The sequence below is a fragment of the Odocoileus virginianus genome, chromosome 9, assembly GCF_023699985.2.
Source record: "Odocoileus virginianus isolate 20LAN1187 ecotype Illinois chromosome 9, Ovbor_1.2, whole genome shotgun sequence".
In the NCBI taxonomy this organism is placed as follows: domain Eukaryota; kingdom Metazoa; phylum Chordata; class Mammalia; order Artiodactyla; family Cervidae; genus Odocoileus; species Odocoileus virginianus.
Window position 1 is genome coordinate 61759323 of NC_069682.1, and position 141560 is coordinate 61900882.

The 141560-nt window shown below is 52.0% G+C and overlaps 1 protein-coding gene and 1 pseudogene across 7 annotated transcripts; one reads left to right on the top strand and one right to left on the bottom strand.

Moving 5' to 3' along the window:
• Window positions 1-12987: 12987 nt before the first annotated feature.
• On the top strand, window positions 12988-68494 carry SRC (SRC proto-oncogene, non-receptor tyrosine kinase). Of its 7 annotated transcripts, none has more exons than XM_070472609.1 (16): window positions 12988-13343; window positions 34797-34868; window positions 45798-45965; window positions 47329-47607; window positions 49269-49368; window positions 50366-50383; window positions 55775-55807; window positions 56663-56761; window positions 56932-57035; window positions 59151-59300; window positions 60826-60981; window positions 63084-63263; window positions 64719-64795; window positions 65533-65686; window positions 65832-65963; window positions 66265-68494. In XM_070472609.1, exons 4-16 carry the CDS (start codon window positions 47340-47342, stop codon window positions 66471-66473), a joined length of 1680 nt encoding a protein of 559 aa, XP_070328710.1. In that variant the 5' UTR covers window positions 12988-13343; window positions 34797-34868; window positions 45798-45965; window positions 47329-47339; the 3' UTR covers window positions 66474-68494. The 7 variants fall into 7 exon arrangements, with proteins under 7 accessions (XP_070328710.1, XP_070328712.1, XP_020747769.1 ...); XM_070472611.1 differs by having other exon boundaries at window positions 12988-13300; XM_020892110.2 differs by lacking the exon at window positions 55775-55807.
• A 12524-nt stretch (window positions 68495-81018) lies between these two features.
• On the bottom strand, window positions 81019-81599 carry LOC110136423 (transcription factor BTF3 pseudogene; annotated as a pseudogene).
• Between the last annotated feature and the right edge of the window lie 59961 nt (window positions 81600-141560).

Below are 141560 nucleotides of genomic sequence, written 5' to 3' on the forward strand. Positions count from 1 at the left end.
CCCACCCCAACTGCTCCACCCAGACCAACTCAAGCCCATTCTCACCTCAAGGCCTTTGCCTGAACACTCTTCCTCCCAAATCCTTGTATGGCCACTCTGTTTATCTTTCAAACTTCAAAGCTAAAGTTCACCTCCTCTGAGAAGCCCTCCAAGACCTCCTGTCCTCAGTGTTTCCCACTCTTCCCCATCACACTCCGGGCTTCCTCTCATCCTAGTAGGTAGCACGATCCACCTTTCTATAGGTTTGTGTTCCGGCTTTTTTATCCATCACCCCTCACACCAACCAGTGAACTTCACACAGGCAGGAGCTGTGTGTATTTTATCAACCGTTGTGTACCCACACCCACAAGATGATAAAGTAAATATTTCATCAACTCCCACGTCCTTAACCAGATCTCTGCTCCTGGGCTCTGTGACCTTGGGGAAGTTTCTCACCCTCTCTTGTGTTTCCTGTGCCCGGCAGGTAGACGGACTCCTTCTCCTCGTCCTGGCCCCAGGTGCAGCGGGGAGGCAGGCAGCCTGGCTGGCACCATCACCTGCTGCGGACAGGGCTCCACAGGGTTTACCGAGCTGAACTGAGTCAAACAGCCCTGCCTCCAAGGCCCTGAAAACACAGATGCCAGAACCTCCAGGAATGAGAAGCCGGAAGGGGAGCTAGGCTCAAGGCCCCGGGAGCTCTCTTACCTGTTGGATGATCGCGAGTACTCAGTTGCTCAGTCGTGTCGGACTCTTTGTGACCCCATGGACTGTAGGCCGCCAGGCTCCTCTGCGCATGGAAGTCCCCAGGCAAGAGTACTGGAGTGGGTAGCCATGCCCTCCTCCAGGGAATCTTCCTGACTCAGAGATCGAACCCGCAGTTCTTGCAATGCAGGTGACTTCTTTACTGCCTGAGCCATCAGGGGTGATTAAATAAGCTTAATTATTGGGAGGCAGACGCGGTAGAGGCTGAGGACAGACCACAGTGACAGGAGCTGGCAAGGGACCTGGTTCAAACTGGGGTTGTGGGGAGGTGTGTCCCCAGATCCAGTCATTGGGACGGGAGAGGTCTCAGTCAGGGAGGGCCGGGTTCCTTTCTGGCTCCTGCTGGGATCCCCAACCCCCTGAACCCCTCCCTGAGCCGGCAGGAGTAGGGGAGAAGGTGAGGCCAGACTCGGAGTGTGACCTGAGTGGCTGGCCCAGTTCCTGGTATGGAAGCCTGAGTGAATGTGTTAGCCTCAGGCAGGGGCCGGGACAGGCCTGGCAGTGTTTCTGTGGAGCTGGGAAATCCAGGCCTGAGATTCCTGTCTGGACAAGCCTGGGGCCTGTTCAGTGTCAAGCCCTGCGGGTGAGGGGGGGCAGTGCTGGGGTGTAAGGATGACCCCGGCCCAAACTCTGCCCACTTGGAGCTCTTGGCCCGTGGTGGGGGGAATGGTCAGCTGAACATTCTTTGTGAGACAGGCAGATGAGGTTTGTGAAACTCTGACCCAGTCTGGGGATCACTGTGTTTGTGTGTTCGTCGCTCAGTCGTGTCCCACTCTTTGCAACCTCAAGACTATAGCCCACCAGGCTCCTCTGTCCATGGGATTCTCCAGGCAAGAATACTGAAGTGGGTTGCCATGCCCTTCTCCAAGGGATCTTCCTGACCCAGGGATTGAATTCGGGTCTCTGGCATTGCAGGCAGATTCTTTACCATCTGAGCTACCAGGGAAGCCTGGTGGGGGGGGGGGGGGGTCAGGGGAGGGACCAAAACATGAAGAGGACTAACCTGGGAGGAGAGGCGGGGAAAGGATCATCCCTTGTGGAATAGAGAGCAAAGGTAAGACAGTGCTCCTGGTTCAGTTCAGCCCTGGGGAGGATGCAGACAGGACTGGAGAGGCTGCCCAGCCCTGTATGGCCTCCTTTATGGGCTGTGGCCTGAGGCCACAGGGGAGCCACTGAAGGACGGAGTTGTGTCCTGAAAATAGGAAGGCGAGGGCTGTTAGAGGAAGAGTGGGGGCTGGGGAGACCAGCGGCCGGGAGATCATGAAGTGGCCCGGAATCTGTCTGGATGCTCCAGGCCCACCTGAGCATCAGGGGTGGGGGAGTATCCAGGATGCCAGAGTGGGGAAGGGGAGCATGTCCTGGGAAAAGGTCTGGAGGATGATGGACAGATGGGTCCAAAGCTCCAGAGAGAGACCAAGACATGGGAGGGGGGCTGGGGTGAAGCTGGGTGGGTGCTCCCTTCTGGACTCTTCTCCCTCTGGCTCTCTGGAGGCAGGGAGCAGGCTTGGTCGTGGAATGTGAGGGAGTTAACAGCCCGGGGACTATCCCGAAGCCAAAGGGAGTCAGAAGTGAGGGACAAAATCTCCGTAGGATGGACAGTTGTGGAGGCGTGTTGAGACTCATTTGAGGTCTCAGAGGAACTGGAGCGCCTGTGGCCTCCGGCAGTGACCTGGATCAGCCTCCTTTATTGGCCTGTCCTCTTCTGTGTCTCTTCCTGTCCCCTCCCTGAGGCTTCTGCGATCCCTTCCCAGAGGAGTGTGGCCTCAGGCTCTGCTTTGTGAGAACCGGACCAAGATGGAGATGAGTGGGAGCCTGCAGACTGTGGGCTCCTCCCGGGCTACTACGGGCTGTGCCCTCGGCCCTAAACCCAGGCCCCAGGCCAAGGAGCCCCCCTCCTCATTACCTGCCTCTGCCCCATCCTGGAAGCGTTTGTGGACATACACAGGGTGAGCTAAGGTCTAGGGGAAGGGAAAGAGCAGGGCCCCAGAACATCATGGAAGAGAACCAGGCACTTCCCCTGGAGCCTGGCTCTTCCTCATCAGGTGCGGCCGGGAGCAAAATGAGCCGCAGGATCCCAGGTGGAGGCACCTGGGGGTGGAGGGTGCGGGTGGTCACCCAGAGTGGGTGGGGAGAGGCCAGGTGCAGGGCCAGCTCACCCTCATGGACCTTGGCCCCCAGAAGCCCTGAGCTGTGGAGTCTATGACCAGGCCTGGCCCTGGGCATCCAGACCAGTGAGGCAGCCGATTGAATCACAAATAATCTCTATCACTTTCTATTGCCCCTGTATCACAACCTCAACCAATCCTGAATATTCATTGGAAGGACTGATGTTGAAGCTGATGCACCAATACTTTGGCCACCTGATGTTAGAGCCAACTCATTAGAAAAGACCAGGATGCTGGGAAAGATTGAAGGCAGGAGGAGAAGGGGACGACAGAGAATGAGATGGTTGGATGCCATCACCGACTCAATGGACATGAGTTTGAGCAAGCTCCAGGAGATGGGAAAGGACAAGGAAGCCTCACGTGCTGCAGTTCATGTGGTCGCAGAGCCTGACACGACTGAGCAACTGAACAACAACAAAAATCATGACCTCATTTTAGAAAATTTAAAACATAAATATAAGCACAGAAGAAAAAATTATTAAGCTCATCTGTGAGTTACCCCCTCACCCCCTATCCCTGGGACAACTGCTCGAAACATGGTAGTGTTTATTCCTTTTATTTTCCCTACTCCCACATTTTTTTAAAAACAGAAATGGATTATATTTTTAATACTATAACATTTAAATGTACTAGTAGAGTATGAACTCTTTCCAGGGCAAAATATATAGATGTACACTGCTAATTTTAAGACTGTCACAGTTGTCCACTTTTCCAATGGAACTATAAACTGGCTACACCAAAAGTAATAATAATAATAATAATAATAACAATAGTAATAGTATCCATTTACTGAGCATCTAGCATGTGTCATGGTCCCATAAAGAAGGCTAAGTGCCAAAGAATTGAACTGTGGTGCTGGAGAAGACTCTTCAGAGTCCCTTGGAGAGCCAGGAGATCAAACCAGTCAATCCTAGAGGAAATTAACCCTGAGTATTCAATAAGGACTGATGTTGAAGCTGAATCTCCAATACTTTGGCCACCTGATGTGAAGAGCCTACTCATTAGAAAAGACCCTGATCTGGGGAAGATTGCGGGCAGGAGGAGAAAGGGGTGACAGAGGATGAGGTGGTTGAATGGCAACATCGACTCAATCGACATGAGTTTGAGCAAGCTCCAGGAGATACTGAAGGACAGGGACCCTGGTGTCCTGCGGTCCATGGGGTCACAAAGAGCTGGACACGACTGAGTGACGGACAAGAAGAAGAAGCATGTGTCATGCTAACCGCTAAGAACCAAAAGAAATGTGTACAGTTACCCCTAGTTTACAAGTGAGACCAGTGAGGATGATAAGGTCAGGTGCCTTGCCCAAGGCCACAGAAATATCCAGGCAGGATTCAAAGCCCTGTCTTCATAGTTGCTCTTAATCATGATGTCTGGCCACCTCATAGGCCCCTTTCCCAGGCCCTCATGTCTGTTTCCACCCAGAAATTCCAGTGAACCGAAGCTCTGAGTCTGCCTTTTACCCGTTCCACTCAGAGGGAAGCTTTGTATTGGGGTCGACAGAATGGGGATTGGGTGGGGTGGGGCAACCCTGTCCATCTCCCCTGCCTGTTCCCTTAATTAAGGCTCCCTGGACGTGGCGTTGAAACTTTCCCCTCAGCAACTATGGAAACAACGCTGGCCAGACAAGGGAAGGGACTTGCCCAAGATCACACAATGCAGAGGCCGTACCAGACTTCCAATTCCCCACCCCGGGTGTGGACAGAGCCTGCAGGATGCACGGGACATAGAGCTGAGAGGTCCCCGCTGCAGACAGGGCTCGTGCCAGTCTTGCTCACTGCTGATCTGCCTGCCAGGCAGGAGGCATGAATGGGTAGAGAGGATCCAGGGACCAGGACGGGTCTCTGCGGAAGGCCTCTGGGAGGAGCTTAGGATGGGCTGAGGAGGGCAACTGGGGTTTGGACCAGCGGAGGGGAGAGGGCGGGCAATCACGGGCAGATGAACGGAGGTAGGAAGGAGAAAGTGTACTTTGGAGGGCAGGGGTGGGACACGAGACCAAGTGTCTGAGTCTTGGAGTGACCAGAGCAGACCCCAGGAGGCTCTGGGCCCAGACTTTGGGGCAGTCCCCCCAACCAGCAGAGCCTGGCCCCGGGTAATTCCTGAACAAGAACAGAAGGAGGAAGTTGTATAAGCGACACTCAGCTGGTGAGTGGGAGGCAGGGCTGGGTTTCATTTCCAGACAGTCCTGGAGTTGTTCAGCTCTGGTGGCCGCCCCCACCCTCGCCCATCCCCACTGCCTTTGCCCTTGACTCAAGGCCAGTGGTGAATCCGAAAGCCCAGGGGAGGCCAGGAAGGAGGCATCAAGGCCAAGAAATGGGGAAGTCCCGTCCCGTGGGAATGCCCTCAGAGAGCAGCTCGAAGCATTTCCTTCTCTGCCAAACCAGGCAGTGAACTCTGGTAGCTGGGGCAGCAGTTTCCACATCCTCTCTCCCTGGCAAACTCCTTCCCATATTTCAAGACCCAATCGAAAGGTCCTTCATCTAGGAAGCGCCCCAAGAAAGCCCCACCAAAGCAACTTGACAAATCGCCCTCTCTGAGCTCTCCAGCACTCAGACTGCACTTGAAAATAAGGAATCATTGTTTATTGAGAAATTCCAGTGCCCAAAGTGCTGTATTAGATCCCCACAGCTCCAAAACCTTATTTCCTCCTCTCAGCATCGCTGAGCATCACGGAGAGAAGGTTCCGTTACCAGCTGCTTTCCATGCAGCAGCATCGTGAGGCTTAGCAAGATCACGTGGGTTGCAGACGGTGGGGCTGAATCCTCCGGACATGGAAGTTCATGGCTCTCTAGCTCTCCTGCTCAGAGTGTTTCAGGATCTGTTTTCCCTTCTGATTTGAGAGCCCTCAATGGGCAGGGTCTGTGTCCCTGCATACCCGGCCAGGGGAGGTGCTGACCTATGGACAAAACCCTGAAACTCTCAAGGACCTAGGCTGGTGTTTTGTGTACAGTAGGTATTTGATAAATACCTGTGCCATCCAGAACCCTTGATCCTAGTTCAGGTTGTCATGAACTTGCATATGACCTTGGGAAAATCTCTTCCATTTCCCAGTCCTTGGTTTTCCAAGTTTTAAAAGGAAATGTTTAGTGACAGTTCTCTTGGCTTCCTGTCTATCCTAAAATTCTGTCCTTTGTTATAGAACATAACATGGCATATGGCGGTGGTGGTTTAGTCACTAAATCATGTCTGACTCTTGGGACCCCATGAACTGTAGCCCACCAGGTTCCTCTGTCCATGGGATTTCCCAGGCAAGACTATTGGAATGGGTTGCTATTTCCTTCTCCAGGGGATCTTCCCCACCCAGGGATTGAACCCTCATCTCGTGCATTGCAGGCAGATTATTTTTTTACCGCTGAGCCACCAGGGAATCCTAGCATGGCATATACTCCCTGACTGGTTTCCCTTATAACTGATATCTTCCATCAGGATGGTAGATTTGTTCCATTGGATGAACCAATCTCAGTGTACTATCGTTAACTAATGTCCATAGTTCATTCAGAGTGCCAAGTTTTCCCCTAATGTCCTTTTTCTGTTCCAGAATCCCAACCAGGATGCCATATTACATTTAATCATCATGTCTCCTTAGGCTCCTCTTGGCTGTGAAAATTTCTTAGACTTCCCTTGTTTTCTATGACCTTGACAGTTTTGAGAACTGGTCTGCTGTTTTGTAGAATGTCTTTGGACTTTGTCTGATGTCTTTCTCATGATTACATTGGGACTGTGGGTTCTGGGAAGGAAGACCACAGAGGTGAAGTGTTATGTTCATCATATCATATCAAGGGTACATATTATCATCGTGACCTATCCCTGTTGATGTAGATCTTGACCACCTGGCTGAGGGAGTGTTTCTCGGGTCTCTCCAAGGTAACGTTGCTGCCTCCTACCCCATGCTGTCCTCTCTCGGAGGAAGGAAGCCACTGTGAGCACCCCCCACCTGATGAACTGGGAGTCACGCACCTCTCCTTGAGTTACCATTTTTTTCTTCTTTAGTATCTACTTTTCAAAATACTCCCACAGAACATTGCTACGTTCCATCTACCCAATAGGCCTGGGAAATGTGGGCGATGGAGACGTTCCATGAGATGGAAGCGGAGGCTCAGGGTAGGAGGGGTCAGGGGTGGCATCCAGTGCTGTGGGTCTCGCCTCTCCCCGCTGGACGTGAAATATGCCCAAGGTCTGGGTGGGACAGAACCACAGAGCCTGAGTTTCAGACTCAAGAGGGCTTGAGATCGAGGTCCTGCCCTCCCTCCCCCTGGGCGCATCAACTTGCCTCGCCTCAGTTTTCTCATCTGTACAATAGGAATAACAATAACTCCTACCCTGTAGTGCCATGAAGAACACACTGTTATGCACAGACCCCCGAACGGGGCACTGCCTAGGGAGCTCCGGACACCGTCTCTGTGGGCTGTTGCGACGCTGATTATTTTCACAAGCATTCTTTAAAGCTCTCCTGTTGCAGACTGTCTCCTCTCAGCTCAGCAGGTTTCTCACCCCCTCTGATGTCTGGGGTCACAGCTCTGGCTGCAGATTTCCGCCCTGCCCTCTGCCCTCCTGCCAGGCCAGAAGGATCAAGGGCCCTGGTTCCTTTTATCTTTTCTCACAAACATTCTGAGATTATGGCAGAAGGAGGCTTGGGGTGGAAGCGGGCTGGTTCTGCCGGCCAGTGACTCTCTGTGTGACCTTGGGAGAGTGTCTGTCCCTCTCTGGGCCTCAACTGAGGGGAGTGATGTGATGAATAGTTGAGTTTCTTAGTGGCGGGGCAAGAGTCGCCCCTATTTTCACACGGGCAGCCTCTGTTCTGTCTCCAGACTACAGGCCGAGAATAGAAATTGGAATCACACATTTCCATCTGTGAAGTGATCGTACACACCCAGAAGGTGGGCTGCAAGGATTCTAAGTGTGCGGGGTGGCATTCAGAGGTCAGCGCCGTCACTTGTAGGTCTTCGTTTGGGCTTTATCTGCTCAAGTGCCCACTGTCTCCATCCCTCCCCGGAGGTGGGCGGATGCTGCAAGAGCCTTGTGTTGCTGACCACCCCTCCAGAGGCCGGCCTCTGAGGACACATACGCTCACTTGCTCCCAGCTCCTTCCGGCTCTCATGGGATTGCGGGCACGTCCCTGGTGTCCTGGGTCTTAGGCCTTTGGGCCAGTTTGGCCTCACTCCCTGGAATACAGGTTACACACCCTGTAAGCCAGGGGTCCCACCTCTGCTGGTCCTCAGCTGTAGTTGCCATCAGCCCAGAGGCTCCCATACTGCTCCTCCCACCCTCCATCTGCCCCCCGCCCAGGGACAGCACCTCTCCACCAACCAACCCTCCATGGGTCCCTGTTGCCTCCAGGACAGAAGCCAAGCCTGACATTCAAGCATCTTTAGGGCTCCCCCCAGCCTCCCTTCCCACCTCCCTTCCCCCAGCCCAGGCACCCACTGCTCATTACACTAGGCTCCTTCAGCACCGCCTGCTCCTGCTTCCAAACAGGGTTTTCAGCCTCTGTGTCTTTGCTCATGCTGGTCCCTCTGCCAGGAATGCATTATCTGCCCGTCTTTCACCTGCAACTACTTCCTCCGGCTTCTATATTCTCCATAGACAACCTCCTTCCTTCACCCAGACTCCATCACACATGCAGAGTCAGAGCCCCTTCCCTCCAGCCCCCAGTGCTTGCTCATCACTGTGCCAAGCACCACACTGTCACTCTTCCCTGCTCCTCCAGACTGTGAGCATCTCCAAGGCAGAGACCAGACCTGGCTTGTTCACTACTGAATCCCAGAGGTGAATGCACAGAGCACAGATCCTAGCACATAGTAGACGCTTGGTAAATATTGACTGACCAGAGGAAAGAAGAGTGAGGCTTAGCCAGGGGCTGGTGGGTAGAGGGCATTCTAGGCAGACAGACCAGAGCAGACGCTTCAGGGTGGAACAAGCTGCTGTGATAACAGGGAGGCAGGCTTCCCATAGTCAAAGCTATGGTTTTTCCAGTGGTCAGGTATGGATGTGAGAGTTGGACTCTAAAGAAAGCCGAGCACCGAAGAATTGATGCTTTTGAACTGTGGTGTTGGAGGAAACTCTTGAGAGTCCCTTGGACTGCAAGAAGATCCAACCAGTCCATCCTAAAGGAAATCAGTCCTGAATATTCATTGGAAGGACTGATGCTGAAGCTGAAACTCCAATACTTTGGCCACCTCATGCTAAGAACTGACTCACCGGGAAAGACCCTGATGCTGGGAAAGACTGAAGACAGGAGGCGAAGGGGACCACAGAGGATGAGGTGATTGGGTGGCATCACCGACTCAATGGACATGAGTTTGAGTAAACTCTGGCAATTGGTAATGGACAGGGAGGCCTGGCGTGCTGCAGTCCGTGTGGTTGCAAAGAGTCAGATTCAACTGAGCGACTGAACTGAACTGAACTGACTGAGGCTTCCTAAGCGAGGCCCGAGCAGTTGGCAAGGCTGATGCACTGGACATCTCTGTGTAAACTGTAAATTGTGCCATGAGAGGTGCCAAACCCATTTCACAGCCTCAGGCCAGAGTCTGTCTTCTTTTCCACCTTGTTCTGTAGCCCTGAGCCTGGTTCTCAGCAGACTATCTAGGGAATGAGAGGGCGGGTCTGGAATTTCCCACCCAGTGCCTGGGATGGGTCAGCTTCCCAGTGGCTTTCCAAGGATGTGCTGGGCTCAGGGTGGGTGAGGCGAATAGCCTGGGGGAGGTGCAGGCAGTGCCCTGATCCCGTGGCATGGGAAAACTCTCGCCACAGGTCTGCTGCCAGCTGTGAGGAGCCAGGCCTCACCCCACATGCTCCATCCTGCCCTCGGCTGTGGCTTTGACCCAGGTTGGGGGGAGGAAAAGAGAGGAGGGTTTCCAGAGACAAGAGAACTGTATACAGCTGGTGCTCACCATCTCCACAGTGTTGACATCAATAACATCTGTCATCTGCTGGGTGCGTGGGGTTGGGAAATTATCCCTCTTGGCATTCCAGGCCTGGCACGGGGGTGGGCATATTACCGGTGACCAGTGTTTGCCGTCCATGGACAAAGATGAATGATTGGCAGGTATGAAGCAATGAGCTGCTGTTTTACTAACAATCTTTTAAGCAAAGTAATATACAAAGAGTCACTTACCGGTTCCCCAGGCTAGACCAGCAAGCAACTCTTGCACCTGCATAATCCTGGTAAAGTTATTGCTCCCAATTTATTGATGAGTAAATTGAGGCTCAGAGAGGGCAGGATCACATAGTCAATGAATGAAAGAGTTAGAACTCTTGTATGTATATTCCTAACCCCAGCGCTCTCTTGGCCAGAGCGCGTCACTTGGCAGTGCCTACTCTGTGCCAGGGAACAGGCCAGAGTCCCTGCCCTCTGGGTGGGGACAGACACTCCCAAATGGCTTGGGGTGTGCCTCCAGCAGAGGATTGTCAGGAAACTTATCCTGGAGGAGGCCACACTTACTTAGGACCGTGATGGACAGGGAGGGTCGGGAAGCTAGAGAGGTAGGGCGAGCATTCCTGGTGGGGGTTACAGCCTGAGTGAAGACCCAGAGGGGTGGTTGAAAGTAACGAACTCTTCCAACGCTCAATCATGAAACCACCGTGCTGGCCACATCCTCCTGAAAGACCTCCTGAGAACCTCAGCGGCTGAGCCGAGCCACTGGTGGCTCCAGGTGGAAGGCCACATATGTGCTCTCAGAGCCAAGAGGTGTCCCAGCTGCCCCCCTCCTTCAAGACAGCGGTAGGGTGTGAAAAGGGCTGAGACAAACTGAGGGGACATTGCTTCATTTCACGTTCACGTTAGTCTTCTGAGGGGAGCACTCTCTTTGGCTCCTTTTGGAGGTTGGCATACTGAGGCTCAGAGAAACTCTGCTCCCCTCAAGTTACCATGAAGTGGCAGAGACAGGACTTGAACCGAGGTCTGTGGGTCCAAAGTCTATGCTTTTAAGCACTCTTGTCATCCAAGCTTTAGAAGCGGCCCAGAACTTTCGACTGAACTCCTGGGGATGAATCTAGTGATGGGCTGGTAAATATTTAACAACTAGCTCTCTGGAATTAAAAAAAAAAAAAAAAAAAAGCCTTGATTTGTCGTGTCTGCTGGTTTCTGCAGTGTTAAAACTTCCACTTCTGCTGACGTCAAGCTACCAACATGATATCACTGAATGTGGAGTTGGGAAGAGACGAACCCAATCTGCTCCTGCACGAGAGAAGAGCCAGCTTCAGCACACGACTGGATGAACTTCCCACCCTCAGCCCAGGCCCCCGAGCAAAGGCCTGCAGGCCTGTCTGAGGAGTGAATGAGGGCTGAGAAACCTGCTCCTCCAGCTAGGGCCCCGCCCAGTATATCCTAGGAAGCTGTGGTTAATCTTTAAGCCAGCCTTGCAAATATCTGCAGCCATTTCACCAGCCCGGGTTGGCTTCTGGCGCTGGCTCTGTTGCTAGCTTGCTGTGGTACTTCAAGGAGCCCCGTCCCCTTTTGGCCTCAGTTTACCAACCATGAGCACTTTACCTTTGTTGAGCACAACCTCAGCCACCCTCACTCTTGTCAGTTTGAACCTTCCCGGAAGTCATCTGTAGACATGTTTGCTCCTGTTTCATGGGCGAGGGGACCTGGGCTAGGGAAGGTGATGGACTCGTAGAAGGTAGAGCAGCTAGGCAACCAGTCTAGATTTGAACCCAGATCAGTCTGGCTTCAGGCCTTGCTCACTCTCGGTCTCCCGGATACTGTATTGTACCCTGAGGCCCTTGCCTCCCATAGTCTAGAGTTTCCCTCCCTGCTCCTCTCAGGAGAAGTCCAGGCTTCTACCACTTGACCTGTACTGGGCTTTACTTTCCCATCTGTGAAATGGGAAAACTTTCAGAGAAGGAAAACAGAGGCAGATGGTGGCATTTAAAGCTGGATTCAGGCCCACCTTCCCCTGTGCAGTAATCCCAGGAAAGTGAAAGAAAAGAAAGTGAAGTTGGTCAGTCGTGTCCAACTCTTTGCGACCCCGTGGACTGTAGCCTACCAGGCTCCTCCGTCCATGGGATTCTCCAAGCAAGAATACTGGAGTGGGTTACTATTTCCTTCTCCAAGGGATCTTCCCAACCCAAGGATCGAACCCGGGTCTCCCGCATTGGAGGCAGACACTTTAACCTCTGAGCGACCAGGGAAGCCCCAGTAATCCCAGGAGGACCTGTGAAAAGCCAAGGGCGGGACTAGCACATGTGCTCAGTTGTGTTTGACTCTTTGTGATCCCATGGACTGAAACCTGCCACCAGGCTCCTCTGTTCATGGAATTTTCCAGGCAAGAATACTGGAGTGGTTTGCCATTCCCTTCTCCAGGGGATCTTCCCGAGCCAGGGATCGAACCCACATCTCTTGCACTTTCAGGCAGGTTCTTTACCACTGAGTATAATTGCCACTAAATACCCGCTTTGGCCTCTCCTAAGGGGCTATGGCAACCCACTCCAATATTCTTGCCTGGAGAATCCCATGGACAGAGGGGCCTGGTAGGCTACAGTCCACAGGGTTGCAAAGAGTTGGACACGACTGAGCGACTTCACTTTACTTCACTAAGAGTCTTACTGGAAGCCCCTTGTGAGTTCCTAATCTGGAACTTACTGGCTTCTTAGTTACTTTTTTTTTTTTTCTTCTGATGCACATTAAAATGAATGCATATCTATTAAGATAAAATTGTTGCTCCTTACCACACTGTCCTGCCTGCCTCAGTCCCCAGTTTGGGAAATTCAGGTCAAGGCCAGGGTCCAAGACCTGGTTCTTGTTAGGTGAGTCCCTTCTCTGTGCCTCAGTTTCTTCATCTGTAAAATGGGGGTGATCATTGGCATGCCCAGTCCACTTGGTTGGTAGAAATAGATCCTAAAGTTGACCTGAACAGCTTAGCGTGGCACCTAGTAAGCAATGAGTGCTCCATCAGTGCTGCTGCTACTGATTATTAGTAATAATTTCATGAGAGGTAGATTTGGGGTCAGTTGATGGATGGGTTGGGAGGAGTCGGGGAGGGCATTTTGGCTTGAGAGCTGATGGGTGGGTGCCCCGTGGGTAGGGAGCACTCTCAGGGCGGGGTGGGGGGCGGGGCTTCCGTGCCCGGTGCCCCCGCCCTTCCATTCCCTGGCCGCCGGGACCCCGGGCGTGGGGCGGCCGCGCGCGGGACTCTCCCAGGTCACCGGCGGGGACCGGTCCCGGCACGCTTCCTCCTTCCTCCCGCTCCCGGCGGCCTGCCGGGCCCCTCCTCCCTGCTCGCGCGCTCCCTCCCTCCTCTTCCCCTCCCCGGGCCGCCGCCTCCTCCTCCTCCTCCGCCTCCCTTTCTCTCTCGATCTGTCTCTCCCGGCCCGGAATCCATTCCGGCCCGGGAGCCGGAGCGGCCAGGCCGCCGTGTGCCCGAACCCCTGGCCGTCCGGCGGTCCGTCCTCAGGTGCGTCTGTCTGTCCGGTGCGTCCGCCTGCCCGCCGGTCCAGGTGAGCGCCCCCCGCCCCTCCGCCGGCCCCGGCTCCCGGCCCGCGTGAGGGAGCCCGCCGGCCGGGGACCACCCTGGTGTCCGATCGCTGGGCCGCGGGGGCTCCTGCCCCCCTCCAACCCTCACCCCTCGAGCCAAGCGGCGATCCCAGAGCGCAGGGCGGGCGCACCCGGACTTGTCTGGCGCGGCCTTTTGTTGTGATGCCGCGGGGGGGAGGGGGCTGGGTGGGGGGCGTAGGGGTCTTGTCCGCGCGAGGATCCCCCCTCCCGCTCACCCTCCTTCTGCGGGCCCCCTGAGAGCAGCGAGCCGGGCCTGAGCCCCCAGGCCAGGTCTAGGCCAAATCTGAAATCTGAACCAGTCGGCGCCGCCTCTGGCCGCCGCTACCCAGCCTGGCGCCCCCAGCCTGGGATGGAAGGTGGAGAGGGGCCGGCAGGGTGGGCCTGGGGGGCGCCGGGCAGGGGATGCTGGTCCAGGACACCAGGATCTCCTTGTCCTCGTGGGGCCTTGGGTAGGGCCTGGTGCTGCTGGCCTGGAAAGGACTGGGCCAAACTGTGTTTGGTCCCAGCTGCCCACAGCCCCCAGGCTCGTCTCTGGGCAGGCCCTACCTCTTGTCTTCTCAGAAGTTGGCAAAAGTTTAAGATTTCGCCACCAGGCTGGTCCATCTGCCTGCCTGGGCTGGGGTTGGTGGTGGGTTTGAGTCCCAATGGGGGCCACCACTTTCTTGCCCTGCTGTGCTTCCTCAAGCAACTGCCTGCCCTCTCTGAGCTGCTAGCCCTCATCAGGTCCAGCTGTGAGCCTGGCTGGGCTGGTGGAAGGACTGGGTGAACAGAAGGGGCCCACCTGTGGGGTAGCAGTTCAACCTCTGGGGCCTTCAGGCAGACTTGAGAGTGGACAGAGCCGGTGTGGCCCGGGGTGAGGCGTCCCCGGCTTCAGGGACACTGTCCAGCTGGGGCAGTGGTCTCTGGATCACCTGGGGTGACTCCAGGCCTGGCTTCAGTCAGCTGAGATCAGACTTGATTTCAAGAATGGAGCAGGTTGATGCTATTGCTGACCCTTATCTTGGCTTTCTGGCTGGAGAGACAAGACCTAGGCTTCTGGTCACACTGGGTTACCTGGGCCAAAGGACCGCCCTTCTGAGTCCGCTTGTGTGCGGTGGGTATCCCCAGGGGAAACCGGTAGGCACTTCTGCAGGTAGGGCCTTGGCATGTAGTAGGTGTTCAATAAATGAGCACGGTACTGGATGAATGGCCTGAACAGATGGGCATGAGATGAGATGGCTGGCTCTTGTGGGGCTTATCCCTGAAGAGGGTGGATTCATGTCCGCAAAGCCACCTCCTAACCCCTTGAGGAGGAACCATCTTCAGTGCAGTCTTGCTGCCCAGCACTTGAGACAACTTGCTTCTCCTTCTGGCTTCAGTTTTGTTCAGTATAAAATGGGCCCATGAGAATGATAGCTGCTAACATCTACCGAGGACCTCCTAGGAGGTGGGGACTTTTGTGTATCCCCTTTTTTCTGGGGAAGAGACTGAGGCTCTGAGAGCGGAAGTGACTTGACCGAGCCACACAGTTTGAAGCTGGAATGAGAGCCTAGAGCTCAGAGTCCTCCAGTCTGGCTGCCCTTGTTCCCTTCCAGTGATGGAGGAATGGGTGTTTCTCAGTATGGGACCAGGCACACGACACTGTTGGAAAAGACTCCGATGAGTGATTGTGTGGAAGCCACGAGGCCCTTTGGGTGAGGTGGTGTGCCGTGGTGATGTGGTCTTTCCACCCAAGGAAATGATTTACAATGTGTCACCTCTCTCAGCTGACTGCCTGCCTGGGCCCTCATGTGTGACCCCTGGGCCTTTGCTCATGAAGGTGTCCCCGCCGGGAGTGCCCTCTCCTCTAAGCTGCTTGTCTGCTTTTGCTCTTTCAGGCTTCATTTAAGGCCCACCTCTTCCAGGAAGGCCTCCTGGCTTTCTCCTCTCCCCTAGCCTCTTCCCGGGCGTGAAGAATCCCCAGCTCATAGCTAGTTCCTGCTTTGGCTTCTACCCTGATTGTGACCTGGGAGTGGCGGGGTGGTGGATGGGGGGAGGTTGTCTGGCTCTTTCAAACCCCAGGAGCCAGGAAGGAGATGGTTCAGTGGCCTGTGACCAACCACCCATTCCCTGAACCTCAACTGACCCCGTTTTCCCAAACCGGCCGAGATACAAGCATCCATGGCCCTGTATTGAGTACCTATGATGTTCTAGGAGCTTTGATCTTGAGCTGAGCAGTGTGTGATGTGTTAGCAGTGGAAGCTGTAGGAGACCTTGGGAGGCTTCCAGGAGGTGGTGACCAGGGGTTGGGGGGGCAGCATTTTCCTCAACAAGAAGGGGACACAGTTCTCTTTCTTCCTTTCAGCTCAGACATGTCCCAGGGCCCCTGGGGGAGGCTCTGGGACGTGTGTGGGAGTGGTCAGCATGGGTGGGTCCTTGCTGGGGAATTGTGAACAGTCCTGGCTGCCCAGAAATGTAAGTGTAGAGGGTGAGCCAAGTATAATAGCAAACAAGTTACCAAGTAAATGAATATATAATCACAGATGTGATAAGGGTTCAGAGAGAGAGGTGTGGGGTGCAGAAGAGTCGTGAAAGAAGCATGGAGGAGTCCACCAGGCACGGAGCTGGGGATAGGGCTTACCAGGCAGAGGGAACTCATGTGCAAAGGCCCTGAGGCAGGGAATGTATGCTATTCTGGAGAAACAATGGGAAAGCCTGTGAGTCTGGAGCACAGAAAATTAAGGCGAGCAGGTGAGAGGTGAAATGAGGGGATGTTATCAGCCGGGCTGGGCCTTGTGGGGCCACATGGGCCTTGGGAAGGAGTTTGGCCTCCGTTTTCACACAAGGTGCTGATTGGTGTCCCCTGTGAAAACAGCTCCGTCTTGGAGACCAGGGGGTTCAGAGCTGACCAGGTCAGCTGGGAGAAGTAAATATGTGGGCTGGACTCCATGTATTCTGTGGGGGCCTAGATCAGGTGTCAAGAGGAGGAGGCATTGGAGGCTGGGCTTTGAAAGTAGAGTAGGAGTTCAGTAGCAGGAAAACAGGAGAGGTTGAGAGCCAGGGGTAGGGGCAGTGCCGCGCAGAGTGGCTGGAGGCTGGGAGCAGGAAGGGGTCGGCTGGGCAAATGGAGACTAAGGTACAGTAAGGACTCAGGAGTCGGACAGGCCTGCATTCAAGTTCTGACCGTGCCTGCTTGCCACGTGTCCTTGGCTCATTCATCCTATCTTTCTGAGACTTATCTTCCTTGTCTTGAAAATGGGAAGAATAAATATCTCCCTATGGGTTGAGGGTTCAAGGAGGGCTGTAAGCCTAGTGCCTGGAACCAGCAGGTGCTCAGGGGAGTGGGACCTGCCTTGTGCGGTGTGAACACTGGGCGGGTCAGTTGCCCCGATGAGTTGACCCCTCCCCAGCTGTCCCATGAAGGCTTCGAGGGGATGAGCTCACTAATTCTGAAGGTGCTGACCTCAGAAAGGATGTTGGTGGTCAAGGCCATCTGTACACTGGGTGACCAGAGTCCTGCCTTGCCCTGTCTGTATGAGGAGGCTGAGTTGGGGAGAGCTCTGTGGGTCCAGCCTGTCCCAACTTTTGGAAAGCTTGCCTTCAGTGATATTAGCCCATTTTCCACCTGTGAATACTGAGACCTGGAGGGGGAAGGCACTTGGTAGGGTCTCCCAGTTGCCAAGTGACAGGACTGAACCTGGGCTTGGGGCTCTGGGCTCCTAGTCCAGGGCAGGGCCTCCCGTGCCTCTGTAGGCCTAAGAGACCCTTCAGAGGCCTTCGCCCCCTGCCCTGGGCCTTTTGACCAGAGCCTCATTTCCTGCCTCAGCTGTGTGGCCACTCGGCCTCTATCTCTCTTGGGTTCCCCCAGCCCTTCCCCTCCGCTGCTCCCCCCCACTTATCTCCCTGGTAAACCACTCTGGTCTCCACTTGAGCCCCTCGAGGGTTGGGGGCCACTTCCTTTGGGGGCACCTCAATTTCCTCATCTATGAAGTGGAATGGTATGAGTCATGGATCCTGGGGTGTCCCAAGGGGACTGAAATAAAGTGTTTAGCACACATTAGCTGGATGAATAGGGGCGGGAACAGCTAGACACATGGTTGAGTCCATCGTTTTCTGGCAGCTAACACCCACTTCCTGTGACTCAGTTTCTGAAGCTGTAAAATGGGCATGGGGTTTGCACTTAGTAGGGCCAAAAGGAGGATGAGGTGAGGCCATAACCTAGGCTCTCACCTGGTGGCTGGCTCTGCATCTCTATTTCTGAGGAGGGTGACCCTGGAGGAACCTCCCCTGTGTTCAAGGCCCCGTTCCCAGCTGTTTGTCCAAAGGCAGATCACTCAGCCTCTCTGAACCTCAGCTTGTGCACACCTCCCTCCTTAGGATTAAATCAACAAATGTCTCCCAGCAGTTGAAACTACTGGATGTCCAGTAAATGTTACGTATTTCTCCCTTCTCCTCCTTTACGTGCATGCTAAACTCACTTTAGTCGTGTCTGAGTCTTTGCAACCCTATGGCTGTAACCTGCCAGGCTCCTCTGTCCATGGGATTCTCCAGGCAAGAATACTGGAGTGGGTTGCCATGCCCTCATCCAGGGGATCTTCCTGACCCAGGGATCGAACCCGAGTCTTTTATGTCTCCTGCACAGACAGGTGGGTTCTTTGCCACTAGCTCCACCTGTGAAGCCCTCCCCTCCCTTGGGGAGGACTCAGATGTTACCCAATCTAGGAATGGCCCTAGATCTCAGATCCCCCAGACCTGGACTGCTCTGTTAAAAAACATGCTGAGGCCCAGTCTGAGGCTTCATGGGAAAGAGTGTTGTGATAGATTAGTAACGTTAGATATCACTGTGTATGTGCCATGAGTTTGTCATTCCTGATCTATTCTGAGCTTCTCTTTTCACAGATTGGGGAATTGAGGCCAGAAAGACCCAGGACATAGTATTCAAGCAGGGTGAAAAATGCACATCTATCTTCATCCAGGGCTCTCCCCACCCAGCCAGCTTGTTCAAAATACAGCCCCACAATACAATGCAGGGGTTGGGGAAGCTGAGTCAAGGAGTAGATGCTTGGGGAAGAGCCCAGAGCTGGAAGTCAGAACCCCAATTTCCCCGCTCCTTGCTGCAAGACCTTGAGCAAGTGACTTCCCCTCCAACCTGGGCCTCAGTTCCTCTCCTCCTTTTGAAACTGTCCAGCAAAGTTCCAGAATAAAATGAGAAGCCAGAGAGGAGAAGTAGCCCAGTGATCTTGTCCAAGTCTCTTTGTGATCCGTTCCTCAGGTTCCTCATCTGTCTGGTGAGGGCTCTTCCCTCCTGAGGTTCTGAGACAGGGATCCTAGCCGGGATTCTCCAGGGCCTGGCCCCGGCTGTGTCCTTATTGATGCTGGCTGGGCCTGGGGATGTCAGCGGGGCTGGGGGCTGTTGAGAGGTGGGGGGGGGGGGGGGGCGGGGGTCTTTGGGGCCCTCAGACCTGCTGGCTTGTGAGGCAGGTGCAGGCGGACTCCTGCTGCTAGGGGATGGAAATTGGGGTTGGAGTGGCATCCGGAAGCTTGGTCTACTCTCTCAGGGTCTGCTTATCTTCTCTCTGTCTTGTTTTGTCGTTTAGTCGCTCAGTTGTGTCCGACTCTTTGTGACCCTACAGACTGTAGTCCGCCAGGCTCCTCTGTCCGTGGAATTCTTCAGGCAAAAATACTGGAGTGGGTGGCCATTTCCTTCTCCAGGGGATCTTCCCAACCCAGGGATCAAACCCATGTCTCCTGCATTGGCAGCAGATTCTTTACCACTGAACCACCTGGGGAACTCCTCTTTCCGGCTGCTTTATTCAAATTCTCGGTCTTGACTTTTACTCTATCTGATGTCAATGTCCAGGTCACAGCAAGGTGACTCATTCCATCCTTTGTGTCATCCGGGGGTGGGAGGAATTTTTGTTTCTATTACACAGAAGAGGAAACTGAGGCTCAGAGAGTCTCAGAGCTGGAGCCACAATCACCCGTCAGAGTGTGAGCCCAGGTTTTTGACTTCTGGTTGATGTGTAGTGTCTGAGTCCCACTGAGTGAGCTCAACTTATCTGAAGTCTTGCCCTGGGGATAGCATGGATGTGTGGCTGGGCTGACAGGTGATCGTGCCTCCCTGAGCTTCCAGCTCTGGCTGGTGGATCTCCACTCAGATCTTGAATCCTGGGACTTGCAGGGATCTCCCAGCTCCCAGGATCAGCATAGCATGGGTGTTCTGTGGATGCTACTTCCACTCAGAGTTTTGGAGCGAATGGGTTCTGGGTGCAAGTCCTGGCTGTGCCCCTAGTTTACCGTGTGTAATTGCGGGGAAATGATGGCTCTGAGCATGAGTCTCCCCATCTCTGAAGTGGGGGTGGCAGGGCCAATGCAGCTTTGAGCAGGTGGTGTGAGGGTCAGGTGAGCCAATGTCTGTCTGCTCTGGCGCAGGGCCCGCATGCAGTCCCTGCTTACGGTTCTGAGTGCCTGTGATTGTGAAGGTAATTCCGTGATGAGGCAGGAATTCTGGGTCTCTGCAGGCTGGCGGATCCAGGAACCCTGAGGCCTGAGACTGGACGCCCGTGTCCAGGCTTGTCCACTGGGGCGGGGATGGGGGCGGGGAGGTTAACTATAGACAGACGGGTTTGGTGGCCGGACCAACTGGAAGCCGCCAGCATCCTCCAGCCTCCCTGAGCCCACCCCCCGCCTCAGCACCTGCCCTCCTGTGGCTTGTGAAGGCCTTTGAGTGTCCTGAGCCCTGGTATTCAAGGACTCCCTTACTGAATGGGTCCATTTCTCCAAAAGTGGCTGCTACTTGAGCACTGCGTGCTTTGCATCTTTGCCCGCTGGGCCTGGGGTCAGGGACCATCACCGCTCTTGTGTTTTGGGGGAGGCACAGCTGAGGCTGAGAGAGGCTGGAGGGGCCCAGGGCCCACAGCAAGGGCTCCTGGACGTGGCAGTCTGGACCGCGCTCTTCCCTCTGCTCCGCCCTGTCGCCTCCCAGTTTCCTCTTTCACTCAGGTGACCCGTTAGCCTTTCTCAACCATCGTCTGTCTTCCTGCCGGCCCCAGGCAGTCCAGCGTCCAGGCTTTGACTCTGCGGGTCCTACTGCCAAGCGTTCCCGCCCTCTCCCGCCATCTCCATGTGGCTGAGATGTCTCTGCCTCTGGAAAGTTCTGGCTGACCACCCTCTGCCCTAACCCAAGTCTACACTTTCCAAGCTCCTCTGTTCCCCCGCCCCCATTCTCTGTCTTCTCTCATGGCTCTAGCACATTCTACCTTAGATGGCAAGTCACAGGATTCTTCTTGCCTCTAAGGGAGAACAGTGATCGTCATCACTCCCAAGGGTGCCATGCTTTGCGGTTTACCAAGCACTTTTCACCATCACCTTTGATCATCCCCAGCAGGGCTGGGAGGGGGACAGACCATCTAATAATTTTCATTTGGGGAATTCCCTGGTGATCCAGTGGTTCGGACTCTGTCCTTCCATTGCAGGAGTTCAATCTCTGGTCAGGAAATTAAGATCCTATAAGCCTCGCAGCCAAAATAAAAAACCCAGCAGACTTCATTTGGCAGGATGAAGACATGGAGGTCTCAAGGCAGGATCATGCCAGGCACTGCTCTCTCCGCGTAGGCAGGCTGAACTGAGCCGCCCTCCCCGCATACGCTCTCAATCCTTCCAGGGAGGAACTCCTCTCTCAGGGCCCTGTGAAAGCCTTGACTTAGTAGCAAAAGGAGGAGCCAGAAGTTCAGAGAGGTGAAATGATTTGTCAGAGGTCACACAGCCTGGAAAGCTGGCAGGGCTCGGAGGGTTCCCTGTAGGAATTAGAGAAGAGGTAGGCTGTACCCCACTTCCTGCCCCTGCAGAGCAGAGAATCAGATACAACCCAGATCCTGGAGGAGCAGTGAGCTGTCGGCCCGGCCCTGAGGCTTCTTTCCTGAGCACAGAGTTGAGTGCTCGCTCAGGCAGATGAATGTCCGTGTCCCGTCCCCACAGCATCCCTGCGAGGCAGCAGTTCTGGCCCCATTTTACCAAAGAGGAAATAGAGGCTCAGAGGAGCAAAAGGACAGTGGTTTGGGTGCGGACGCAGGGCCTCCTGAATACTGCAGGCCTGCCCTGCCCCATCCTCTTTACCTCCTGGCTGACCCCTAACCTCTCCTCCAGCCCCTCCCCACTGTTCCTCTCGGGGCAGCGTGAAGGCCAGGAGACTCCTCTGGAAAGCCCCCCCACCGTCCACAGCCCCACAGGCTTCTCTGCCTGCATGCTAGCTCTGTGACTTTGTGAGTCAGCTCACCATTCCGTGCCTCAGTTTCCCCATTTGAAAAACAGGCCTGATGGCAATATCTGTATCACAGACTTGTTCTAAGGATCAAGTGAGGATTATGCATGATGCTCTGAGCAATGCCAGCATGTGGGGAATGCTCAATATGTGTTGGCTTTTACTTTATTATTTGTATCAACCCTTCCCAGGTGGCTCTAGCGGTAAAGAACCCGCCTGCCAATGCCGGAGATGTAAGAAATGCGGATTCGATCCCTGGGTCAAGAAGATCCCCTGGAAGAGGGCATGGCAACCTACTCTAGTATTCTTGCCTGGAATATCCCATGGACAGAGGAACTTGGTGGGCTGTGGCCCATAGGGTTGCAAAGAGTCAGACAAGATTGAAGCAACTTAGAACACATGGGGAGGAATCACAGCTCCAGTCTCCAAATAGGAAATCTGAGACTCAGAGAAAGGAAATAGTATCCACCAGGTCAATCCATAGAGGAATGTCACAGCCAGAGAGTTCCTGGGGCACATCGCACTTTCCAGATGGGGAAACTGTCTGCCTGTAGGACTCAGTTTTCTCATCTGTGCAGTGTGTCTGTGCATATTTGAGGGGAGACAGTTGTATCACATTGCCCCAGGGTGGTTCCTCAGTCCTCAACCACCCTAAGAGGAAGGTCAGAAGGATGTAGGGGCTCTTGTTCTATCTGGGGTTCACTGGCCCTGAGCTATGCCAAGTCCCCAAGGCTGGGCTGACCTAGGAAGGTGAACCAGGCCCTGCCAGGCCTCCTGGGTGGTCCTCTGGCTTCCACCACCCAGGTCCCACCACCTTCCATCTGGGCCACCTGCCTCCCCTGCTCTGTGTCCTGAGCCAATGGCTTCTTTTTTGAGCCTCAGTTTTCTTATCTGTGAGATGGGGGCAGGAGTCTCTTCCCCATATGACTGTTGGGAAGATTTGATAAGCTCATTCCCCCCAGGTGCCCGCCTGTGTCAGGCTTATACAAAGTGCCCACTCGGTGGCCACAGTGCCAAGGAGGGGCAGCATTCTGACTAACAGCCAGAGCAACAGATTCTGGGCAGAGGATGCAAGTGAGCAAAGACTGGGCAGTGGGAGCACCTGGTGGGTAGGTGAGGGCAAGTGGGATTGGATTGGGACTAACCCTGCGGGAGGTGGGCGGGGTGTCTGCACCGTCTCCGGCTGCCGTGGTGTTGACCTCCCCACCCGCCAAACTTTAGATCTCCCCTTGCAGCCTTGGGAGCAGCCACCTGCCCTCCCCACCCCCACCCCTGCCAGGTGTTCCCGGAGGCCCTGGAACCAGATGAGCCTCCGTTCTATTTGGGGACAATTCTGCTGTTCCCATTTCTCTCCTGTGCCCTAGTTTTAGAAATAACGTGGGTTTGGTTACCAGTTGGCTGTTGGTGGAAAGCCCCCCTCCCCCACTCCACCCCTACCTTAGACCTGTGGGCAGTGTGGGCAAAATAGGAGTCAGTCCTGCTTCTGGGAGTTGCTCCTGGATTCTGCCCGTAGGTTCTCCAGGCAGGGTTTGGCAGCTGGCCTTTGGACTATCTGCTGGTGTGATTTGGGCCTTGGGCTGGGTGCCGGGGACCCCAAAGAGGCACTCTGGGAGCACCCTACACCCCGGGGAGCCAGACACAGCCCCTGATCATGGCCCCACCACTGGGTAGATGCCATATGAACTGGGGCAGCTGTTAGGATGCCAGAAGGACTTTACAGAGGAGGTGATACCTGGCCTGAAGCTTAAAGTGTGAGCAGGAGCTCATGAGGGAAAGAGAAGGGTGAGAGCCTGCCAGCAAGGAGAGACAGGGTGAGGAAAGATCTGGGGAAGTGGGGAGGTCAGATCCAAGGCAGTTAGATGGTGATGAGGTTGGTCAGGCAAGGCTTCGGACTGCGACTTCTGGGAGCAGGGCCGGCTTCTTGCAGAAGGTGTGAAGGGAGGGTGGAGAGAAGGATCAGACTGGGCTACTGTTGCCAAGTGAAGGCAGCCCACAGAGGCTGGGGTTCAAGATAGGGATCAAGAGTCCCTAGCTGGGACAGAAGGGAGGGGCTGGCCTGGGGTCTTGGAGAAGTGAGTCAGGAAGACTTCCTGGAGGAAGCGATACATATGACATCCCTGGAAGAGTGGAATGGTTCTCTGGGAGCAGGTAGAACTTGTGAAAGGCCTGAAGGTACAGTGTGAGTAGCTCTGCTCTTGTTGGAGCTCAGAGGAACCGCAGAGTTTTCTCCTGGCAGGTGGCTGGTACCAATCAGTGGAGGGCTGGGAGTCCCTCCCTGGGGAGTCTACACACTGCCCGTGGGTAGCAAGGAGAAGCCACAGAGGCGGGGGTGGTGGTGGTGATGGGCAGGACTGGTTTGCCTGGCCCTGCGGTTAGTGCCCACTGAGGGTAGGCGTCCCGTTGGCACTGTGGCCTTGGTGAAGTGGCCCTGGGGACTGCCCTGAGAGCAAATGGGCCTGGAGAGAAGGTGGGTACCAGGGAGACAGATAGCAGGTCCGGGATTGACAGGGGAACGGCGGGTGAGGGGTGGGGGAAGCTTGCCCCCTGGTCTGTCTGCCTGCCCAGCATTTCCCTGTGGACGCCTGCCTGGCAGGAAGTGGTGGAAACGTGTTGGGGCCTGGCCGGCAGATTGCGAAGACACCCTGGGCATGGGCTGGGCATGGAGCGAGGGTTCCGGGTTCAGAGCCCGACCCCACCCCCCCTTGTTGGGTAAACCTCGAAAGGGCAGTGGTCTTCTGCTAAGGGTGAAGGACCAGGTGTGGTTGCCCACTTGTACCTCCAAAAAGGCGCCTCCACCCTTCTGAACCCAGAGACAGGGCAAGTTGAGCGCAGGGGCTGGAGATGCTGGTGCCAGGTGGGCTTGGGTCTGAATCCCGGCTTTGCTCTTTGCTGGCTGGGAGACCTTGGCCAAGTGACTTTGCCTCAATTTTCCCGTATGTAAAAATGGGGGTCATCCTAGAATCTCCCTCCTAGGGCTCCCAGGGAGGATTAATGAGATTTTAGAAGGCTGTGCCCAGTACCATGCCAGCCCCTGGGATCCGGCTTTGGAGCTGCTAGCTCAGCTGACTGGGGGTGCTGGGACCTGCTGGATGGCTGAGGGGCAGCTTCCGGTCTGCCCCGGGCTCTCAGCACTGAGGACAAAGCCCCTTTGTGGTGGGACAGATGGAGCCGGGGAGCGCCCCCCTCTTTGGGAACCAGGGGGCAATCTGCCCCTCCTCCTCACCCATTCCCCGGGGTTGGGGGGAACGAGCTTCCTTAGACCAAGAGGATGGGAAATGAAAGTCAGGCTGTGCAGGAGCAGAGACTCCAGCTGCAGGGCCTGGCTGGTGAGCTTGGGCGGGCCCTTCCCTTTTCTGGGCCACCTTCTCAGAGCCCCAGGCATCTCTGGTAAGTCTCAGGCCTATGGTGTGTTCATTTATTCATCCATCCATCCATCCATCCATCTCTCCATCATCCATCCATTCATCCATCTATGTATCATCCATCCATCATCTATCCATTATCCCTCCATCCATCCTCCATCCCTCTATCCATCCATCGTCCCTCCATCCATCCATTTGTGCATTCATCCAGTAATTGCCAAGTACCGACTCCATGCTAGGCCCTATACTTTGGCCAGTGTCCATTCTGACCGGATGGCCCCCAAGCATCCCAGCTGTGAACTGTTGTGACTGTTACACCCGCTGCAGAGAATTCGGCTGTGAGTGAGACAGAAGTGGCCCCGGTCCTCCTCCTCAGACATGTACTCATCCAGTGTGTTATGTCATCACAGCTATGGTCCCCGCTAGAAGGAGAAGTTGAAGGTTCTCACTTGGGGGAGGTCAGAGAGGCCTCCTGTGAGGAGGTGGCTTTTAAAATGAGACTCAGAGAGAGCGGAATTGGCTGAGTGTGTTGCTGTTTAAACCGGTAGTTGGGACTGGCCTCTCTGAGCAGGAGACGTTTGAGTAAAGCCCCTGAAGGAAGTAGGCGCTGGTGGAGGGAACAGCAAGTGCCAAGGCTCCAAGGCAAGTGTGTATTGGGTTCTTAGGAAAAGGGGAAGTGGCCAGTGTGGGTGGAGCAGGAGAGAAGGGGCGTGGGGCGGGCAGTGTCCACGGGGGGACCTTGGAGGCCCCCCAAGCCCACTCCAAGTCTTTCGTCTTGGAGTGAGGGCTGTGAGGGGCGTTAAGCAGGAATGATGGGTTCAGATAGACGTTTCAGAGACACTCTCTGCCGGCAACTGGCCAGCCTAGGGTGTTGACCTGAGGGGTGACTCTGGTGGGAGTGAAGGAGGTGGATTCAGGCTGTGTTTGGAGGTGGGAGTGGCAGGGCTTGGAACTGGGTTTTGTGAGGCACAGGAAGAATCATCCTTCCTCTCTTGGGCTGCTGGTGATGCGGGGCTGAGTCTACACCGCACACCACCAGGCTTCCTGTTCTTGTTTACTCCTCTCCCCCTGATCCATCTGTAGGCACGGAGGCCAAGCAGCTTCTCTGCCTTGTCCTGAGGGCTGGACTGAGTTTTCCGGCTCCTGAAGCTTTATTTATTTTTATTTATTAGAAGAGGAAATTTATTTATTTTTAAATTTTATTTTAGTTTTGAAAACATTTTGGCTATACCATGTGGCATCTTAGTTCCCAGACCAGGGATCGAACCCATGCCACCTGCAGTGGAAGTCTGAAGTCTTAACCGCTAGACCACCAGGAAAGTTCCTCCCTTCTGTGGCTTTAAACAATGGTGTACCTTAGGCTTGGAGAAGGAAATGGCAACCCACTCCAGTGTTCTTGCCTGGAGAATCCCAGGGACGGCAGAGCCTGGTGGGCTGCTGTCTATGGGGTCGCACAGAGTCACACACGACTGAAGCGACTTAGCAGCAGCAGCAGTACCTTAGGCTAACCTGGCAGGATCCTACCCATTTTATAGATGAGAAAACTGAGGCTCAGAGTGATACACCCATGACCTGGGTTACACAGTAGGGGTAGGGTTAGGGCTTGGCCTCTCAGGATTCAGGAAGGCCTATGGATTTTGGAAATATGGACCCTGCCCACCTCCTCCAATTCCAGCTATAGATTTCAAGGGGTACCTGAGATTTCTTTCCTACTTTGAGCTGTCTTCTGGAGAGAGAGGCTGCCTGTGTGACCTCAGGGGTGGGGTTGAGGACCTGGACACCAACTTGCCATGTGATCTGGGCCTCAGTTTCCTCTGCTGGGAAATGGGCACAGTGACAGTCCCTACCTCACAGTGTTGTTGGGAGGACCAGATGAAACAGTGCCGACACAGAGTAAAGTGTTCAGAAACTACCAGGTATATTTATTATTGTTGTTTCTGTGGGGAGTAAGGACGTGTGTGCAAGTCTAGGCTCTGGCCAATGTCCACCGCAGGGGTGGGCTCTGGGGGAGGGCTGGAGTCGACAAGGTGGCCTCTTCTAGATAACTCTGCAGGTTGGGATGGAAGAAAGTCACTGGAACCCATGCCCAGCGCCTCTTTCCAGCTGGGGAAACTGTCTGGACCGGCCCGGATTGGCCGAGAGCTGTGCTGCACCTGGGTGTGGAGCAGGGCTTTACACCAGCTTGCCTGCTGCCTGGTTGAGCTCCGACATCACCACCTTCCCCGTTTCAGGCTTCCCGGCTGAGGACAGGTCCTAGGGCTTGGAACTGGGTTTCATGGGGCACAGGAAGAATCGTCCTTACTCTTGGGCTGTTGGTGATTCAGGAAGGGACCCCACCCTTTACAGAGCAGGTCAGGACCTAGGGTCTGGAAAGGGGGTCTTCTTCCTGTCCAGAAAGAAACCTAAAAGCTGCCTGGACTGTAACAGTTCCATCTCCACGGGGCCGGGGTTAGTGGGAGCAGCACCATCCACTTGCTGAACCGTCATCCTCCCGGGCCGGTAGGTCCCCGCTCAGGCAGCGCCCCTCCATCTGCCCGCCGTGCCAGCCTGAGCCTGCAGTGCCCACCCCGCCCCGGCCGCACTGGCAGAGCCGGTTTGAGGTCTGACTGCTCGCACCGGGAACACAGGACCAGACATGTCCTGGCTGCCCCGGCCGGTGGATGGCCCCTGGCTCACGCTTCACTCACCCTGGCTCATGCAGCAAGCATCCCTGGTACCCAGTCTGTGCCTGAGCCGTGCAGGGCGGGGCTCGGGGCCTAGAGCTGTCTCAGCCTTGCGTGCTGTCCCGAGTGACCAGGGAGGTCAGAGGCTCAGCCACGGGCACAGGCCAGGCAGTGGCAGGAGAGCGCTATAGTCGAGGCGTAGGTTGTGGGGCTGGGCAAGCCTGGGATGGAGGCCTGTATCCCTTTATCTTAGGGGGCCCTGGATAAGACCCATTCATCCCTCCCTCCCTCTGATCCTCCCTCCATCCCTCGTTCCATCCCTCCCTCGTTCCATCCCTCCCTCCATCTACCCCTCCCTCCCACAAATATTTACTGGGTGCCAGGGGGCTTCCCTGGTGGCTCAGATACTAAAGAATCTGCCTGCAATGCAGGAGACACAGGTTCGATCCCTAGGTTGGGAAGATTCCCCTGGAGGAGGAAATGGCAACCCACTCCAGTATTCTTTTTTTTTTTCAATTATTTTTATTAGTTGGAGGCTAATTACTTTTCAATATTGTAGTGGTTTTTGCCATACACTGACATGAATCAGCCATGGATTTACATGTGTTCCCCATCCCGATCCCCGCTCCCGCCTCCCTCCCCATCCCATCCCTCTGGGTCTTCCCAGTGCACCAGCCCTGAGCACTTGTCTCATGCGTCCAACTTGGGCTGGTGGTCTGTTTCACCCTTGATAGTATACTTGTTTCAATGCTATTCTCTCAGAACATCCCACCCTTGCCTTCTCCCACAGAGTCCACTCCAGTATTCTTGCCTGGAGAATCCCATGGACAGAGGAGCCTGGCGGGCTACAGTCCATGGGGTCACAAAGAGTCGGACCTGACTGAGCGACTAATACACACTATGTGCCAGACAATGTTCTAGAAGTGGGAGATTCTGCAAAGAAGCCACAAGGCAAAAATCTGTGCTCTCACAAAGCTGACATTCTAGTCGGGGAGATAAAAGTAGAGCAAATAAGGAAAATGTGCACATGGTCTGTAAGAACTTGATAGGCTCAGTCGTGTCCAACTCTGCGACCCCAGGGACTGCAGCACGCCAGGCTTCCCTGTCCTTCATCTCCCGGAGCTTGCTCAAACTCATGTCCAATGAATCGCTGATGCCACCCAACCATCTCGTCCTCTGTCGTCCACTTCTCCTCCTGCTTTCAATCTTTCCCAGCATGTCATGGGTCAAACATAAAGCTGGGAAGACTGGCTGGGATAGAGAATGGGTTGTGATTAGCTGATTAGATAGGATGGTGAGGGATGAGGGCACGTAGGGAAGACTTTTCCCAGAAGTTCACATCCCAGGAGGGGAGGGAGGAGACAGGTCGTTCCCCGAGGCAAGAGAATCCAGGTAGAGGGAACAGACAGTGCAAAGACTATAAGGTAGGGGTGCACTGGAGTGTTGGAGAAACAGCATGGAGGCCAGAGGAACAGAGTGAGCAAGGGGGAGAATGGCTGGAGGAAAGGACAGAGGGATGGAGGTCAGGGAGGGCCTCCAGATCCTTCTGATGTTGACTCTTACTCCCAGTGAAATGGGGCTCCGGGAGGCTTTCTGAGGGCATCTGGTTGCTGTGTGGGAAGCAGACCGTGGGGTCTGAGGATGGAGCCCCCAGATCAGAGAGACGACTGCTGCATTGGTCTAGTGAGTGGAGAGTGTGACTGTGGTTGGCCTAGCCTAGGGGCAGTTCATGGCAAGGGGTAGGGGCTCAAACATTGCTTTGCCTTATTTTCTTTCATATTCCTTTTTGGTTTTTTCTTTTGGCTGTGCCACATAGCATGTGGGATCTTAGTTCCCTCACCAGGGATCGAGCCTATATCCCCTGCATTGCAAGACACAGTCTTAACTACTGGACCACCAGGGAAGTCTTTGACAATGATTGTTTTTAATATCTATTTTATAAGTGAGGAAATGGAAGCACAGAGAGGTAGAGTAACTTTTCCAAGGCCACATAGCTAAGAAGAGTCAGAGCTGGGTTTTGAACCCAGGCAGTCCAACTCTGAATCTCTGTGTAATGGAGGCTATGTGAGCCCAGAAAAATAGGGCTATTTCTCTCAGTTGAAGGCAGGTGGGGTCGAGTGTGGCCTCTTTAGAGGGCACTAGAGTTCATGGAGTTGGCCGGGGCCAGGGATCTGCAGCTTCAGGAGGAAACAGCAGTGTGCAAAGGTCTGGGGGCTGGAGCGTAATTCTGAGTCTAGGGAGGGTCAAGGGGTGGGGAGGAGAGAGCTTGCAGCAGCAAACCACCACACCACCCCGATCCTTGGCCTTGATCCCATGAACAAATCGTAGGAGCTTTAACGGTTTTGGCCATCTTGCTACCTCTGTCCTTGACCTCAGGCTTGGATGCCCTCTCCCTCAGAGACCTCCCAGAGGTCCCCATTTCATGGATGAGTAAAAGGAGGCCTGGACCTTCTGGAGGTTACATGTCCAGGGTTGCACCTGCGGGCTCTGAGTGTGGGGGGTTGAGTTCAGGGCCGGCCGTGTGGAGGTGCCTGGCCGCCAGCTGCTCCTGCCCACCCGTGTCCCTGCAGGGGCTGGGGCGGAGGTGGGGAGGAAGGGACACTGTGTGTTCCCAGAGCAGGGATGCAGCCAGAGCTGCTGGCAGGAGTAGCGGGTGCCGTGGGCAGGGGCCGGCTGGCAGCTGTCCCCCCTCCCCCCCCCGAAGCCTGTCAGCCATCAGCCATCAGGGCTGGGGGTGCCCAGGAGGCATGACCTTGGAGAAGCTGGAACAGAGCAGAACTCGTCACCTCAGTGTTCCCTGTGGTCACTCTGATACTGGGGGTGGGGTTTCTGTTAAAGAATCCTTGGCATGCCAGGGCCTCTGCCCAGGTGCAGATGCTAAGGCCTGTGAGTGGGTGTGACTTGCAGAGATCACATGGAGATTCGGAGAGAAGCCTTCTGCTTAGCCACGTTGGGGTCAGGCCAGGTGGTACCTGCCTGGGTCCCTGAGACCAGCCTGATGTGTGGTCCCTTGGGCCCAGCATCTCTTCTTCCAGCTCCTCCTCACCCCAGTGCCCTTAGCCTGGTGCGCTGAGAATCTTCAGTCCAAGCTTAGTCCCACACCATCTTTCGAAGGCCCACCTCCACCTTAATGTGATCTCCTGGTCTGTCAGCTGCCCTCCCCATCTGCCTGCTGGGCAGCTTGTCCTGGACTGTGGAGTAGAAGGGTAGGGGGCGGTCAGTGAAGCCTCCCAATCCTGCCGGCCTCAAAGATGCTCCCATGGCAGGAGGACTGGGTACCAGTGCCCTTCCTCTCTGGTAGGGGCCTTGGAGAAGGGAGGTGGTAGGAAGTGGGGATGGGGGAGATGGAGACACCCACTGTGTGCCCATCTTTTCCCCCATTTTGCTGCTGGAAAAACTGAGGCCACATGACTTACACTGACCTGGCTCTTTGCCTTTCTTTAAATAGTCCCACCTCTGGGCCTTTGGTCAAGCAATTGCTTCTGCCTGGATCATGCTTCCCCTTCCTCTTTTCATAAACTGCTTACCTTTGGACCGCAGGTAAGATGTCCCCTCCTCCTGGAAGTCCACCATGATTTAGGTGCCTCCTCGGGAGCTGGAGATCACTGTGTTCTGACAGGATCACTTAGTAATCTGCCCCCATCCCACTCAGCATGCTCCAGGGTCTGAGAAAATCTTCATGGGCTTCCCTCTCAATTTTTCAGTTCTTTCTGACCTAAATTGCTGGACGTGTCCCTCTCGGGACCTCCTTCAGACCTCCTCGTGCCTGGGCCTAAAGCCTGCAGCAACCCAGTTAGGCTGGAACCCACTCAGTCTAGACCTCTCACTTAATAACCCCCTGCACATCTGACCTTCCTGCCTCAGGACCTTTGCTTGCGCTGTGTCTACCTCCTGCATGGCCCTCCCCATGCCTCCTTGCAGGTGCAGTGGAGAGAGGGTGGGCTTTGGGATCCTTGGGCCTGGCTTGGCACCCTGGCTCTCCACTTCCTAGCCGGGGCAGCTTCCTGGAGCCCCCATGTGCTGACATGTAAAGTGAGTGATACATAAAGTGGTTCCAGGGCTGTTGGGAGTATGGAAGGAGTACTGTGAACCCCAAGTGGGAGGACATGAACCCCAGGTGGGATGACATGAGGGGGAATGGTGTAGTCTCCACACTGCCATCAGCACGCCCCGTTCCACCCCACCAGCCCGCATTGGAACAGCTGATGGCGGGATATTTTTTAAAATAACTTATTTGACTGTGCTGCATGGCAGGTGGGATCCTAGTTCTCTGATCAGGGATTGAACCTGTGCCCCTTGCTTTGGAAATGTGGCGTCTTAACCTCTGGACTGCTAGGGAAGTCCCAAGAGGTGGGATTTTTAAAAAAATATATATTTATTTATTTGGCTGCCCCAGGTCAGTTGTGGCACATGGGGATCTTTAGTTGCAGCATGCAAACTCTTAATTGCGGCATGTGGGATCTAGTTCCCTGACCAGAGGTGGAACCCAGACCCCTGCATTGGGAGCGCGGAGTCCTAGCCACTGGACCACCAAGGAAGTTCCTCCCTCCCTCTTGTTTTTTCCTTTTCTTTAATAAGAGGTGGGATTTTAATCACGTCATTTAACCCTTCTCTGCTTCCACTTCCTCATCTGTAAAATGGATTGAAAAGCATAGGACACAGTAGGCACTAAATACGTATTAGCTATTGCTTCCACTGTTACCTTATTAGTGTCATTATTCATATTCCCTTCTCTGAAGCAGGACGTTTTTCTATATTCTGAATCCACTTGTACAAAAACAACTCAGGTGAGCAGGTCATTCTTTTGAAAGGCTGAAGGAAAAAAAGAGAATGAGAAGATTCCTGCTACACGTGGGAGGTCCCTGGGGAGGCAGGAAGGGGTGGCGGCCCCCATCTATGAGATCAATTGAGGGCTGGCCCCTCTGCCAGGCTCCCCCAGACTCGGCTTCCTCCCCTGTGGACGCGGCCAATGCTGGTGGTGCCTGTCCCTTCCCTGTAGGGCTGTTGTGAGGAGGCAGGGGGCATCAGCTGGGGACCCAGCCTTTGGAGGTTCAGAGGGCTGAGAGGTTCATTCCAAAATAAGGGTTTTTCTTGGGCTGTGTGGACCAGCCCACTCCCCGTGTCTTGGCCTCCATTCCCCTAGTTGGAAATGGACTGGCCGAGGGCCCTGCTTAAGTCCCTGGTGTAGTAACTCCCTGCGAGAGCCCAGCTGGGACCGGTGCCCTTGGGGAGAGGGGCCACAGTGGCCCGGGGCCAGGAGAGCCAGGGTCCCCAGCTGGTCCTCTGCTGTCTTGGATAGTGGCCTGGGCACCTGGCTTGGCTTTTCCGAGCCTCTCTCTGTTGCCTCGTCTGGGAGACTGGGCTGATCTTCCCTGTAAAGCAGGATCCCGGTGAGAACTGGAAAACTCAACAGTAACAATGGAAACTGTAAGGTAGCTGTGATGGTTGGAGCCCCGTTTATCCAGCATGACCCGTGTGCCCAGGGCACATGTGGTTAGCTCCTTTGCCTTTGTAACTGTCCCAGGATCCTTATGGGTGTTTCCATGGTACTGAAGAACCAATTCATTAGGAAATAACCCTGATGCTGGGAAAGATTGAAGGCAGGAGAAGGGGACGACAGAGGACGAGGTGGTTGGATGGCGTCACCGACTCAATGGACATGAGTTTGAGCAAGCTCTGGGAGATGGTGAAGGACAGGGAAGCCTGGCGTGCGGCAGTCTGGGGTCGCAAAGAGTCGGACACGACTGAGCGATTAAACAATAGCCATGGTTCTGAAGGAGGCTCTGGTTGACTTGTTTGGAGTCCTCCCATGGGGCTCGGCAGGACCCCTCTTAACAAGGATGCTGCACCCCACCCGCCTGGCCCCGGCGGGTACCCGATGGGGCTTTTTTTGCTCCCTTCCCTCCAGAAGCACGACTCAGATGGGCTGGGCCCCTCCCCCACCTCCTCCGCCTCCCCGCTCCTCTACCCCCACTTTCCCCACACAACCTCCGCCACCCACCCCTCCCACCCCTGGTCCTGTTATCAGGACACATTCCTGGACTGCCTGAGAACAGCTTCCACCCTGGGCCCTTTTGAGAAGGGGTGTGACTGCTGATACAGGCCCTGGCAGTGGCTCCCTTGGGGGATGGGCCCTGGGACAGGAGATTACCGAGCCCAGATAATTTGCCTGCTGATGCGGTCTCTTTTGAGCTCTGTGACCTTAGGCTAGTCACTTGACCTCTCTGGGTCTCAGTTTCCTCATCTGCAAAATGGGACTGACCACGTAGGGCTGCAGAAGGTTCACTTGGGCTTGTGGACTGTATGTGCTTCTCAGCCTGGTGCCTGGTACACAGGAGTCTCTCTACCCATCAACCAGGTGTTATCATCTGAGAACCAGTTGTCCCTCCTCTTTGTGATGGCAGCTGTATCCGCCTTTTGCTGAGCACATCATGGGATGGCCCCTGTAGGCTTCCTCTCCTCCGGGCCTCTGAGACACAGGGAGGGTGGAACTGGGAGAGGCCCTTTCCGGCAGTTGAGAAGGTGCTGTGTGATCTTAGGTGGCCTCTCTCCCTCTCTGAGCCTCTTTTTCCTGGTCTGCTCTATGAGCACTTGGACCTGGGTGTGGCTCTGCCCCAGCCCCTTGTCTCCACACACTCTGTAATTCCTCTCTCAACTGGTCCAGCTACTTGGCTTTGTCTGTCTGTCTCATGACAGTGCCTGGTGCATAGTCAGTATCCAGCTGAGCTTGTTGAAGGAGGCAGTGAATGCACGATTGAGCAAACACCCAGGGCTTGCTTACTTCCAATCCTTTGCCTGCGCGGCTCTCTGCCGGATGCTCCATCCCCAGTCATCTCTACTTGTGGACCTCCTTCTGGACTTTGAAGTCCTTCTCACATGCGGCCTCTCCCAGGAAGCCCTTTCGGTTTCTTGCAGGCGGAGGGGAGTGCTGATGCTCTGAACACTTGGTCTGAGGCTCTTTGGTGGCACCTGTTACAATCCACCTTGGTGTCCATAGTGACATATTAACAACCAACGTGGACCACACACCTACCACTAGGCGCCAGACACAGAAACAGTGGGGGCCCTGTGCATGCCTGTGGGACCTTGTCTTATTTAATCCTTCACCACAACCTTGCAAGGTGGAGACTATTATTAGCCCTCCCTTTGCAGAATCCAGAGGTTCAGAGAAGTGAAGTGACTTGCCCAGCTATGAGAGAGAGCGGCACCAGGATCTGAAACCAGGTAAGCCTGTCTTTTTTCTTAAAAAGGAAAGAAAAAGCATTAACACACACAGTAAAAAAATAATTCAAGCAGCACAGAGGAAGGCAGGGAAAAGCAAAGCCTCTTTGGCACTCAGATCTCCTTGCCAGAGGCAGCCATGGGGAGGCGTTTCCAGTATGTCCTTCCAGGGCGTAAATGGAAGCATGTATGTTAAAAAAAACAATAAAAAACCCACAAATGATCACACATGGTGCATACTCTAGTCTACACCTGACTGACCTTGACAGGGTGCCTTGGAGATCGTTTTGTGTTGCTGCTTTCTTTTCCCTGGTTACATAGTGTTCATTGTGTGGATGGAGACAGCGCTTTATTGAATTAGTGAAGATTGCTTTGCTTATTACAGATCATTCTGTGATGCATACCTTCGATTGCACGCTTAGTGGCCCTGTGTGAGGAACACTAGATAATCCCAGATCGCAGGGTCTGAGAATGTGTGCAGTTGTAATTTTGGTAAATGTGGCCAGATGGCCCTTCATGGAAGTGGTGCTGATGGACCTTCACACCCCACCCTCTGCTTCCCCTAGCTGTCTCCAACACAGGTTGCTCTAGAATCTGGGAACCTGCCAGTCTAATAGATGAATCTTAATCGATGGCCTCTGGTGTAATGTTTTGTTTTTTTGATATCACACCTCTATTGGACTTCCCTTGTGGCTCAGTTGGTAAAGAATCCGCCTGCAATGTGGGAGACCTGGGTTTGATGCCTGGGTTGGGAAGATGCCCTGGAGAAGGGAAAGGCTACCCACTGTAGTATTCTGGCCTGGAGAATTCCATGGACTGTATGTATAGTCCATGGGGTCGCAAAGAGTTGGACATGACTGAGCGACTTTCACTTCACTGTATTGGTGTAGAATTCACATACCAGACAATTCACTTATTTAAAGTGTCCAATTTGTGTATGTATTTAAATTTTTATTGGAGTAGAGTTGATTTGCAAGGTTGTGTTAGTTTCCACTGTACAGCAAAGTGAGTCAGTTGTACATGTATCAGCTCTTTGTTTTAGCTTCTTTCCTCATATAGGTCATTACCGAGTATTGAATAGGGTTCTCTGTGCTATACGGCAGGTTCTTATTATTATCTATTTTATATATGGTAGTGTGTATATGTCGGTCCCAATTCGCCAATTTATCCCCGGCTGGAAGTGTACCATTTAACGGTTTTTAATATAGTCACAGAGTTGTACAACCATCACTGCAGTAAATTTTAGAACAATTTCATTACCCCTCCCCCCAAGAAAGAGACTGCGTAACCCATTTAGCCAGTCCCCACTGCCGCTCAAACCTGTCTCCCCTAGCCCTGCTACTGAGTCACTTCAGTCATGTCCTGACTCTGTGCGACCCCATCCCTGGGATTCTCCAGGCAAGAACACTGGAGTGGGTTGCCATTTCCTTCTCCAATGCAATAACTAATCTACTTTATGTTTCTATAGATGTGTTTATTCTGAATCTTTCATGTAAATGGAATTATGTAATATGTGGTCTTTTTTTATGTAATATGTGGTCTGACTTCTTTCACTTGGCATGTTCTGAAGATTCATCCAAGTTGTAGCATGTATCAGTACATCATTTCTTTTTCTTGCCAGATAATATTCTGTTATATGGATATACCACATTTTATTTATCCATTCATCAATTGATGGACATATGACTGTTTCCACTTTTTGGCTATTATGAACAATGCTGTTATGGACACATTCAACTTTTAATGTGGATATATGTTTTCTTTTCTCTTGGGTATATACCTAGGAGTGGGACTTGTGGATTATATAGCAACTCTGTTTAACCTTTTGAGGAACTGCCAGACTGTTTTCCAAAACAGCTACACCATTTCATATTCCCACCAACAATGTATGAAGTTTCCAGTTTCTCTACATCCTCTCCAACCACTTGTTGTTTTCTGTCTTTAATTATAGCCATCCTAGTGGGTGTGAGCTATATCTCATTGTGGTTTTGATTTGCATTTTCCTGGTGAGGAAGATGTTGAGTATCTTTTCATGCAGTTATTGACTGTTTGTATATTTTCTTTGGAGAAATGTCTATTTGAATCCTTTGCCTGTTTTAAAATTGGGTCATTTCGATGATCTGAGAGAACGGCATCGAAACATGTTATTATCAAGTGTGAAACAAATCGCCAGTCCAGGTTGGATGCATGAGACAAGTGCCCAGGGCTGGTGCACTGGGATGACCCAGAGAGATGGGGTGGGGAGGGAAGTGGGAGGGGGGTTCAGGATGGGGAACACATGTAAATCCATGGCTGATTCATGTCAATGTATGGCAAAAACCACTACAATATTGTAAAGTAATTAGCCTCCAACTAATAAAAATAAATGAAAAAAAAAATTGGGTCATTTCTCTTTTTGTTTGTTGAGTTGTAAAACTTATTTATATATTCTAAACACAAGTCCCTTATCAGATACATGGTTTGCAAATATTTTCTCCCATTTGGTGGATTCTTTTTACTTTCTCTCTCTCTTTTAAAATTAATTTATTTTTAATTGGAGGATAATTGCTTTACAGTGTTTTTTTGTTGGTTCTACCAGCCATCAACGTGAATCAGTCATAGGTATGCACAGGTCCCCTGCCTCCTGAATCTCCCTTCCACCTCCCACCCCATCCCACCCCATCCCACCCTCTAGGTCGTCACAGAGCACCAGGCTGAGCTCCCTGTTCTATGCAGCAGTTTTCCACTAGCGATCCATTTTACACATGGTAATATATTTATTTCAATGCTACTCTCTCAATTCACCCCTTCCCCTCCTTCCCCCGCAGTGTCCATAAGTCTGTTTTTCTTTTTTTTCTTTAAAAAATTTTTTGGTCATGCCATGCAGCTTGTGGGATCCCTGGCCAGGGATCGAACCCGGGCCCTCAACAGTGAGAGCATGGAGTCCTAACCACCGGACTGCCAGGGAATTCCCATCTTTCCATCTTTCTGGATGGCCCCCCCGCCTTTTTTTAAATAATTAAATTTATTTATTTTTAATTGGAGGATAATTGCTTTACAATATTGTGTTTGTTTCTGCCAAACATCACCATGAACAGCCATAGTATACCTATGGTCAATGGTGCACTTCGACACACAAAAATTTTTAATTTTGATGAAGTCCAGTTTTATCTGTTTTTTCCTTTGGTTGCTTTGTGTCACGTCTAAGAAACCATTGTGATCCAAGGTGTTGAAACTTATGCCTGTATTTTCTTATAAGATTTTTAAGGTTTGACTCTGTACATTTAGATTTGTGGTCCATTTTGAGTTAATTTTTGTGTAGGGTTTTGAGGAAGGTACTCAGCCTGAGTGTATCCAGTTGTTCCCGCAGTCTTCACTGAAAAAATTCTTCTTTCTCCTTTGAATTGGCAGCCTTGTCAAAAATCAATTGACCATAAATGTGAGTGCTTATTTCTGGACTCTTAATTCTCTCCCGTTGATTTATTAATCTGTCCTCATACCAGTACCAGACCAAATTAATTACCAGCGCTTTGCAGCAAGTTTTGAAACAGAGATGTGTGGGCCCTCAGCTTTATTTTTCTTTTTCAAGATTGTTTTGGTTTTTCTGGGTCCCTTGACCGTCCGCATGAATTTTAGGATCAGTTTGTCTGTTTTTGCAAAGAAGCTAGCTAGGATTTTTTTAAGGGTTATGTTGACTCTATAGACTAGTTGGAGGACTATTACCATCTTAAAATGCAAGTCTTCTGATCCACAAATGTGGGCTCTCATTCTGTTTATTTAGTCCTTTAATTTCTTTCAACAATTTTTGTATTTTTCAGAGTATAAGTTGTGCACTTCTTTTGTTAATTTTATTGATAAGTCTCCTTTTGATATAATTTATTTTCTTAATTTAATTTTTGGATTGTTTATTGTGTTAGTGTATACATTTTAATTTTATACATTAATTTTGTACTTTGCAACTTGCTGAACTTGTTTATTTAGTTCTCCTAATCTTTTTAGTGTACTCAGCAATTTTTATATACAAAATTCTGACATCTCTGAATAGTTTTATTTTCTTGTCAGTCTGGATGCCATTTTTGTGTAGTTTAAATATGATTGATCTGGAACTTATAGGCATGTGGTGTGAGATTGAGATCCAATATTGTTTCCTGAAGGGAGATCGTTGGTTCCAACTCCGTCTTAAAAATAGCCTACCTTTTTCTCACTGTTATGAATGCCATCTTTGTAATATATTAAATTCCCATATGTTTGGGGACAATTTTTGGACCCTCTGTTCTGCTCCATTAATTTGTTTATTTTTGTACTGATGTCACACAGTTTTCCTTATGTAACTTTTCTGTAAGTTGTACTCTCTGGTTGGGCTACTTGTTCTTTGCTACTCTTCTTTTTATGATTTCCTGGCTATTCTTATACCTTTACTCATAAACTTGAAAACTGACCTGCCTAATTAGAAAAAAAATCCTGCTGGGATTTTCATTGAGATCACATTCAATGTTTATATTTACTTAGGAAGAATTGCTATCTTTGTAATGCTAAGCTTTCTTTCATTTTATCTCCTAATTGCTGTTGATGTGTAGCTACGTTATTGACTTTTGGATATTTACATTTAATTTCCTTCCATTTTACTTAATTTACTTTTTCTTCAATAGTTTTCTAGCAGATTCTCTTGGATTTCTCAGATATGCATTGATAACATCTGCAAATGATGATACTCGTCTTCTGTTTTCCAATTCTCTTTATTCCTTCCATTTCTTTTTCTTAGCTGATTGCAGTGGCCAGCATCTTAGAGCAAAGTTAACTAGTAGACATGCTTGTCTTTTCTGGACTCTTTCCCTATGAAGTGGCTTCTGTAAGCCTTGGCTCCAATCAGTTCTCCCAGATACTCTGTCCAGGGTCATGCACAGGGCTTGGCACATAGTAGGAATTTTGGAAGCTGTTGCCTAGTTATAAGAGTGGTTAGAAAAGAGAGCAAGGATATGAAAAGAAATCTTCCACAGTAGTGATAATAATAGCAAGTATTCAGGAAGTGCTTCCTGTGTTCCAGGCACTGGATGAGTATTACCTCATGTTTTCATCTCAAGCTTAATCACGTAGGTGCCATTATAGATTCCCATTTTTGATAAGGAGTAAACTGAGGCCCCCTGGCGGCTGTTTGACTAGAAAGTATCAAATCGGCTTCTGAATCTGGCATTCTGGCTCCAGGCCTTCCATAATGCTTCTTCTTCCCTGGAGGATCCAGGGGTATGGATGGTGATGTCAGAGGCTGACCTCTGACCCGAGTTGCCTCTGCGTTAAGGAGGTGGAGTTGGCGGAGTGGTGAGAGCGCCTGGGGTAGTCAGAGCATCAGTGGGGCCCCAGAGGTACCTTCTGACTGCACTTCCCTGAACCTGAGCATCCCAACTCAGCTGCACTCGCTTGCAGTGTGGCCTCAGGCAAAGTTCCGGCTTCTCTGAACTTTGGGCCCATCTGTAAAGAGGGTGTAGTTATAGTCCCCCCTTCACTGTGCTGCATGGACAATCGAGTGTGGACTGCAAGCAAAGCTCTCAGTTCTGTGCTCGGCATTCAGGGCCCTGCCATCCACTCTTGCTTTGTCTTGCTGCGCTCCTCTCGTCGCCCGTAATGATAATAACAGCAAATGACAGTGAGTGCTGTTTATTGAGCACTTATTCTCTGCCCGGCACATGGACTCTCTCACTTAATTCTCAGATATTAAGTTTATTACCACCCCCATTTTATTTTATTTTCTAAAAAGTATTTATATCCAGACTCGCTGTGTTGCCCTGGTGTCTCAGATGGTAAAGAATCTGCCTGCACTGCGAGAGACCTGGGTTCGATCCCTGGGTTGGGAAGCTTCCCCTGGAGAAGGAAACGGCCACCCACTGCAGTATTCTCACCTGGAGAATTCCATGGACAGATCCTTGGTGGGCTACAGTTAATGGGGTTGCAGAGAGTCGGACACGACTGAGCGACTTATTGAGCACTTATTCTCTGCCTGGCACATGGACTCTCTCACTTAATTTCAGATATTAAGTTTATTACTACCCCCATTTGATTTTTAAAAAGATACTGATCTATTTATTTTGTTTTTGCTGTGTTGGGTCCGAGTTGTGGTGCACGGGCCTCTTTTTAGTTGTGGCGTGTGGGCTCAGCCATTGTGGAGCGTGGGCTTAGTTGCCCCCTGACATGTGGGATTTTAGTTCGTGGACCAGGGATTGAACCCACATCCCCTGCATTGGAAGGTGGATTCTTAAGCACTGGAGCACCAGGGAAGTCCTACCCCCCTTTTAAAGATGAGGAAACTGAGAGGTGAAGTGACTTGCCCGAGAGATTTAGCTAGTAGATAGTGGAGCTGGCTCCATTGGGATTTGAATCTAGGTCTGACTGGAGTCCTCACTCTCAATTCCTAAGCTCCTGGCCTTCCTTCCACCCTTGGAGGAGGTGGAGGTGACATTCTTCAGTCAGGAAGGAAGGAGTGGGTATGCCCTGACTGAATTACAGTCTATTTTGGACTCTTCTGGATGTTGTGTCTGTGTACGTGGCAGAGGGGCCCGGAGGTGAGAGAGTGTGGTGCCCTCCTGTTGGGGGCTGGGGGGCAGGGCCACAGCCCCACTTCAAGGGGCCGCGTGGACTCAGGTGAAGGGTTTAGGCCTCATCCAGAGAGGATGATGGGAAGCGCTTATATGTTTCTTTAAGTCTCATTGAAAAAAAAAAATGATGAGGGAGTAATTTCTAAATGTCATGTCTGACTCTTTGAGACCCCATGGACTGTAGCCCGCCCAAGCTCCTCTGCCCATGGGATGCGCCAGGCAAGAATACTGGAGCGGGTTGCCATTCCCTTCTCCCGGCGGTATTCCCAATCCAGGGATTGAACCCAGGTCTCCTGCACTGCAGGCAGATTCTTTACTGACTGAGCTATCAGGGAAGCCCAAGTGATACGACACTTAACATAAAGAAGGGATTTTCCTTTCCCTTTTTCACACCCTTTGGATGAAATTGTGTGAAGAACTTGGACTTCTTCCAGAACTTTCTCTAAACCTCTACAGCACATGTGTGTGTGTCCGCACATACACATTCACATGGGAATTTTCTTTACGGAAATAATGGGAGTTTCTGTGTACTACATGCCAGGCACCCCACTAAGCCCTTGCCTGCACTGTCTTTAATCCTTCCACCAACCCTCTGACCTAGGTAGCACTATTGTCCCCTTTTTCCAGATGAGGAAACTGAGGCCCCTAATGGCCCAGAGGACCTTCTGCACTGCCATCTTCCTCTTTTCACTTGATAGTGTGTATCGTGAGCATCTTTCCAGGCCACACGGAGCACTCAGAAATTCTGTTTATTTAGCTGCACAGCTGCGCGTTTGGTGAATGGACCGTCCCTTATTTATCCAGTCCCCTTCTGATAAACACTTAGGTCGTGTCCGCTTTTCTGTGGACAGTGTTGAACAAAAGCCCCATTTGTTTGTGTGGATTACAGAGATGCTGCTGGCTTTTGGAGGAGGGGTCCCCCCTGCTGACCCAGGTCAGGATGACAAGGGCCTGGCCTCGAGGGAGTGGAGACAGGGTGAGGGGAGGGATGTGTGTGAGGAAGATTGGAAGGAAGGCTGAGTGAACCAGCCCTGAGAAGGAAACATGGTGTGCCGAGCAGTCTTAAAAGAGGATGCTAAGTCAGTTAGGGGCCCACTGAGCATGAAGCCCTGGGGACACTGATGGGGAAGTGCTGTAGGGCAGGGGTCCCCAACCTCCCGGATCTAATACCTGATGATCTGAGATGGAGATAATGTAACAATATTAGAAATAAAGTGCACAGTAAATGTAATGGGCTTAAATCATCCCGAAACCATCCTCGACCCCCCACCGCAGTCCATGGAAAAGTTGTCTTCCACGAAACTGTCCCCTGGTGCCCAAAAGGTTGGGGACCACTGCTGTAGGGCATCCTGGGGCCTGTCATGATATTGATAGCGCAGGTCCTCTGTCCTGAGCCTGTGGTCAGGAGCAGGTCCCCAGAGGAAAGGGACCGCCTTCCTCTGGGAGCTTCACACATCCTTAGTATGGAGCTCTCCCCACTTCCTCTTGAACCCCAGGGATCTATCTGCCTGGGAGTGAGCAAGTGGCGGAAGAGATGTGTGGAGCTGGCCCTTCTCAAATGGGCAGCTCATGGTGACTTAGCGTTTGGGCCCTGAGACAGAGTCCTGCCTCAAGAAAGGAGGCCACGGTCCAGAAGGGTGGTCGGTCCCAAGGTGACACAGCCTAGCAGGGACTGGACCCCTCCAAAATGTGCTGTCCTTCTAGCACACTCTGCTGTGTCAGAGCTTGAAATCTTGGGTCTTCCCTGGTGGTCCAGTGGCTAAGACTTAACACTCCCAATGCAGAGGACCTGGGTTTGATCCCTAGTCAGGGAACTAGATCCCATGTGCCACGACTGAGAGCCGCAATGCAGCCAGATAAATAAAACATATTTTCAAAAAATTTGATATCTTGGTCTTTCTAGAGGAACAGGGCTCGGCTGCCTTATCCAGTCATGCCCCACCTGCCATGGGCATCTATCTGGCTGTTCGTTTGGAGGAGAGGTCCGGAAGGCAGGAGGTGGACCCCATGAGCAGCCCTTGATTCCTACCTGCCCAATGTGGTTTCATGTCCCCTCTTCTTTTCGTTCTCACCCTCGCTGTGTGACCTCAGGCAGGTGCCTCAACCCTTCTGTGCTTCCGCTTCCACATCAACAATATAGGGACACTATTAATGTCTACCTCCCAGATTATCATGGGAATTTGATGAGTCAATATTTGCAAAGTGCTTAGAGCAGGGCCCAGCACAAGGTCCAGGCTCCAGGAGAGTTTGAATATCTCAGATACTTGGTCTCGACAATGTGGCATTGCAGGAACAAAGCAGGATGCCAAGTGTTTAGTCTTTGCATTTAGTCTTTTTGTCTCTTCCGCAAATATTTCAGAACACCTAGTGGGGATACGGAGATGGATCTGACCTGGTCCTGCCTGCAGGGAGCTCAAACACACTAGCTGGGTCCCTGGATTCAGCCTTATGTTTATATGACCCTGGAAGGAAGTCCACCGCCACGCCCAGGGGCTGGTCCGCTGGCGGCACATTGCCAGTGGGCCACAGCGTCCCCAGCATGTTCTGTGTACTTCCTCATGGATCCTCCCGGTGGCCCCATGACTGGTGTTATCCTCAGTTGGCAGAGGAGGAAGCGGAGGCACAGGGTCCCACACTGGGCTTGTAGGCCTGGAATTCACAGATGGTCTTCTCCAGTGTTCTAGCCCTTGACCTCAACCCGCCCACCTCTCTGCAAACACATGGTACTTGTATAATCATTTGTATAACAAAAACTCAGACCCCACCAGCCAACAAACATTGCAGTCAGAGGCCCCAGGCCACCTTAGTCGAGTCTTGAAGGCCCTCTTATGCCTTTTCTGAATGCCCCAATGGGGAGTGGTCCTCTTGGTCAGTGTAAGAACTTAGAGGCCAGGAGCTTTTTTCCTTGCCCCTTTCCAAGAGGGCACATGCATCCTCTTGGTGCTGGAAGGGCCTCTGCGGTGCAGCCCTGGCTGTCCCTCGCCCTCCATGGCACATCAGTCAAAGGACCCTTTTTCTTGTCCTTGATTACCTCTAGTGACAGCAGGCTCATTCTTCATCATTTAGTTCCTTCTAAAGGAAATTTGGGCTTTTAGGAAGTTCTTCATTAAAATTAAAAAATTACTTTTATATTTTTATTTCCTCTCAAAGTCCTGCAGACAAGTCCACTGTTAGACCATGCACCCCCCGAGACAGGACCTGGCCAGTCCATCTCTGTGTCCCCCTGTGGTGACTGGCAGAGGGCTTGCTGCACAGTTAGTGTTGTGAATACTGTTCCTTGGAGCAGATGAGTGGGAGGTATGGTGGTTGGGGCTCAGCTTCCATCAAGCCTGGGGCTGCGGGCAACTGGGTCAGTAGGTCCCACAGGACGGCAACCATATGAGTGCTGCTGGGCATCATGACCTCAAGGGATTGAGTTGCCATAGAAATCAGCTTTCCCAGGCCCATTGGCATGTTGCTCCCCTGGTGATCTTTTGAGCAGGTCTCCCCGGGGCCTTCCCAGCCCCACATTCTCTGAGCTGGTTGGCCTCCAGGGAGCATGCAGGCCACACCCCTATTGTGTAGATAGGCAGCCTGAGCCCCAGAGGGTTAGAGGCACTGGCTAAGGTTCACCTAGGGAGGGGCATCGCACAGCTGGGCTTAGTGCTCAGGGCAAGCAGTCTTGCCCGAGGCCCCAGCCAGTCATGGGGACTTCTCCCCATTCATGGGTTCCCAGAGGAATTCTGGACTGATTCCAGGACCTGCTGCATCCCCGAGGGAGTAATTGGAGCTCACACCACCAGTGTGTCCAGAATCACAGTGTCAGTGATAGCTGGTGTGGCAGGGTGATCTAATGTGTTCCCAGCACTCTGCCTTGCCTTCAGTTGTCAGTCATTTCCTGATGAAGAAATGGGGCACACAGAGAAGTCAAGTCATTTGCCTGAGGTCACACAGCCAGTTAGGGGCAGGGCTGGGATCTCCCAAGAGTGGGGAGTCTGGCTTTGGAGCCCACCATGTCATACCTGGCCTCACTCTCTCTCTTGCTTTGAGAAGAATGAAGGATATTTCAGGTCTGGGAAGCACTTAGCACTGGGCCAGAGTCAGAGCCAGATAAATCATGACCCAAGTGTCAGAGTCTTGGCAATTTCTCTTTCTAAAATCGTTATTTATTTTGCTGTGCTGGTTCTTAGTTGTGGCATGAGGACTCTTAGTTGTGGCATGTAGGATCTGAACCTGGGGTCAGATCCCTGACCAGGGATCGAACCCAGGCACCCTGCATTGGGAGCGCAGAGTCTTAGCCACTGACCACCAGGGGAGTTCCTGATTTCTCTTTCTAATCATATCCCCTCAACAGTCCTGAGAAGTCTGCTTTATCCCTACTTTGCAGATGAGGACACTGAGGCCCAGAGAGGGGAAGTGACTTGCCTAGGGTCACACAGCAGGCAGAGGTGGAGCAGGGCCTCTAGTCCACGACCCCTGACTCCATACCTGGTGTTCGTGCTGTGACCTCAGGCTGCTTCCCAGGTCCTCTGGGATAGCCCCTGCCTTCCACCAGGTGAGGCGATGACCCATCGGGGCTGCCAAGATGAGGGAGCTGTGAGGGGTGGCCATGGTGGGTTGGGAGACCCTGGCCAGACTTGGTGGGAGTCAACACCTGTGGATGGGGACATAGGGAGCAAAAGGGGGTGGTGGGGTGATGGTCATCACTGTGGAGTTTGCAACTTGAGTTTCTTTGTGTTTCCTGGTCTCTAGCCCACCCAGATTCTTGGCTTAGACATCTCCTAACTCTTGAATAGTCACACATTCACTCATTCATTCAGCTGTTTATTGAGCACCTACTATGTGCCACTTCTAGATACTAGGAGTGCAGCAGTGAGTCTAGACAGACAAAAGCCCATAGAAATAATCATATGATCACACACACACACACACACACACGGTCATGTGACCCCATGGATTGTAGCCCATCAGGCTCCTCTGTCCATGGAATTTTCCAGGCAAGAATACTAGAGTGGGTAGCCATTCCCTTTCCCAGGGGATCTTTCCAACCCAAGGACATAACCTGGGTCTCGTACGTACATTTTAGGCAGACTCTTTACTGTCTGAGCCAGCAGGGAAGCCTCATGTTATCAAGAAGAGGCACAAAAGAAAGGGGACTTAAACCAATGAAAGTAGTTTGGGAGCACATCCCAAGGAGGTGAATTTTTTTTTTTCCTTAAGAGCATTATTGAAGTAAAATTGACATACAGTAAACTGCACATGTTTAAGCTGTGCAGTCTGATAGATTTTGACACATGGGTGCACTCATGAAACCATCCGCATAGTCAAGATAATCCATCACCCCTAAACGCTTCCCTCCCACCCCCCACATGCTGCCTTTGGGCTGAGAATTGAATGACACATGAGTTACTCTGCTGAATTAGTCAAGGAAGAGCATTCAGGTGGAAGGAATAGCATGTGCAAAGGCCCTGGGGCTGGAGTGAGCTATCAGCCATCTCTCCTTCTTCCAGCTGCCTGCTATATCCCTGCCCTGGTTGCAACTTTTAGCACCTCTTTCTTTGGTGTGGGACAATTTCAGCCAATCATGTATTCACTCAACAAACCCTCCCCTCTCCTGGGTGCCTGGAACACACACATGCCTCAGATACTGTCCCTGTCCAGGAGGGATGGACCCAGTGTCCATCCCTGATTATGAGGCATTTCTTCTGTGCTTGACCCTATACCAGGGAAGCCCTTTATGAGTGCCATCACTATTCCCATTTTGTAGATGGAGTAACTAAGGTTCTGAAAGGTAACTTACCCAAAGATATCTCTTTGGGCCTCAGTTTTCCCATCTGTAGAATGGATGGAGGTGTGGGCTAAGGGGCCCAGGTAGCCCTGTTTGCTCCCAGAGTCCTTCACCGCAGGGTCCTCTCTAGTCTCCAGGACCATGGGCAGCAACAAGAGCAAGCCCAAGGATGCCAGCCAGCGGCGCCGCAGCCTGGAGCCTGCCGAGAACACCCACGGAGGCGGCGGCGGCGGCGGCGGCGGCGGGGGTGCCTTCCCCTCCTCACAGACCCCCAGCAAGCCAGCCTCCTCTGATGGCCACCGCGGCCCCAACGCGGCCTTCGCCCCTGCAGCCGCTGAGCCCAAGCTGTTCGGAGGCTTCAACTCCTCGGACACAGTCACCTCCCCGCAGAGAGCGGGGCCCCTGGCTGGTCAGTGTGCCTGGGAGTGTGAATGCCGGGTGGCCCTGGCCCCTTGGGCTGTGTGCCCTGGGGGGCAGCGATGCCCGCTTTCTGGGCTGCTGTTTCTTTCTCTCAGTGATGGGGAGGAGTCTGGGGGTCACTTGGTCTTAGGGGCTATTGGGAGTTTTTTGGAGGCTTTATAAACCGGAAAGTGTGGTGCACACGCTATTGCCTTTGGGGCTGAATTCTGATGCACAGTATAAAGGGCCCTAGAGGGAAAGGGCTGCAGCTGGAAACTGAGGCCCAGAGAGCCAGGGCCTTCTTGGGGAGACCCCGGGACAAGGTCTGAGGCTTTGCTTTTTACGCTGGCTAGCCTGGAGGTGGATCAGGACTGGAGGCAGTGAGTGGCCAAAGGGGCGGGGCAGGTTTTAGAGGGAGCGAGCGAGCTCGGGTCTTTAGAGGCCCGGACCTACGAGATGCGCCCCTGCGCCCTCTGCTGGTACTGAGGGGGTATAGCAGCCCTGGGCGAGTGATGCTTAGTAACAGATGTAGATGTGGTTCTGGAGAGGTAAGACCCTCACACAAACACGGGCATTTCTACCGGGACACCTTCAGACAGACACACACACAGTCGGCAACTCATTCAGAGACACCCATATAGGACACGTGCACATCTTAGGCTTGAAGACGCCATCGTAAACACAGACACACCAGGGACACAGACGCACTCAGGGACACAGGAATGGGCACCCTCCAGGCACAGACACACACCCAACGCAGATGCACACAAATACAAACGCACATACGCAGAAACGCCTACTACTCCCAGATGGAGACACAGACATGTGCAGTCAGAGCCCTTCAGAAGTGCACACATGCTCAGCTAGAACCCACGGACTCGCAGATGCACAAACGTGCAGTGAGAACACACAGACACACACCCAGGCGAGACAGACGGACCCACAAACACTGTCATTCATTTGTTCAAGAGACAGTTGTGGCGCCCCTCCTGTGTGCCAGGTCCCTTCTGGTGTCAGGAACACAAGCAAGGTGTAAAACAGACAAAACCCTCCCGGGGAGGAGATGCGAAGAGCGAGTTGTGTAAAGTGTGCAGTGTGTTTGTGGGTGGTAACTGCTCTGAAAGAACACGGAGGACAGGCAGGAGCGTTGGGGGATGTGTGGGCGGAGGCTGTGACTTAAAATGGGGCACAGAGAGGACTTCAGGACGGACAGTCACCTGCAGCCAGGATCTTCCCTGACGGCCCGAAGCACCCAGAGTCACACAGAGAGTAACAGGAGCACCTCCCCAGGAGCAGTTCCCCCCATTCACTGCTTCATTCACCCCATGGTTGTTTCCCAGACTCTAGGAACAAAATAAAGATGCCTGTTCCTGGGAACTTCGGGTTCTGGGGGGAAGACAGATAGCAAACAGAAGCCGACACCCAGCATCACCGAGAGCCCGCTGGGCTCATAACTCAGACGCCCGTGAGAGACCCACGTGCTTCCTATGTGCCTCACAGGAGTGCCTGACACGTAGACACGGGACATGTCTGTGAATAGAGGCACTCTGTCTGTGAATGAAAGCAGGCCTCTGGGCTGGCAGTGGGGGACCCACCCCCACCCCCAGGGGGCGGGGCTCCCCTCCGCCAGCCAGGGCCTTGGCTGTTCTGACACGCCCATCTTCTGAGCAGGCGGAGTGACCACCTTCGTGGCCCTCTATGACTATGAGTCACGGACAGAGACTGACCTGTCTTTCAAGAAAGGGGAGCGGCTTCAGATTGTCAACAACACGTGAGTGCCCCCTGGGACCCCGATCCGGTCTTGGACCAGAGCCACTTCTGAGCGTCCCGGAGCCAGCTTGATGGGCAGCGGGCGGGGCTGGATGTCAAGGCAGCCGAGGTCCAAGGAAACCCGTCCTGGGCATCCTGGGGTCTGTGGGGGTGATGAGGCAGGCACCCTGCTGAGGTGGGTGGGGCTTCGGGAGGGCTCCAGGGACAGGGATCTGGGTTCGGTAACTGGTCCGCAGAGCACGGTGCTCCAGATCCCAGCACCCACAAAGGGCCGTGTGGTCAGCACAGGACTGGGCCCGGGACCCGGGACTATAAACAGCAGGGCCTTTGTAGCTGGAGGCTGTGCCCCCCAGAGGTGCTGGAGCACCTGGGGCAGCCTGGAAAGCGAGTCTTCAGCTGTAGAGGGAGGGCCCTGCATTGGCAGGGTTGGGGGACCCATATTAGGGACCCAACGTGAGAGGGGGTCAAGATAGGGCATGGGGAGGATGGGGGCATAGGATGTGGAGGGCAGGGCACCCTAGGGTGGCAGCCGTGTCCCCCTCCAGGGACTCCAGCCTTGGCATGGGGCATCCTAGGGCCAAGCTGATGAATGGGGATGCTGGGGGCCCTGCCAGACTCTGGGGCCCCTGTGAGTGATGAACTGATGAGGGGGGTGGGGCCTCAGCCAGGGGGTGGGGTCCTTCCCCTCCTCCCTCCTCCTCTCCTTTCCCCAGAGTGCAGTGGGGAGTGGGGTGCAGCCCCTGTCATGGGGGGTGGGGAGTGCAGGCTGCGGGTGCCATGCCCGGGGGTGGTCACAGTGGGGGCGGAACTGCCGACAGAGGGCGGGGCACGGCTCCACACCAGGTCCTTCCTGCCCTTGGCCGGCCTGCTCTCCCCTCTCTGCCACCTCCCATCCCTGCCCCCAGCCTCGGGACGCCCCTCCCCACTCCTGGCCGGTGCTTGCCCCCTCCAGCTCTCTCTCAGCCTCTCCCTCTCCGCTTCTCTCTCGCTGGCCCTAGGAGGAAGGTGGATGTCAGGTGTGTACATGCTCCAGGGGCGGCGGGCTGGGTGGGGGCGCTTCACTGGTGGGGGCGGGGCTGCATGCGCTTCCACCTGCACCCCCTCCGGCTTCCCCAGCTTCCGTCCTCACACCCTGGAGTTGGACCAGATCCTGACCCGCACCCGCAGGCTGAGAATGGGGAGGGTCCTCCCCTCACCCCTGTCACTCCCCGTCACACCTCCTCCCCATCCACCTCCTGCTCGCTCAGCTGCCCCCCGAGTGCCAGCTGCATGCAGGGCCAGCGCTGGGCCCAGGGAGGCCTGGGTGGAGAAGGCCACGTCCTCCTGGGGCCAGAGTGTAGTGGGACTGGCCCTAGTCCGGGCCCTGTGGCCGGTGGAGGGCGGGGCTGGGGTCAGCTTGGGCTTTAGGGGGCCACGCTTTGTGCCCCGCTCTGGTGGTGAGCAGGGGCTGGGAGGCTCAAGCAGGACCTCGAAGGAAGCACAGTGAAGCCGAGGTGCTGGAGGGGGGTGATAGATGGCAGCCCCTCTCACAGAAGGGCAGCTCCTGGGAGGGTGCAGTGCTGGAGCGTGCTAGATGCCTTCAGGGCTATGGAAGGGCAAGAAGCTTCTAGAGTGGGGTTGATCCCGGAGCATCCTCGAAGGCCTGGCTAAGGAGGTTGGACATCTCCACCGTCTCCAGGCATTTCTTGCTTGTTCGTGCCTGCCTGCCATTACTGCATGTTGTTCCCTGTGCCTGAAAGGCCCCTTCTCCCATCGGTCTGGCAAACTCCTATTCATCCCTCAAGATCCAGCTCAGAAGTGCCTTCCTTGTGAGGCAAAGGGGAAAAGAGGAGTAGGCATTTTTACCCACATCCTTTACTCTGCCGCCATCCCCCAGGCCTGCAGTGGTGGGGAGGGGCCATCGCCATATTGATTCCTCATGTGGAATGAGGAAACCGAGGCTCAGAGATGTAAAGGCCCTTGCCCAAGGTCACACAGCTACCGAGTAGCAAAGCCAGGATTGGAACTTGGGCAGCAGCTCTCTCTCTTCTTTAATCTGCTCTCCCAGGGGGAGGGGGCTTTCCCAGCTCCCCCAAACCCCTGCTGTCTGAGTCCCAATGCCACTCCAGTTCTCCTATGGTTCCAGCTGTTTCCATCTGCCTACCCCCAACATGGGAGCTCGTTGAGGGCTGCTCTTGTGCCTGCCACATTTTGGGGCCCCCTATCACCCCATGTCGCTTACCCCACTGGGGGTACCCAGGTGGTACTGGCGCACCATTTCTTGTGCCCTGCTTGTGGGCCTGGGCTCATGCTGAGCGCTTTGAGCTGCGTTGTTTTATTTAAAAGGCACCATAGCCCTGGGAAGTGGAAATGTTTATTGGCTCCATTTTACAGATGAGGAAACTGAGGCCCAGAGGGGTGAAATGACTTTCTCAAGGTCACACAGCTAGTAGTGGCAGAGCTGGGCGGGGGCGGGGGGGGGGGGTAGGCATGACCCTGAGCCCTTGGAGGAGGGGCTCTGTGCAGGTGCAGAGGAGCCAGGAGGAGGGAGGGGCCTGAGCTGGGGGGGATGCTGCCTCAGGCTGGAGGAGACTTTGAAGTGCTGGGGGGATCTCAACTGGCAACGATGGGAAGGGCTTCTCAGGGGGCTCACAGTTTGAGCAAAGGTGTGGCCAGAGGAGAGTTCTGGAAACACTGATTTTGCCTCTTTCACTCATCCTTTGTCAGCTGCTTTCCTTCCTTCTTCCTGCCTTCCAGGATGGGCTGGGGGCTGCCAGGAGGGCCGGAAGTGATGGAGACCTGTCCATGGGAAGCCCATGGTGGGCAGTGAGGTGCCCCAATTGGAAGGTGGGAGTGGATCTGGAGCCTTTCCTCATATCACAGCACTTAGCTGCTCCTCTGCCTTAGAAGTCGGGTGATGGTGGAGTTGGGGGGACCTGGCATTAGAGGAAGAGGGTAACAGGATCGGGGATGGGGCAGGGGAGTATCCCTGTCCTGCTTCCCTTAGTGGAAGATTGGCCACCCACGTGTGAGGTTTCATACCTCACCCCGGGACCACCCCGCATGTCCTTCTACCATTATCGCTTAAGCTTCATTATTGTGAGCCCCCTGCACCCACCCCGCACCCAGTCCCAGGAGTGAGGGATTTTCTGAGTCTAGCCTGTGGCTGGGCTGGGAGTCAAGGGAGAGCTTAAGGCCAAGCCTGTTGGGGCTGGGCCAGGGCTGGCCGGGCTGGGGTTCTCACAGCAGCTGCCTGCCACGTGGTCCCGGACCTAGAGCTCTGGGTGCTGTGTGGCCTTGGGTTGGAGGAAGCCCATCTGAGGGGTGACCGCCCTGACCCCTGTCCTGGTGTCTGAGTCTCTCTAGGAGCCAGAGCCCCTTGGGTCTGACTTTGGGATGCTTCCCAAACTGCCGTTTCCTCCCACCCTGATTATTCCAGCAGCTTCTCCAGCAGGCACTGATCTCTGCCCCCTTGCCCTGGGCTCTTCGGTTCCACTCCCCGCCATGGGGCAAGGGACCCCTTCCTGCCCTCCTCACACGATCTGCCTCGGCCTCACCCTGCTCTCTCCCCAAGGACCAAGCAGGGGTCCAGGCCTCAGGGCTCGGAAACTTGACTGTCTGAACTGTACCCAGCTGCCCTGGCTCGCCTGCAACCCCCAAATCGCTTCTCTGGTCACTTCCAACAGCCCAAAAGAGTTAAATAGAAGGATGCAAGCTGCCCTAATTCCCCAGGTTCCAAAGCTGCCACCCTCCCAATCCACATGCCAGCCTGAATTAGCCACAAGGATTAGGCTCTAAAAAGAGGATCCTGAGCCTCAGAGAGGTGAGGTCAGTAGCCTGAAGTCACACAGCTAGTGACAGCACGTGGGGTGTAAAATCGTAGCGTGGGGATTCCTGGTCCAGTACTTTCTTCTCTGGCCACATGACGGAAGGTGAGGGGTCAGGCAGGGATGTGTGATTCCCTTCCTTCCCTTCTTCCTGCCTATCTGTTGGGACCCAGGTCTGAGGAAAGGTGTGAGATGCAGTAAATGTGCTCAACAAGTGAGGTTAACACCACTGCCACTTCTGAGCTCAGATCAGAGTCCCCACCAGACTGGACTGATCTGGAAGCTATGGGGCCCCTCATTGTGACAGCAGTCCCTGGTCCTTGGCAGAGCCAGGTCACAGCCACCTGAGGCAGGTTTGAACCTCCCAGTCCACTTACCCAAACCTGATGGCTTGATGCTGACTGATTTATACACTTTGCCTGCAAGGGAGATTTTGTCACTCTTATCTCCTTTTTATAGAGGTGCTGAGAAGGTAGGGAACTTGCCCTAAGCCACACAGCAAATCCTTATTCGAGACTGGGACTGAGCTGCATGCTGGTTTTTAAAACCGTGTTGGAGAGTGGGGAGGGGTACCATAGAGATGCGGATTTCATTCTTTTTCTTTTTTTAGCCAAATCAATAGACTAACAGCTCATGCACATCGAGCACCTACTGTGTGCCAGGTTTAGTGCTGGGATTTTGCATCCTCAGAGGGAGGCATGAGTATCCCCATCCTTCAGATGAGGAAACCGAGGTAGGGCCAAGGTCATACCTGTAAGTGCTGAGCTGGGCTGGCGCCAGGATGCTTGGATTCTGGCGCTCAGGCTCTTCAAAACCTCTCAAGCCAGGGTTAGGCTGAAGCTGGACGTTGGATCCTTGGTGAGATTTGAGCATACCTCCATCCCTGTCCTTGTGAAATAAACCCTCAAATTGGACTGTGAGCCCAAACTCACACATGGGCTGGTGTCGGGGAGCTGGAGACTCAGCTGGCCCAGCCTGGGTGATGTCAGCAGAGCTGAACCCCTGCTTCAGGGGCTTCTGGGGCCGTGCTTGGCCAGCCTCTGGGCACATGCTGCTGCCAGCCTTCCACTGTGAGTAGGTGGCTGGGGCCTTTCCCAAGGCCAGCCAGCTCGCAAACTCTGGCTTTGTCAATCTGCCCCATTTCGTAGTCTCTGACCTAGACCTTGGCTCATCCCCTGCCCCCAGCTCTGCTGCCTCCTCCTCCACCTTCCCCTGGTTTCCCTGAGGGTCTCTGAGTCTGAGGGGCCTGGGGAGGGCACAGGGGTCAGGGGGCTGGCCAAGACTGGCTGGGGGCCCACAGGGGCCCTGGTTCTCACCCTTGCTCTGCTGTTGATTTGCTGTGTGTCTTTGGGCAAATCATCGCCCTTCTCTGTGCCTTATTTTCCCCCTTGGTGAAATGAAGGCTTTGGACTGGAAAATCTCTGCTAGCTTTGGGGAAGTCTCTACCCCATTCTGTGCCTCATTTTCACCAACTCTACGAAGAAAGTGCTGGGTTATTCCAACCTGGGTTCTGTGTGTCCTTGGGCTGGTCCCTAGACATCTCTGAGCCACCTTTTCTTTATCCAGGGTCTGAGGCCTGCCTTTTTTGCAGGGTGGTCTTGAGGGTCAGATAGGACAGACAGTGTGGGACCCCCCCATCCACTGTGGGTACGCACAGAGAGATAGATGGAAGTCCTGGGCACCTCCAGGCTTCTTTCCTTGAGGTGGGCATCGCCACCGTATTCTGGGGCCCTCCGTCTCCTGCCAAGATTCCCTTGTGAGCCTGTGCCCCGGCCTGAGTGTGCGTGTGTGCGGTGATTGTACTGCTGAGTCAGCCCACACAACACCAATCTCACTCCATCCAGAAGGGACTCACACTCTCTGGTCGAGCCTGGGGCCCACCTGGCTGACTTTGGGATGCTCACCTGTACTCGTCTCTTCTCAGAGAGCTCCTTTAGCTCCACTCTCTCCTGGCCTCAACTTCTCCATCTTCAAAACAGGCTGAAGCGCATAAGTCAGGGGCAACTCAGAAGAACCCGGAGCCAGGGATCCAGGTTCAAGTCCAGACTGTGGCTGTGGGCAAGGCCTTTTTCTCTTTGGATCCTGATTGTGGGCAGCAGGGAGCACATCCCTTGGCTGTGTGTCTTCTCAGGGTTGTGATGAGGTCAAAGGCAGCCTTGGGGTGAGAAGCTCAGCAAGGTATCAAGCTCTCCTGTAGGGAGAGCTTCCCTACAGCTCCCTGTAGGGAGGGATTCCTCCTCATCTGGGAGTTAGGAACCTGGGCCTGGCTGTGTGACCTTGAGCAGAGGCCCTTGCGTCTCTAGCCTCAGTCTTCCCATCTGTGCAGTGGGAATTGGAGGGAGCTGGGCCCTATTTCCCAGGTAGCCCTTCCCATCGGCCTCCCCTCCCTTCCCATCAACCCTCTCCCTGCCTCCATTGATTGCTTTGGATGCAAGGCCCCCGTGGCTGCCGCCTGCCCCCCCCTCCCGCCCCCGGCACCGCCTGGTCCTCCGCTCTCCCCCTCGCTCTCTCTCTCTCTCACCACCCCCATCTCTGCCTCTTCTTTCCTACTGGGCTCTCGCTTTCTCCTCCCTCCTCTGTGTCTCTGGACCCCCGCTCCAGCCAGACCTGGTTCACATTCAGATGGCTGCAAAGGTACTTCTGCCCCTTCCCCGCTGCCCCCCAGGCCCAGGGGACCCACCCTGCTGGGGCCTTCTCCTGCCCCATCACCCTGTCCCCATCACACTCCCTGCCTCATGGGGAAATCAGTGTAGAAGGGCCCTGGGCACTGGGGCTCTGCCACTTCAGCTCCCTCTGACATGGCTCGCTGTGTGACTTTGGGCAAGTCCCAGCCCCCTCTGGCCTCAGTTTCCCCATAGCTGGGTAGGCTGCAGGAGGAGGCCTGTAGTTTTTAGTCAAGGAGCCTGGTGGGTGTGACCCGTGATTTGTGACAAAGGCAAGCATTGCTCCAGCTGCAGGGGCAGCTCTGCAGAGAGCGCCTGGATTGTCACCAAGCCCCAAAAGGACCACCCTTTGCCTCCACTCAGGTCTTGCCAGTTCCCAGGCTTGGGCTTCCAAATCTCAGGGCTTGGGGGGGTTTTGAAGGTCTGATTTGCCACCCATCTCAGGCAGGAAGCTTCTCCTGTTACAACTTGCTTGCTCCCCAGAGACAGGGAGCTCCCTCCCTAAATCGCAAGGCAGGCTCTTGGCATCTTGAGAAGGTTTGGGGTATCTGCAGGGCACCCGATCGCTTCCTGTCTCAGGACTCTGCCCCTGTGAGTTTGGGCCTCATTGTCTGAGTCAGCTTTGGCCAGGAGGCTTCTGGGATAGGGAGGGGAGGAGTCCCAGGCCAGCTCAATTTGGCAGGGGGCGAGTGGCCTGATCGCTGTGTTCCCTGCACCTCACTCAGCCTCGCGAGCCCCCAGCACAGCACCTCTGAAGACCGCATGCCCTGGGGCCCATTGCTGATGGTTTCCTTCTCCTTTGCTCCCTCCCTCTCCCCCTGCTCAGAGAGGGAGACTGGTGGCTGGCCCACTCACTCAGCACAGGACAGACGGGCTACATCCCCAGCAACTACGTGGCGCCCTCTGACTCCATCCAGGCCGAAGAGTGAGTATTGACTCTGGCCTCCTGCTTGCTCACCATCATTGATGCTGGTTCAGAGCTTCTCTCCTGGGCTAGAGTGGCGGGGCTGGCTGCCCCAGCCACATCCCAGGAAGAGATATGGTGGGTGGGTGGAATTCTGGACCACCAGCACCATCCCCTCCCTCCTGCCCCAGGTGGTACTTTGGCAAGATCACCAGACGGGAGTCAGAGCGGTTACTGCTCAATGCGGAGAACCCAAGAGGGACCTTCCTAGTGCGAGAAAGCGAGACCACAAAAGGTATGAGTTCTTCTACTGGGAATTGAACCTTTTGTGGGTTATTTGAGCTGGGTATTGAGGAATGAATAGGAGTTTGGTATATGGAGTGGGATGGGAAGAATCCTCCAGCTGGAGAAAAAGCCAGGATCAGCACCAGGGAGGTACATTTGAAGAGCACTAAATTATCTGGGGTGAGCAAAAGATGCTGCAAAAGGTGCAACAAAAGAGGCCAGTCTCTCTGGCCTCAGGTTTCTCAGATAAGGAATGGACACAGATTGTCAGGAGGCCTGAGGGTCAAAGAACCAAAGGCTGTTCCCAGGGAGGGTGCTGATTCAATGGCTCCCTCTTCTTCCCCTTCCCCAGGGGCCTCAGGGGCTGGACTGGGTACTGGGACCTGGCTTTGCCCTTCTCCCAATAGTCCTGGCCTCTGTTCCTTTCCTGTCCCTCCCCTCTACCAGAGAATGATCACCTCCTTTCTCTCCAGCCCCTCTGCAAATGGGTTGCAGACTCCATCACCATGGTGACGAAGCTCCTGCTTCCTGTGGGCCTGGGGCTCAGTGGGAGATAGGAAAGAGTGTCCATGTCACGTGTGTGCATTTATGAGCGGTCCTGTGGCTGTGCCTGCCATGTGTGGGTCCAGGCATGTGTGTGTGTGCACCTGGGGTAGAGTTGTCTGTGTGATGCTGTGTGGGAGTGAATTGTTATGGGTTTGTCCTTGGGCCTGGGGGCCTGGAGAGCGTGAGCCTGTGTGAGCATATGGCCACTGGACATGGGCATGCACACGTGGTCAGGGCTTGGCCTTAGATTGAGGGCTGTGGCTTCTATCCGCACATGGCTGGGTCATCTGCAGAAAGTCATGGTTGTCCAGTGCAGGCTTTAGAGACCCAGGCACAGGTTCTGTGTGTGTCTGAATTGCTGGGTGGGTGACCTGAGGCTAGCTGTTCTCCCTCTCTGAGCCTCATTTTCCCTTTTTGACACTGGATATAGTAAACCCCACCTAAGGATTGTCCAGAAGTTGTGGGGGCTGTGGGGGATTGGGCTTCCAGAATGATGCCTGTATGCTGTTTCCTTAGAAGGGCTTTCTCTGGCCACTGGGGCCTTCTCCCCTACCTCTGGGGCTCAGCCTTTTTCCCTGATGCCACCCCAGGCATCTTTTAGGCTCAGGTTAATAGGCCTGTTGGGCAGAAGGAAACTTTTCGAGTCCAAACCTTTTCTAGGCTCCAGGGAAGCAGGGAGGGGGCCACCCGGACTGCCAGCTGAGCCTTGGCAGCTTTCAGGCCACGCCCAGGATGTGGTCTCCTGCCCAGGGCAGAGGAGAGGGCAATAGCAAACCACTCCAGTACTCTTGCCTGGAAAATCCCAGGGATGGAGGAGCCTGGTAGGCTGCAGTCCATGGGGTCGCGAAGAGTCGGACAGGACTGAGCGACTTCACTTTCACTTTTCACTTTCATGCATTGGAGAAGGAAATGACAACCCACTCCAGTGTTCTTGCCTGAAGAATTCCAGGGACGAGGGAGCCTGGTGGGCTGCCGTCTATGGGGTCGCAAAGGGTTGGACACAACTGAAGCGATTTAGCAGCAGCAGCAGCAGCCCAGGGCAGCCCAGCCTTAGCCAACCACTGTCTCCTGCCTGAGCCTGGAGTCTTCAGGGAGGAGCGGGGCCTGGACCCCACTGCAGTGGGCAGACCCAGAGAGGAGAGGCAGTTAGGCCAGGGACACATAGCTACCTCGGGCTCTTCGTGTGAGGCTCCCCGCAAACATTTACTGAGCGCCTATTGTGTACCCGGCCTTCTTATATGTGGTCTCTCTGAATCTGCCCAGCTGCCTGGGGAGTAGCCCACTTGTGCAGAGGAGGAAACTGAGGCCCAAAGAGAGCAAGTCACTTGCTCAGGTCACAGAGCGGGGATCACATCTGGGCTTCACAGGTCAAAGGTGCATGAGAGATTCTTGAGTCAGGTGCCCTTTGTCACTTGACTGCCCCAGTGGCCGCCCGGGTGCTGGGTCCTCAGAGACAGGTTGGACCAGACCTGGCTCCGTCCGTGCCTGCCTTCCATCCCGTGTCGGGGAGGTGTGCTCAGCGCCGCGGCCGTGGGTGAGGAGGGTGGTGGTCATGGCCCCTCTCTGGCCTGTCCTGCAGGCGCCTACTGCCTCTCGGTGTCTGACTTCGACAACGCCAAGGGCCTCAACGTGAAGCACTACAAGATCCGCAAGCTGGACAGTGGCGGCTTCTACATCACCTCCCGCACCCAGTTCAACAGCCTGCAGCAGCTGGTGGCCTACTACTCCAGTGAGTGCCGGCTGGCTGGCCGCAGGGAGGGTAGGCCCCGGGAGGGGGTGGGAGGTGGGGGTTTCCATCTGTATTGCAGACCCTGAGCTGGGGGCTTTGGAGCCAAACAGGTCCAAGACTCCCATCACCCTGAGGATGAAGGCTCCTGTTCCCCTCCCCCTTCTTCCTTTCCCCTTTCTCCCTCCTTCCGCTCCCCTCCTCCCGTGCCCCTTTTCCCACTCCCCTCCTCCCATGCCCTCCTCCCTGGTTTCCCTCTGCCCTCCCCACCCCCTCCCACCCCTCCAATCCTATTTCGCTGCCTCCTCCTCCTCCGAAGCTTCCTGATGAGGAGGGGGCTGCCTGGAGAAGTGAGCCGGGAAGGAGCGGGGCATAGACTGGTGCCATTTGTCCCTGCAGCCTTAGGACTGGTTAGAACCGGTTACTGGGAGACAAGGAAGGGGCGGCTAGATCGATCGCAACAGGGAGGAGGAGAGCGAGTGGCAGGCGGGGAGCTCACACGTGCAGGTTGTGGGCGCGGGCTAGGCCATGTGTGCAAGGCTGTGGCCAGTCCGTCTGGATGTCCAGGGCTGCCTGGGGGGGCTCCAGTCGTGCCATGGTCTGTGTGCTCCCATGTGGACAGGTCCTGTGGTCACCTGGGTGTCTGTGGCATGTGGTCATGGCCTTTCACGTGTGGCCTTTCCTGAGAGCACCAGCTCCTTCTCCTCTGTCAGCTGAGCCTCTTGACTCCCTCAAGGATCTGCCACTGTCCACCTCCATCCCTTTGGCAACCGCTGCATTTATTATGAACCCAGTTCCCCCAGATCAAAACCCTCCAGGGGTTACCTTGGAATTTTAGGAGAAAGACACCCATGTGGCCTCAGGTTTTGGGTGGTCTAAAGCCAACTGGCCTCCATGCCTTACCTGGGGCCCTCCTTCCCCTACTCACTCCTTGGCAGCCCTCCCCAACCCCCTCGGCCTCCTTTCGGCTTCTCCAACCCACTGGCTTGTTCCTCCTTCGGGGCCTTTGCACATGCATGAGGCAATGTGCCCTCTGCCCAGAGGGCTGTTCCCTGGTTGACCACTCACCCTCCTGCACATACAAGCCCAGGTGCCACCTCTTCCAGGAAGCCTTCCAGGATTCCACCCAACCCACCTGCTACTGCATGTACAACTCCCCTCTGTCACACTCGTGGTCCTGGGAGGTGATATGGGAAAGTTGGATACCCCCCTGGACTGGGAGCTCCATGAGGACAGGCTTCCAGTGGCTCCCTGGCATCCCCTTAAAGTCGGATGAATGAATGAATGAATGAATGAATGACTTGGGGAGCAGATGCTTGAGGCAGTGAGGGCCCATGTTGAGGGCAGTGCATACATACAGGTATGGACGCCTGGCCTCGAGGGTGTCCTGTGTGGCCCCGAAGCCTGTGTGCATACAGTGTGTGTCTATACACACACACACACACACACACACACACACACACTGTGGGACACAGCAACCCTGCGCGGATGCCAGGCCTGAACTCCACTGCCCTGTCTCCGTCTTCAGAACATGCTGACGGCCTCTGCCACCGCCTCACCACTGTGTGCCCCACGTCCAAGCCGCAGACTCAAGGTCTGGCCAAGGACGCCTGGGAGATCCCCCGGGAGTCACTGCGGCTGGAGGTCAAGCTGGGCCAGGGCTGCTTCGGAGAGGTGTGGATGGGTAAGGCCCTGCCCCCGGCGCCCCCATCCCTGCCTTGTCCCCACTTGAGAACCAGGCAGATGTCTGTCCCATGTGGCTGCTCCAGGCCCCATGAGTTCCCCAACCTTTGCTTCCACGATCTCATCACCTCTGTGAACTGTGGGCCCTACTCTCAACATGGAACTCCTCCATTGGTGGGCAGCGGCAAGCTAGGGCCCCAGCAAGCCACACCTCTGGCTGCCATGGTACCTGTTTTCCGAGAACTGCTTGGGGCTGGGCATCATGACTCCCCAGTGACGTGCCCTGTGGTCTGGGCTGGGTGGCTTCCTTCTGAGCCTTGATCTTCCCACCTGTAAAATGGGGCTGGGGGTAATAGGACCCCCTGGGGGACTGAGAGAATGCTGGCCCCATGTGCATCACCCTGTTAACTTTAGCCGTGGGAAGAGAAACCTCAACTCCTAGATGGAGCTCTGGGAGGTGCAGGCTCTAGAGCACTCCTGGCCTGTTAATGATCTGTTTAACTCTGGAGAAATGGCCAAACCGTCCTTGAAAACAAATGCCATGCACCCCTGACAAAACCCAGGCCCCCTTCTGCTGACTGGTTTCTGCGGACATGGGTCGCGGAGGTCGTGGTGTGGGAGGCCTGGCCGTTGTGAGCCCGCATGTCCGGTGGGGAGATGACCATGTGTGGTTTTCAAGGTGGTTCCATCTGAGCTCCGGTGTATCACTGCCTCCACTTCCTTCCCTTCAGAGGAAAAGATAATGGAGGAGAGCAGAGGGGCTTCCTGGGCGGCTCACTGCAGGGACAGAGGCCTGCAGGCTGGAGGTCAGGCCAGCTCAGGAAAGGGGAGCTGCTGGCTTTGAGCTGGGGAGAGGGGACGGGGATGCAAAGCACAGGCACAAAGAGAGGACCTGATGGGACTTCCCTGGCAGTCCAGTGGCTGAGACTCCATGCTGCCAATACAGGGGTCCCAGATTCAATCCCTAATCAAGGAACTAGATCCCACAAGCCACAACTAAGAGTTCACATGCTTCAACAAAGATCAAAGATCCCGTGTGCTACAACAACTAAGACCTAGCGCAGCTAAATGCATAAATAAATATTAAAAAAAAAAAAAGAGGACCCGAGTAACACCAAGAAATCCACAGCATCAGCCATTCTCGTGGCTGCAAAACTCATCTCTGGCTTGGCTGTGCAGTGAAGTCAGTGGGGGAGGCTCTCGCTCCTCTCTGGATGATCCAGGCAGACTCATGAAGAGCCTGGTACATATCTCTAGAGGGCCCGTGCTGGAGGACCACAGACATGGGCCTGAGCCCCAACCCTCAGATGGAGACCCAGAGATGGTGAGGCATGGGCCTAAGGCCACTCATCAAAGGAGCCTCAGGCTTGGCTGGAACCAAACTGGGATTAAACACACCGGTTTAAAACATAGCTTTCCCTGAGACATCACAGTTTGAAAAACCAGATGATAATAAAATGACAGCTGCAGCTGTTAACTGTATGCTCACAGTGGGCTTAGCAGCCCTAGCAGCCCCATAGGTGGATATTATAGCATCCCCATTTTCCAGATGAGAAAATCGAGGTTTAGGGGGCAATGACTCACCTGTGGTCTCACTGCTGACAGTGGGCAGAGGTGGGAGCCAAACTCCTGCTAGTCTGACCTCTGAGTCTTTGTACTCCGTATGAGGCTTTAATTACTTTTTGGCGAGTGTTGCTTGAGACAGGTTCTTGTTCTGAGGCCAGCTGTCTCACCCCCAGCCCCCACCACGCACACGCGCCATCTGTGAACACCTAGGCCACCTTTTGGTGTGTTACCCAGAAGGAACATGACCACCCTGAGGAGGGCAGTTGAATTGATGAATGGGCTGCTTTTGGAGACATTTCTAATCATAAAGTGTCCTAAGAACAGCTACTGTTTCTTGAGCGTGCCCTGTGAGGAGCGTCCTGCCCATTTTGCAGATGGTGACACTGAGGCTCAGAAGGGGGCTGGGCTTTGGCTGAGCTTGTCACCTGGCCTGGGAGGCCAGAGCTGACATTGGTATCCAGACAGGCAGATCCTGCATCCCTGTGGGATGGGAATAGGGGTCCACCCCTGAGGCAACCTGCATGCCTGTCCACACAGGGACCTGGAACGGCACCACCAGGGTGGCCATCAAAACCCTGAAGCCTGGTACGATGTCTCCGGAGGCCTTCCTGCAGGAGGCCCAGGTCATGAAGAAGCTGAGGCATGAGAAACTCGTGCAGCTGTATGCTGTGGTGTCCGAAGAGCCCATCTACATTGTCACGGAGTACATGAGCAAGGGTGAGGGAAGCCGGGAGGGCCCTGGTGGGGGTCCTTACAACAGGGCAGGTGGGATGTGCTTCACTTCCCACACATCTAGAGTGTGTGCCTTTATTTTTAAAAAATTTTATTTATTTATTTTTAACACCAAAAACACTTTGTGTTGGGGTATAGCCGATGAGCAATGTTGTGACAGTTTCAGGTGAAAGGCAAAGAGGTTCAACCATACATAGGCATGTATCCCTTTTCCCCTAGGCCTCCCTCCGTTAAGCTCTCCCATCCACCTGGTTCCAGGTTGGCACATTACACTGAGCAAAGTTCCCTGTTCTATCCAATAGGTCTTTGTTGGTTATCCATCTAAAATATAGCAATGTGTACATGTCCTTCCCAAAGTCCCTAACTATCCCTTTCCCCCAGCAACTATGAGTTCGTTTCCTAGGTCTGTGAGTTTGAGCGCATGCCTTTAAAGGTGAAATGAATGAAAAGAATCAACTTCCCATGTCCATGGAACATTAAACCGCAGGTTGCCTTTCTCGGTTCATTTTGTTTTTAGTGATGTCCCACAATGCATCAGTGTCCCCCTATCTGCTGCTTTTGTAAAGCGTTTGCCATTTCTAGGGCTGGCAGGAACACTCCCCGAATCCTCCAAGCTGAGCCACATCTGGGGCAAGTTCCTGGCTTGATTTTTACTTAGTTTTGAAAATAATTATTTTTCAAAATTCCACTTTTGGAGGTATAATTTACCACTGGTGGTTCAGTGGTTAAGACTTTGCTTTCCAGTGCAGGGTATGTGGGTTCGATCCCTTGTCGGGGAGCTAAAAATCCCACATGCCTCATGGCCAAAAAACCAAAACATAAAACAGAAGCAATATTGTAACAAATTCAATAAAGACCTTAAAAATAGTGCACATTAAAAAAAAACTTTGGAAAAAAAACAACACCCATTTTAAATGTGTAGTTCAGCGAGTTTTAATGAATGGATATGCTGTGTATCTCTTAGCATAGCCGAGATAAACACCTCCATCACCCCAGAAAACACCTTTGTATTCCTTTGCAGATGGTACACTACAGTCCCAAACCCATTCAGCCACTGATGTGCTTTCTGTCTTCATAGATTTCTTTCTTCTAGAACTTCATGTATGAAATCTTTTACATCCAAGGGTTTTCTTTCTTGTTGTGTATATCAGTAGTTTCTTCCTTTTTTATTGCTTAGTATTATTCCATTATAGTATGGCTGCGCCATTATAGTATGCCTGTACCACAGTTCTGTTCTCCTAGAGGTGAACGTTTGGTTGTTTACCATCCTGCTTGCCTTTTGAGTGACAAACACAGACTTTATTCAGAGATGGGTTTACATAAAATCTGCTGTATGGTTAAAGCAAGACTGGCCTGCCCCAGTGGACAAGATCTTGGAATCACTGCTTTCTGGCTCAGGGAGGACAGAGCGGGAGCTAGAGCTGCTTTCTCTCTGCCCAGGAAGTTTGCTGGACTTTCTCAAGGGGGAGACAGGCAAGTACCTGAGGCTGCCTCAGCTGGTGGACATGGCTGCACAGGTGAGTCAGCCCCTCCCATCCCCTACATCTGGCCTTGGGCTCTCCCACCCACCTGGCTCTGCCACATCTGGCCTCTTGAGTGCCCCCTCCAAGAAACTTGCCTTGATTGCCCTCACCCTCACTGATCTCATCCCATGTATTACTGGGACCACTTACAGATGCTGTTGAGTGGTGGTTCAGGGCAGAGGAAAGAGCCCTAACCTGGGCATCAGGAGTCACTGACTTGCTATGGGACCTCAGACCTCAGTTTTCTTTTCTGTCAAGGTCATTCAGTCACTCAACAAACGTGTGTTAGTACTTGTTTGTAGGCGGTGCTCAACAGCCACTTTTTAATCCTTATCACAATCAGGGGAGGTAGGGATGGCTATTATTCCATTTGACAGATGAGAAAACTGAGGCTCAGAAAGGGGACTTGAGACAACTGGTAGGATCTGGCAGTCATCTGTGTCTCTGGGAGCATCTGGGGTCTCTTTTCATGGTCACCCCACTTCCCTGGTCGCATCTTGTCTTGTGGCTCCCCCTTGCCCTATGCCCTCTCCTTAGGCCAGGCACTGGTTCCCCTTTTTGGGCCAACAGGGTTTACTATAAACTGGTTTCATTGCCTGCAAAACTGGGAAGGGCAGGGCATTTGGTTGGCTGTCCACTCCTGGGGATGACCTCATATCTGGGCATGTGCCCTGTGGTCTGGGAAGGGCACAGGGTGGCCTCTGAATCAGGCTCCTGGGTTCTGCCTGCAGATCGCCTCAGGCATGGCTTACGTGGAGCGGATGAACTATGTCCACCGAGACCTCCGGGCTGCCAACATCCTGGTGGGAGAGAGCCTCGTGTGCAAAGTGGCTGACTTCGGGCTGGCTCGACTCATTGAAGACAACGAGTACACAGCCCGGCAAGGTGGGCAGGCTCCCAGCAGATGCCGTGGGGAGTCACGCCCCTTCTCTGAGCCTCAGTTTTCTCCTCTGTCAAGTGGGGACCAGAACGGTGCCTGACAGAGAGGTCATGATGTTCTCCTGAGCTCCTCCGACCGTTGTTCCTACAGGTGCCAAATTCCCCATCAAGTGGACGGCTCCGGAAGCTGCCCTCTATGGCCGGTTCACCATCAAATCAGATGTGTGGTCCTTTGGGATCCTGCTGACGGAGCTCACGACAAAGGGACGAGTACCCTACCCCGGTAAGAGAACTCCCCGCCGCCCATCTTTAGTCCTTCTGCTCCTGCCCTGGTGACGCCCCTGCTCAGGAGATCTTGAGCACATAAAAGCCCCTCTTGGGCCTCAGTTTCCCCATCTGCATAACAAAGAGGTGACCCTCTGACCCTAGGCTCTGTCATTGTTCAGGGCTCCCAGGCTTGGGGAGGGCCTTACCTATGGTCACACCACCCTGCCCCGAAGCAGGAACCCCTCTTGGTTGTCCCCATCAATGTCCCTCTGCTCCACTTGCCTCCCCTAGCGCCTCACGCCTCCCTCTGCCCGCAGGGATGGTGAACCGCGAGGTGCTGGACCAGGTGGAGCGGGGCTACCGGATGCCCTGCCCGCCTGAATGTCCCGAGTCCTTGCATGACTTGATGTGCCAGTGCTGGCGGAAGGACCCGGAGGAACGGCCCACCTTCGAGTACCTGCAGGCCTTCCTGGAGGACTATTTCACGTCCACCGAGCCCCAGTACCAGCCCGGAGAGAACCTATAGGGCGGGGCTACCGGGCCAGACTGCCTTCTCGGCTTGGATCCTGGGCTGGGTGGCCCCTGACGCGGGGTCTTGCCTGCCTCCGCCTGCCCGCATTCCGCGGAATTGCCAGTGACGAGGCTCCACCCTCTTCCGTGGCGGGGCGGGGCTTGGGGCCGCCCTGGGGGCGGGGCCTAAGGCTGCCAGAGACTGGGCCCTGGCTCCGCCCACCAACACGCCCCCTCCCTGCGTTCTCTCCCGGAGCACTGCGTGTCTCAGCGGGAGGCCCTGGGAAGAAAGGCTGGGGCTGAGGGTGCCCTTTTCTTAGCCTCAGCCCACCCCGCGCACTGGCTCCTTCCCACTTCCACGCCACCCCAGGTCTGTCTGCAGAGCTGGCCAAAGAGCCTTTCCAAAGAGGAGTGATGGGCCCCTGGCCCCCGGCCTGCCTGCCGCCCTGGCCCATGCCGTCCGTTTCTGAATCGCCTGTTTGCGGAAGGCTCCTGGGTTCAGCCCTCTCCGCTGTGGCTCTCAGGCTGGTGAGGCCTAGCTTGACTTGATGCTCGTGGGTGGGGGTGGACACCCTCCTCAAACCCTGCCCTTCTTAGGCTTGAGGAATCCTCAGAGATCGTTAATTCCTTGTCCCCGTATTACCCATGGGGACACTGAGTCCAGAGAGAGGATGTGACTTGCCCCAGGCAGCAGAGCACTGCAGGGTTGAGGTGGGATTGGAACCCGGTGCTCCCTCTGTCTTCCTCAGGAACCAGCGCAATTGTCCTTGGAGGCACTGTGGACAGACTGGGCAGCCCAGGGGGACAAGGGGCCTGAGAACGGCTCAGAGATGGCAGACAGAGGCCTGCTGCCCCTGCTCGCTCAGTGGGGCTGTTGTGGGGGGAGAAAGTGGAGGTGGATGTGGGGCTGAGCTAGAAATGAAGGGTGTAAGGGTAGGGAGGCAGGTTTCAATCAGCGTGTGGATGGTTTTTTATCTTTGGCACTAGCCAATCATGAAAGGGAGCTCACAGGCTCTGGAGGCAATCAAGCAGAAGTAGAAGATCCAAGTGGTTGCGAGACCCTGGCCTCAGGACGGAACCCCAGGTCCTCCTTCCCCCAGTTGGTCCTGTGTCATTTCAATGCCTGGCCTCTGCTCTCCTCTCCAAGTTGGCACCCTTAACCTATGAGTAGGGAAAGGAGTGCGTAGGCTGGGGTGAGAGAGGACAGATTGTCTATTGCCACATACCAGGACTGGCTGTGTGACCCTTGGGCAGCCCCTGCTGCTTCTCTGGGCTTCAGTGTCTGCCTCCATATGTGGCCATGGCCTCTGCAACTGCTCCACTCCTGTCCAGACCCTATGGCCTGGCATCACGTGGTGATTGGTGAGTCTAGCCCATGGCATCAAGAGACCATGTTTTGGCCCTTGGGCTCTGTGGTGGCTTTTCCCTGGGCCTCATCATGCCCTTCTTACATGGGGCAGCTGACAGTTTTGTAGGCATTCTGCCAAGGGCCCCTGTGTGTGTGTATGTGTGTGTGTGCACGTGTGTGTTCCTCCGTGTGTGTCCATATTTAACATGTAAAAATGTCCCTTCCTCTGTCCCCCAGCCATGTACATTTCACCCCCAGCCCCCCATCATAGCAATAACGTTCCTGCTGCCAGGGGTTCTTGAGCCAGCCAGGCCCTGCCAGTGGGGAAGGAGGCCAAGTGGTGCCTGCCTATGAAATTTCAATTTTTCCTTTCATACATGTGTATTACCCAAGTCTTCTCCTGTCTGTCCCAGTCAAAATCTGGGTTCACTCCAGCGTGCTCTCAAATCCCCTTCCAACTGCCCAGCGCCCTTTGTATAAGGTATCCTAATACTGTCCTTCTTTTTTTTTTTTTAAACAAACAGTGTTTTGTAGATTTCAGATGACTATGCAGAGGCCTAGGGGACCCCCGGCTCTGGGCAGGGCCAGGGGGTTCCGCATTCCATGGCCCAGGCCTGGGGGGGAGGGGGGAATTTGGAATTGGTTGTAAATACTTTGCATATTGTCTGATTAAACACAAACAGACCTCAGAGTTTGGCCAGTGGTTTCTTGAGTATCTGTTGTGTGCTGGAGTGTGACAGGGAGGGGGTGGGATGGGAGGACAGGCTGTGTCAGAGGGGCCTTTGTGCAGGCAGTATCGGTGGCTTGACAGCTTCAGGCCAGGGAGGGACATAATCAGATTGGAGACCTCTGGAGTGTGGCTGTGTGTGGACATCTGTTCCTGTGTTTGGGGAGTGACCATGCCTTGCAGCAACCTTGCTTGTGTCTGGGTGAAGCCCAGGACTCTCCAAGTGTGAGCAGTTGAGGACTCAGATGCCCTGGGTGGATGGTGGCTGTTGACACTCTGGGGGCCCCATGGGGCTGTCATGCACTTGGGGAGTTGTGGATGTCTCCACGGGGAGCTGTGGCTGTGTGTATGCTGTGTGTTTCTCAGGAGTGCCTGGGAGGGTGGGGGTGGTGAGACTGGGTCAGCAAAAGCCCTGGGTATTCTGGAGAAAACTCCAAAGACTCCTCCTCTGTTCCCTTGTCCCCTCTACCAGGGCACACATTTCCTCTACCTGGAAATTCATTTGCAACAGTTTATAGGAAGAAATGTACTTTTTATCAGATCACACACCTATCCATGTGAGTTACCTCTGGCCTAATGAAACTGTTTAATCTGTTTAATTAAAATCAGATTTCAAAATTGGGATGTTTCTCTGTTTGCTGTTATGTTCACAAGCCAAACACTACAATGTCCTGATCTGAATGGACATCTGGAGACTCCATGGGTGTGCGTGTGTCTTGGGAGCAGAGGTGGGAGCATGGGTGTGAGTGTGTGCTCCTGGGAGTGTGTCTTTGTGCTCCTGTGGGCCCGCCTGTGGGCCTGTTTGCTCATGAGTGCCTGTGCTGGTATATGGACATGTGTCCCGGTGGCCTGTGAGTCTGGGCTCCTGGGGTTGTGTCCGCAAATGTGTGAACCTGCTTTTTTTCCGGCCGTGAGGGTGCGATTTTTGAGTACTGTGTGGATATCACTTCAGGAGGTTCTGCCTCAATCTGTGGGCTCCTGGAGCCAGGACCCCGAATTGAATGGTTGGGCTCCTCTTGCCTGCATGGTGCATCGTGTGTGTTCACATAGATGCTTGTGGGCTCAGGACATGCACAGAATGTCGGCCGCTTGGCCAGGGCCCACACACACTGTGGTGGGGGGGCGGTGCAGTGCAAGGACACGTGCAAGCAGCCCGGGACGTGTCCCAGCCCCCAGAGGGGACAAAGCGCCTGTCCTTGGCATCCTCAGCGGGATGAGGGTCGGGAGTGCGCCTGTGCGGCGCGGCACTGGGCAGAGGGTCGAACCCGGGAGAAGCCCCAGCCCCTATTCTCTCCATGCGATTCAGTGGCCAGTGTTTCTTGCTTTATCTCTGTCTCTCCAGCTCTCTCTCTGGCTCTCTATCTTGACAGTTTTCTGTGCTTCTTTTCCTTCCTTAACCCCCCACCCTCCCTGCACACCACCACGTGCTCTTCTTGGTGTCTGTGTGTCTGTATGTGTCTGTCTCTCCTGTTGCTAGTTGCTCTTTTTCTCTGTGCCTCGAGGCCATCTCTATTCCTCTAGTCTCTCTCTGTGTTTTTCTGTCTCAGATTTTTTTTTTTTTTTACCAATCTCTCAAAGCCTCTGGTTCTTCCCCCAAGCCCTCCTGCCACTCCGTTCTTCTGTCCAGGCTGTTTCCACGACTGAGAAGGCCCTTTCTTGCCTCTGCAACCTGGCAAACTCCTATCCATCCTTCAAAACACATCTCAAAGGCCACAGATCACCTCTGGAAGCTCTCTTTGACGCCCCTGGAACTTGCAGAGGTTGTCACAGTGGTTCACACAACTCCCTCGAGAGAATGAAAACAGGGCTGGGGAAATTTTGGCTGAGACACCCAGATCTGGCAGACAGAGGTGCTATCTGCTCAGGGAAGGGAGGTGGAGGTTCAGTCTCCCACATTATCTCTGGTTCCTGCTCCGGTTTTGACTCTCACTGTAGGCTTCTGTTCAGTTTGCTTTTTCTCGACCATTCAAGAGAGAGACAGTGAAAAGGCTCATGACGTCCACTCTGCTGGGACCACCGTCTCCCCGCCCCTCTGTCTGCTCTTCCTCTAATGCCCTCTTCAGGGGATTGGAGACTCTGGGACCTCCTCACCCCTCCGCCTTCCCCTCCAGTTTTCAGGGGGTTTTCTCGTTCTGCATGCGTTTTGTTCTTTTTGAGGAAAATAAGATACTTGCAAAAAAAAAAAAAAAATTCCTCACAGCAGGGTAGGAAAGATACAGAAAAGCACATACAAAAAAAAAAGGTGGTAATTGGGACTTCCCTGGTGATCCAATGGTTAAGACTCTGTGCTTCCACTGCAGGGGGCGTGGGTTCTATCCCTGGTCAGGGACCTGAGATCCTGCTTGCCATGTGGCAGGAAAACAAAACAAAACAACATGGTAATTTGTGCTATGTACCCCCTCCCACCACCTAGAAAGGATGGAACATGTTTCTGGGTATGTGTCCATCTGCGACTGTTTCTTGTCCTCTACCCACTGGCTTCAGGATCTCCTTGTCTCTTTCTCTCTGTCTCTTCATCCTTTGGCCTATTGTTACTGGCTGTCACTCTGGGCTCTTGGCCTATTGATTCTTTCAGACATTCATATGTAAAACTTACATTAAAGATGGACCCTGGGCCCTGTCCTACCAGGCAGCCTTGGGAGTGTAGGCGCTCCCCTGTGTATCTGTCTCAGCTCCACACACCGCCTTTTTTCTCTGTTTTCATTGACCTCCTTCCCACCAATTGCACTTCCAATGTGTGCAGTGTGTGTGTGGTGTGTGAGGTATGTGGTGTGTTATGAGGCTTGTGTGTTCCTGATCCTTCCAGGCTGCACCCCGCCCCCCAACCTGCTGTTGGTCCTTTTGCTCATCTTCTGCTCTTTTCATCCCCTCCCTCCTGAAAGTCCAACCAGCCCTTGTGCTGGACACACACACGTACAGACACACACAAGGTCCCTCGTCTTTTTCTCCTATCTCTGTCTTCTTTTCCCATTTTTGTCTCGGGGGCTTCAAAAAGCTCTGGTTTGCAGAGAGGGAGGCAGAGAGAAACCTGCAGGGAGAGATGGAGAGATGGAGGTAGAGGGTGGTGTGGTGGTGGGGGATCTGGATGGGAGATGAGGCTCTGTCCATCTGTCTGTCCATCCCACTCTCCCCAGTCCTCTCTCGCTGGGGCTTTTACCACCCACTGCCAGACTTGTGCTTCCCTCAGAGTATATCCAGTGGGACCCAGGGCTCTACCTTCTGCCCATCTGTCCATCCGTCTGTGTGTCTGCCTTTGTTGCCCTGCCTCCCCCTTGCTGTGGTGTCATTAAATGCCTATCTCCTTCTCTGATTGTCCTGTCCCCGTGTATGTGTCTGTATATGTGTGTCTGTCCGTGTGTCCACGGCTGGTTCTCTGTGCCAATGGGTCTGTCTTTCTCTACCTCCCACCTCCATCTCCCTGCAGATTTATTAAATATCCTTCTCTTCTTCCCTTGCTGGCTGTTCTCTCGATGTATATGCCTCTGTGTGTGTGTATATGAATGAACCTCCTCCCACCCCCTATCCCCTTTCTGGGGCTCCTAGGACTTGGTTTTGAGGGTCACTTTCTGCTTGTTCCCCATCCTGGCCCCAGACTCAACCCCTGCTCCCTCCAGCCTCCATCTCAAGGCCTCCCTCCCTGATGGTTTCCCTGGCAACCATCCCCAGGACACTGCACCCTCCACTCCAAACTCAACTCAACTCATATCTGCTCCCTCCCTGGTCCTGGGCCCCACTCAGCCATCACTCAGCCTTGCTCTGCTGTGGTCTTTCATTTTCTCTTCCCACTTCTGGCCCTGCTCAGAAGAATCCTGTCTCTGGTGGAGGAAGCCTCATCTCCCTCACGATTGCCTGACATATCTTTCCTTCCTGCAGCCTGGACGTCCACCTCCTCTGGCAAGGCCTCCTGATGGCCCCTTCCCTGGGTTCCCTAGGCTCCAGCACTCCCTTCTGTAGGGTCTGTCCTAGCCTTTGCCTCATGTTACGCCATCCCAGGCTGGTTACCCAACCAGGGCTCCATGATGACTTTCATGGGCCCTGATCAGTTTTGCCCTCGTGGGCCCTTTCCTCCACAAAAATACCAAAAAATGGTATTTTACAACATTGATATAAAGTGGAATATGTTAACATTATATATGAAAACATTTTCTTTGAGTTAAAGTTCATTTTTTTCTCCTGATTTTGAAAGAAATTAAAACAATTTTTCATGGGTCCCTAAAGGGATTGTGGGCTGTAGGTGTACTGAGCGCCTCTCTGTGCTGACCCCGGGCAAAGGCTGATGCTGGCAGGCTATAAGTTCTCTACACCTTCTACTCCCTCTGGATCTTATGGGCTCCACCCTGCCCCCTGAGGTCTGCCCCTGACTTCCATATGAGAGCATCAAAGCCACATGGTGTGTGTAGCACCCCCACCCCCCTGAGTCTCGATTCCTCCCTGTCCATTTCTCTCACCCTGACAGGTTTGTCTTTTGCTCTGGGCTCCCCTGTTCATTTATTCGTTCCCCCAACAAACACGTGTGGCCCTGGCGCCTGTGTGTCTCCAGGGAGCAGGGTTCTAGCTCCCTGTCTGTCCCCCAGGCCACCTGCCTCCCAGATCTGCTTATTGAATTTCCAGTGTGGGCTGTCTCCCTGCAGCCCCCCTCTTGCCGAGTGCTGGGGGTGGGTGTTTCATTTCATTCCCTGGGCTCTTCAGGCTCTGCATAAAGCACTTGTCGTGAAGCAGCTGCCCTGCCCAGGTGTGTGTCTGTGTGCGTGCGTGTATTAGCCTGTACCCACCAAGTGCTTCACCCCTCACCCACTGCCCACCGGCTTCCAGGGCTCCGCCCCACCCCCGTACCTCCTTCTAGATTATTCCAGATGTGCCTGCCACATCTTTCCATCCCCCGCCCAGGGCTCTCCCTCCCTCTGCCCTCCCCTTTTGCCCGTGGCTTTTCCCTTCCACATTCATCCTAACGCCTTCCAGGTCTGCTGTCACTCAGGTGTGTAAGCATTCATTTTACACGTGGCCACTGAACACCTACTGTGTGCCTGATCCTGGTGGGGGGTTGGGGTTCAGGGGTGAGAAAAATCTGCTGGGGAGCAGCCATCGACCAGGCATTTAGTGTCCAGAAGGACAGATGAGCAGAACAGATGCAGAAAGGCCCGCAGTCTGCCGAGAGTAGAGCCGGGGCCCTGAGCTTGAATGGAAGGTCTGGAGGGCCCACCCAGGAGGGGGCTGAGTGAGGCCCCAGGGCAGCAGGTGGAGAAGCCAGGGAGGAGATGCGGGAAGGGGAAGCACTCCTGGAGGCAGGAGGTGGGAGCCGCGGGCCGGGGTGGGACAGTCACCGAGCCCCTCTTTTCTCTGCCCATGATTTGCCCCTTTTCTGGAGAGTGTGATTGTGTGCTGTGGGGGAGGGGCCGAGAGCCAGTGAGAGGGAGACGGACAGACTTACAGACCGATCCAGGGAGCGGGGAGAGAGGGGCCCGGAACCCTGCACTCCCCTCTCCTCGCCTGCTCTCTCCTTCCCCCTTCTCTGGGACTTCTTGAAACCTTGTCTTTTCCTTGGGCTTCCTGCAATTGTTCATGTATTCACACGCTCATGTGGTGTGTATGGGCCATGCGTGTGTTGTGTATGCAGTTCAGCATGTGATGTGTTGTATGGTGTAGTATTTGTGAGGTGTGGGGGTTGTGGTATGTGTGGTGTGGTGTGTGTGGTATGTTATGTGTTATGTGTTGTATGGTTTGGTATATGTGTGTGTGTGGTATGGTGTGTGTTACATGTGATGTGCATTGTATGTGTGGTGTGGTGTGTGTGTGGTATGGTGTGTGGTATGTGTGATGTGTGTTGTATGTGTGATGTGTGTGTGTGGTGTGTGTGGTATGGTATGTGTTATGTGTGATGTGTGTTGTATATGTGTGGTGTGGTGTGTGTGTGGTGTGTGTGTGGTATGGTGTGTGTGATGTGTGTGTGTGTGGTGTGTGTGGTATGGTGTTATGTGTGATGTGTGTGTGTGTGGTGTGGTGTGTGTGGTGTGTGTGTGTGTGGTGTGTGTGGTATGGTGTGTGGTATGTGTGATGTGTGTGTATGTGTGTGTGGTGTGTGTGTGTATGGTGTGTGTTATGTGTGATGTGTGTGACGTGTGTGATGTGTGTGTGTGTGGTGTGTGTGTGGTATGGTGTGTGTTATGTGTGATGTGTGTGGTGTGGTGTTATGTGTGGTGTGTGTTGTATATGTGTGTGTGTGGTATGGTGTGTGTTATGTGTGATGTGTGTGATGTGTGTGACGTGTGTGATGTATGTGTTGTATGTGTGTGTGTGTGGTGTGTGTGTGGTATGGTGTTATGTATGGTGTGTGTTGTATATGTGTATGTGTGGTATGGTGTGTGTTACGTGTGATGTGTGTGACGTGTGTGTGTGTGTGTGTGTGTGTGTGGTATGGTGTGTGGTATGTGTGATGTGTTGTATGTGTGTGTTGTATGTGTGTGTGTTGTGACGTGTGTGATGTGTGTGTGTGTGTGGTGTGTGTTATGTGTGATGTGTGTGACGTGTGTGATGTGTGTGTGTGTGTGTATGTGTGATGTGTGTGTATGTGTGTTGTATATGTGTGTGTGTGGTGTGTGTTGGTATGGTGTGTGTGTATGGTGTGTGTTATGTGTGATGTGTGTGATGTGTGTGATGTGTGTGTGTGTGTATGTGTGTGTGGTGTGTGTGTATGGTGTGTGTTATGTGTGATGTGTGTGACGTGTGTGTGTGTGTGTGTGTGTGTGGTGTGTCGTACTTGCTTCCCTTGCTGACCCCCTGGCTGCCGGCTGAAGCCAGCCCGGGCTGTGCTGAGGGTCCCTCCCCTCCATTCAGGCATCTCTCTTTCACTCATCCCTTTGCTCATCCTGCCGCCCTGGTGGCCTGGGTGCCTCTCCGTCTTCCGCTGACCTTCCTCTCCTCCATTCAGCCTCCATCTCCGTTTGCTCTTTCCAGACTCCCCTCTCTGGGTCGCCCCTCTAGTTCCAGCCGTCTGTGTCCCTCCTGCGTCTGTCTGCCTGTCTCCTCTCCATCCACACCTGCCTCCATGCCTTTCTCCTTTCCTCTGTTTTCCTGACTTGGTCTCTGTGTCTCTGGCTTTCTGTTTGCTTTCTTCTTTCTTTGTCTCTCTCTGCCTCTGCCTCTCAGTTTTAGGTCAGCGCTGTGTGTTACCGGGGCTTCTCCAGTAGCTCAACGGTAAAAGAATCTCCAACGCAGGAGACGCAGGTTCGATCCCTGGGTCAGGAAGATCCCCTGGAGGAGGGCGTGGCAACCCACTCCAGTATTCTTGCCTGGAGATCCATGGACAGAGGAGCCTGCTGGTCTACAGTCCACAGGGCTGCAAAGAGTCAGACACACCTGAAGTGACCGAGCATGCATGCACTGCGTTACCTGCATCCTCATAGTTTTAGGTTAACTCTCTGTGTTATCCACATTAATTCATTTTTTCTGCCAAGATGTGAGTTCACGGTTGTCTGTGTGCATGTGTGTTTGGGTCCCAAAATGTGTCCCCTCACTCACTCACCCACCGCCCCGCCCCAAACACTTGTGCGGGGCCCTCAGGCTTGCGCGTGTGTCCGTGTGGCCGAGCCGGGCTCTGACTCATCTGACCCCTGAGCCTCTTGTGGAATTCCCAGTGTGGGCAGCCGCCTCCCTCCCTCGACTCTGGGGGTCCCTGCCGTCAGAGGGGGCTTTGTTTCCTTCCGCATTTAGGCTCTTCCTAGATCACTCATAGTAAAGCGGCTGCTCCTTCCCTGGCAGGTGTGTGTGTGTGTGAGAAAGAGAGAGAGAGACACGGAGTGACTAACGGGCCCAGTAGCCGCCTGCCCTGGCCCCTCTCGTTCGGGTCCTTGGCTTTTGTGCTCATTCTCTGAGCGGCGTGCATTTGTCCCTCTGTTCAGTCAGCACTCTGCTGGGTGTGAATGTGTAGCTGCCCAGTCTCTAAGGCGGTTCTGAAAGCTGCCCTGGTCCTGCGTGTGGATTCACAGAGAGAGGCTGTGTGTGTGTGTGTGAGGATCTGTGTGCGACAAGCCGTCTGTCACTGTGTCCCCTCAGCCACTTTACCTAAATCCTCTGCTCCCACGCTGAGGGGTAGTTCCTTTGTATTTTCTTTCGGCCAGCACATACTGAACACCTCCTGTGAGTGTGAGTGTGTGTGTGAGTGAGTGTGTGTGACAGAGCCCCCCGCACCCCTTGCTCTCTGCTACCCCCCCTTTCTCCAGCTTCATTTTGCTTTTTCCACACATGCCAACCTGTCTCTCTCCCCACTCCCCTCTCTATTTCTCCTTCTCCACCCATCTCTGAGACTCTGTCCAGCGTTTCCTTGCCTCTGTGCCTGAGCACACCCTCTGTCCATCTGCCTGTCTGTCCGAGCGTTACTGCTGGGCCCTTTTCCTACCTACCCCCGTGCCTGGCTCTACCGTGGTCCTCATCCTGCTGGGCTGTCTCGATGCCCACGCCTCGCTCTCAGCCCCTGAATTGTGAGCTCCATACCTGATCTCACGGCTGCTCCTGGGCCCCTCTGCAAGCCCAACCCCTGCACCCCTCAAGTCCACCCCAGACTCAGCACCTTTCTCGCCCCCTTCTCCCCCACATGCTTGCTTCACCCCCACTTCCGATGACCCATCCTGGCCAGGCAGTTTCACAGCCGGTGGTGGACACCTGCCCCGGGAGCCCCCACCCCCGGCGCTTCCAGCTCAAAGGGCCAAAGTTGGCGATTCCTTTCCTGCCCTGTGGACCCTGCTCCCAATTCAGGTCTCTCTGGGGTCTCTCTCCCTTTCCATGTGGGTTTAGGCATTAGGCTTTCTCTCTCCATCACATTAGCTTTTTAATTTCTTTCTCTTCAGACTTTGTCAGGGTTTGTTCTTACCTGGACATCGTTACATAGCGTGTGTGTGTGTGTTTGTGTGTGTGTGCGCGCGCACATGCATGTACACCTGTTCCTCTCTTGTTGTCTGACATTCATCTTTCCTTCCCTCTCCTATCAACTCTCTCTCATTAGAAAAAATTGAGGTATAACTTGCATACCATAGATGTACAAATCTTAAATGAAAAACCTTGATGAATTTTACATGGGTCTACACCCGTGGATCCACATCCTGGAGCAAGAAACAAATCATCTCAGCCCCCAGCAGCCCCCTTCTCACTCAGGACCATTGCCAGCCGCCAAGCGAACTGGTTATTCTGATTCTCTTACTGTTTATTCTCATTATTTTAAATACAAAACGCGATCGGGAATTTATTTTTTCTCACTGTGTATACCTGTGACATTCTGTCTATCCGCTTCGGAACTTTCTCAGGCATAGCTTTCCTTCTGAGAGTCCCACATCTTTGTTCCTTCATTCGATCAACAATTATTGAATACCTCCTGAGACGGCCTGTGTGTGTCTAACCCACTCCCTCCCTCCCTCCCTCGCTGCTCCCTCCCCCGCTCGCTCCGCTCTAAGTCATTATTGAATTCTGCTTCTATTCTGTGCGTCACTGCAGGAGTGTATGTGTGCATGAGAGTGTGTTTGTGTGTGTCCTGCTTGCTTCCCCCACCTCTGCCTCTCTCTCCTCCTCTCCCACTCCTGGGGGCTCCATCTAGAATTTTCCAGGTGCGCCTGGCTCTGTTTCTCCCTCCCTCTCTCCTCCTTTCTTCCCTCGCTGTCTCAGAGGGTGGGTGAGCACTGGCCGGTGACGTGTGTGTGTGTGTGTGTGTGTGTGTGTGCCGGGCCTGACCCCCTCACCTCCTGCCCCTCGAAGCTCCCCAGACCTCTTTGCAAACTCTATTAGCTCCACAGACAGCTAGCTGTCATCGGGGTCTCTAGCCGAGCGGAGCCCCAGATCCATCCACCCACCACTGGTCTGTCTCCCCCATCTGCAGAGCACCCCTCCTGTTTTCGGCCCATCCCAGAGCTGTCTCTCCGTGGCCCTCCCTCTCATTCCCTGGCTGTCAGCATTGTGTTCCTGACCCCCTGAAATGGCTTCGCTGTGGCCTCTCCCACTCTCCAGCCAACTCGGGTCTGACTCTGCAGACAAGCCCATTCTCTGATCCCCGAGGCCACCGGGTCGCTTGACACTCCCCCTCCGTCCCTGCTGACTCTTCTCTGTGTCTGGCCCTGTCACCTGTCACCTGTTGCCATGCTCCAGCCTGCATTTGACAGCAGGAGAATGTGGTCCACAAGCACGGTTGCTGTTCCACGACGGGGTGGTGGTGGGGGGCGTGAGGGAGACAAAGGAGCCCTCCACCCCCCAGTCCCCCTGGAGTGGGGTAGAGCTTAGAGTCCAAAGGGCATCCGTGGCCGGGCTCCCTGGTGTGGAGGGGAGCCCCCGGGCCTGGTTGGGCTGCGGTTCAGGCACCTGGCGTCATCTCCATCTTCTCATCTCCACCGGCTTCCCTGTCCTTCCATCTTGCCCTCGTGGGTGTCCCTCCCGTCTCTCTCCACATGTCAGTGTGTGTGTTCCCGTCTCACGGGTTGAGGGCCTGTGTGTCTCTGTCCCTGTGAGGTCTGTCTGTTTGTCCCCGTGCACTGGAGCGTGTGAGTATCTGGTTGTCCAGCCTGTGTGTCTGTGGATGCGTTTGTGTATTTATGTGACTGTCTGGTGTCTGTATTTGTGTGTATATGTATATCTGTTTCTCTGGGTTTGTGTGTTTATCTGACGGCCTGTGCGTCCTGACCTGGGATTCTGAAAGTCTCTGCCCCCGAGAATGGGAATGTGTGCTGGTCTCCTTGTGTGTGTGCGTGTGTGTCTCCTGTCTGTGTGTGGTGTTGCAAGTGTGTGTGATGTCCATCTGTGTGTCTCAGGGACAGTCCTTCCTGGTTGTGTCTCCATGTGTTGTGAGAATCACTGTGTCTCTGGTTGTGTCTCTCTGAGTGGAGAGGTCTCTCTGGATGATTTTGTCCATATGTCCTTTCTCTCTGTCTGGAGGCTCCTTGTCTGTCTGTCTGGCCCCAGATCCCCCCAGCGCCGGGATATCCAGCTCATGTGTCTCCCTCCCCTTCCTCTCCCTTCTCTGCGTCCCCCCTCCTGGGGGCTTTGTCGGGGTATCACGTCACGGTCTGTGCCCGGTGGCTTGAGCGTGGGCTGTGTGTCACATCTCACGCCACGTGGGCTGACAGCGTGCGTCATCCCGAGCCCCTGGCGGAGTGGGGGTCTCGCCTGGCCGCTTCTGCTTTCCCTCTGCCTCCCTGCTATCCCTTGGAGCCTTTCTCGAGCTTTCTTCTCCTTTCTGCGTCTGGCCTGCGTCTCTGTGAGTCTCTCCAAAGCACCTTGCTCTCGCCCCTCCTGTTGCTTTTCTGTTGCTGAGGGAGTCTGTTGGGGAAACTTTCAGGGTTTAATCAAGTCTTAATCAACCAACCCTGCGGGGGGCAGAGCCAGCAAGGCTGGGGCCTGACCGGTCCTCCTTGTCCTTCTTATTCCTCCTGTTCTCATTAGGGTCCCTCTCCTTGAGGGACACTCCCCTTCAGAAACAAGGCACCCACTGGCACCTACAGGAACGGCCCTTGGCTGCAGACAGGGCTCCGCTACCCCCTACTCCCCCCAGCCCCTGCCCGCTACCCTTCTGCTCCAGCCACCCTGCCCTTGCCTTTCCTTGAATGAGATGTGCCATCCCACCCCAGGGCCTTTGCATGTGCTGTTCCAGATGCTTGGAGTGCTCGCTCCTGAGATCTGTGTGCTTGCTCACCTCTCAGATCTCTGCTCCATCGTTCCCTCTTCGGAGAGACCTCTCTGATGACTGAATCTCACACCTCCGTTTTAGCTTTCCTTACCTTATTTTGCTGTCTTTGTCTTCAGAGCACTCTGCACTTCAGCTGTCATCTTTTAAAATTTTTTAATTTATTTTAAACCTTTTATATATATGGGAGTATAGCCGATTAGGAGCTTCCCTGGTGGTTCAGATGGCAAAGAATCTGCCTGCCTTGCGGGAGACCCAGATTCGATCCCTGGGTCAGGAAGATCCCCTGGAGAAGGGCAACCACTCTAGTGTACTTGCCTAGAGAATTCCATGGACAGAGGCAGCTGATGAGCTACAGTCCATGAGGTCGCAAAGAGTTGGACACGACTGAGCGACTAACACACACACACATAGCCGATTAACCAACAATGTTGTGAGAGTTTCAGGTGAACAGGAAAGGGACTCAGCCATGCATATACATGTATCCCTTCTCCCCCAAACCCCCTCCCATCCAGGCTGTCACACATCGAGCAGAGTTCCATGTGCTATACTGTAGGTCCTTGTTAGTTATCCATTTTATTTTATTTTTTTTACTAGGCAAAGAATTTTCTTTATCTTTGTCTCAAACTTTATTCTTAGGCTTCTTCGGCTTCATTAGCTGCAAAGAATGAATTGTATATAAGCAAAAACTGAAAAGAGCTGCAGTGTCCAGGGGCTTAGGCTTAAAAATATTAGAGATCTAGATTTTTATCAGATCCATAAATAAAATTTTATAAAGCAGTCATAATATAAAATAGCAGCTCCCAGTAACTTCTTCAAGATTCATCTTCTTCAGGAGTTAACTCAGTTCAGTTTGCTTCGTTCTTGGAAGCCTCATCAAAATTCTCCACAAGATCTGGACCTTCATCATCATCTTCCTCTCCCGTGGAAAGTGGTGCTTTTCCATCCACGGATTGTTTGGGCAGAGCTTCAGCCAGTCTCCTTAAACTGGTCAGACTATCGGCACCAAGCTGGTTTAAGATGCTGGGGAGCATTTCTGTCAGTTGCTTTGTCTTAGCGTGGCCTGTAATGGTGAAAGTGTTTGCTGCCAGAGATGCCTGAACTTTAGGGTTGTTAAAGTGGATCACTGTTCCTTGATTTGTGAACATATTCACCTCTTCAATATCAGAGATATTGTTTACCCCTAACTTCTTTAAAGAGAACTGAAGTTTTTTGTCATCTGCTGTGGCTGTTCTATGAACCACCTTCTTCTTTCTGCGAGCAGTTCCTTCCCCACCAATGCGCACTTGTGCCTGCAGTTTGGTGAGTTTCTCCTGGTTCATGATAGTTTCTTTCATCTTGTTGGAGCGGAAATGGGGCCACGCGGGGGACTAGGGTTGGCGCTCAGGTGGTCTCGGGCAGACCAGCTGAGGTTAGGTGCTTGTTATCCATTTTAAATATAGCAGTATGTGCATGCCCATCCCAAACACCCCAACTGTCCCTCCCCTCCAGGCAACCATAAGCTCATTCTTGAAGTCCTGCAGCTATCATCTTATCCATGAATTTCTTGGTTTATTTTCTTTTTCTCACACCATCCTCTCTGCCACTGTGCTGTAGGTCCCCGGAAGAGGCAGGGAGTGTCTGTTTGTTGCTGTGTCTGCAGGTTCAAGAACATTGCCTGGCCCGGGGAAGGCCTTCAGTAGCTGTTTTCTGACTCATCGAACAACCTAATTTCTAAGCCCTGCCTGGCTGGGATGCAGGGAAGTGCCTCTTCTTGTCCATCCAGTTCCAGGGAGGCAGCCCCCAGCTCCAGCCTTGGGGACCCCATCAGCTGTCACCTGTGCCTAACTGGACCCCAAGTCCCGGGGCCTTGGCTAAGTCCTCCCTCCACCCCAGTGCCTGCTGCTCACAGCTCATCAGCCCCAACTTGAGTGACTGATGCCTGCTTCCTCTCTGGTCTCCTCCAGTCTCTGATCTTACCCTGAGGACCCCCTCTGCCCACTTGGGGGACCAGTCACAGCTCTGCAAAACAGCTCCACTCATGCGCTCTCCTACCTCATAGGTCTCTATGGCGCTTACCTCCAAGAAGCATTCAAGCCCTCCCCTCTGCCTTGTCCTCTCCTCTGGCTTCTAAGCCTCTCCCCCTGCCACACCTCCTCCCACCCCCACCACATGCCTGCATGCCTCTCCACCTTTGCAGGTACTGTTCCCTCCACCTGGAACTCCCTTTCTGCATGTGCCTGCTTGGTGAACTATTTTTATTTTTAAAAAATTCTATGTATTTATTTGGCTGTAGTGGGTCTTAGTTGCAGCATGTGGGATATAGTTCTCTGACCAGTGATCGAACCCCTGGCCCCCACGTGTGGGGAGCGTGGAGTCTTGCCACTGGGCCACCAGGGAAGTCCCTATTTTTTAATAAAAGAAATTGTTTTTTATTGAAGTGAAATGTGTATAAAATGAGTCATTTTCAAGTGAACAATTTAGCGGCATTTAGTGTATCCACAATATTGTGCAACCTCTATCTAGTTACAAAACGTTTTTTTTTTAATCACCTCCCGAAAGATGCCCTACCCATCAAACGGTTATTCCCCATTTCCCCTCCCCCTTCCTGTCCCTGGCCACAACCAATCTGTTTTCTGTCTGTACTGATTTATCTAATCCAGATGTTTCAGATAAATGGAACCCTACAATATGTGACCTTTTGAGTCTGATTCCTTTCACTTAGTGTAATCAAGGTTACATTGTCCCATGTGTCAGGACTTTGTTCCTTTTTTATGGCTGTATAATATTCCACTGTAAAGAGAGACCACACCTTGTCCACTTTGCTTTGTCTTGGGATACTGACCCTCCCTTGCCTGGCCCTGGGGGTGATCCGGGCTGCCCTGGGCTGGCTGCACACCCTGGACTCCCCAGGCTGTGTCTCCCTTCCTCCCTACCTGAGCTACCTACCATGGCCATCTCTTGAATATCTGCCTTTCCCCTTTGCCAGCCTTTCTCCTGCTGCCCCTTGGCTGGCCAACCATCCCCTCTTCCCCAAGATCAAACTTTCTAGACACCAGCTCCTTCTCCAACACGCCTCTGACCACGTCTGTCCTACCACATCTGTCCAGCATCATTCACCCCCCGCCCCATCAAAATCCAGGCGTCGGCTCCTACTGTCTCTCTAGCTTTGTTGCTCTTCCAGCTCCCCCACGCCAGCTGCCCAGGCCCCTCCCGTGGAGTTCTCACCGCTCTGTCCCTAGTGTTGCTTCCTGACCTGCCTCAGAGCTCCGGGAATCAGATCTAAGTCATCTCCCCCACGGCACCCCCACCCCCGGGGGAGTGAGTGTCTTCAGGAAAGAAGGGGCTTCCTGAATAGCTCCTGCCCCACTGTGTGCTGATGGCATCATTTTGTCAGTTCAGGCTCTGGGTTGCCTGTGCCCAGGATGGTTCCTCCCCCTGGGGGACCCTGGCCCACTCTTCTGAGAGCCTCCTGCCCTATGTTCTCTCCTACCTTCCTCTCTGAAGCATTAGGTGGCTTTATGCTCCTTTCAAGCATCAGATGCTTTGTCATGTGTGTGTGTGTGTGTGTGTGTGTTGGTCTGTCTGTCCATCTGACTGCCCGCCACACTGTACTCCTTGCTTCCTGTCTGCTTCAGCTCCGGGGGTCATTGTCATTCTTTGAACGTGTCTCTCTCTCTCCCTCTCTCACACACACAGTGAGAGAGGGAGAGAGAGACAGAGACAGAGGAGCCCCCTGCTCGGCCCGGCCCCCTTCTCTGCAGGGTTCTTGCTTTTGTGTTCATTCTGAGTCTCCGTCATTCAGCCCTCTATTCAATCAACACGGCTCGAGTCTCTCTCGCGCGCTGGGCTCTGTGTGTGTGTGTGTGTGTGTGTGTGTGAGACTCTCTTCCCCTCCCTCCAGCCGCTCCCCTCTCTGTCTCTAAGGTGTTAGTGAAGTCTGCCTGGGCTCTGGGAGAAGGAGGTGGAAGGAGTAGGGGCGCCCCTCCCCGCTTCCCTGCCCCCTCTGGTCTGTCTGTGCCCACTGTCCATCTCTCAGCCTCCGGTAACTCGGGCTCTGTCCCGCATCGCTGGCTCTTCATCCCTCTTTCCCTGTCTGCCCAGCACGGTCTCCCTCTCTGTCTCTCTGCTCCTGCCACACTCGGCCTTTCGTCTGTCTCTTGGCCTCCCTCTCCTTCCTCCTCGACTTTTCCAGATGTGCCCATGTCTGACTCTGCCTCATGCCACGTGTTTCCCTCGGCCCCTCCTCCTCTCTCGGGCTCCCCTTCCTCCGGGGCTCTGTGTCTCTGTGTGTGAACGGATGTGTGTCTGTGAGTGTGTCTTCACACCTGGGTCTCCTATTCCCTCCACCTGCCCCTAACCTGCTGGAACTCCCAGGGGCACGCTGCCTGGGGACCATTGTCTTCCCAACGGCACCCCCAGCTGTGACTTCACTGCCCCCTGGGGCGTCATACTTGGCGGGGTCCTCACACCCTCACATCTGGCAAGTGCCACCAACCTAAGCCCTCCCTCCCAAGCCCTCTTGGAGTTGGGGTTCACCATCATTCCTCTAGCTGTCCAGGTCAGCTGGGCCCCTCTCCCCCCATAGCAACCCACCCTGCAGACACTGTCCCCCAAGCAGCTCTCAATTCACCCGCCCTTCTCCCTCCCTGGTCAGGGCACCTTGTCTCTCTTTGGAAGGCTCCCCTGACTTCCTTTCTGTCCTTCCTGCTTCTGCTCCCATCAAGGATCAGAAGCAACCCCCAACCTCTAGACCCCAAATCCCTTCACTCTCATCATGCAAAGAACAAAGCCAGCTTCCGAGGTCTTCCAGGCCCTCCGCCCAGGCTGCGGGGGCCCTGCCGCCTCCTTCTAGTCTCTGCCTCTCTCTCCCTCTGTTTTTTGCTGTCTCTGCCTCTCTCTCTCTCACCAGGCACTTGTGCTCCTCCAAGCCTTTGCCCTGTGCTCAAGTGTTCCCCCTGCCTGTTAAGCGAGGCCCCCTTTTGCCCCATGCTTTCTGCCCCCCTGTTTGGCAAACTCTGCTTCCTACCCCCCACCCCACCCCGGACTCTGCTTTGAGTTCTTGGGCTCTGAGACCCTTCTCTGGGAAATGTTCCCTGCCCAGGCCTCGGGGTCAGCCCAGACTTGCTGCCCAAGAGTGCAGCAGGCTTGAGGGGACCAGTGTAACCCTGGGCACATAGTAAGTGATCGGTAAATGCACCCCAGTCTCCTCCAGGAGCTTGTTCTCCCTGTGTGACTGCAGGTGTGTGTGGAGGTCTGGGGCTCGGAGCCTCAGTTTGCCTATTTGCCCTATTTGCACTGCTCCCTGCTCCTCTTGGTCGGGGGGCTGCCCTCAGTCCCAGGGCGGGATGTGTGTGTGTGTGTGTGTGTACGCACGCATGTGTGCACACACATGCGCACACACACGTGGATATGTCTGATCATTCCCCTGCTTGTTTTCTGTAGCTTCATCTCCATTCAATCTCTGTACCATTTTTCTTTCGTTTCTTTCTCTTTCAAGGCACATGTTTTCTCCTGATCCCCCAAGTCATACATCCATCTTCATGATTGAGTGATTAGAAAATACAGAGAAGCCCGGAGAAAACAACAGAAGTCTCCTATTGATCCCATTTCCTGGAGGCTGGGCCCCGGCCCCAGGGCTGAACTGCAGCCCCCCCATGCCCCTTCCTCTGTCCCCCCTTCTGCCTCACACTCCCTGCCCCTCTCATTCAGCGTCGCTGTCTCCGGGCTGACTCGGAGCCCCTCTCTGGGTCTCTCCCCATCCGCCCCTCTGTCTCTGGGTGTCCGTCTCTGACTGCAGGGGCTCTGCTTTCCCCATGGGGGCAGGTCTCTCCCATATCCACACTCATCCATTCATAAAGCCTGTCCTGCATGAGTGTGGGATTGCAGGTCCCCTCCCACCGCTCAGGTCTCCCTGAATTTTACCCCTAGTCTCTGTGAGCTCGGGGGCAGAAGGCATGTCATGCTTGTGTCCATGTGTCTGGCTCCCTGGACACCCATCTGCCTGACTGTCTGCACGCTACCTCCCTCTCTCCACAGCCTTTTGAAATTGCCATCTTGTTCTTGCCCTGTTACATGCGTGCGCTCGTGGACCTGTGTGTGTGTGTGTCCCCTCCACAGGCTCTCGCCTCTCTGACTTCCTCTTTGTGGTTTCCTCACAGTTTGCTCTCCCTGTGTCTCCATTGGTCACTCCCATTCATAAGTTCTTTTGCTCATTCAAGAAATAGAGCATCATTTTTTTCTGAATTGTCTGCCAGCAACACAAATTACGTTATTACTGTTGTGCTAAAATCTCGTGGAAGTTATAACCACAACCACCATCAGAGCAATGAAGGTGTTAGAGGCCTGTTGTCAGTGGCCGTGCTGAGTCATGTCCGGGGCTAGAGGGTCGTGTGTGTGTGTGTGTGTGTGTGTGTGTGTGTGTGTCTGTCCATCTCTGGCCTTCCCTGGCTGCCTCTCCTTCCTTCTCTTCTCCATCCTTTTCCTTCCTTGGAGACTTCTGGAATTTCACTCTGGTTGTTCACACTGTGAGCATAAAAAATATGCCTGTGTATGCACCTGTTGGGGGCAGTACATGTGAATGTGGAGCGGTGTGTGAGCCCGTGAGTGTGCAGGAGGGTGTGGAGTATATGTGTTCCCGTGTGGTCCACGGTCTCGCTTCTCTGCAGCTTTGGCAGGCTTTGTTCCTCCCCCCACCCCGAGGACGTTTTCTCCCTCTCAGAAATGACATTTATTGTTTTCCTTTGGTTTCAGAAATAATATGTGTTCACCGCAGAGAAGGTGGAAAATACCGGAAAGAACGTGCAGAAGAATATGAAATAAAAATCCCCTGTAATCCCGGCTCCTAGAGAGAAAGGAACCACTATTAACATTTAGGGATCTTTTCACAATCTTCCTTGTATCTGTGAACCATTTTTTTTTTCTCCGTGTGTGTCTTTCTCTGCAGATTCAGTTTCACTCTGTTCTTACTTACCTGTTTCTTCGGAAGCATTTGGGGGTCACCACTTGGGACACCCCTCTGTGTCTTTGTCAGCTGATCTGCATGGTCTGAATGTCTTTGTCTGGGAAGGTCTGTCTGTCTGACAGTCTCCTCCCTCCGTTCCTTCCTCCTTCTGGGGCTTTATCAGATGTGTGTGTGTGTGTGTGTGTGTGTGTGTGTGTGTGTTTGTATACAAGATGGAGGAGGAGAGGAAGCTAGACAGAGAAACCCAGAGAAAAAAATAGCGGGGGGCGTTGATTAGAGACAAAGACCCACCCTCCCTTCCTCTCCCTTCTCTTTCTCTCTCTTCTGCTGCCTCCATCAGGATGCTGGGGGCCTTCTGTGTCCCACCAACCCTTTTCCTGCCCTGTCCCTTTGTTCTCGGGTTTCTAAAGTAAAAAATCCTCCTGCAATGCGGGAGACCTGGGTTCGATCCCTGGGTTGGGAAGATCCCCTGGAGAAGGGAAAGGCTACCCACTCCAGTATTCTGGCCTGGAGAATTCCATGGACTATACAGTTCATGGGGTCGCAAAGAGTCTGACACAACTGAGTGACTTTCACTTTCAGTAAGAATGTAGGAGAGCTGGTGGGTGGGGGTAGGGGTTGGGTGGATGCCGCAGTTGGAGGGCAGAGCTTCCACTAGCCAGTGGAGCCGGGAAATGGGATGGAGTTTCTAGAAGCTTTCCTTGTGCAGCTGGGGAGAGGAAGCTGTCAGAGGACCAGGGGCCTGGGCATGGAGGAGGATTCACCCCTTGCAGGGGCTGGGGGCCGGACAGTGGGATGAGGGCAGCAGAAGTGGGGCAGTCTGAACCCTCCCAGCCTCTTGTGCGGCTGGCTCAGAGAACTCAGCCATCTCTTCTCCCCTGGGCTCTGCCTCTGTCTCCTGCCTCTCATCAGGACACAGTAGGTAAACAAGCCTCTGGACTTTGGTGCCCAACACCTGTTCACATCTCATGCTGGTCCTCAGAGCTCAGTGTCCCCACCTGCGAAATGGGGGTACTAAGAGTTCGGAGGCTCCGTGCGACGGCTCATGTCAAGGAGGCTCAGCCCGGGGCGGGCATGTGGCAGAGCCCGGTGCGTGCTGGTCAGCTCTGCTGCTGCTGGGCTGACACCCCGTCTCTTCTCTGGGGCAGTCCACCCCACCCTATGGGTCCCTTCTATCTGTTCTTTCCTTCACTCCCTCCTGCCCTCCCACCCAGGAGTGGCTCTTCTGAGTTGTCCAGTAGATACTCAAGGAATTAGGGAGCGAGTGGAATCACGGAGGCCTGTGGGCAGCAGGGACAGTGGAGGGAAGGCTGGGGACACGAGTGACCTTCATAACACAGGTGCCCACCTTGAAGGCTTTGGCTGTGTCTGCGCCCCGCCTGGGTTGCAGTTCTCCTTCTCTTGTCTTTCCCTTTACCTGGCTCCCTCCTCTGCTCCTTTTTGGTGCCCCTCCCATAACCTTCTGGCCACATCCCTGTGGCTGCTGGTACCACATTCTCCGATCACTGTCTGTTTCTCCCATGCTCATCTTCCCCGTGAGACTGGGGGTGATGCAGAGAGGAACTGGTCTGGTACTCAGGCCCTCTCTGGAGCTTTGGCCGCCAACATTCACTCAAGGCCAGGCATGAGTGAGGCACTTAGGGACTGCTGGAGAGTGGCTAGAAGAACGAATAAACCTTTCTTCTCCATCTGCAGACTTGTATGCATCCTTCAAGGCCCAGCTCAAATGACCCTTCCTCACTAACCTCTTTCCTGATGCCCTATTGGTCAGTAGCTTCCTGGGCTCTCTCACCAGTGTGGCTGTTAAAACAAATCTCAGGTCACATCACTGCTCTCTTTTTGTATATCTGCCTTCCTAAGGGCTGTGGGTACTCAGGGGCAGAGTGAGACAGAATATAACTACCCGTGAAGGAATAACATCTCATCTTGTACAGTTACTACATGCTTAAAACTGTCCTAAATGCCTCACATGTGTTTTGCATTTAATCCTTACAATATGATTCTTGATACTATTCTTATCCCCATTTTACAGATGGGGAAACCAAGACTCAGAGGTTAAGTGACTTGTCCCAGCTCACGCAGCAAGTAAGTAGTGGAGGTGGGATTTGAACCAGGCTACCTGGGTCCAGAGTCATCCTCTAAGTGATACAAGGTGGTACGTGTTCAGCACTTTTTCTCTCAGCAATTTTCTCCAGGGCCCTGAAATCCCTCTCTTTTCAGCTTCTCCTGTCTTACCCAGGGCCTGCTGACTCTTCGCTCTGCCCCCTGTGGCTGGGCAGTATGTCCCCGCTTCTATAGTCCACAAGGGTAAAGAAACGATGCCAGGGCCGGCCAGGCCTCTCCATGGATGCCTGAAACTCACCACCTTGTCTCTGCAGCCCCCAAACATGTTTTTCTCCTGTTCTCATTAGTGCCCACCGGGGGCTGCAGCCAAGAGTCCAGAGTCATCTCTGATTCCTCAACTCCCTCCGCCTACAGCCATCTGCCGACTTCCTGCTGCCTCTCCCTCCGGGAACCCCTCAGCAGCCCCCATGTAGCCCCTCCTGCAGCGCAGCCCCCTCCCCAGCCCCCTACCTCTGCGCTCATCCCTCCACTTCTTGCTCCAACAACTGTCACCTTTCCAAGTCCCTTCTGCCAGTGAAGCCGCTGACAGCACGTTCCTCGTAGGGTGTCACGAGGATTAGATGAATTTTGAAAAGCTGTTACGGCAGGGCCAGGCTCACCATCCGCAGCTGTTATTAAGGATTAAACGGATAGTTGTTATTAGAGATTTTCTGAATGAATGAATGAATGACCCAGTGGCTGCGCCTTCCTTCTCTTGTCCTGCTCTCAGTAACATCTTCCACCTCCTTGTCTCACAGGCTGTACTTTTGGAAGGATGAATACTCTTTCAATTTTGGATCCCTCCAGCCAGCATGCACCTCTCTCCCATCCTAGAAAAGAGCCTTCTCTTGACCCACATCTCTCCCCCAGTTACAGCTCTATCTCTCTCCTCTCTTCTCAGCAAAGCTTGGGGGAAAGTGTTGACCCCACCCCAGCCTTTGCCTCCACCCCCACTGGAATCAGCAGTCCCCCCACCCAGTACAGTCACTAGTGTGACCTCCTTGTTGCCAGATTTAATGGACATTTTAATTTTAGTCTTTGCCACATCTCTTCACTGTTCTCAGTTCGCAGGACATTCAACACCAACTGCCTCCCGTCCTCTCCTGTCCTTCTTGGCTAGTCGCTGGAGAAAGCTGGAGAACCCCTTGTAAGTGAAATATTGGCGAGCCCATGGCTCAGTCTTTGGAGATTTTCCCTCTCTGTCTCTCTCTCCCTGCTTCCTTAGGAATCTTGATTCATCCAGTCCTATCCTATCCAGTCCCAGCAAGCCTTATGCTCATGACTTCCAGCCAGAGCCCAAATCCCAGACCACCAAACCCACATCTCCATGTGGGAGTCTACGGGCAACTCAACTCTAACACGCTCCAAATGACACCTTGACATCCATTCCTCAAGCCTGACCCCCCTCCCCACCTTGCCTCCCTCACTTCAGTAACTGATGCACCCACCACCTGAGCCAAAAACAACGACGTGTTGCCCTCCCTCATTGCCCTCCCTCATTGCCAAGACCGTGTCCCTGTCTCTTCTCATTTCTCCTCTTACCTATTTCTCTGCCCCTTATCTCAGTAACCACCCAAACGCTATGACTCTCAAGTTTTAATTTCCTGCCTCATCATTATCTTGAGCCTCAGATCAGTGTGATTAGCCAATTTCTAGATGCTTCCACCTGGATGTTCTTCCAGGCACATGCCATTCCATATGTCCCAAAGTGGACTCAGCATCTTCCCCACACGTACTTCTCTGGCTGAGGTCCCTGGGTCTGCAAATGGGATGTGTCCTATCATGGAGGGTGGTACCTCCACATCACTCTCAATCCTGCTTTGCTCACTCCACCAGCATTTCTCATTGGGGTGGTCATTTTCCAGTGTCCCATTGTACCCACTCAATCACTGAAAATTCTATTTCCTGGTTCTTCTCTCTGCTCCCAGTCCTGTGGTCATCCTTGATGACTTCACCACCCACATGGATGGTGTGTGTATTAGTTGCTCAAATCATGTCCAACTCTTTGAGACCCCATAGACTGTAGCTCACCAGGCTCCTCTGTCCATGAAATTCTCTAGGCAAGAATACTGGAGTGGGTAGCCATTCCCTTCTCCAGAGGATCTTCCTGACCCTGGAATTGAATCCAGTTCTCCTGCATTGCAGTTGGATTCTTTACCACTGAATCATTAAGGAAGCCCATGGTTGGTGTAGCCATTACCAGGGTCTCCCAAGTGCCAACAATCTTGTCCTCCACTCGACCTTAACCATGGTCTCTCTTTGACCTTGCAACAATAGCTCCAGTCCCAAAATCCCAACTTCAAGCCATCCTATTCCCAAGCTTTCGTCACCTGTTGTCATTCCATCTCACTTACTCGAGCATGTCTTGGATCTCAACGAGACTTTGGAAGTCAGCCCCCACCATTCTTTCTCTGACCTCTCTAGTTAGCTTTTCACTCCCACCTTGCTCTTGACATTACTCTTGACAGTGTCCACAGTGACCTCCATCTTCAGATCCAGTGGTCAGTTCTCAGTCCTCATTTTCCTGTCCCATCAGCGGTATTGGATATGGTTGAACACTTCCTCAGTCTTGAAACACTCACTTTCCTTGGCTCTCATGATATGACATCCTTTTGATTTCTTGGTTTCTTGGTCTCTTTTGCTGGGTTCTCCCACTTCCCCCAACCTCTAAATGGCCCACTTCTCATCTTCATTTACACAGTCTCTCCAGTTCAACAGTTTCACATACTCTCTATTCTCTGATGACTCCCAAACTCTACCTTTCCCTTAACTTCAGACCCTACTGCCCATTCAGCACCTGTGCAAGGATGGCCAACATACATTTCAAACTCACTGTCCCCAAAGCTGAAACCACTCCATCTTCCCCCAAAAAATCTGTTCCTGACTCAGTTTCTCCCCCAGATCAATAGATGACAGCACCCTGAAACCCTAGAAGTTCTCCAGGAGTCCCTTGTTACCCTCATCATTCATACATACTCATGGTCAGTTCACTGGTTTAAGTTTCACAGACCGAACTTCTAGAGGACCCACAATCATTCTGCTTTCTTCACCCCATCTGTTCCAACCTAACTCAAGCACCCACCATTTCTCTGAGGCAATAATAGCCCTGCCTCCTTCCTGGGCTCGCTGCTTCTACTCCTGAGTCCAGAACTTGAGGAATCTTATAAGTCAGATCGGGCCACAGCTTGATTAGACCCCTCCAACGGCCTCCCATTGCATTGACTGTAAAACCCAAGCTTTGAGCTTAAGTCTAACACGATCTGGCCCTGATCATGTTAGACTTAGTAGTTAGTTACTGGGGCTTCCCTGATGACTCAGGCGGTAAAGGATTTGCTTGCCATGTGGGAGTCCCAGCTTCAACCCCTGGGTCAGGAAGACCCTATGGAGAAGGGAATAGCCACCCATTCCAGTGTGCTTGCCTGGAGAATTCATGGACAGAGGAGCCTGGCAGGCTACAGGCCATGGAGTCACAAAGAGCCAGACACAACTGAGCAACTAACACTTTCACATTTCACTGACTTACTTGGCTTTTTTCTGTCTTCTGTACCAGAAGATCAGTTCTGGGAGAAAAGGAGCTATAACTCCTACAGTAGAAATTCCCTGTTTTAATCTACTCATTCAACAGTGTTTGGCACATAGTAGGTGCTCTATAAATGTTCATGGATCATGTGCATGAACCCGATTGGTGACCACATCCCTGTCAAGTCTGCTGATTCTCCTGTACCCTCCACTCCAGCTTACCTCTAGGTGTCCCTGCTTGGCTTTGCTGTGTTTGTCATGCTCTCCTAGCTTCTGAGTTCTCTCTCCAGGCCCCCACAGGTTTGGCCCTCCACTGTGAGTGGATCATCCTCAGTGTGTGTGTGTGTGTGTGTGTGTGTGTGTGTGTGTGTGTGTGAACTCACACCCAAGTCTGGGTATGCCTGTCTCATCATGGTTTATTCTTGAGTCGTACTTACTGAGTTTTAATCTGATTTCTGGTTTGCTTCATTCATTCATTCATTCCTTTGTTAGTTTACTACTTTATTTAGTTATTCCATCTTTAAATACCTTGTGGTGGATGCTATGTTAGGCAATGTATTTGTGTGATATGGGTGTGTGGACATATATGAATCACTCCTATTCAGGGTCCTTTATTAAATTTTGTTCTCATCTCTGGATTACCCATCCATTCATCTATCCACTTACCTATCCATCCACTTATTGATCCCATCCATCCATCCATCCATCCATCCATTCGTCCATCCAGCCATCCATCATCTAACAAGTGCTGGATTCTGTGCCAATCAGTGAGAATGTGAGTGTATGTGCGTGCGCCTATAACTGTGTCCCTGCTGTCTGAGGGTCTCTTTCCCCTTCTTCATGGCCTCTGTTTTTATCTCACTCCAAAGACACATTTCCTTTCTCTCTACAGAGGAGCTTTGTTGAATTTTTGCTCTGAGTCTGTGAGCAGTTCTGTGTCTGTGTGTGTGTGTGTGTGTGTGTGTGTGCAAGCACCTGCTGACCTTCCCTCTCTGCTCCCTCTCTCTCTGTAGCTTGTGTAGTTTTGCCACTTCTTTGTGACACTCTTACTCTGTGTGTATGTGTGTGTGTGTGTGAACATCTGTTGGTCTCTCACATCTTTTCCTTTGGGGCTTGGGCTTAGGTGGTTCCCAGTCTTTAGGTCACTGTCATTCACAGTTTGTCCAACTATTTATTGATTCATCCACAAGAGGTTTATTAAACACCTGCTTCATGCCAGGGGTGTGTATGTGTGTGTGTGTGCGTGTGTGTGTGTGTGTGTGTGGTGTACACTCGTGGCTGGCTGCTGTCCACTGCCCCACCACCCCCTCTCCTGTCCCTCCACCTGCCTTCACAATCAGGGCCCCCAGGTGTGTGTACTGGGCCCCACCCACTCCTCATCATGGGCTCCTGCCCTTGGGACGACAGCCCTGCAGGCCAGACTCCAATTTCGCTCACACGTTGAAAACTCAAAGCCAACTCCCAGCTGGCTTTGGTACCTCAAACCTAGAATATGACAAGCTCACCGCATCATTTCCGCACCTCTAATGGGTTTCTCTCCCTGTTCTCATTAGCGCTGAGTGTCACTGCCTGCCTGGGTCCGCAGCCAGGAGCCCCGAGTCATCTCCGAGTCCTCACTCTCCCGCCACCCACAGCCCATCTGTTCTCTTTCCTGTAGCAACTTACTCCAAAAGCTGCTCAGCACCCACCCTCCAATGTCTGATCAGCCCCTCCCTCAGCCGGGCCCAGAAAACTGAAGCCTGGACCACTGCCTTCATACATGCAACCAACAAACTAACCCCAAGCACCTCTGGGTCTCTGATGAGGACACAGACCCCAAAGCCCCAGCCCAAGTCCTGCAGGAGCTCATCAGAGTCCAGGGAAAAAACAGACCATTCATCATTGCTCTATGAGACATGTGATGGAGCATCCCAAGAGTTTCTGTCACTTTAGTCACTACACTCTGTGTTTTGGGGGTGACATCTGTCTTTTTTGCCTTGGCCACTTTTTCAGAACTTCTTCTTCCTCCCAGCCCTCCAGACTAGACTCTAGGTGCTCCCCAGGGCTGTGTCCTCCTGCTCCTCTCCTTCCAAGAGCTCTCCATGCCCAGGGCTTCTGAGACCCTCCTCCGTGCAGAAACTCCCTTTGTGCATACTGGCTGTTCCTTCCTCAGTCCCACTTGGATGCCCCGGCAACATCACAGACTTACCAAGACAAGATCAAGCTCCTCAGTATCCCCACCCTCTCCCTTGTTCAAGATCAGAAATCCAAACGTCACCTTCTCTTTTCCTTTGTCCTCCATTTCCAATTTAGTTCCCATTTCCTGCCAAAATGTCGACTCTTCCTCCAACATCTCCTTCCAGCCTTTCCCCTTGTTCCTGCCCATTCTCATGGCCAATATGGTTGCCCTAGCAACGGCCATGCTCTCTTTCTCTCCAGGCTGCTCTCAGCAGGGGAACGTGCTCACTTTCCTCTAACTTGTGGAGAAACACTCCATCTTGTCCTGTCTCACTCTTGGCTGCTCTCTCCTTCCATCTTCAGAAGCCTTGGCTTTAGCATGTGTGCATGTGTGCTAAGTCACTTCAGTCGTGTTTGACTCTTTGTGACCCTATGGACTATAGTCCACCAGACTCTCTGCCCACGGGATTCTCCAGGCAAGAATACTGGAGTGGGTTGCCATTTCCTTCTCCAGGGGATCTTCCTGCCCCAGGATCAAACTCGCATTTCTTCCATCTCCTGCTCATGCAGGCGGATTCTTTACCACTAGTGCCACCTGGGAAGCCCTGGCTTTAGCATAGCCACCTCCAGCTCCTCTGGGTCTGCCATGATGCTTGGCAGATCTCTCTACTGACCTCCTGTCCACCAGATTGGCGGTCTCTATTCTACTGCAAAGAGAAAATCCCTCTGCCCAATGGAGAGGCTCCCATGGATGTTCCCTCCTCACTGTCAGCAAGGCTGCAATGGCCTCTTTCCTTTCCCCTCTCAAGCCCATCTTTCAAGAATAAGACACCATATTCTCTTTGATGAAGACCCTGACAGCCTCCCTCCCAATATCCCATCATATCCCAGGAATATTCAGGCATGCCTTTGGTTTGGGTGCCTTTCTGCCCACCAGACTGAGCCTGTGTCTGATTTCTTCTCTGGATGTCAGCACAGAGGTGGGGCTAGGGAACGTTAGGCCTGGGGAAAGAGGAGGGGTGGACAGATAGGAGTTGTACCTGTGAGTTTCCTCTTTCTCCTTGTTCTTCATCAGTTTCCTTCTCCCCTCTCAGCCACCCTTCACTCTATTCTTTAACAAAAATTACATTTTGCTCTCTTCTGTGATATACAAATATATTATCTTAAAATATTAAAGCATTACGCATGAAACTAAATTCCCTTCCCTCTTTCTCGTTAGCGTATATCTTGGTTCTCAATTCCCTTTCCAAGAGGAAACTAACATTATCAAACCAGTACAAAAAAAATTAATCTCTCTCTCTCTCTCTCACATACATACACACACACACACACACACACACAGAGTATCAAAGCAGCCAAAATAATACCCAGTGGTGAAAGACTTCTTTCCTCCTAAGATCAGAACAAAGCAAGGACATCCTTTTTTTATCACTCTTATCACCTCTTTTATCACTCTTATCACCTCCCATTGGAGGTCTTGCTGCTGCTGCTCCTAAGTCACATCAGTCGTGTTCGACTCTGTGCGACCCCATAGATGGCAGCCCACCAGGCTCCGGTCCCTGGGATTCTCCAGGCAAGAATACTGGAGTAGGTTGCCATTTCCTTTTCCAGTGCATGAAAGTGAAAAGTGAAAGTGAAGTCACTCAGTTGTGTCTGACTCTTAGCAACCCTATGGACTGTAGCCTACCAGGCTCCTCTGTCCATGGGATTTCCCAGGCAAGAGTACTGGAGTGGGTTGCCATTGCCTTCTCCATTGGAGGTCTTAGCCAGTGCAATATGGCAAGAAAAAAGAAGTAAAAGAACATACAGATGGGAAAGGAAGAAATAAAACTCTCTCTTAGCAGATGACATTATTGTCTACAAAGGAACTTTTAAAGAACCTACAAAAGAGGCTCCTAGAACTGTTAAGTAAGTTTAGCAAGGTCACAAGATATAAAGTCAATCTACAAAAATCAGTGAATAACGGGAAATGGAAGCATATATATTCCTGTAGAAAATTCAGAGAATAGTTTGGTAAACAGTATTCAAAATACTGTCGCTGTTCTTGTTTTTAAAAGAAATTGTTTCATACTGTGTATATGATTCTCTTGTGGGCTTTTACACTCAAATGTTCTCCAAGGGCTCCTTTTCCTTATTAGAGCGTATATTGCAGTCAGTTCTCTTCCTCTGCTCACAGGATTCTGAGAAGAGCTGCACTGAAGTTTATTTAGCTCTTCCCCACCAAGGATGGACATTCTGGTTATTTTTACTTTCTCATCATTACAGATAAGATGGTACTGTACACGTGCTGTCTCTTCCTGGCTCCCACTTCTCCAGGTCCTAGGGGCACTCCAAACCTTGTCTGTGCGTTTGTCTGTCTCCTGGCTCCCTGAAAGGTCTATGTATCTTCTTCCTTGCTTCATTCTCTCTTAGTTCCTTCTTTATCTTTCTTTATCTTTATCTTTTATCTTCTTTATCTTTTTTGGACTTGGCCCTAGTTATTGCATGTGTGTGTGTGTGTGTGTGTGTGTGTGTGTGTGTGAGTATTTCCATGTTGCCTATTCCTCACTCTGTATGTGGATCAGTAAAGGTCCCATCAGGAAATTTGATGTCACAATCAAATTAGGATCATCTGAGGAATTTTCCTGCCTCTGGGGACTTTCTCGGGTTTTGTTCTCACCCCCTGGGATACTCAATCCTCTTATCCATCCAGAAAGACACATGGAGGCTGTTCTAGGCCCAAAGCTTAGAGAGAGAGTATGTATTAGGGGATGTGTGCTGGCACATGTGCTCATGTCTCTACCTGCTTGCCTGTGGGTCGCCTGAAGGTTTCACCTTCCTTATTTTTCTTTTCTTTCTAACTTACACATCATCTTGTTCCTCTTGCTTCTGTCTTGATCGCTCTCAGCCATGCTCTTCCCCACTTTCCTGAGAAAGTGTTATTCAATTTTGCTCTGCATTTGTGCGTCATTCCTATTGTGAGTATGTGTGTGTGCGCATGTGCACACAGCCCGCCCCCTCAACTCCGTCTCTTTTTCCTCAAGCTTGTAAAGTTTTTTACTTTCTCCCTACCTTACCGTGGGTATGCAGCAGGCACATGTGTACACATGTTTGGGTCCTGCTTCTCTCTCTGAGGCAGGGTCACCATCAGCTCCCACCCTCTCTGCCATTCTCCACCAGTGTTTGTTCGTCTGCCTGTCCATCTGTCCACAACATTGCTGTTGAGTGTATCAGGGTCTGTCTGTCCTGACCATCTTTCCTCCCTGGGTCCTCCTGCTTCACACGCCCTCACATGGCAGACCCCCAGGTTCCTGTCCTGGATCTTTTGCTCTCCTACTTTTCACCTGCTTCCTGGATGAGTTCACAGAATTCTTCTTGGCATGGGCACCCCAGTGTTCTTCCTGCAGCCCCCTCCGTGCTCATCCTCTCCCCCCTCCTGCCGCTGACTCTGGGCTTGCATGCAAACCCAGTGCATCATCTCCCAGTCCTCCAAATGTGCTCATCGCCCCGCTCTCATTAGCACTGTGCATCACACCACCTGGGGCTTCACAGCCGGGAGTTGGAGTCATCTCTGACTCGCTCATTACTGCCGTCCACCCCCATCTGTCCCCTCTTCCTGTCAAGACTCCCTCTGAGGGGCTGCTCAGCGCTTCCCTCCCCCCATATCCCTTCAGCCTCTCAGAGCTACAGTCATCAGCTCTTTGCTGCCTGGACCATTCATCCATCCATCCACCCGTCCTTCCACTTATACCATTAACTTGCCCTAAGTACCCACTGGGGCTCTACTGAGGACCCAGGTCCTAAAGCCCACATCCTCCAGGAACTCTGAGACAACGTGGGTGATAGGGGCTTCCCACGACTCTGTGTCACTCTCAGCATTGTTCTGTGTGTATGTCTGTGTGTCTGTCTTGGCCACTTTTCCAGACCCTTCTCCCTCCTCCTCATGTGGTTCCAGCATTGATGTTCCTCGAAGCTGCACCCTCTTCCTTCCTGGACTTGTTGTCCACTCCTGGGAGTTCAAGGGCCCCCTCCACAAGATGCTGCCGCACCTCTTGTCTCCTCCCTATCCCCAACCCAGGTCCTCTGTTCAGCTTAAGCTCCAGACCCTAAATATCCACAGTTCCCTCCTTGGCTCCAAGTGTATCTACCAACATCACAGATTTATCAAAACAGGACCAAATTCTTCACCCCCCCCCCCATTTTCAAAGCCAGAAATCTGACCATCCAGACCCTCTGACCATACAGCCCCTCTCTCTGCCCCCACCTCTAATCGGCCCCCAGTTCTTCACTGTTCTTTCCCCAAAGGCTTTCTCCCATCTCTCCTTGCTCTTCCCCATCCTCAGGGCCCATGTTGTTGCCTTGGCAATGATCCTCCTCTGCCCCTCCTCCCAGGTCCTCTTGGTAGGTGGGCTTGCTTGCCTCCCTCCCACCTGGGAGCGAAGTCCCTGTCCCCCTCCTGTCTTCTCTCTCCTTCCATCTGCAGATGAGCTGGTGGCGGAACGTCAGGCCCTGGTCCTTTTCTCTCCCGTCCTCTGCAGTTAGGCCCCCACGTATGAACCCTGCAGCCCCCCAGCAAGGCCTCCTCCACCTGCTCGTGGATGACCAGCCAGCCGGTTTCACTCGTTGCCCCCTCAGTCCCCCAGGGGCCTCTGATGCTGGAGGCCAGCATTGCCCACAACGAGGATACCTGTTTTCTCCCCATCTCTCAGGCCGTGCCCCCATTGTTTCCTGTGGATGGTTCCCCTCCTACCCTGCCGGCCTCCGTGGGGTCTCCGTGCTCCCCAGGGCCCTCTTCTGGCTCCTGCCTCTCCGGGGCTGTGCTGAGCTCTGCCCAGCTCAGGCCACTCTGCCCAGCCTGCACCCTCATGCTGGCTGACGGAGCTCCCTTCGGAGTGGATTACAGGCCCTCTACTTCTTTCAACTTCTACCTTGTGCAGAGAAAAAGGCCTTGGGTTCGGTGTCCTCCCCAGAGAGGCCCCTGCTGACCCCTCCCCTGGGGCCCTGTGGGACTCAGTGAGTGCTCCCGGGGCAGCACCAAGCCCCGCGCTTGCGGTCATCTTTCTCCTGCTGGGTGGCTGGCTCCTTGGGCTGGGCCGGCTTTCTCTTGACGTCTGCTCTGAAGGGAGGCTGGACAGATAGGTGTCTGTGGGTCTCCTCTTCCACTCTCTTGTTCTGTCTCCTCTCTGGCTTCATCTCTTCTTTTCAAAAATAATTTTAAAATTCCACAGGTGATAAAAGAACTGATTTGTAGCTGTAAAAAAAAAAAATTAAAGCTTCCTATACAAGACTGGGGCTTCCCTGGTAGCTCAGCTGGTAAAGAATCTGGCTGCAATGCAGGAGACCTGGGTTCGATCCCTGGGTTGGGAAGATCCCCTGGGTTGGGAAGAACCCACTCCAATATTCTTGCCTGGAGAATCCTATGGACTGAGGAGCCTGGTGGGCTACAGTCCATGGGGTGGCGAAGAGTCTGACATGACTGAGCGAATAAGCACAGCACAGAACAGCATACAAGACTGAAGTCTCCTTTGACCCCTGTTCCCATTCTGGCCTCAGTCAGGTCCCTACAGGACTCTCTGCAATGAAGGGAATTGGAGGAGGCTCTGTTGACAAAGGTACTGAGGTGTGGATTAGGGGACCGCCGGGCAGGAAGTTAGGGATGGTGGCAGTGAATTGTTACTATCACTGGGAGAAGTTTCCAGAATCGTGTAGAGAGAGCTGCCTTGAGAGGAGGAGGACACAGCAGCCTGAGGTCCAGGGGACCGAACACACTGACCTCCCCAGATGGCCCCACTGGCCAAACCCAGAGGGAAGCTGGGGGCTCAGGCCAGGAGGCACAGTCCAGCCTCCTGGTGGCTGAGAGCCGGGAGGAGGCCGAGGGCGGAGAGCGAAGGTTTGGGAAGTTGCTCTGCACCCCGGGGTGCCACAGGGTCTTCCTCTGTCTGGGGTCCTCCTCAGGCTTGGTTCTCGCCCCTTTGGGTTCATCTCTCCCCTTGCAGGCACAAGTGAGCATCTCCTTGAAGGAGGTCTTAGACCAGGCGTGTCTGTGCTGGACTGTGTGCCCCACACCCTTACCGCCTCACCTCCCTGGGGGTTCTGCTCCCCTTCTTCGAATTTTGAAACTTTGACGTGCCACCCCCTCTCTTGCTGTTTCTAGCTTCATCTCCTTCAGCTCTCCAGAGGAGCCTGATTGAATTTTCTTCTGTTTGTGCATAATTTCTGCTGTGTGTGTGTGTGTGTGTGTGTGTGTGTGTGTGTGCATGCGCCTGTAGCTGTTGCTTCCCCCACAGCTTTCTCTCTCTTGTTTCTGAGGCTCAGGGAGTCTTTCTTTCTCTACGTCTCACTGTGTGTGTGTGTGTGTGTGTGTACATGTGTGTTCATGGTCTGAGTTGATGCCCACCTTTTCTGTCCAGCTTCATCTGTCTCCCTGTCTGTCCATCATCCATCCATCCACTCGCCCATTCATTCATCCATCCATCCACTCATCCATCCATCCATACACTTGCCCATCCATTCATGGGGTTCTTGGAGAGCTCTGAGCCAGGGTGTCCTGAGTCTCGCCATGCTCTTCTCTAACTCTTGCTCCTCCTCCACCCACCTTTCCACCTTGGGGTGCGTCGGTCCACTCCTGTGGCTCCTCTCTCTGCTCCATACATATTCCATGGACCATCTTGTCATGTCTTCCCTGTGTGCATCCCCTGCTGTGCTCCTGGAGATGTGATCCTCTCTGAGCCAACACTGGCTGGGACGCCCCTCGGGTGTCTAAAGTCCAGAGCATCATGACACCCCCACAGCATCTCCAAACCCCACATGGGCATTGCTTTCTGTTCTTATCAGCGCTGAATGTCGCTCCACTGCTTGGGACCCCAAATAATCTCTGTCTCTCTCTCTTACCACTCATGACTCACATGGCCCCTCTTCTTTCCAAGTGACCCTCCAGGAGACTGCTCAAGAACCCCTGCCTGATTCTTCAGCCCTGACTCAGCAAGGACCCAGGATCTCGGATGACACTCATCCACCCATTCACCTGCCCACCAGTCTACCCATCCATCCACCCACCTACCCACATACCCAGTAGATATTCAACAAATGCCAGTGGAACACCTACCGTGTGCGTTGTTGAGGGCAAAGAGCTCAAAGTCCCAAGCTGTGACCTGAGGAGACTCAAGAGTCCAGGGGAAGAAAAAATAGTTATTCCATCAAGAGAAAATGAGGAGGGGAAGAAAGGCTCCCTCAGTTTGGTCTCTGAGTCTCACACTCGGGGTGTAGTGGGATCTTTCTGGGTGTCTACTTCTCCAGACAGTATCCCTCCTTATCCCTCTAGTGTCACTGTCCCCAGGCTGTGTTTTCTTCTTTCTGTTCATCTCCACTCACTGCCTGTCCCTGGTCCACAGCATCCACATTGGAGGCCACTAACATCCCTTCATTCACGTCTGTGTCCACCCAGATCCATGTATCTAAACATTTTTTCATCCCAACATGGGTGTCCCACCAGCATCACAAACTCACCAAAGTCTGGGAGGAAATCCTTGACTTTCCAAACTTCATCCCGCACTGCTCCCTGCCACCCCCACCCCAATCTCCGGGAACAGAAATCGAAGTCCCCTTCTCCTATCCTGCCTCCAACCTTTACGTTTGGCTGATTCTTCCTCAGAACCCCCACTCCCATCTTCCCCTTCACTTCTCTCCATCACCCCTGGTCAGTGCGGTTGCCTTGGCAACACCGTGTTTCCTCTCTCCTGGGTTTTTCTGAAACAAACACATTCACCTCCCTCCATTGACATTTTGTTCCCAGTACCTCCTGTCTGCTCTCTCCTTAAGTCCACAAAAGAGCTTGGTTTGGGAAAACATTAGGCTCTCTCTCCCCATCCTCCCCGTAACCACCTGCAGCTGAACTTGAGCCCGTCATGGTGCTCCATCGAGGCTTCCACTGACCTTTAAACAGAATCTGATTTTTTCTCCCCACTCCCACCAGTCCAGAGGGACCCTGCCTCTGGAGACTGTTTTTGCCGTTTGGGCCCTTGCTCTTCCCTCAGCTCCCAGAACAGCAAGGATCCTGATTTTCCTCCCACCTCTCGAGCTGTCTCTGCTCCATTTCTGATGGAAGGTTCTCGTCCTCCCTGGGCTGCAGCATCTCTGCTCTCCACGACCCTTCCCCGCCTTCCTTGCCTGGTTTGCCTGTTTCCTCCAGGTCAGTTCCCCGCCTCCCAGGGTCTGGTGACCATTCCCACCTTGGCCACATCTGACTGTGTCTGTGGTCCAGCCTCATCTTGCTGAGCCGGGCCCCCCATGTCCATTGACTGGAGGGAATGGCTCCCCTTGGCATGGCCACCACAGGCCTCCCCTTCCCCTCCCAATGTCTATCCAGAGGAAGACCCGTGTTCTTCCCAGAAATGTCTGCTGACCTTTCCCAGGGGGAAGCACCCCTTGGGCAACTGGAGCACCCAGACACCCAATCTGGGCTTGGATGTCTTGGGGCAAGGTCCCCATGTCTCAGCACAGAGGAGGGGCTGACCAATAGCTGTGGCAGGAGGGGAGGATGAGGAGGCAGACAGATGGAAGTTGTGTCTGTCTAGAGGTCTCTTCTCTTCTTTCAGCTTTCTTGTTCTCTTCATCCCCTTGCTTCCTCCTCTCCTGTTAAAATCAGTATTTAATTACTTAAGCGGCACACAAACACATCATCTTCATATGAACAATGAAGTATCACAGATAAGACCAAGGGGTCCCTTTGAACTTCCTTCCATCCTGTTCTCCAAGCACTTCCTCTGGGGGAGACCACAGGTCCTTACTTTCGCAGGAATTGTTCCATCCTAGATACACACACATACATATGTATACACACATACCTAGATCCATACACACACACACATATATATATGATACTTATATATGTATGTGTACAGATCTTTTTTCCTATGTGTATGGATGCTTTTTTCCTATGGAAATGGAAAATATTTTTGGTTGGTTTTAGTTTAGGTTACTTTTCCCAAAGGAAATTATTTTGAGCTATGTATATTGTTCAGTGAGATTTTTTTGTGGCTGGGGGGTTTACTGCATGGCTTGCAGGATCTTAGCTCCCTGGACCAGGGATCAAACATTCACCCCCTGCAGTGGAAGTGCAGAGTTATAACTGCTGGACCTCCAAGGAATTTCCCAGTGAGATTAAAAAAAATTTTTTTTTGATCATTTATTTCTGGCTGTGCTGGGTCTTCACTGCTGTGCGGGCTTTTCTCTAGTTGTGGCAAGTGGGGGCTACCCTCTAGTAGCAGTGCCATGGGCTTCTCATTGCAGAGGCTTCTCTTGTTGCAGAGCATGGGTTGTAGGGCATGCGGGCTTCAGTAGTTGCAGCTTGCAGGGCTCTGGATCACAGGCTCAGTAGTTGTGGAGCACGGGCTTAGTTCCTCCAAGGCATGCGGTATCTTCCTGAATCAGGGATCAAACACGTGTCTCCTGCATTGTTATGTGGATTCTTTATCACTGAGCCACAAGGGAAGACCTCCCCCTCACCAGCTGTGAGATTTTTGACTAAACAATTTCAGGGGGTCTCTTTCCCTCTCAACACATAAGGATGTACACCAGCCTTTTTACTGGCTGCATGGTATCCCAGAGAATAGCCATGAAAGTGAAAGTCGCTCAGACATGGCCGACTCTTTGCGACCCCATGGACTGTAGTTCATGGAATTCTCCAGGCCAGAATACCGGAGTGGGTAACCTTTCCCTTCTCCAGAGGATCTTCCCAACTCAGGGATTGAACCCAGGTCTCCTGCATTGCAGGCAAGTTGTTTACCAACTGGGCCACAGGGGAAGCCCAGAGAACAGCCATATCACTGCTTATTTAGCCTTTCTTCTGGTAAAAGACATTTAGATGATTTAGACTTTTTTGCCATTAAAACAAGATCACCGTGGACATCATGTCCCTTCTCTGTCTGCCTCCTGGGTCTCTGAGTCACTGTCTCTCCTCGCCTTCCTCGTGTGCTCAGCTTCTCCCTGTTCCTTCTGGATGTGTCATTCCTTTGTGTCCCTGTGGGTGAGGATGTGTGTGAGTGTTCACATATATACACATTTATGTTGTCTGCTCTCATTGTGGGTTTGTATTAGTCAGGGTCCCAACAGGAAGGAAATGGAACATTCACAGTTAGGAGCATTCGAGGAGAGTTTATTTACAGAGACTCTATGCTGCCAAGTGTGGTCATAGAAAAGACTGAGGGATTTTACAGAGACCTGGAGATAACAGCAGTGAGGCTGTGACCAGCTCTCCTCTTTAGGGGATGAGGGGTGGGTGCAATGACCAGAACCTGTAGGCAATAGTTTTGAAGAGGGGCTGCCCTGAGAGGAGCTGCAACATCAGTCTAGGGACTGGCAGGCAGGAGGTGACCCAGGGAATGTCTCTCCTCCTCCACTAGTCTCCTGCCAGGGCAGCCCAATGGCCAAACCCAACTGGAACCCAGAGAGTAGGGAGGCCACTGGTGGTAGTCAGGGCGGTCAGCCTCCTGGAGCAGAGAAGTGTGGAGCGGGGAACCGGAGGAGCCAGCAGAAGACATCTAAATTTTTCTCTGCCCGGGCCCTTTGTCAGCTTTTGTTTCTGGCCTCTGGGTTGCTCCATCCATTCATCTGCCCATCCTCCTCCACTCATCCATCCACCATGGGGCATGTCTCCCCGTGTCCTGAGTGGGGTGGGGTGCCTGGTGAAGTGCGTGTGCTCCCCCTCTGTCTGCCCGCGTGTCTTGCTGCCCCTGCTTCTTTTCAACTTTCTTATTGACGTCTAATCCCCCTTCTCTTCCTGTATCTGACTGAGTCTTGCTCATCTCTGCTCTTCCCCTCTCTCCAGAGGAGAATTATTGAATTTTGCTCCGAGGCTGTGCGTCATTCCTGCTGTGTATATGTGTGTGCGTGCTTGGGCTGCCTGCCCTTCCCCCGCAGCTCTCTCTCTCTCTTCTGGGGGCTTGTGGAGTTTTGTTCTAACGCCCTGAAATTCTCTTTGATCCCCCCATCCTGTTTCCCACCCTCCCTTTCCCCGCAGGAAATCTGTTATCAGGAAAGTGACCAGCAGAGTGGCCATGCATGAGTCTTTCTCTTTCGGGCTCCATTATCTGATTTCATTCTCACTCCCTGAGTTACTCCATCTATCTGTCCATCCATCCACCCGCCCGTACCCACCGCTCCCTCCACCAGCACACCGCAGCAGGCGCCAGTACGCCTGTCGTTGCTCTGCTCCATCTCCCCGTGTGTGAACACGCATGGGTCTCGTCTTCTCCTCTGAGACGTGACTGGAGTTGGCTCCTACCCTCTTTGTCTCTTTCCTTGCCTGTTTATCAGCTGGCTCCTCTACATGTCCATAAACTGCTTAATTAGTGCAGTGTCCGTCTGTCTGTCCCTCCCCACCTCCTGCTCTCTCACCTCCCAGGTTCTCTGCTCACTACACTAACAATCTTGGACTCGCTTGTCCACTCTCCTCTGTGTGGATTCCCCCCACTGGCAGCCCAGACCTTCTTTTTCTTTCCCTCCAGCCACACACTAGAGCTTGAGGCAGCCCTTACCCAGCTCCTCAACCCCATGCACTTTTCTACACCTCCTTGATGACCTCTGTTCTCATTAGCGCTGGGCATCACCATCACCCAGGGCTCCACAGCCAGGAACCCCAAGTCATCTCTGACTGTTCCTATTCTTATCTCCATGGCCCACCTGTTCCCCTCTTCCTGCCAAGTATCCCCCCAAAGCACAGGTTAAGACTCCCTTATCATCCCCTGAGCCCCGGCCTCAGCTCAGATGGAAGAATTTTATGCTTGGGTCATATCCATCCATCCATCCATCCTTCCTTCCTTCTAACCTAAGTGAGCATCCACTGGGTTCTTTGCTGAGGACCTCAGAGCCCCAGAGGACTCGGGTAAGTTAACGCACCATGAGAAGACAGTGATAAAGCAGTCTCAGATCTTTTTGTCACACTGAGCTGCAGGGGTGTGTGTGTGTGTGTGTGTGTGTCTGTGTGTGTGTGTACACATGTGGGGAAGGGGAGAGAGAAAAAGAGAGAAAAGGGGGAATCTGCCTGTTTCCTGTCTTGCTCCCTTCTTCACTGGATTCTTCCCCGTCTTCCCGTTACACTGTGCTCCCCAGAACTGTGCCCTCCTGCCTCCTCTCTCTCCGTGACCACATCGTCCAGCCCCAGGGCTTTCAGAGCCCCTCGCCCCAGGGATGGCTCCCTGATTTCTGTGTGCACTCCAGCCCCTGCCGAGGAAGCACTAGACCCACACATCCACGGAGCCTTCCTCAGCCCCAGCAATGCAAGCCAGTGCAGACTCAGCCTCCTCACCTTCCCATCCCCTGTGCAGGCTCCCTGTGGCCCCAGCTCTGGGGTAAGAAATCCCAAGAGCCTCCCCCCGCTACACCGTTACCTCCCACCTCCAGTTTTCCTGCCGACTCCTCCTTCGACTGTCTCTCCCAGAGTTCTTTTCTCTTCTCTGTCCCCAAGGCAACATCCAACATCCAGATGAACACTCAACTCTCTCCTGGAGAAACAGAATTTTTCTCCCCAGCACCTGTCCCCCTCCTCTCCCCGACCCCGCCCCCAGTCCCAGAGGATCTGGGGAGGACCACCCTTCCCTCAGCCTTCCCACTGCGCACCCGGTCAGCCCTGAGCCCACCCCAGTGTGGGAGGATAACCCCACCGGCCTCTCGTTTCTGGGGTCCCGTGGCCCTGCTTCCCCTCTTACCTTCCTGCCCACTGAGGGCCTCTGCCTTCGCAACCTCACGTCCGGATACCCTTCCTATTTTGCCTCCTTCTCCCCTCATGGGACACCCTCTGCTCATGATTTTCGCCCCACCTCTTGGGCACTCCCTCTTATGGTTTATTTTTTTAATTAATTAATTAACTAATTATTTTGGGCTGCACTGGGTCTTTGCTGCTGCGTGAGGGCTTTCTCTAGCTGTGGCGAGCAGAGGCTACTCTCTAGTTGCAGTGTGTGGGCTTCTCATTGCAGTGGCTTTTCTTGTTGCAGAGAGCAGGCTCTAGGAGCACAGGCTTCAGTAGCCGTGTACCATGGGTTCTAGAGCTCAGGCTTGGTAGTTTTGGCGTGTGGGCTTAGTTGCCCCGTGGTATGCAGGATCTTAATTCCAGGACCAGGGATTGAACCCATGTTCCCGGCACTGCACTTCCCTCCATGTGCTCAGTTGGTAAAGAATCTGCCTGCAATGCAGGAGACCCGGGTTTGACCCCTGCGTTGGGAAGATCCCCTAGAGAAGGGAATGGCAACCCACTCCAGTACTGTTGCCTGGAGAATTCCATGGACAGAGGACCTGGCGGGCTACAGTTCATGAGATCGCAAAGAGTCGGACACGACTGTGCGGTTAACTTTCCTTTCCTTTCGCCTGCCCTGCAAGGTAAACTCTTAACTACCGGACCACCAGGGAAGTCCTTACCTCTTATTGTTTTTTAAACAACTTTATTGAGGCTAATTTACATACCCGTTAAAGTGATACAATTCAATGGGTTTTAGTATGTTTACATAACTGTGCATCCTTCATCACAATTAACTTCAGGACATTTTCATTATTGCAAAAATGACACCCTCCCACCCTTCAAACATCACCTCCATTCCTTCCCCATCCCCTCCAGCCTGAGGCAAGCATCAATCTGCTTTCTGTCTCTATGAATTTACCTATTCTGGACGTTTCACAGAAGTGAAAGCATACAATGTATAGTCCTTTGTGACTGGCTCTTTTCACTTAGCATCATGTTTTCAGGGTTCATCCATGGTGTAGCATGTGCCAGACACTCCATTCCTTTCCTTGCCAAATACTATTGCATTGCGTGGATAGACCACATACAATTTTTCCATTCACTAGTTGAAAGACACTTCACTTATGTCCATTTCTTGGCTCTTAATGAATAATGCTGCTATGAACATCTACGTACAAGTTTTTGTGTGGGCATGTCATGTAGTATTTCATTTCTCTTGGGTATAGACCAAGAATTGAATTGCTGGGCCATATGATAACTCTATGTTTGATCTTTTGAGGAACTACCAGACTGTTTTCCAAAGCAACACTCTTTCTGGTGCTGAGGATTCCAATACCTTCACTGAGATTGGTCATTTCTCCACAGCCTCACCAACACTTGTTGTTATATATCTTTCTGACTATAGTTATTTTAGTGGGTGTGAAGTGGTATCATATTGTAGCTTTGATTTGCATTTTCCTGATGACTGATGATGTCGAGCATCTCGCCATGTCCTTACTGGCCGTTTGTATGACTGACTTGTCTGTTCAGATGAGAAATGTCTATTCAGATCCTTTGCCCATCTCTTAAACTGGTCTACTTGACTTTTTAAAATTATTGAATTGCAATAGTTTTTTTTATATATTCTAGATGAAAGTCCCTTATGAGATATATAATTTGCAAAAGATACATTTTCATTCTGTTGGTTGTCTTTCACTTTTTGGTGGTGACTTTTAAAGCACAAAATATTAAAATTTTTATGATGTCCAATTTATCTGTTTTCTTTCATTGCTTGTGCTTTTGGTGCTTTGGTGTCATAACTAAGAAAACCATTGTGGTTTCATGAAGAGTTATGTCTATGTTTCCTTCTGAGAGTTTTATAGCCTCTTTCATGAGCTATGGTCTATGATCTATTTTAAATTAATTTTTGGATATGGTATGAGATAGGGGTCCCAGTTCCTTCTAATGCCTGTGGATGTCAGGTTGTTTCAGCACCATTTGTTGAAGAGCCTAATCTTTCCCAAATTGTCTTGGCACCCATGTTGACCATCAGGTGACCATATTTGGGCAGTCCTTCCTAAGTTTCCTTTTTGTTTGTTTCTGCATCCATCCACTCCTCATTGTGTTTCTCTCCAGGACTTGATTCTCTTCTTTCTGCACTTCCTGCACTGCCTGATCCCCTGGAGGACATTCCCGCCCCCTAGGTGGCACTACCTGTCCACATGCTAACCTCCCAGTGAGCGCACACGCTCTCTCTCTCGGCTCCAGATGCTCTGCAGAGCCCCAGTGGCACATGGAAGAATGCTGTGGACATCTACATGCACCTTCTCACACTTGGTGTGACCACCACAGACCTCATCCTTTCCTTTCCCCAAATCCATGCCCTCCTGCCCCTTCTCACCTGCCCACCTGCCTGGTCAGAACCTATGTTAATCTCCTAGGGCTGCTATAAGAGAGTACCACAAACTGGGTGACTTAAAACAACAGAGATGTATCCCCTTTTAGTTCTGGAGATTAGAAGTCCAAGATGAGTTGTGTGTAGGGTTGGTTTTCTTCCTGGGGGTTCAGAGGGAGAGTCCCTTGGACTGCAAGGAGATCCAACCAGTCAATCATAAAGGAAATCAATCAACCCTGAATACTCATGGGAAGGACTGATGCTGAAGTTGAAGCTCCAATACTTTGGCCACCTGATGCAAAGAGCCTCCTCACTGGAGAAGACCTTGATGCTGGGAAAGATGGAGGGCAGGAGGTGAAGGGGGCAACAGAGGATGAGATGGTTGGATGGCATCACCCAACTAAATGGACACGAATCTGAGCAAACTCCAAGAGACAGGAGGACAGAGGAGCCTGGAGTGCTGTAGTTCATGGGGTTGCAGAGTCCGACACAACTTAGCGAATGAACAACAGAGGGAGAATCTGTCCCATGCCTCTCTCCTAGCTTCTGGTGGCTGAGTTATCAGACTCCAGTCTCTGCCTCTGCCATCACATGGCCAACCTCCCTCTTTGTGATAAGGTCCTATTCTGAGGTTCTGGGAAGGATGTGGATTTGGGGGAACACTATCCAACTTGGTCCAGAATCCCAGGCTACTCCTCCCCTCACACCATCCATCCCACTGCAGCTCAGCCTCTCTCCCTCCTGGGTAACTCAAAGCTCTCCCAGTTCTCCTGGCACTGCCTCCCATCAGGCCACCAGCCTGATCCCTAAACTCAAAGGTCAGTTTCTTCCTGCCATGCCCACTCAAATGCCTGAGTACTGTTTCTAGAAAACTTTTTTCTAATTGAAGTATAGTTGATTTACAACGTTGTGCTTAGTTTCTGGTGTACAACAAAGCGATTCAGTTATACAAATATGTATATTTTTTCATATTCTTTTCCATTATGGTGTATCATAGATACTGAATATAGTTCCCTGTGCTAGATTGTAGGACCTTGCTCTTTATCCATCCTATATATAATAGTTTGCATCTGCTAATGAAAGTGAAAAAGTGAAAGTGTTAGTTGCTCAGTCATATCCGACTCCACACCAGGCTCCTCTGTCCATGGAATTCTCCATGCAAGAATACTGGAGTGGGTAGCCATTCCCTTCTTCAAGGGATCTTCCTGACCCAGAGACTGAACCCAGGTCTCCTGCATTACAGGCAGATGCTTAACCCTCTGAGCCGCCAATGTGCTGTGTTGGGCTATGTCACTTCAGTCGTGTCTGACTCTTTGCGACCCTATATACTCTGACCCTCCAGGCTCCTCTGTCCATGGGGATTCTCTAGGCAAGAATACTGGAGTGGGTTGCCATGCCCTCTTCCAGGGGATCTTCCTGACCCAAGGATCAAACCCACATCTCTTACGTCTCCTGCACTGGCAGATGGGTTCTTTACCACTAGCTCCACCAGGGAAGCCGCAATATGTAACTCTGATTTCATCACCCCCCACCCACCCCTTCCCTTTGGCAAACACAAGTCTGTTTTCTGTGTTGGTGAGTCTGTCTGTTTTGTAGATACATTCATTTGTGTCATATTTTAGATTCCATGTACAAGTGATATCATATGGTATTTATCTTTCTCTTTCTCATTTGCTTCATCAGTATGATAATTTCTAGTTGTGGCCGTGTTGCTTCAATGGCATGAATTCGTTCTTTTTCATGGCTGAGTAATATTCCACGGTGTGTTCGGTACCAGGTCTTTATCCATTCATCTGCCAGTGGATGTTGAGGTTGTTTTCCTGTCTCGGCTACTGTGAATAGTGGGCACCCTTTCTAAGACTTATGGCTGGCCAGCTTGCCCCTCCCAAGCCTGGTCATTACCCAGGGTCTTTCCACCACAGCCAGGCCCTTGGCCCAGCTCCAAGGTCTCCCTTGACCAGGTGTCAGTTCCCTTATCCCCGAATCTCTTGGAGGCACTTCTCTCTTAGCCCAGCTCCCTGAACCACCTACAGTCCTTAGAAAACCTACTTCCCATCTCTAGGCCTTTCCTCATGCTGGATCTTGGCCAGGAATGCCTTTCCCTTGGGTCTGACTTACAGTCTGGCATCCCTGGGGACCCAGCACTCTGTTGTCCCTGAAGGAGCCTTGCTGACCCCTTTCCTCTGGCGACATCCCCAGCCCACATGATCACCACCTAGGGGAGGCCAGGCAGCTGCGTGGGGAGGTCTTGCCCAGAACTGGACTGTGAACTCTTGAGGGCAGGGCGAGACTCTTTCAACAAGGCTGTGGGATGTTTGGGCAGAAGGATAAACAGACAGATTGACACAGAAGTTCTGTTTGCCTGCGGCTCTCCATCTTTCTATGTTAGTTTCTCCCTCTTGCCCTCGCTTTCTCTCGCTTTTTCTAAAAAATAATTAACTTTTCATTACAGAAATAACACAACTGAACGATTTTTTTTTTACATATTAACATGTTACAGACGAGGCTATGTTTTCTTTGAACACCCGGGGAATGGAGGGGATCGTTGGGTGGGGGTAAAGTCCTCTGACCCTTTTTCTTAGGTGCTCATAGAAATGCAGTGTTTTTAGTTTTCCTTCCCCCGAAATCTAAATGCGACTGTAAGTGTGTATGGTTCTCTATGGGGTTTTGACTCGATGACCAGCTGCAATTACTTTCCCTGGCAGCTCATGGGGAGGCTCTGCTGTTCTTAGATCCAAAGCAAAGTGTCCCAAGGACTCTGACAGGAGCGTTTGCTTGGTTGATCCCTCATTGATGGATGTTTAACTTGTTTCCACTCTTTTCACTTTATCACCATTCCATACAAGGTTGACACCAACTTCCAGGCCCCTTGCCTCCTCTTCTGTCTCCCTCTTCAAGGTTCTAGCCCAGCCTTGTCCAGGGGAATATGATGCAAGCTATGTATAGAACTTTGCATTTTCTAATAGCCATGTGGAAAGGTAAAAAGAGGGACTTTTCTGGTGGACCAGTGGCTCCACACTCCCCATGCAGGGTGCCTGGGTTCAACCCTGGTCGGGGAACTAGATAGATCCCACATGCCACAACAAGATGGTCAAATAAGACCTGGCACAGCCAAATAAATAAATAAAAATATTTTTAAAGAGTAAAAAGAAATAGATTACATTAGCTTTAATGAATATTTTATTTAATCCAAAGCATTCAAAACATCATTGTACCCACATGCAATCAATGTAAATATTTGTTAATGAATTATTTTACCTTTTTAAGGTGCAGAGTCTTTGAAATCCAGTGTGTATTTTGCACTTACATCAGATCTCGATTCAGACTAGTCACATTTCAAGTGCTCAAGAACCACACGTGGCTACTGACTCCTGTGCTAACATAGTTCTAGAGGGTTCTCAGCATTTGTCCTTAGCCTACTGTACATGTGTCCCTTTTTGTCTGTCTCTCTGGGCACCCACATGTCAGCCACTTGTGTCTCTCAGTCACTCTGTCTCTCCTGTTACCCCCAAGTGTCCATCCATCCGCCCGCCCCGCTTCCAGCCATCACCTCCTATGTGCCAGCACACGTGTGTGCACCCCAAGGCTCCTACATCCATGCCTCCTCCTTCCTCTTTGCCTCCCCAGGGATTCTGCCCTCCATCCTTTCTCTGCCCTGTCTTCACCTCTATCAGCCAGGCTCCCTCCTTCTCTCCAAAGGGATCTTGAATTTTGCTCTGAGTCTGCACATCCTCCCAGCGGTGTGACTGTCCGCACGTGCCACCCACCCCCTCAGCCCTCACTTTCTGGATTTGTGGCATTTTCTCTAACTTACGTCAGTCTCTCTGTGCGTACGTGGTATATGTATGTGTCCATACCCATTCTCTCCCTAGGATGTGGCCAAGGCCCCTTGTATAAACTCCATCTGTCCTTCCATTTTCCTGTCTGCACACATGGTGCTCGTTGAGCTCCAGGCTCGGTCAGTCCTTGTCCTTTCATCTCCTTAGCCACCTCCCCGCTCTGCCCTTGGATGGGGCCCCTACCCCCTGTCCTGGCCCTGCTCCTCTGGCTGACACCCTTGTTTCTTTCCCACAGCCTGGACTCTGCCTCAGATGCAGCTTCATATTTGAAACCAATGCAGACCTAGAGCATCTCAAGGCATCTCCACACTTTCTTGTATCCATCCACTCATCTGTTTTTCTCCCTTCCTTCCCTCCCTCTCTCTTTCCCCGCTTCTTTCCTCCCATCCATCCATCCATTCATTATCCATCTATCCAATAAGCATGCACTGAACCCCTACTGGATGCTCTGCTGAGGACACAGATCTCACAACCCAGGTTACATCCTGGTGGAGCTGAGTCCATGAGGAAGAAGTTATCTGTAATAAGAATATAGGGGTAAGTACATCAGACTTAGAGAATGAACCTATGTTTACTGGGAGAAGATTGGAGGGAAGGGATAGTTAGGGAGTTTGGGATGGACAGGTACACACTGCTATATTTTAGATGGATATAACAAATAGGGGCCTACCATATAGCACAGGGAGCTCTGCTACATGTCACTCTGAGGATCAGTGTGTGTGGTTTTATATGTGAAAGAGATGCCCCCACGTCTCTGAGTCCACTCCAGGCCCCTCTTCTGAAGTATCATGCATTGAAGTCCCCACCAGCATCATCTACTCACCGTCTGCTACCAACTCTGTGTCCCCTGCATGTCCCCAAACGTAGATTAGCCCATTCCCTTCTATCTGCCTCCCACGGCCAACTTATGGCTGATTCTGACCCCAAAGTCCCATCTTCATCCTTCTGGTAACTGTTGTCCCCTTCTCTCATCCTCCCCGGGCTCTCTCTGTAGGTGGACATGCTCGTATCTCTCCACCTGAGGGTCACACTGTCCCTCGACATTGGGCTCCCCACCGCCTCCTGCCCTTTCTCTTCTCATCCACAGAAGAGCTGAGGAGGGGCTCTCAGCTCTGGCCATGTCCCCCCACTCCTTCCGCAGCCCTTGGTCCCCTGCAACCCCACGGCAGCCTCTCTGTGCTCACGGGGGTGGCTGAGGGAGCCTCTTCTATTTCTTCTGCAGCCTTCTCAGCTTCATCCACCCCTCTGTGCCCGTTCTCCTAGGACCCGTCATCCCTCTTCCCTCTGTCTGCTCCCCTGGGTGGTCTCTCTGGAGGGCCTGGTGACCAGCCTCCTGCTGACCCCTCCTTCTCTCTGGAGCTCTGCTGAGCAGGGTCTTGGGTGCTCTCCAGGAGAGCCACATCCTCCTTAAAGAAGTCTTTGCCAGCTTTTCCCTGGGGACCCCACCTTATTGACTGAGGATTCCACATGCCCAGGGCACACAGGAGTATGTGTGTGGCCATCTGGGTGTCTCCCCCAATCTACCCACCATCCTCACCCACCGCCTCCCTGGGCTGTGATCTCCTTGAGGGCAAGGCCTGCATCTGTGTCTCAGCACAGGGGAGGGGATGGAGGAATGTGGTTGGATAGACAGACAGACCAAAGATCTAAAGACCTCTTCCTCCTCCTCCTTCCTTTCATTCTCCCCTTTCCCCTCTCCAGTTTTCTTCTATTTCTGATTAAAACGATGCTGAGTTGGCCAAAAAAGTTTGTTCGAGTTTTTGGTATCATCTTAAGGAAAAACCTGAATGGACTTCTTGGTCAACCTGGTAGTTTTTCATTGTACATATGATATGTGAAGGTGTCTTCTTTGCAAAAATTTAAAGCATGATGGGAAAGACTGAAGTCTCTTTGCCCTTCCACCACCCCCAGCCTAGAGGAGTCACTGGGACCCAGTCTACGTCCATTTTGTCTTACCTACATAAAATGGGATTGCTCTGTGGGGCAGGGGTAGAGTGTTTTAAATACACATGGTACTTACCGTTCTCAGGTTTTGCCAGCAAGCTTTCTTAACCAATGGCGAGTCTTCGAGCTCTTTTGTGAACACGCTGACCCATGACCCCCGTGCGGAGCTGGCTTGTTCCGGCTGCAACAGCCAACACCAGCCATCTCTTCCCAACTCTGTCCAATGATGGTTCTTTGGTAGCTTGAAATTGGCCTTGGTACTTAAGCCACAGAAATCAACAAAGCTACAAACTGGCAATGCTCCACCCACCCCTCCACCCAGAGAGCCAGTCCAGGATGCAGCCTCTTTTAAAAATCTGCTCCAGAGCACAATCCAGAATATAAGTTACCTGTGTTTGCTAAGCTCCCCTTCTGTGGATGGATATGTAGGCTGTTTTCTCTTTTTCACTGTGACAGATAGAGTTGCCATGAAAGTTCGTGCTCAGACATCCCTTCCTGCTGTTTTCTCTTTTGGTTTCGGGGTTGTCCTCCAGGGGGTGTCCGTATGACCCCAGTACGTGGGTTCTTTTCTGTCTGTCTGAGCTTTCACATGGCTGCCTGTCTGGAGGTCCGCGGGCCTGCCTCTCTCCTTCCCTCCAGATCTGGTCCTTGCCCCGAGGGTCACAAGTGGTGTCCACTTCGGTGTGGACTAAGGATCGTGGGGGTCCCTCTCTCTGAGGTTCCATGGCAGGTTTTTTCTCCCACTCCTTCCTCCCTCAACTGCTCATCTGTGTGGGTGTGTGCGTGCGTGCACACGCATGTGCCTGTATCTCTGCATCGGCCTGCCTCTGTCTCCCTGAGGGTCCCACCTCCCCCTCTTCATCTTAGTTTTTTGCTTTGTTATTGATGTGCCGCACCCCCACCTCCATCTTCATCTCGCTCCCCTGCGCTCCTCCACCCTCCTGAGCCTCTTGAATGTTGCTTTGAGAGTGTCTGTCATTCCTGCTCTCTGTGTGTGTGTGTGTGCGTGTGGCTGTGTGTACGCTCGTGCGCACCTGCTGCTTTCCCTTCCAGCTCCCTCTCTGTCTTTCTGGAAGCTTGTGGAGTTTTGCTCTTTCTCTGTGTTTCTCAGTATGTGTCTGTGTATGTGTGTGTACACATTTGTGAATCCTGTCTCTCCAGGGATGGTCAGGGCTGGTCCCCACCCCCTCCATCACCTCTATGGACTTGTCATCTGATGGCACATCCACCCACCTGTCCGCAGAATGTCAGGTGAGCTCTGGACCAGGATCTGTCTGTCTGTCTGGTCTCTCCTCTTCTCCTTCCCTGATGCCCCTCCTCTCACACCACCTGGCCTGTGTCCAAACTTACCTAATACCCACTGGGAGGACACCCCAATCTCCTCCTGCACCCCAGGACCACCCCATTCCCTTCTCTTTCTTGAGCCACAGATTGGAGCCAGTGTGGACTGGTCCCCGCCATAGATGCCTCACACTCATCTCATCATCTCCACAGCCCCCAACCAGCCTCTCTCCTGTTCTCATTAACACAGAATGTCACTGCTTCTCTGGTGCCATCCCGCAGCCAGGAGCCCTGAGTTGTCTCTGAATACTCCTGTTTAGCTACCCACGGCCCATCTGTTCCCGCTCCCTGCCAACTCTCCATCTAAGGGGCTCCTCAAGCCCCCCATCCTCTCAGCCTCTACTGTGGCATCGTGTGGCTGGATGATTGGATGACTGTACCATCCAGGCAGCCAGCCAGTCATCCATCCGTCCATCATCCATCTATCCACCAGCAGACATCCATCAGGCACCTGAGCACTCTGAGGATGGGAGTGCCAAAGCCCCAGGATGAGTTATAAGGAATCCAGGGGGAAGAAAGACCAGTGATCAAATGCTAGATGATGGGGAGATGGGGAATTCTGAAGTCTCTAAGTCACTTTTAGCATCACTCTTGTGTTATGTGTGTGCATGCTAGTGTATGGTCTGCCTTGGCCATCTCTTCAGACCAGTCTCTCTCCTCCCTCCTCCTGATCTTCCCTAGTAGTGCTCCCAGGGACTGCATATCTCCAGGCCTGAGCCTTCCCAGGGCTGTGTGTTCCCCTCCAAGTGCTCTCATGTACTGCACTATCCACTCCATGACTTCAGAGACTTCTACACAAATGCCCCACGTTTCTGTGCTGGCCTCCCCTTCTCCCAGATCTTTCAGCTCCAGCCACATACATCTGCAGTCCCCTCCCAGCCCCACTCAGTCATACCGCCAGCATCACAGGCTCACCAAGCCGGACCAGACTTTATCCTCTCCACTGCTCACCTATGCTCCCCATCCTCCATCTCTAGGAATGAGAATCCAAGCCTTACTGTCTCTCTGCCTCCATCCTTCAAGTCTGGTTGCTTCTTCCTCCAGAGTCGCTCAGCTTTCTTTGGCTCCTCTTCCTTTCCATGGCCCATACGGTTGGCCTGGCAACAGCCATCCTTTCCCCTCTTTCAGGGTCCACTTTCCTCCAACACAAGGAGAGACCTTGTCCATTGTTTCCCTTTCTTGCTCCATCCTTTCTTTCTCCAGCCATACAAGAGCCAGGAAAGGAGCCCTCGGATCTGATTGCCTCTATTTGTGCCCCCACCCCACTCAGTCCTTGGCACTTGACCACAGCAGCCCTGAGTCCTTCGTGGTACTTACCCGAGCCCTCACAGACTCCTGCTTGCCAAGTCCCATGTCCCCTTTGTCTATTCACTTCCGCTGGCCCATCGGTAGCCCAGACTGTGGTGCCTAGCTTTGCTTCCAGACACTCTGTCTTTCTTCAGGACACTGGATGCGCCTGGCTTTTTTTCCCGTCCCTTGGGCCACTTCTCTGCCGTTTCTCCTCCATCTCCCCTACCTTCCCACCCCCAGAGCCGATGCTCTCCAGAGCTCAGTTCCCTGGACAGGGACCTGCTCATCCATGTACCCGAGCAGGGGGGTACAGGATGAAGACTCTTCCCTGCCATTCCCACACTGGTTTTCTCAGCCCCGACTAAGTCACAGGTGTCTTCTTGAGTCCTGGCCACACCCAGTCCTGCCATAGGGCTGTCAGGTCCTTTCTGTTACAAACGGGGACCCTCCACTCTCCCCAGGAGTCCCTCGCTGCTTTATCTGAATGCTGACCTCCAGTCTTGCCCCTCCCATCCACACTGGGTGCTGCTGCCCCAGCCACCTCCCTAAATCTCTCATTTGGCAAAATTCTCCCTTTACTGGCCTGACCCCTGCTGGGTCAGCACCCCTGCTGCCCTGCTGGGCAAGTTCCCTCTTGCAGGGGCAGGAAAGCATGGGCTGTTTCCCTCCTCCCCATCTTTGCTCAAGCGGGCCCTCTGCACAGATGCCCTTTCTCTTGGTCTGCCAGACAAACAGCAAAGCTGCTTTTGACTCGGGCATCTCATCCTTCTTGATGAAGTCCAGTGTCCCCTCTCCCCTGAGAGCCTGCATGGTGCAGTATCACAGGCGTCTCTGGGAACGACAAGGCACCTGGGTGTGTTGGAGGCACGTGTTTCTCTCCCATCAGACCATGAACAACTGGAGGGCAGGGACTGACTGAGTTCTCACTGCCTCTCAGCACGGAGGGGAGGCCGAGGAATGTTTGTAGCTGGAGGGGAGGAAGGATGGACAAATAGGAGACGTATCTGTCTGTGGGTATCTCCTCTCTCTGACTCTGCCTTTGTTTCCTCTTTCATTCTCCTTCCTCAGAAAATTAATTTTTAATTATCCAAGTGATAGTGTGAATACAGTCAACTTGAAAAAAGAATAAAACATTGCAGGAAGAATTACCCTAAATCCTGGTTTCTAACATATTCTCCTATATGGATCCACATTATCAGATTGCTGTGAATTATTCTGGTAGCTAGATGGAAGGAAGGAAGGAAGGAGGAAAGAAAGGAGAGAAGGAAGGAGGAGGGAGCAAGGAAGGGGAGAAGGCAGGCAGGCTTCTACGCACACCCTCCTTCTGCGTCTCGCTTGTCTGGGGTCCCCATGTTGGGCTGCGGTGCACCTGTTCCTCTATCCATCCGTGTGCAGGCATCCACCTCTCTGAGTCTCTGACTCCAAGTCTCCTTCCTTTTCCCACTGTCTCTCTTACTGTCTCATTGTCCTTCTAGATTTGGTCCTCATGCCGTGTCACAATTGTGGTTGTGTGTCTCACAGATCACATGTACGGGTTTTTCTCATTCTAATTCTCATTTGCTCAGTGACTTCAAACCCACTTCATCCACTGGCCTCGGACACGGAGCATCTTCCAGGTGCTGGAGCCTGGGCGGGCTTGCCTGTGTGGGTCTCTGTGTGTGTGTGCCCTTCCCGTGGGCTGTGTCAGAATCTCGCCTGTCCGTGTGTCTGTCTGAGCCCCTCTCCCCCCTCCTCCCCCTCCTCTCGCTGTATCTGGCTTCACCTCGCTCAGCTGCTCATTCTCCTTCCCGCTTTCCAGAGGAGCCTTATTGAATTTCTGTTTGTGAGTCATTCCTGCTGTGTGTGTGTGTGTGTCTGGGGCCCTTGCTTCACTCCTTCTCTCTTTCTGGAGTTCGCAGAGTTTTGCTCTGTGTGTTTCACCGTGTGTGTCTCTCTGCGTCATGAGTGTACCCGCCAGTGGGTCACGTCTCTCCGAGGCCCTGGTCTGGGTTGGCTCCCACCCACAGCCACTCTCGCAGACACTTCATCTGTCTGCCCACCTATCCTTCCACCAACAGCATGTATTAGCTCTGAGTAGGATCTGTCTGTCTGTCTGTCTGTCCTGTGTCTTCCTTTCCTCCCCCTCCTCTAATCCTTACACACTCCTGGGGTGAACTGACTCCCTGCTCTCAGTGCTGGCATCTCCCAGCCTTCAGGGTCTTCAAAATTATGATTCATCTACCCAAACAATAAATAAACAGCTGAAAAACCATGAAGTAAGTATAAGGTCCGCAGAGTTCTAATTTTTTGCATGTTGACAATTTAAATACTTTGAAGTATAATTTTTATATTGTAACAAAATTATTATAATATATAAATATATAAAATTTATATAATTTATATAGTATAATAAAGAATAATAAAATATTGAGGTATAACATTTATATATAATGAAATGCATCCATTATAAGTGTACATTTTGATGAGTTTTGACAAAGTATTACAGAGGTGTAATCATCAGTATAATCAAGATATAGAATTTTCCATCCCTCCAGAAATTCCTCTCAATGCCACTTGACAGTCACTCTCACACCACTCCCCACCTCAAGTAATCAGTCATCTGTTTTCCATCATTTATAGATCAGATTTTCAGTTTCCTGAGTTTTACATGAATCATGTAGTGTGTACTATTTTGTGTCTGACTGATTTTGCTCAGCATTGCCGGTTCAATGGACCTGAGTTTGAGTAAACTTCGGGAGTTGGTGTTGGACAGGGCAGCCTGGCATGCTGCAGTCCATGGGGTCGTAAAGAGTCAGACACAACTGAGCAACTGAACTGAACTGAATGTTTTTGAGATTTTATCCATGTTGTTGGATGTATAAATTTCCTTTCTATTGCTGAGTAGTATTCCTATGTGTAAACAGATAAAATTTTGCTTAACCTTTTGCATGTTGATGAATGTTTGCTTTTCCCTCTTAGTTTTAGGCTATTACAAATAAAGCTACTGTGATGTTTGTGAGCTGGTCATTGTGTGTTTTATTGTATTCACAAGTTTTTCATTTCTCTTGGGTGACTGTATAGGAGTGGAATTGCTTGATTGAGTGGTTTGTGCATATTTAACTTTATAAGAAACTGACAAAATGTTTCCCACTAGCTATGCATGAGAGTTCCAGTTGTTTCAGTCTTGCAAACGTTGATATTGTCAGTCTTTTTAACTTTAGCCTTTTAGTGGGTGTGTAGTGGTATCTCCTTGTGGTTTTAATTTACATCTTTAGAATAACCAGTGATGTTGTGCATCTTATCACATGCTTATCTGCTACTCATATATCTCCTTTGGTGAAGTATCTGATCAGATCTTTGCCAATTTAAAAAAAAGCTTGACAATCTTATTATTGAGTTGTTGAAGTTCTTTATGTATTCTGAACATAGTGTGAGGTAAGAGTTGAGGTTAATTTTTTTTCACATGGGTTTCCAATTGTTCCCAAACCACTTGAGAAAAATCATCCTTTCCCCATTGATTGTCTCAGCACTCTTGTCCAAACATCAATAGACTACGTATGTGTGGTTCTATTCCATTTGATCGAATAGAACCACACATAGTCAATTCTGTGTATTTATAGTAAGCCTCAGAATCAGGAAGTACAAGTTCTCCTGCATGCGTGCTGTGTGCTCAGTCACTTCAGGGTGTCTGGCTCTTTTCAAGCCTGTGGACTATAGCCTGCTGGGTTCTTTTGTCCATGAGATTCTCCAGGCAAGAATACTGGAGTGGGTTGTCATGCCCGCCTCCAGGGGATCTTCCCGACCCAGGGCTCAAACCCTGGTCTCCTGCATTGCAGGCGGATTCTTTACCGCTGAGAAACGGGGGAAGCCCCACAAGTCCTCCTACTTTGTTCTTTTTTTCGTAAAATTGTTTAGACTATTCTATGTTCTTTGCATTTCTTTATCTTCTTCATAATCAGTCTGTCAATGTCTACAAAAAGCCTACTAAAATTTTGATTGCAGTTGTGTTGAATTTATACATCAATTTGGGGAGACATCTTAATGATGTTGAGTCACATACTGTGTGACCCTGGACTAATCACATGCCATCTCTGAGCCTCTGTTTCCTCCTGATCCCTGGCAGAGAGGCTTCAGGGAGCCTGCAAAGGTGAGCTGAGCAGATCTGAGCGTGCAAGGTGATTGGCTCAGTATTTGGGTGGTGGGAGGGGCAAGGAGCTGCAAACCAGGGGAACCCAAATAGAGGGTCCAAGTTCCCAGGCTGGGCTCGATCTTACTTCCTTGTTGCAACACCCTGGGTACGTGGTCCCCTCTTCCTGGGCCTTAGTTTCCCCATCTGCAAATCAGAGGCGGCCAAGGTTGCCAGCAGATTGAACTAGACGGTGGCTGAGCAGGAGCTCAGAAAACCATCTGTTTTCTCCATTCCACCTCTGGGCTGCCAAGTACGGCAGGCGAAAATCACATCACCATGCTGATTGGCGCCAACATAGATTCATTTTCTCCAACCTCAGCTAGGTCTTAAACGCAGCTCAGCACCCCCTCGAGTGGTCCCCAAACTCCTTCCCTTTCCATCCTTGCAACAGCTGTTCTGCCGAACCACCCCCACCTCGGTGCCCCTTACTTCCCCAGGCTCCCTCTCTGTGGAGTAAACAGGCCTTTTTGTGGGGGCCCCGGTCCCCCCCACTCCCCTCCCAATTGTCTCCATAGCGCTCTGCCAGCACCTTTTGCAGCTGTCCCCTGCCCTTCTCTTCTTGGCCTTCACACCCCCTTTCTTCTTCCTCCATTTCCTCCCTCTCTGCCCATAAAAATTCTCAATAGCCCCCAGGCCGCCTCCTGGGCCTCCCCCAGATCCCTCTCCAGCCGCCGCCATCCTGCCTGCTGTCCTCACCTTCTCCCCCTCGGGCTGGTGTTCCCAAGGGCTCCCAGGGACTCGCTGGCCCACTCGCCCACTTGGGGGGCTTCCAAAGGTGACCACAATTAAGTGGAGACCCCCAGGCAGGATGCAACCCCCCCCTTCCCCGGGAGGATTCGGGACCCCAGGAAGTTCACCCAGGACACGGGGATAAAGTTTCCTGCTGAGGACTTAATTAATTCACCTCAGGCAGCTCAGCTTAACACTGAGGTATTGTTTAAAACTAATCCTGCCACCTGGCCTGGATCCTGTCAACATCCCGCCCCCGCCCGCCTCCCCACCTACTTCTTCCCTCTTACAACAGCCTCCCTCTCTCCTGCCCCTTCTGCCCGCAGTTCCGTTCCTTCTCAGGCCTGTCTCTGGCTGCCCCTTCTGGGCTTGCTCCAGGTCCTCCGGGCAAGTGAAACCTTCCTGGCCAACGTCATCAGCCCGGTCCATGGGGGCCCAGCCAGCGGCTTCAACCCCGCAGCATCTGAGATGGCCGACAACCTTTACTTCCTCAAATCCGTCGCCCTGGGTTTCCTCAGCATCAACACCTCTCCTGGTTTTCCTCTCCCGCCTCTGGCCACTCTCACCGTCTGTGGCTCTTCTTCCCAGCACTCCCGGTGGCTACGTCTTCTTTCTGCCTCCTCTCCACGCCCCTTCCTGTGTCCAGCTCCGAGCACCAGTGTGTGCGTGCTCAGTTGCTTCAACCATGTCCGACTCGTTGTGACCCCGTGGACTGTAGCCCACCAGGCTCCTCTGTCCATAGAGATTCTCCAGGCAAGAATACTGGAGTGGGTTGCCATGCCCTCCTCCAGGGGATCTTCCTGACTCAGGGATCGAACTCATATCTCCTGCATCTCCTGCACTGTTGACGGATTCTTTACTCACTGAGACACCTGGTTAGGAAATTGAAATAAAGAGAATTCCAACCATTTGGAATTCCAGCTGAGCACCAGGCCCTTAGTTAAAAGCACCCACTGCTCCCTTGCTGCCTCAGGAGCATCAGGCCTCAAACCAAACCCTTCCTTTTTCCTCTTGAATTGGCCCTTCTTCCTGGGTGTCCATCTCACTCAGTCTGAAGGGTTTGTTGAGCATTGGCGAGGTGCCTGCCTTGATCTCGCTGCTATGATGCGCCATTGGGACTGGTCAGTGTGAGTACTCTGTCGGCATCCTTCCTGATCCCATTTGACCAGTTTTTTTTGTGCCCATCAATCCTCACCTTTGGTGTGTCTGGTTTCCCACAACTCACACCTGCAATTGCTTTTAGGGAGTGATTATTCTTAGGCATCCGTCAGGAGTTACTCACCCCACAGGTATTAAGAACCAAAAGTGCAAGGGGATTTAGGGCTCCATCCTCCAGCCCAGCTCTGCACCCCCAGATCCCTCAGCCGATGCCTGACTGGAGCAGGAGTGTGTAAGTTCAGCTGCCTTCCTTCTAAAAGTGATAACTTGGACATGTGCCTAACCCTCCTGAGCTCCCCAGGGGATCAGGCTGGGTCTCTGCTGTGCAGGACCTATCTGAGATGAGTCGGCTCCCCTTTCCTGTCCCATTCCCTTACCAGTTTGTCTTGAGATCACTTCTTTAACAAGCAATTTGTCTCTAAATGCTTGTCCTATGTTTTGCTTCTGGGGACACTGGGGTCAGTGGGCATCACAACAGCCAATGCTTTCCAGCCTCTCCTGAATACATTCACACCCCTTTCAGATTCTCTCCTTCTCCCATCCTCATAGTCACCCCCAGTGTGGCCTTATCATCCAGACAACGCGCCAACTCCTCCCAGGTCCCAGGGCATAGGCTCATCCACTCTGGTCCCCTCCAGCCAGCCCTCGAACACACATCTGATATCTGATCATGCCCTTCCTCCACTCAAAACCCTCCCAATTGACCCAACAAAAATACAGGCAAAAGACATGAACCACTGCACACCCGTGTGTGTGTGCTTCAGTTGTGTCCCATTCTTTGCAACCCTATGGACTGTAGGTTATGGTGACAGTTAGGCAACTATATGCATTTTTCAAAACTGTATACACCAGTTCCATTCATGTGAAGTTCAATGAACAAGCAAAACCACTCTTGGGTGATAGAGAAGTCAGGATAGTAACTGCTACCCTACATAGTAATTACATAGTTACATAACTGCCACCATAATTGAGACATAAAACATTTCATTCACCTAACCAAATTCCCTCAATCATTACCGTGGTTCTCTGTCCTATACTTTTGCCTTTTCCAGAATGTCATATAAATAGAATCACAGAGTGGATAGCTCTTGAGGTCTGGCTTCTTTTACTTACCATAATGCATTGGAGACTCATCCACACTGTTGTATGTTTCAGTATTTATTCTTTTTTTATTGCTGAGAACTGTTCCATTGGATGGATGTACCACAGTTTTGTTGCTGTAGCTATTTTCTGGCCACACTGCATACTGGGTGGTAGGTGCTAACTGGAAGACTTCTAGGGGATGGATATTGCTTTTATCTTGACCTGAGTGATGGTTACATGGATGTGTTCATAACTTGACTTCCATGGTGGTTCAGAAGGTAAAGAATCTGCCTGCAATGCAGAAGATCTGAGTTGGATCCCTGGGTCGGGAAAATCTCTTGGAGAAGGGAATGGTAAAAATCACTGAAGTGCACACCTCAGATTTTCCTGCTGTCCTTCTTGTGTACTAAGCTTTAACACAAAACTAAATAAGTGGCACAGTGGTAAAGAATCTTCCTGGCAATGCAGGAGATACAAGAGATGCGGGTTCAATCTCTGGGTCGGGGAAGATCCTCTAGAGTATGAAATGGCAACCCACTCCAGTGTTCTTGCCTGGGAAATACCATGGATGGAGGATCCTAGTGGGCTACAGTCCATGGGGGTCACAAAGGGTCAGGCACGACTGAGCACTGAACATAAATATATTCAACACTCATTGGTTTCATCAACCATGGCAAGTGGGCAAGGCTGTCAGAAGGTGGGGAACATGTGCCCCCAGCCATGATGAAAGATGGAACTGGTACCTACGTGGGGCCCCATCACCATGGAGAGGAACACAGAAGGGATCAAGCTTTCCGGGAAGAGAGGCAGTTTAATTAAATGTCGAACTTAACACATGTCTGATGATAATAAACTACACCCTTGGCCCCATCTGGTCCCTAGTTGTCACATCCCCACTAACTCAATGTCCCTGACGTGTGTTCTCAGAAAACTAATGTATTACATTTCACTTTCTAGATAATAGGGCCCCACTGGCCCATGCTTCCCCTCTTCTCCTTTTCCTGCCTTCCCTTCTCAGGGTGGGGGGTGTATGTATTCTTAATTGGTTGTCCCCCGACCCCCTCTCCTGACCAGCTTCTCTCACAGAGGTCCACCAAAGCTTCCCAAAGCTGGCCAAGCCTGAGGGCACCATTCTCTCCTCATCTCCCCATTCCAACCTTCCTGCTACCTTGCTTGGCAGACCACCCTCTCCTGTCCCCTTGGCCCCCACTTAGCCCTTCCCAAGTAGCCTTGCTGGGCTTCTCCCCCTGCATCCAGCGCCCCATTCTGGCAGTGAGTTCCAAGGTAAGGCTCTTGGATTCCTCTCCTCTGTGTGTTCTTGCCTTGTGGACTGTCTCCTCCTTCTCTGCCTGAGTTCTAGGTTAGATCTGGTCTCTGAGCTGTAGGCCACGCCACCTAAGCCCCCCAGATGCCAACCATACCAGACACTGCTCAGTCCCCTCCCCACGCGGGTGCATACAGATGGCTCAGGTCTTCTGGCCCATCTCCTCCTTGCCCCAGAGCCCTTGACTCCAGAAATCCTGCTGGCCTTCCAGCTCTTCCAGCTCACACTTGGAGCCTGTCCTTCTGTAATGCTGTCTTGTCTCCCATCGCACTCCAGTTGGGCCTCCTCGCCCCCTCTGTGGTTGAAAGGGCTCCCACATCCCTCTCCACACAGCAGCCAGAACAAATATATTTTAAAATATTTATTTGGCTGCACCCAGTCTTCTAGTTGTGGCTATGAGAACTCTTTAGTTGCTGCATGTGGGATCTATTTCCCTGACCAGGGATCAAACACGGGCCCCCTGCATTGGGAGTGCAGAGTCTTAGCCACTGGATCACCAGGGAAGTCCCCAGAAGGGCCTTTACAAATGGAAATCATCTCTCAGACCCACGATGCTCCCCACTGCACTTGGAATAAACACCAACAAGGTTGGGGTGCCTGCCTGTCTGACTCCCAGCCTTATTCTCTGTTGCAGCCGCACTGGCCCCTTTGCCATTCTGGGAGCACTCCAAGCCTCAGATCCCTTGCTCTAGAGTCTCTCTGTTATGGGTTGAACTGAGTTCCCTCAAATTCTTGTGTTGATGTCACAACTCCCAGCATCTCCAAATTTGTCCTTATTTGGAAATAAGGTCACTGCAGATGTAATAAATTAAAATGAGGTTATACTGATGTCAGATGGGCCCCTAACCCAGTGCAATTGATGTCCTTATAAGAAATCTAGACACAGACAGGGAGATAGGAAGAAAACCAGGTGAAGATGATGGTGGAGATCAGGGTGATGGCTCTGTCTTCGAGCCAAAGAATGCCAAAGAACCTCCAGAAGGCAGGAGGAAGATGCGGGGTAGATCCTCCATTGCAGACTTGGGATGGAGCTGAGCCTGCCAATGCCTTAAACTTGGACTTCTCGCCCCTAGAACTGTGAACCAATGAATTTCTGTTGCTGAAATTGTAGAGCTTGTTATGCAGCCCTAGCAAACTAATACACTCCCTCTTTCTGGCATACCTCCTCCCCCTGGTTCTCACATGACTCACTCCCTCATGTCATTTACATCTCTGACCAAATGTCAAATCCTCAGAGAGGTCTTCTCTGCTTCCCCCACCTAAATAGCCCAACCCTTCCCCCAATCCATCAGCAAGGAAAAACTCTGGCTATTCTTAGCCTCTTGCCCTCATCCTGCATTTTGTCATCACATTTATGATCACTGAAGGCAAGGATGTTGTTATTTGTGTGCCTGTTTGCTGTCTGTCTCCTCTGCTTGCTGTGAGCTCCATGTGGTCAAGGGTTTTTGGCATCTTCAGCTGTATCTCTTGCATCTTTGCCTGGCACAGGGGGGCTGCTGGTTAATATCTCCACTTGGATACATTTAGCCAACCAGAAAATACTTAGTGAGAGGGACTTCCCTGGCTGTTCAGTGGTTAAGACTCCTCGCTTCCACTGCAGGGGGCAGGGGCTTGATTTCTGATCAGGAAACTAAAATCCTACATGCCATGTGGCATGGCCAAAAAAAGAAAATAGGCTCTATGCTGGAGAATAGAACAGCCCCAGTCCTGGTCCTCATGGAGCATCCCATTTGCAGGGGAAAAGACTACTATTGACAAGCAATCTTACAAAAAATAAGCAATGAGGGAGACAGACCAGGTGCTTACAGTGGCCTTCAAGGAAGACTCCCCAAGAAGTGATATCTGAGCTGAGACAGAACCTTCACCGGTGTTAGCAGGTTGAAGTAGACAGAGTTGTTGCTGTTGTTGTTCAGTTGCTCAGTTGTGTCCAACTCTTTGCAAGCCCATGAACAGCAACATGCCAGGCTTCCCTGTCCTTCACCATCTCCTGGAGTTTGTTCAAACTCATGTCCATTGAGCCAGTGATGCCATCAAACCATCCCATCTTCTGTTGTCCCCTTCTCCTACTGCCCTCAATCTTTCCCAGCAACAGGGTCTTTTCCAGTGAGTTGGCCCTTTTCATCAAATGGCCGAAGTCTTGGAGCTTCAGCTTCAGCATCAGTCCTTGCAGTGAATATTTAGGGTTGATTTCCTTTAGGATTGACTGGTTTGATCTCCTTGCAGTCTAAGGGAATCTCAAGAGTCTATCCTAGCACCACAGTTTGAAAGCATCAATTCTTCAGTGCTCAGCTTTCTTTATGGTCCAGCTTTCACATTCAAACACGACTACAGGATAAACCATAGCTTTGACTGTGAGAGAGAGGCACACTGCAAAGGGAGGTTAGTTCAGACAGCAAAAACAGCAAGCGCAAAAGCCCTGAAGCAGGAAGTAGAGGATGACATATGAGGGATTAACGGGCCCTTGCAGTGGGAGAGTAGTGAGTGAAGGGCAGAATGGTGGGCAATGAGCCCGGAAAAGAGGGCAGAGGGCAGAATCACGCAGTATGGTTTTTATTTTAAGAGCAGTGAGGAGCCACTGATTGTTTGAAGCAGCGGAGATTGTTTTAAGCCAGAGTGAACCTGGGGGCAGAGGTCAGGGGTTGTCACAGTCATGAGCAGAGTGAGAATAGCACCTGGACCAGGTAGTGAGGATGGAAATAAGGGGGCAGGTCTAAGAAATGTCAGCTAGACTGAACAAGCTGGACTTGGTTCTGATTGTCAGGAGAGGCATGGGAGGACTGGGGTTGGGGATGAACCCCACATTTCAGCAAGAGTTGGACAGTTGACATCAGGTGGGTGCTATTACCTGGATGTGGAGTCCAGTGCTGGGCTGGGTAGGCTGGATGTCTGGGAATCGGCAGTGTGGTGTTGATGGCCTTTTTTTTTTTTTTATGTGAACCATTGATCTTAATGACTCGGATAACCATGATGGTGTGATCACTGACCTAGAGCCGGACATCCTGGAAGGTGAGGTCAAGTGGGCTGTAAGAAGCATCACTACAAACAAAGCTAGTTTGAGGTGATGGAATTCCAGCTGAGCTATTTCAAATCCTAAAAGATGATGCTGTCAAGGTGCTACATTCAATATGTCAACAAATTTGAAAAACTCAGCAGTGGCCACAGGACTGGAAAAGGTCTATTTTCATTTCAGTACCAAAGAATAGCAATGCCAAAGAATGTTCAAACTACCATACAATTGCTTCATTTCACATGCCAGCAAGGTTATGCTCAAAATCCTCCAAGCTAGGCTTGAGCAGTACATGAACCAAGAACTTCCAGGTGTATAATCTGGGATTAGAAAAGGCAGAGGAACAATCAAATTGCCAGCATTCGTTAGATCATGAAGAAAGCAAGGGAGTTCCAGAAAAACATCTACTTCTGCTTCCTTGACTATGCTTAAGCCTTTGATTTCGTGGATCACAACCTGTGGAAAATTCTTGAAGAGATGGGGATAGCAAGCCACCTTGCCTGTCTCCTGAGAAACCTGTATGTGGGTCAAGAAGCAGCAGTTAGAACTGGACATGGAAAAACTGACTGGTTCGAAATTGGGAAAGGAGTACCACAAGGCTGTATATTGTCACCCTGCTTATTTAGCTTAAATGCAGAGTAAATCATGAGAAATGACAGGATGAATCATAAGCTGGAATCAAGATTGCTGGGAGAAATATCAATAATCTCAGATATGCAGATGTCACCGCTCTAATGGCAGAAAGCCAAGAGGAACTAAAGAGCCTCTTGATGACAGTGAAAGAGGAGAGTGAAAAAGCTGTCTTAAAACTCAACATTCAAAAAACTAAGATCATGGCATCTGGTCCTACCACTTCATGACAAAAAGAAGGGGAAAAAGTGGAAGCAATGGCAAATTTTATTTTCTTGGGATCTAAAATCACTGAGGATGGTGACAACAATCATGAAATTGAGAAATGCTTGCTCTTTGAAAGAAAAGCTATGACAAACCTAGGCATGTGTGCTCAGTCATGTCTGACTCTTTGCAACCGCATGGACTGTATCCAGCCAGGTTCCTCTGTCCATGGAACTTTCCAGGCAAGAATACTGGAGTGGGTTGCCATTTCCTTATTCAGGGAATCTTCCAGACCCAGGGATCGAACCCATGTCTCTTGTGTCTCCTGCATTGGCAGGCAAATTCTTAGCTCTAAGCTCTAAGCTCTAAGCCACTGGGGAAACCCAGACAGTGTAATAAAAACAGATACATCACTTTGCCGACAAAGGTCCATATAGTCAAAGCTGTGGTTTTTCCAGTAGTCATGTACGGATACAAGACTTGGACCATAAAGAAGGTTGAATGCTGAAGAACTGATGGGACCCCAGGTGGGAGCCCAGGCTCGAGCACCCCACTGCCCTCCCTTCAGCACCCCACATCTGATGGGTCAACTCATTCTGTGCACCTCCAGTCCCTCCACTCCCCTCCTTTTGACATCAGCCTGGTGAGGGTCCCAAAGATTCATGACAACTGGGTGACAGGGGAGGTCTCTGGGGAGGGAGGCCAGGGCACTCACTCCATGCAGGTATTCATTTTCAATTAAAAATACTAAAATGGGGACTTCTTTGGTGGTCCAGTGTCTAAGACTCTGCACTCCCAATGGGGGAGGCCCACGTTCAAATCCCGATCGGGGAACTAGATCCCACAAGGCACAGCTAAGACCCAGTGCAGCCAAAAACAAAACAAGCCTAAAATGTACATTAAAAATGTTAGTGCTTCAGAACAGTTTCTCAGGTTCCTCCATCTCAGGGGTCACAGCACTTAATGAGGCCCTGGAAAGCCACTTTCCAAGGTAGCAGGAATGGGGGATCCGGTGTTGCCAGGGTGGCAGGGACCACACTGGATGGAGCTCTCATCACTCAGTGAAGCTGTGCAAGGCTCACCCATGAACACCTGGCTCCCCAGGGATGCACTCCCCCCTCCGCCAGGTTTAGGAGGACCCCAGGGCCCAGCCTCCACCCCTTCAACCTACCAGAAGCTTGTCTTTGGGGAGGCCCACTAACCCCACGTGTCCCCTTGCTCTGGCGTCATGATGCTGGAGTGTATTGGACAATGGGGTCCCATGGACAGTGACCTGGGTCCTCAGTGACCACCAGGGCATCACTATAGACAGAGATGGGTGCTAGGAGTCCGACGTGGTCAGGGCAAAAATGGCAGAAGTAGACAAGGAGAGTTCGCCCAGCGCAGGCTTTCCCCGCAAACCCCACTCACCATTTCTACAACCAGAGGACTGAAGCCCAGTGGGTGCGGCATCACCGGGAGTCACAGAAGGAGGCCGAGGGAAGGCACCAGGGGACACAGTGACCCCAACTCCGAGCGCATCTCAATCCTTTGGGCCTCCTAGTGGTGTAGGCCCTGCCTCTGCTGAATGGGGCTCTGCTAAGGTGAGAGGGGCAAACAGCCCACTCACCATGAGAAGGGCCCGGCGACTCTGGAAATGATGGCCCTGCAGCTGCAGCTTCACTTTCTGAGACCACAGGCAGGCGGAGCTTCAGGAACTTTCCAGGCAGGCAGCACGGTCTCTGCCCTGCGTCTCCCCTGCCTGCCCCCCCCACCGCCACCTCCTGTCCCTCAGCCCTAGAGCTTCCATTCATGTGCCCTTGACACTCCAATTGGTTTCAGTAATTAAAAAAGAAGATTGAGCTGCCTTTCAGACATCTCATTTCATGTCAGAAAACGTTTCTTGGGCAGCTGGCGGGATTAATTCGGCCGCCAGGTGTGGAGTGTTTCAAAGGCAGCGCCAGGGCTCCAGCTGCGGGGCAGGACAGACTGGGGAGCGGGAGCAGCCGCCGGGGGCGGTCGCCCAGAGGGCCGGGGAGAAGGCTGAGCTCACGGTACTTGGCAGCAGGAGGACGATTTAATTTTGTTCCATTCAATGAAACACGCGTTCTCGTCCAAAACTAATTTCCCTGCTCCCCATGGGACCCCCGGCTCCTGTGTCCCTCTGCTCCATCCCTCGCTTGGCAAGGCGTCCTTCCCCTTCAGTTTCCATACTCTGAGATTTCTTTTTCCTATGAATTCCAGAATTCCACATAGTGACTTTCTTTTCTGCCTCTGGAAGTAGATGCTGGCCGCCTTTATGGAGGGGGCCAGGGGAACAGACACGGGGAGAGGCACCCAAGGGACACTTGCCACCTGACATCCATTCCTTTGTAGGCTTTGAATTTTGAATTCACATCTACCCTATCTATCCTCTGGCCCTGCTTTTTCTTTTGTCCTAAGATCCCACAAACCAGCACCTTGGTTTGTGGGATCTTAGTTCCCCCACTAGGGATTGAACCCGGGCAGTGAAAGCATGGAGACCTAACCACTGGACCACCAGGAAAGTCCTCCTCCCTGCCTTTTCAATCTCCCTGATGTGCGTGTGTTCGGTCATGTCCGACTCTTTGCGACCCTATGGACTGCAGCACCCCAGGCTTCCCTGTCCTTCACTGTCTCCCGGAGTTTGCTCAAATTCATCTAAATGCTGGTGTGGTCTGGGCCGCAGTGTTACCCATCCCTAAAGCTCTGATCCCTTTCTGGACCCAGTGACCCCCGATGTGTACCCCCTACCAGCACTGACTGCAGGCAAACCAAGGCCCTCCCCGCCGTGGGGCTGCTCCTATACCTCCAGCCTGAGCGCCCCCCACCCAGCCCCCCACCCCATCCCCAGCCTGGATCCACCTGCCTCCTTGATCCCCATTTGTTTATCTTGGGGCAGGGGTCGGGGACCTCACACCTACTTGCCTGGATTTGTCTGGCTTCAAATCTGTACTCTGCCCTTCCTTGCTGTGGGCAACTTTCTCCACCTCTGTGTCTGTTTCTTCATGTGTAAATGGTGATAAATGAGTGTGTAGCTATCCTATCCTCGTAGGATAGTTACAAGGATAAACGAAGTCATACAAGTAAAGCTCTTAGAACAGTGTCCGGCACATTTTCAAAGCCAAAACGCATTCACTAGATAAAGATGTCCCAAACAGATTTTCCTCTTGCAGTGCTACCCACTACTGTCCAGTCCCTTCAGAAGGCCAGAATCCTTGGCGGGGGCCGGGGTGGGGGGTGGTCCTTGCTAGACACTGTCCCCTCCTCCTCCAATGTACACCCCGTCACCAACTCTGATCCATTTTACCTCCTCGATCCCTTTCTATCTCTCCCCCCTCCCTGGCCCATGATCCCCTGAAATTGTTCTTATTAAGCTCATCAATGTCCCTCTAATTGCCAAATCAAAAGAAAATTTTCAGCTTCCATCGGTTTGGAATTTTCTGCTACCTTTGGTCCTGCTGATCCCTCTCTCCTAGAAATGCTTCGCTAGCTCAGTTTCCATGACAACCTGCTCTCAGCTCTGCTCACGTGGCCATGTGGCTCTGACATTTCCTTCTCTCCACGGCTTTTGTAGGCGCCCCGGGCTCTGTAGCCCCTGAAATGGCGGGTTGGAGATCCTCAGACTCTGGTGGACTCTCTTTACCGCTCAGGCTTCCCAAGTCACAGCCACCGACGGTGACTCCAGGTGACATGTTCACCTGAGAACGGACTCCCAGCCCTGAATCCCTGCTGGCCACCTCCCCCAGGTGTCCACGGGCTCCTCTGAGTCAACTCTGAAATGTGGCAATGACCCCTCCTCAGTCCACCTGCTTCTCTAAGCGCCACTGTTAGCTGCTCGGTCATGTCTGACTCATGGACTGTAGCCTGACAGGCTCCTCTGTCCATGGAATTCTGCAGGCAGGAATACATTCCCTTCTTCAGGGGATCTTCCTGACCCAGGGATCGAACTCGGGTCTCCTACACTGCAGGAGGATCCTTTACCGTCTGGGCCACTATGGAAGCCCGTGAGAACTCTGGAAAACAAATATCTTGTTCCCTGTTGAATTTTCAGTCTCGTTTTCCAACAGTGTCTCTCTCACCCCCAATTCCAGGCACCCCCAACTGTCCCAAGCACACAGCTCACAGTGCCTGTCCTCAGTAGCATTGTGCATGCTTCTCCCTCTGTCTAGGAACTTTGGCAGTCCCGACTCCTTGAGACATCAGCTGAAGGATCACCTTCTCTAGGCATCTTCTTCCTGACCACCTTCTACCAATTCTGGGTTCCTAAGATGAGGTTACAGGCCCCGTCTTCTGTCCTTAAAAACACTCCAGGCATTATCTCCATTCAGAACATTTGGGTTGTAAGCAACAGAAACCAAGCTTGAAACAACTCAGGCAAAAAGGGAATTTATTGACCCAGGAAGGGCAGGGGTTCATCTGGGTTCCAGGGAAATTGAATATAGAGATGAGAAATTAAGGAAAAGTCTCTGATACCATGTTGCACCAGTACAAGTCCTATTTTCCTATTTATTTAATAGTTTTATTGAGGTACAACTGACATACAAATACTGCACCTACTTAAAGTTTGGAAAGTTTTTCCATATGTGTACATCCATGAAAAGTCTCTGATGCTGGGAAAAATTGAGGGCAGAAGGAGAAGATGAGGTCAGAAGATGAGATGGCTGGACGGCATCACTGATGCAATGAACATGAACTTGGGCAAACTCTGGGAGATGGTGAGGAACAGGAAGGCCTGGCATGCTGCAGTCCATGGGGTCTCAGAGTCAGACATGACTGGGCAACTGAACAATAATACACCCATGAAACCAACAGCAGTCAAGATAATGAACATACCCATTGCCAAAAAAGATTTCTTGAAGCCTTTTGTGATCTCCTCTTCTCCAGCAAATTTGGAAAACTCAGCAGTGGCCACAGGACTAGAAAAGGTCAGTTTTCATTCCAATCCCAAAGAAAGACAATGCCAAAGAATGTTCAAACTCCTGCACAATTGCATTCATCTCACACGCTAACAAAGTAATGCTCAAAATTCTCCAAGTCAGGCTTCAACAGTATGTGAACCGTGTACATCTAGATGTTCAAGCTGGATTTAGAAAAGCCAGGGGAACCAGAGATCAAATTGCCAGCATCTGCTGGATCATCAAAAAAGCAAGAGAGTTCCAGAAAAACATCTGCTTTATTGAGTATACTAAAGTCTTTGACTGTGTGGATCATAACAAACTGTGGAAAATTCTTAAAGAGATGGGAATACCAGACCACCTGACCTGCCTTCTGAGAAGTCTGTATGCAGGTCAAGAAGCAACAGTTAGAACTGGACATAGAACAGACTGGTTCCAAATAAGGAAAGGAGTACGTCAAAGCTGTATATTGGCACCCTGCTTATTTAACTTATATGCAGAGTACATCATGAGAAATGCTGGGCTGGATGAAGCACAAGCTGGAATCAAGATTGCCAAGAGAAATATCAATAACCTAAGATACGCAGATGACACCACCCTTATGGCAGAAAGTGAAGAGGAACTAAAGAGCCTCTTGATGAAAGTGAAAGAGGAGAGTGAAAAATTGGCTTAAAGCTCAACATTCAGAAAACTAAGATCATGGCATCTGGTCCCATCACTTCATGGCAAATAGATGGGGAAAGAGTGGAAACAGTGACAGATTTTATTTTGGGGGCTCCAAAATCACTGCAGATGGTGACTGCAGCCATGAAATTAAAAGACACTTGCTCCTTGGAAGAAAAGTTATGACCAACCTAGACAGCATATTAAAAAGTAGAGACATTACTTTGCCAACAAAAGTCCATCTAGTCAAAGCTATAGTTTTTCCAATAGTCAGGTATGGATGTGAGAGCTGGACTATAAAGAAAGCTGAGTGCCAAAGAATTTATGCTTTTGAACTGTGGTGTTGGAGAAGACTCTTGAGAGTCCCTTGGACAGCAAGGAAATCCAACCAGTCCATCCTAAAGGAAATCAGTCCTGAATATTCATTGGAAGGACTGATGCTGAAGCTGAAACTCCAATACTTTGGCCACCTGATGTGAAGAACTGACTCATTGGAAAAGACCCTGATGCTGGGAGGGATTGAAGGTGAGAAGAGAAGGGGACAACAGAGGATGAGATGGTTGGATGGCATCACCGACTCAATGGACATGAGTTTGAGTAAATGGGAGTTGGTGATGGACAGGGAGGCCTGGCGTGCTGCAGTCCATGGGGTTACAAAGAGTCAGTGACTCAGTCATGACTGAGTGACTGAACTGACTTCTCTTTCTTTCCAATCTAATTTTCCTCCTCTATTCCATAGACAACCATAATCTGTTTCCTGTCAATATATATTAATTTGCAATTTCCAGAATTTTATATAAATGGAGATAGATATATTCTTGTTTATTCTGGCTTATTTCGCTCAGCACAATTACTTTGAGATTCATCCAGTTTGTTGTGTACTGATAGTTTATTTCCTTTTTAATGCTGAGTAGTATTCCACTGTACAGGTATACCACAGATTGCTTATCCATTCACCTGTTGATGGATTTTTCAGGCTGGTTTCCAGTTTGTGGCTATTACAAATACAACTGCTATTAACATTCATGTACCAGTCTTTGTATGGATAAATGTTTTCATTACTTTGGGGTAAAAATCAAGAAAAATGACTAGATCATACAATAGATGTGTGTTTAACTTGTAAAGAAATGGTCCAATTAGTTTCCAAAGCATTTGTACCATTTTACATTCTCACCCACGATGTATGAGAGTTCTAGTTGCTGTACATCCTCATCATCACTTGGTATGACCATTCTTTTTAATTTTAGACATTCTAACAGGCATGCAGTGACATCCCATCATGGTTTTAATTTGCACTCCCCTAATGACCAATAATATTGAGCATCTTGTCATGTGTTTATTTGTCATCCATAAATCTTCTTTGGTGTAGTAACTATTCAAATCTTTTGCTCATCTTTAATTAGTTTTTAAAAATTGATATATAAAGTAAATTCTAGATACAAATCCTTTGTCAGGTATAAGACTCACAAATATTTTCTCCCAGTCTGAGGTTGGTTATTTCTTTCTCTCACTAGTGTCTTTCAAAGAATGTAAGTTTTCAATTTTTATGAAATCCAATTGATCAGTTTAGTCTTCTATGACTGTTACTTTTTTCATCATATCTAAGAAACTTTGCCTAACCCAAGGTCACAAAGGTTCCTTCATGGCTCCTCACTGTCCTTAAGATAATATCCTACCTTCTGGTATGGCTCAGTAGTAACTCCCCACCACTGCTCTTGGTCGTTTGCTCTGAATGTACTGATCAAATGGCAAATTTCTTTTTTATTGGAGTATAGTGGATTTACAATGTTAATGTCTGCTGTACAGCCAAGTGAGAGATATATATATGTATGCATGTATATATTTTTAAAATTTTCTTTCCCATTATGGTTTATCTCAGGATATTGAATATAGTTCCTTGTGCTACATCATAGAACCTTGTTGTTTATTCATTCTATGTTTAATATTGTAGTTTGCATCTGCTAATTTCAAACTTCCAATCCAACCCACCCCCACACTCCCAAATGGCCGTTTCTTGGGATTAGTGGCCAATGTGATTCTTTCTTTCAACCTAAGGCCAGGCTGACCCAGACAACCAGGGTGAAGTAAGACTCCACTTTCCCGCTTCTCTCGATTTCTTTGAATTTGAGAAGACAAGCAGGACCCTCTCTGGCATGTGCTAGGGCTTGGCCATTTATTTTTATTATTTTTTTAAATTTTTTTTTCCATTTATTTTTATTAGTTGGAGGCTAATTACTCTACAACATTGCAGTGGTTTTTGTCATACATTGAAATGAATTAGCCATGGATTTACATGTATTCCCCATCCCGGTCCCCCCTCCCACCTCCCTCTCCACCCGATCCCTCTGGGTCTTCCCAGTGCACCAGGCCCGAGCACTTGTCTCATGCATCTAACCTGGGCTGATGATCCTTTCAGTCTTTTTTAAATGTTTGTTTGTTTCCTGAGCCAAGATGATGTCTGGCACACATTTTGCATTTTGGTTTCTCACTTGCTGCTTCACTTTTATAATTTTATAAAAATTTTCCAAATCTCTTGGCAAAAATCATGATTCACTGAATAATAGTCCATTTGACTAGATATAAAATAATTTGTTTAACACTTTCCAATAGTTGGTTATTTTGGTTGTTTCAATTTTTGTTGTTGTTATAAACAAGGTCACACTACATCTCTTTGTACATAAATCTTTGTCAATTTGAGATTATTTTCTTTTGATGGAGTGTCATAAGAGTAATTACTGGGTCAAAGGCTGTAGTAATTTACATTCCCATCAGCAGTATTGTTGGTTTCATCACACCCTAGCCAGCATGGGGTATTCTCATTAAAATTTTTTTCTTCACTCTGTGATGGGCAAAAAGTGTTATCTCACTGTTGTTTTAATTTACTTTTTAAAAAATAATTAGATATTGGAAAATAGGTTCAACCTATGAGCCATAAAAAATTAATCTTCTGTTAATTGAGTGTTCCTCTCCCTTCACATTTATCCAGCAGTGATGTGAATTTTTAAAACTCAATTTGTATGGATTCTTAAACACCAAGGATATTAACCCTCGGCGTGACGTCTTTAGAAGTTGTTTTCAGTGTCTGTATACTTAAGTCCAGAATTTCAAACTTGTTTTCTCTGTCTTTTCTTTGTGAATGCTTCCCTTGCTTTTAAGCTTAGAAGGTAACACTTATCCAGAGTTTTTGGATGCATATTCAATTCTACTTTATTCAAGTGTGGTTTTTTAATTTAAATGCCTAATCCGCCTGAACTTGATGCTGATGTATGACATGAAGTGAAGAATAAGGTGGACTTGTGTTTCCAAACAGCTTAGCGATTGTTCCAATGCCTTTTATTGACTAAACCTTTCTTTGCTCAGTGCTTCAGGGTGTCCTCTTTTACCTATGTCGGTACAGTAATATTTTTCTCTTGTGCTGTGTGTGGGTAGAATTCTCTCTACCTCCATCTCCACCCCACTGCCCAAGCTTTCTAGGTACACTTTTCTCAGGGGCCCAGGGTGCCATGATGCAGAGCCTCTGACCTGGCTTTTAGCTTCGATGCTGTGGGCTTTTATAAGCCCAGAGCACAGACAACGGTGGTGGAGACATTTGCATACTAGAGAGACTATAGAGTGAAAGCCAGAGCTTTTCAGGGTGAGAGCTGGGGCTTGAGAAAAGAAAGACTCTGGATACCACAAAGCTTAGAGCACTTGGAGTCAGAGCTAATGGAAGAGGCATCCAGTGATAAACTGTAATGGGAAAGAATATACACACACACATACACACATATATATATGAAAGTGTGAAAGTGTTAGGCTCTCAGTCATGTCTGACTCTTTGGGACCCCATGGAGCCCACCAGGCTCCTCTGTCCAATTCTTGCACTTGCCCTTCGCCAGGGGATCTTCCCAACCTAGGGATCAAACCTGGGTCTACCACATTGCAGGCAGATTCTTCACTATCTGAGCCACCAGGGAAGTGCATATATATATCCCTTTGCTGTACAGTAGAAATTAACACACCATTGTAAGTCAACTACATTTCAATTATATATATTAAAAAGCTAATGAAAGAGGCAAAGAGCTTGTGCATAGACAGTAGATTGACAAAACAATTCACAACACTGTGCTTGGGCCCCATGAGTAGGGCAAAGAGTTGAACCTTTGGGCAGAAAGAGAGAAATCCAAGGGGACTGACTAGAACTTTGGCCCCAGGAGAATCTCAGCCCCTAAGTTGAGTCCCAGGGAGGAACAGGTTGGGGTCCCAGAATAGTCTGGGTAATCCCAGAGCAGAAGTCATCAGCCTAACATGGTGCTCACATCACAGAGGGCACAGCCAGAGCATTGGTACAGGTTCGTGAGGACATCTGAGCATGTCCTGGGATGTCCACAAAGGGACTGATGGGGCTGAGTGAGCTGGTGGGTCCTGGGGAGACTAGGGGAAGCTGGGGAGGATTCAGAGCGATGGCTTGTGGTTGCTGTCACATGAGGACGGAACTGAGCAGACTAGCTATGCAAGCACTCGACATTGATTCCCTGAGACTAGGGCTTGGACCCACACCCAGTTACTGCAGCCTCATTGATGTGGTTTTGATGTCTTTGTTTGTTTGTTTTGGTTTTGGTTTTTTGTTGATGTTTTGACATCCAAGAGGGTGGTCCAACCTCAGGCCTCAGTAAGCCTTTTAGAGAAGGTCTTCTCTTGATGACCCACAAATTCTGCTTTCATCTTTCACAACTTTTCTTTTTTTTGTTTTATATTTTCTGGTTTATTATAAAAGATACCATAAAGGAAATGGATGAACAGCCAAATGAAGAGAAGTATAGGGCAAGGTATGAAGGAAGGAGCTCAGAGCTCCCATGCCCTTTCCCATGAATCAGTCTCTCCAAATCTCCAAGTGCTCATCCACCAGAAACTCATTGAACCCCATCCTTTTGGGTTTTAAGGGAAGCTTCATTACATAGGCAGGATTGGTTAAATCATTGGCCGTTGGTGATTGAACTCAATCTCTAGTACCTCTTCACTCTGCAGGCGAGGGGTGGGGAGCAGGGAGGACTGAGAATTCCAACCCTCTAAACACTTGTACAACTTTTCCTTCTGGTTCAGGACTTGGTTTCTGCTGCTGCTGCTGCTGCTAAGTCACGTCAGTCGTGCCCAACTCTGTGTTTCTGCTAGCAGGCAGCTTTTGAACCCCAGCTCCTTTTGGACCTCATCCCAGGATGGAGAGGGGCTGGGGTGCTGGAGTCAGAAGCAAGGAGAGCCGGCACCAGCACACTCTGAGGTCTTCCGCAGCCTTTGTCCCTTGCTGGGCTCAGCCTC

Coding starts and splice junctions, on each gene's coding strand:
- SRC (XM_070472609.1), top strand. CDS start 47,340: ATGGGCAGCAACAAGAGCAAGCCCAAGGATGCCAGCCAGCGGCGCCGC. Junction 55,808..56,662: donor ACATTCAGATGGCTGCAAAG/GTACTTCTGCCC, acceptor CCCCCTGCTCAG/AGAGGGAGACTGGTGGCTGG. Junction 63,264..64,718: donor CACGGAGTACATGAGCAAGG/GTGAGGGAAGCC, acceptor CTCTCTGCCCAG/GAAGTTTGCTGGACTTTCTC.